The sequence below is a fragment of the Zootoca vivipara genome, chromosome 2 (genome assembly GCF_963506605.1).
Source record: "Zootoca vivipara chromosome 2, rZooViv1.1, whole genome shotgun sequence".
NCBI lineage: Eukaryota > Metazoa > Chordata > Lepidosauria > Squamata > Lacertidae > Zootoca > Zootoca vivipara.
The window spans coordinates 3142059-3266306 of NC_083277.1; the positions used below are offsets into that span (position 1 = coordinate 3142059).

Sequence of the window (124248 nt, forward strand, 5' to 3'; positions counted from 1 at the left end):
GGCCTCCGATAGCCACGGTGGCCACCATGCACGTCAAAGGGGGTGAGGCGATACCCAAGCCGTACTGGGACCTGCAGGAGGTCTTCAGCGAAGCGGAGTCCGACCACCTACCCCCACACAGGCCTTTTGACTGCCAGATCAACCTGGTGCCAGGGGCAACGATACCCCCAGCCAAGCTGTACGCCATGTCAGATCAGGAACTGGAGGATCTGCGCGCTTTCATCGACAAAAACCTCAAGCGGGGGTTCATCAGAGAAAGCAAGGCAGCTGGGGGCAGCCCGGTCTTCTGGGTGGACAAGAAAGACACGCAACAGCGCCGTCTTGTGGTGGATTTTAGACGGCTGAATTCGGTGACAGAGCCAGTGGCTTTCCCCATGCCCAGAGTGGACGATCTCCTGACAGCGGCACGCAGGGGCAAGATTTTCACCAAGCTAGACCTGAGGGGGGCGTACAACTTGATCAGGATCCGGGAAGGCGATGAATGGAAAACCACGATGTTCACGCCTCTGGGCTCTTTTGAATATCTGGTGATGCCCTTCGGGTTGCAAGGGGGCTCAGCATGCTTCCAGGCCTTCATGCACCACGTCCTGGGGTCCCTACTCTTCAGGAAATGCCTGGTATTCCTGGATGACATCCTTATCTACTCCGAGGACCCTGTGCAGCATGTGAAGGATGTCAGGGAGGTGTTGCAACGCCTGAAGGACAACCACCTGTATGTGAAGCTGGAGAAGTGCAAGTTTCACACCAAAGAGGTGGACTTCCTGGGCTACAAGCTGTCAGACAAGGGGCTGGCGATGGACAAGGACAAGGTGCAGGCCATCCTGGACTGGCACAGCCCCAGGACGCGCAAAGACGCCCAACGCCTACTGGGCTTCGCCAACTTCTACAGGAAGTTCATCAAGAACTTCTCCCGGGTTACGGCTCCCATCACGGACTGCCTGAGAGGCAAGCAGAAGTTCAGGTGGACACCAGAGGCGCAGGCAGCGTTCGAAAGCCTCAAGAGGGTGTTCGCCTCAGACCAGAACCTGTTCCACGTGGTGCAGGATGCGCCCCTACGCATTGAGACAGATGCTTCGGAAAAAGCTGTGGGCGCAATTTTGCTGCAACTGGACGCCAACAGGGAGTGGAGACCCTGTGCCTTCTTCTCCAGGAAGCTGACCCAGCCAGAGAGAAACTACACAGTGTTTGACAGGGAACTTCTTGCGATCCACGCTGCGTTCCGGCACTGGAGACACTTCCTGGTGGGCGCCAAGCACCCCATCCAGGTGTGCACGGACCACAAGAACCTGGAGTTCTGGAGAACGGCCAGGGTGCTCAACCAGCGGCAGATACGGTGGGCAGAGTTCTTCTCGAACTTTAACTTCTCCATCCACTACATCCCGGGGGAGCAGAATGTCAGGGCGGATGCCCTCTCCCGCAAGCCAGAGTACATGGAGGAGGAGGCGCCACCAGCACCCAGGCACATTTTCCCCCCGTCGGCATGGTCCTGCGGAGCAGCAGTGGTGAGCGAGGCAGAACTCACAGCACTGACGGCAGCGGATGAATTTGCCAACCGCATCTTCAGAGAACTGAGAGGGGGGAGGGAGCAGGCAAAGGACTTTGCAGAACGCAGGGGGCTGCTTTTCTACAAGGGTGCACTGTACCTGCCCACCACCCAGCTTAGACGTACGGTCCTCAAGCAGATGCACGACAACCCAACGGCGGGTCATTTTGGAAGGGACAAAACCGCTCACCTAGTCATGAGACACTTCTGGTGGCCAGGGGTGAGGGAAGATGTTCGAGACTATGTACGGGGCTGTGACACCTGCCAGAGGGCAAAGGTGGTCAGAGCAGCGCCAGCAGGATTGCTGGAGCCCTTAGCCACACCACACAGGCCGTGGGAAGTGGTGTCCATGGACTTCATCACAGATCTGCCTTCTTCCAGGGGCAAGACCGCAGTGTTGGTGGTGGTGGACCTTCTGTCCAAAATGTGCCACTTTATACCGTGTGCCAGGGCGGTCTCTGCAGAAGAGACAGCCAAACTGTTTGTTGATCACGTATTCAGACTGCATGGATTACCTTTAAGGGTTATTTCGGATCGTGGCCGCCAATTTGTTTCCAGGTTCTGGCGGCGGCTCATGAACCTCCTGCAGGTGGAGGTCAGCTTGTCGACAGCTAGACACCCGCAGACCAATGGACAGGCGGAGAGGGTCAACGCCATTCTGCAGCAGTACCTGAGATGCTACGTCAGCCAGCGGCAAACGGACTGGGTGGATCGCCTGCCGCTGGCAGAATTTGCCTACAACAATGCAGTGCACGTCTCCACAGGGGTGTCGCCCTTTAAGGCCAATTACGGGCGCGACCTCAGATCTTTCCCAGAGAGGGAGGGGGAGGAGGAGGAGGAGGGCCCACAGGCTGAGGATTGGGCAGAGGAACTGGAGACGGTGCACCAGCAGCTCAGAGAACACTTGGAGAGGGCCAAGGAAGCGTACAAAAAGGGGGCAGATCGCCACAGGCGACAAGGGGAGGTCATCAGGGTGGGGGACAAGGTTTGGTTGTCCTCGGAGGGCCTTCCCACCAGAGGGAGGTGCAAAAAGCTGGCACCCAGACGGCTGGGCCCCTTCACGGTCACGCAACAGGTCAACCCGGTGGCATACAGGCTGGCACTGCCAGAGGATATGAGGGTGCATCCAGTGTTTCATAGATCGCTGCTGTCGCCGTACAGGGAAAGCAGCAGGCTCCGAGACAGCGAACAAACCCCCGAGGGAGGGGGGGAGAGGGGAGGCAGGGAGCAACTCAATGAGGCCACGGCCATCCTTGATTCACGGAGAGGGGTGGGGGGCCTGGAGTACCTCATGGCATGGGAGGATGCTCCACCGTCCCAGAATGAATGGGTCCCAGCCACTCAGATACAGGAGGAATTCTTGGTGGAAGAATTTCACGCCCTCTATCCCCACAGACCCAAGCCCTGGCACATGGAAAGGGAGGGGGAGGAGGAGGAGGCAAGGGAGAGCAGCTCACCATGGCGCTGGGAAGCGGAGTTTGAGGATTCGGGAGACGAGATATGGGTGTCACCGAGATCCACACAGTCAGAGGCAGAAGCAGATTGGCAGCACATTTTTACCCCCACCAGCTCGGACGCCACGGAATTTTTGGGATTCCAGTCCTCCCAGGCGGAAGGGGGGGGCTCGCAGGACTGGGGGGAGGTGTTCACACCAACGGGCTCGGAAAGCACTGAGTTCTTAGGCTTCCAGTCGTCACCGACACCTGGGGGGGACCTGGGGAGGGGAGAAGGGGAGCTTGGAAGGGGGGTGGATGTGAGGGACAGGGGATATCGCGAAGTCCCTCCCCTCCTGAGTTCAAGCCCAGCCCCGAGCACAGGGGAAAGCAGAGGAAGCTCCGATTCCAGCGGGGAAGCAGGAAGTCGGGTCCGAGGCTCAGGCAAGGTAGCGGAGCCAGGGTCCCAGGTGGAACAGGAAGGGGCCAAGAAGGAGGGGAGACCCATCCCCCCAACTCCAGAATTACGCAGGAAGAGGAGGGGAAAGAGGATGGGTCTTCCAAAGCTTTTGTGTTGGGGAAAGACGCGCCAAAAGTCATTCGGAGGTTCTGAAAGCGACTGACAACATCACTCTGTGTAAATAGCAATGAATTCCTCACTGTAAATACGCAGCACCAATAAAAGAATAAAATGCAGAGCTGCGTAGCGTCGTTACTCTGAAGTAGCCTGATCCAGCCACTGTGACAGTAACAATTATGTAAACATCACAATCAAGGGCAGCAGGAGGTGATTTACTCCACAGTGCCTGAAAGGTTTCATGTATAAAATATCTCGTGTGCTACAGAGTTCTTGGGGCCAAGATATAGAGCAGGTGAAGGAGAAAGATAGGTCTCTGTGAAGGTTAATCAGAAAACAGGAATCTGTGTTCTAGGTTGTGGAGTCTCCTTTCCTGGAGGTTTTTAAGCAGCGTTTGGATGGCCATCTGTCATGGATGCTTTAGTTGAGATTCCTGCATTGCAGGGGGTGGGACTAGGTGACCCTTGGGGTCCCTTCCAACTCTACAGAACTCTATGGTTCTATTCCTACCCTACCTAGAGAAGTTTGCAGGGATTGAAACTGACACCTTCTGAGTGCAAAATAGATGTTCTACCTCTGAGCTATGGTCCGTTCCCTTTGGCCTGAAGCCACAGCTGGACACCCCCCCCTGCATTTGTCACATCACTGCAACCTCTGTCATTCAGGTGTTTGGGGTTTCTTCCGATCAGCTGGCTATGGATTTGGGAGGACCAGTCAGGAGGGAAGTGTAGAAGAGAGTCCAAGGATGATAACACTGGACCTGTGGCTGCCTCTTGCAATCTCTGGGATGCAGCAGAAGGCAAAATGCCCGCTGAATCTCATCAGGGATAAAAAAATCTTGCTGTGAATTATTACCGGCCAGGAGACCACCTCATTACTGGAGTCGTATCTTCAGGATTAATTGGAGGTCAATATCCCTTCTCCTTTTCCAGCACCCCCTTAAGCAGGCTTGAGTCGTAAGTAATGCTGTATTGATGTATTTCTGCTTCCTACCTACCCTCCAATTCTCCTGTTATACCAGGGTCATTTCTGGCACCCCTGATAGATCACTATCCCTTGTTTGTTGGCTTGTTTCCCTTTAATTCTGAGCACCATGACCAATGAGGAGGTGTGTATACTTGAAAAATCTGGATAGGAGTATAATTTTAAACAAAAACAACAAGTACCTTCTTTGCTTTCTAAACTCTGCTATGAAACTTATGGAAGCTGGGATTGGCATTTCTTGGGCTCTGAACATTAATGGAACATTGCTTCTTAGTTTTCTCTTTTAAATCTCTTGGTTTTTTTCTATTTTAAATCAGAACCAGTGAGGGTGGTGTATGTCCTGTGTGAGTGCCTGGAGGCGGTTGGAGGAAGGATGGCGGCTAACAGATTGAGGTTGAATCCTGACAAGACTGAAGTACTGGTTTTTGGGGGGGACAGGGGGAGGGCGGGTGTGGGTGACTCCCTGGTCCTGAATGGGATAACTGTGCCCCTGAGGGACCAGGTGCACAGCCTGTGAGTCATTTTAGACTAACAGTTGGCCATGGAGGCGCAGGTTAATTCTGCGTCCAGGGCAGCTGTCTACCAGCTCCATCTGGTACGCAGGCTGAGACCCTACCTGCCCGCAGACTGTCTCACCAGACTGCTCTGGTTATCTCCCACTTGAACTACTGCAATGTGCTGTATGTGGGGGCTACCTTTGAAAGTGACCCGGAAACTGAAATTAATCCAGAATGCGGCAGCCAGACTGGTGACTGGGAGCGGCCGCCAGGACCACATAACACCGGTCCTGAGCGATCTACCTTGGCTCCCAGTACGTTTCCGAGCACAATTCAAAGTATTGGTGCTGACCTTTAAAGCCCTAAACGGCCTCGATCCAGTATACCTGAAGGAGCGTCTCCACCCCCATTGCTCAGCCCGGACACTGAGATCCAGCGCCGAGGGACTTCTGGCGGTTCCCTCACTGCGAGAAGCAAACCTACAGGGAACCAGGCAGAGGGCCTTCTTGGTAGTGGCACCTGCCCTGTGGAACGCCCTCCCATCAGAAGTCAGAGATAAACAACTACCTGACATTTAGAAAATACCTAAAGGCAGCCCTGTTTAGGGAAGTTTTTAGTCTGTGCTATTTTAATGTATTTTTATGTGTGTTGGAAGCTGCCCAGAGTGGCGGGGGAGACCCGGCAAGATGGGCGGGGTACAAATAATAAATTATTATTATTGGTCTTTTCATTTGGTGAAAAGCATTGTTTCAATGTGTTTTACAATGTTATTTAAGTAATAAATTCATTGACAGTGCCCTAAACTTAACTTTTAATAATAATAACTAGATGATGATGATGACAATGATGATGTATCAAATACTGTGGGGTGTGTTTGAGCTGTGGTTTTTCTGTAGTGAGTAAAGTAAAATTCATTTTCTCAGTGTGTATCATGGATCCTTGGGAAAGGTTGAATGCCCAGTCTACCGGTATGTTCCTTGGCATGAAAAGTGAAGAGTTTTCCCACTTTCAATCTAAAATAATCTCCTGGAAGTTTATTCACAGAATTACCGTAGTGTCCCAGGATTGATTCACTGCCCTTGTTGGGAGATAGAGGAGAGGCTGCTTCTCTCATGGAAAAAAGCAAATGATAAGGCAACTCTCCTTCCACAATGAAAGGCAGGCTCCTCCTTTATAACTGGGTGCAACAACAGTTGGAGAGAATTGCACGACTCCTTTCCCCCCAGGTACAATGTAATCTACGCAAACTGCATATGTCTACTATGCTCAGGCAGGTGCAAAGCAGCCTGTGGGTGCAATTTGACTTCATGGACTTTTTCTCAGGTGCTCAACATAGCTACAATATCCTCACTTGGATATTGTGAGGATATGCTCTTCCCGGAGCCCCACTACAGACATGTAAATCATTATTTGGTGACCAATTTTTGTGAGATATATAATGCCTGGAGTGGTCCTATGATAAACTGACAGCTATCAACCATTGGATCTGGTGGAGCAGCCAAGGAGGTCTATGGAAAAGGGCTGATTAAGGTTATGGCAACCTTGAGATTAGGAGACTCATGCTGTGCTATCTGAGCTATCCCAAAGCAATGCGACTTTCATTTTCACTGAATTGAGGGTGACAATGTGACACATTTTTTTGCAGTTGGGTGACTGGGAGAGATTGGTACATCCTTTCCTTCCCACTTGCCGTTCAGGAGATAAATCATAACCCCCAGCTCTTAACCAACATCACTCTTGGCTACAGCATCCATGATACCTTTTTTGATGGAAGAACAACTTCTGATGGCTTGACCAACCTCCTTGTGGGTGGGGAAATCAACATTCCAAACTATAGCTGTGGAAGATGGAAAAATCTGCTGGCTATCCTTGAAGGGGGGAAATCCGACATCTCCATGCACATTGCAAACATCCGTTTGTTTCTCAAGCACCTTCCTCAGACTGCAGTGTGCATCCCAACAGGTATTAGGTGATGAACAGATCCAGCAGGGTCCCTGTCAGGGATCCTGCTTCCCTTAGCCTCACTTGTTTCCACAAACAAGAACACATGCCTATCTTTCTGTAATTTCTTCACTGCCACCAATTGCCCCAGAATAGTTCAAAATCTCCTAGTAGTGTTTTTATTAGGCTTGGGCATGAGATGGGCTCCACCACCAGCCCTTCCTTCAAGTTTGTGTCCTGCTCTTTGGGGAGCACATCACCTCCAAGACTAAGATGAGTACTTAAGGTAAAGTAAAGGGGGCCCTGACCATCAGGTCCAGTCGTGTCCGACTCTGGGGTTGCGGCGCTCATCTCGCTCTATAGGCCGAGGGAACTGGCGTTTGTCCGCAGACAGTTTCCGGGTCATGTGGCCAGCACGACAAAGCTGCTTCTGGCGAACCAGAGCAGCACACGGAAATGCCGATTTACCTTCCCGCCGGAGCGGTCCCTATTTATCTACTTGCACTTTGATGTGCTTTCGAACTGCTAGGTGGGCAGGAGCTGGGACCGAACAATGGGAGCTCACCCCGTTGCAGGCATTTGAACCGCCAACCTTCTGATCAGCAAGCCCTAGACTTTGTGGTTTAACCCACAGCGCCACCTGAAGATGAGTAATTATTTCACTTAATTCTGCTGCAAGGAGGGGGACTATTGAATCCATTCACCACAAAAACAACCAAAGAAAAAACAAATCACATCAAATACAAAAAAAAATGTTATATATAAAATAAAGTTCTTCCATACGTTGAGACTTCCGTCATCCTCAGTATGGGTCGTTGGTAGCTATAATCTTTGTAGCATCCAACATTGCAGAAGTTAATCAAAACATGTCAGTTTTCATATGTGAACAATGTTCTTTTAAATATAATCTGTATATATCCCATTATTTATTAAACTTTTGGTTTGTCTGGTTCCTGATTTTTTCCTGTAATAATAATAATAATAATAATAATAATAATAATAATAATAATATTTTGTGGCATCTTTGCCAATTCGACATAATCAAATAATTTCGCCTGCCACTCCATTTTAGTTGGTATTTTGTCTCCCTTCCAACATTCTCTGGTCTCCCAGCAGCCTATGGTCAGGAATAATGGGAGGTGAAGTTGAGTGATATCTTGAGGGAGCCTGGTTGGGCAAGTTTGTATTGGAGAGCTTTGATTAATGTTTGGCAGATCCCTGAAATGTTTGTATGACTTGAACTGTGTTCATTTTATGGATTAAATGTGTTTGTATGTGCGTGCATGTTGATTTTGTATGTGCATGTTGATTTTCTCCTTCCTTCCTCTGAGATGTTGAATAGGTTTGCCTGTTAAGCATTCAAGTTATTGATTGTTGAAAATCTGGGGGCTGTAAGTGGCATGGTCCCAATGTTTTTAATTATAAACAATTTAAACACCTAATAAATACATCATTTGTTTAGCCTATCTGCAGCCCCCCCGGATCTCCAAGCATCCTCCGGTGAGCATAGCTCTGCAAAAGGCACCCCCTTCTTCTTCAGGGCGCTCCAGCGACATAAACCAACTTGATTTATGCACACTAGCCTTCTGGCTTAACACAGCAAAAGAAAGAGGCATTGTAGTTCTAAACTACTATTTATTTCATAGAATCATAGAATCATAGAGTTGGAAGAGGCCACAAGGGCCATCCAGTCCAACCCCCTGCCAGCAGGAAACACCATCAAAGCATTCTTGACATATGCCTGTCAAGCCTCTGCTTAAAGACCTCCAAAGAAGGAGACTCCACCACACTCCTTGGTAGCAAATTCCACTGCCAAACAGCTCTTACTGTCAGGAAGTTCTTCCTAATGTTTAGGTGGAATCTTCTTTCTTGAAGTTTGAATCCATTGCTCCGTGTCCGCTTCTCTGGAGCAGCAGAAAACAATCTTTCTCCCTCCTCCATATGACATCCTTTCATATATTGGAACATGGCTATCATATCACCCCTTAACTTTCTCTTCTCCAGGCTAAACATACCCAGCTCCCTAAGCCGTTCCTCATAAGGCATAGTTACATATTATTTACATAATATTTAAAGAGAAATGCATAATGGCATCCGTTCTCATCAGCTCCGAGAACAAAACAGAAGGACGTAAAAGTGAAAGTACAGTTTCACAGTCTCACACCGGAAGAGAGATAAGACAGTCTTCCGTTCTCACGCTCCACTCAGACAGGCGTGTGAAATATACCAATCATAAAATCAGCATTGGGGAGCATGAAATCCTAACAGCCTTTGTTCTTTCTCTATACATGCACTATGTTGTTTTATGATGTGGCAACCCTTCACTCAAGAAAGAAAAATAATTCCTAATGAAATAGAATTATTAATGGATGGTAATTAGTAATGGAGAGCTGGAAGTCAGCCCGGAATGGCAAAATGCCAGTGAAAGATGGTGGAGTCGATTGCGCAGCAAGAATTAAGTTCTCGGATTGGGGGGGGGGTAAGGCTCTGGGATTACTGCAAAGTGTGGAAAAGCTATTCTGTCTGGACACACACACACACACAGATATATATATATATATATATATATATATATATATATATATATATATATTCACTCTCTAGCTGCAGAACATTTAGTTTTTGTCTCTGTCGGAGACACCCATCTGGTCTTTCAAGGTTGTTCAGATAATTAAGAATATTGAAATAAAGAACTAGGCTAGAGGTCTTCCTAGGAGCATGTCCAGTTTCAAAGGTGGAGGGAGGCTTTCCACCCTCAGGGCCCAGAAGTGGCTCCTGCCTTGGGGCAGCTGGTGGATTTGAAGAAAGTTGACCCTTAACACTCTCGGTTTGGGACCAGCCTGAACCTCCTTCCACATTATACTCAAACATATTGTTTCTCCCCTGTGTCATTTTGGGGACAGCATTCTACACATACTTGAACCACTGTGCCACCCCCCCCCAGAACATTGCTTTGAGATGCTCTGGTACAGCTGCTTCTTCCCTGTGCCCCCTTCCCTCCTCATGCAAGACGTGCAGCTGGGAACAGAGCCTTTCCTGTTTATGCCACTAAACACCCCTTTTATTTCTCCTGCCACCAAACATATCTATACACAATATATCTATAAATCAAAAGAATAGATGAGGGTTTCAAGATTACCTTCGGCCTATAAGTAGGTACTTTCAGTCTTTCTGTGTCTTCATGGTTCCATTATTGCAATTATAACAGTGGGAGTTATGCTGCTGTTCCTATAATATTAATCTAACTCTGCTTCCAAATAAATCTCAGCTCCACTTTGTGCAACTCTCCATTCCCAGATACAAACATTTCCAACTCGCTCCACCAAACACCAAAACCAGCTCACTCTGAGTCCATCCTCATTCAGAAGCAACACTCCAGACTCACACACTCCCCCTCCCTATCTAACAATACATTAAATATTATATTATGCTTACTATTGTGAAATGTTACCTTCATTACTTTAAATACATGTCTAGACAATGTTACATACAAACAACAGAAGCTCACATACGCTGCATGCATTTAAGATTGATTTCCTGGGTTAAACTTGCTTGCTTGAAAAACCTCAGGGGCTTGAAAGAAGAATTTTAATGGACTATTGGATAAGATCTGGATTTTGTTAAATAAGAAAGCAGAGACAATCAGAGAAGGAGACTTTCTGAGTCTGAAGCATGGGAAGTCAATTTTAAATTTGTATAATTTGGCAAGAGATTTGGATTAATTGTTCAGTTGATATTTGTATAACTTGTATAGTTTGGAAATGGATTAGATATTTAAATTGGAAAATCTAATAAAATGTTTATTTAAAAAAAGATTGATTTTCTGTTATTGATGTGAGAGAAATTGTCAACTTGGGGAAAAACAGGTTCTACACTCTAAAAAGCGTTCCATAATAACCAAAGCAGAATCCACACTCCTCCTATTTAAACAATTTCTCTTCTTTGAGTTAATTGATGGCTTGCAGAGTTTCTACTCTGACAGCTCTTTCCCCTCAGAGTCTTTTGATGGTTTGTATGACTTCTACTTCAACAGAACCTCTGTCCACTTCCCTAGGACTTATATGATTTCTCCCCTGTATGAGTCCGTTGGTGTTTTCTAAGGTTTCCACTCTGACTGAAGCTCTTTCCACACTCCATGCATTTAAATGGTTTCTCCCCAGTGTGAGTCCGTTGGTGTATTCTAAGATTTCCACTGTGACTGAAGCTCATTCCACACTCCATGCATTTAAATGGTTTCTCTCCTGTGTGTGTTCGATTATGTAAATTCAGTTTCTCACTCCTACTGAAGCACTTTCCACACTCTATGCATTTAAATGGTTTCTCTCCTGTGTGAGTTTTTGTATGTCTTCTAAATCTTCCACTATCGGTGAAGCTCTTTCCACACTCCATACATTTAAAGGGTTTCTCCCCCGTGTGACTCAGTTGATGAATTCTAAGCTGTCCACTCTGACTGAAGCTCATTCCACACTCCATGCATTGAAATGGTTTCTCCCCCGTGTGACTCCGTTGATGAATTCTAAGCTGTCCACTCTGACTGAAGCTCATTCCACACTCCATGCATTGAAATGGTTTCTCCCCCGTGTGAGTCCGTTGGTGTTTTCTAAAGTTTCCACTCAGACTGAAACGCTTTCCACACTCCATGCATTTAAACGGTTTTTCTCCCGTATGACTCCGTTGATGTTTTCTAAGTTCTCCATTGTTAGTGAAGCACTTTCCACATTCCATGCATTTAAATGGTTTCTCCCCTGTGTGACTCCGTTGATGAATTCTAAGGTTTCCACTCTGACTGAAGCTCTTTCCACACTCGATGCACTGAAATGGTTTCTCCCCCATGTGACTCCGTTGATGAATTCTAAGGTGTCCACTCCGACTGAAGCTCTTTCCACACTCCATGCATTCAAAAGGTTTCTCTCCTGTGTGAATCCCTTGATGGATTCTAAAGTATCCACTCCGACTGAAGCTCTCTCCACACTCCATGCATTTAAATGGTTTCTCCCCCATGTGACTCCGTTGATGTCTTCTAAGGTGTCCACTCTGACTGAAGCTCTTTCCACACTCCATGCATTTAAATGGTTTCTCCCCCGTGTGAATCCGTTGATGGTTTCTAAGGTGTCCACTCTTACTGAAGCTCTTTCCACACTCCATACATTTAAATGGTTTCTCTCCTGTGTGAGTTCGATGATGTGAATTCAGTTTCCCACTCTGACTGAAGCACTTTCCACATTCCATGCATTGAAATGGTTTCTCCCCCGTGTGACTCCGTTGATGAATTCTAAGGTGTCCACTGTGACTGAAGCTCTGTCCACACTCCATGCATTTAAATGGCTTCTCCCCTGTGTGATTCCGTTGATGGATTCTAAGGTTTCCACTGTGGCTGAAGCTCTTTCCACACTCCATGCATTGAAATGGTTTCTCCCCTGTGTGAATCCGTTGATGGTTTTTAAGCTGTCCACTCTGACTGAAGCTCTTTCCACAATCCATGCATTGAAATGGTTTCTCCCCCGTGTGAGTCCGTTGATGAATTGTAAGCTGTCCACTGTGACTGAAGCTCTTTCCACACTGCATGCATTTAAATGGTTTCTCTCCCATGTGACTCTGTTGATGACTTCTAAGGTATCCACTATGACTGAAGCTCTTTCCACACTCCATGCATTGAAATTGTTTCTCCCCCGTGTGAATCCGTTGATGGTTTCTAAAGTGTCCACTCCGACTGAAGCTCTTTCCACAATCCATGCATTGAAATGGTTTCTCCCCCATGTGAGTCCGTTGATGAATTCTAAGTTTTCCACTCTCAGTGAAGCTCTTTCCACACTCCATAGTTTCAGATTGTTTATCCTCTCTCTTTTCACACTCTATGTATGGTTTCTTTGTTTTTCCTATTGGACATGGCCCACCAGAATTTTAACTGCCTTCTCCATTTTTTTTCCGACTGGGGTGGGTGGGGCGGAGAGAGAAAATCCTACTTGGTTTCTAGGAAGAGAACAAAGGAATATTACACACATCAATTGGCACTTGCTCTTATTTTAACATATCGTACATTATCTCCTGTCCTCCATAAGTTCCAGATTTTTAGGAAAGGCAAATGAGATAATGTTCAATAATGGTAATGCATCATCAGTCCCTCCTAACACTTAATAAACTTTAATGAAACAGCATGTGGGGTTTAATTTTTATAAAAAGTGGTTTCTCACAGGAAAAGGAGCTGCTCTATGTCCATGAACCTGCCCACTGTTCATCAGGGTTTTAAGTTCATCATGAAGTTCTTCATTCTCTGCACAATAATTCTCCACCCCTGCCGAGTGTGGGCACATTGGATTTATAGTGTTAGGGTCTAGATAAAAAATAAAAATAAAATAGAAAAAGTCCTTCCAGTAGCTCCTTAGAGACAAGCTAAGTTTGTCATTGGTATGAGCTTCCGTGTGCATGCACACCTCTTCAGTTACACTGAAACAGAAGTCACCAGACCCTTATATATACTGGGAGGGGAGGGGAGGGGTATTACTCAGAAGCGTGGTGGGAGTGGGTGATTGGCTGATAGGTGTGGTAAACCTGTTGACGACCACAGATTGGTCTAGATACCAATCATAATCCCTGGGAAATTTCTCAAGAACCCTTAAGATCCAGTTTCACCTACTCCCAAATAACACTGAGCCCTAGAGCAGGCTTTCTCGACCTTGGGTCCCTAGATATTGTGGTACTACAATTCCCATCATTCCTAGCCATCAGGGCCTGTAGTTACTGTTTATGGAAGTTGCAGTCCAAGAACATCTGGGGATCCAAGGTTGAGAAATGCTGCCCTAGAGGAACCTTCTATGCTGAGGTGAGGCATCTCTCACCCTCCAGTTGTGGTTGGACACAAAGTAAAGGTAAAGGGACCCCTAACCATTAGGTCCAGTCAGAGACGACTCTGGGGTTGCAACACTCAAATCACTTTACTGGCCGAGAGAGCCGGTGTACAGCTTCCGTGTCTCACCAGAGTGGTGCATGCTCTAGTTATCTCCCGCTTGGACTACTGCAATGCGCTCTACGTGGGGCTACCTTTGAAGGTGACCTGGAAACTGAAATTAATCCAGTATCAGCAGCATCCACCTCTGGCAAATCACAGAAGCGCATGGAAACGCCATTTACATTCCCGCCGGAGCGGTACCTATTTATCTACTTGCAGTTTGATGTGCTTTTGAACTGCTAGGTTGGCCGGAGCTGGGACCAAGCAACGGGAGCTCACCCCGTCGCAGGGATTCAAACCACCGACCTTCTGATCAGCAAGCCCTAGGCTCAGTGGTTAACCCACAGCACCACCTGAGTCCCATTTTGGACACAAAGTACCATCTGCCAAAGCAAGGCTGGCCCATGGCCAGGGATGATAGGAGTCTTATCTGGTTGGACACACTTTCCCCTTCTTCCCCCTCTTCTGAAAATGCTGAATATCTGTATTTCATTTCCTCCTTCTTCCATGATCTCCAAGATCTTCCTTATATAGTCCAACTGCACACATTCCCAAATCATCCAGCACCATTTACTTCCCGAGGCTGCTGTATTGTGTCTAGGACACTGGCAATGGGACAGCACCTTCCACTGGATGAGAGGATAGAGGGTGAAATCAGGGCAGGCCAAATGGCACTCAGCTCAGTCCCCTCCTTGCCCCTCTCTGCATCTGCTGCCTGAGGGGGCTGCCTCAGTCTCCCTCACAGTGGAGCAGGCCCTGGGAACAGCCTTCCTCTGCCCCCAAAATACAGGAAACACGACAAAGAATACCTTGGAGCAGGGGTCAGCAAACTTTTTCAGTAGGGGGCTGGTCCACTGTCCCTCAAACCTTGTGGGGGGGCCAGACTATATATTTTTTTGGGGGGGGGAATATGAATGAATTCCTATGCCCCACAAATAACCCAGAGATGTGTTTTAAATAAAAGCACGCATTTTACTCATGTGAAAAAACCAGGCAAGCCCCACAAATAACCCAGAGATGGATTTTAAATAAAAGAACACATTCTACTCATGTAAAAACATGCTGATTCCCGGACTGTCCACTGGCCGGATTTAGAAGGCGATTGGGTCGCATCCGGCCCCCAGGCCTTAGTTTGGGGGGCCCTACCTTGGAGTGTCACTGTGGAACATAACAACAACAACAACCACGAAATCCCAACATTCCAAGAGTGGCATGCTAAATTAGTAGAATTTATGAACTTAGCTAAGATGACTGCAACTATAAGAAATGTTCCCATCCCAAACAGAAAATTAAAAGCGAGTGGAAATATGTGGAGGATTATCTGAACAAAGAAGGTATCAAAACGAAATTGGTGATTTGCTTAAATTGAGATACGCATAGGACGAAGTATCCAAAAGATGAATCAAAATAAAACATCTTTGGTGGGTATGAATAGATTAGGAAAGCGAGTTAATAGAAATTAATAGAGGAAGTGATATACAACCATTCGGTAGTAGTTTTAATATTTAATGTTTCCTTTCCTTTTCTTCTTTTTGTCTTTTGTTGAGTGATGGATTTTTCATTTTTTATTTTTCTTTCTTGTCTATGATTGTAATATTTTTTAGAATTTAAATAAAGCTTGTTTTATTTAAACAACAACAACAACAACAACAACAACAACAACAGGTTGTAAGTCACTTTGCGCTGCCCTGGGCAAGAGAAAGAGACTAATAGATTCAATAAATAAATAAACATAATAATTACACAGGCTGGGGGGGGAAGGAACCCCGCTCATTTCCATAACAATCTTCCCAATTCCTTAAATCCCACAGATTTAAGAGATCTGAAACAGTAGGAATAATGGAAACCTGGTGGAATGGAGAGAAAGAGTTGGGCACAGGTAGGAACCCTTTAGATGCTTCTCCACAGAAACACAGGCATGTGGGTGAGAATGTAGTTGACAAGACAGAAGTCTCAAAGGGCGGAAATAATAAAGTGGGCTTCCTCCCTTTCCTCTTTCCCCCAATGGTTAGACTCTCTATAACAGCCCCCAGCGCCCCCTGCAGCTGCTGATCTGGGTCTTATGGCAGGGCAAAGACTGAGCTTTAAGGGAGGAGAGGGTGGGTGGATCAGGCCTCCTGTTCAGGGATCTCTCCCTGGTCGACTCCAAGGAGATTCCTGGGCAGGAGAGAGAAGTCAAGGCAGGCAGCCCCCAAGTCTCTCTCTCTTTCTCCAAGATGGCTTCGATCCCTCCCCCAGGGATGCTTCCTTTCCTACCTAAGCCCCCCAACTTCCTCTGCCCTCCACCCCCGAGTCTCCCTTTTGCCCAGAGGCCCCCCTGGCCGGCTCACCCTTCCTGCCAAATCTCTCCCCAGCGCCCCCACCTCTCCATCCGGAGGGGCATCGCAAGAAGAGCAGGGAGACGGGGTGGGGTGGGTCTCCATCCAGGCCTCTCTCGCCTCCTTTAACCCTTCCATGGATTCTCCAAACAAAGGGGACCCACCAAGGCACCCCTCGGCACCTGCGCGGAGCCAGGATCGCGGAGAAAAGAGCGCCCCAGGGATTCCTGCCAGGGAGAACCCGGAACTCGCAGAGAGACGCGGAACTGGGGCCTCGGTTCAAGTCTCAGCCCTTGGGGGGGGGCCTCCCATTTCATTCCCGGAAAGCCCCCGCTCTTGCGGGAGGGGCATCTCTTGACTCTCAACCCGATGGGGCACTGCAAAGTCCTCCCCCCCCTCGCTATTCTATTCTGTAATATAAAGGGCTGGGGGCTCTCCATTGAGGCAAGGCGCTTCCCCCCCATCACCTGATCCACAGAAGGAAGGGGGAGGGGGAGCACTCCCCTACTTTCCTTTCACACACACACACCCAAATCCTGCCGTCCCTTCCCAGTTTCCCTGTTTGCAGATTCAGGGGGAGAAAAGGCGCATCCTTCTCTCCCTCCCCGCCCCCCACAATATATAGATATATTTTGCACCTCTTTCTCCTCCTCCTCTGCAGCCGGATTGCATGGATAGGGGCCTCTGCCAAGGAAGTGAGTTGTTGTTGGGGGTCTCTGCCCCCTTTCTCTCCCCCCTTCTCCCACTTCCCCGCCCTGCAGTTCTACTTCTTTGTCCCCTCTGCTCGCTTTTCTATTCCGATTTCCTTTCCCGCTCTCCAAGGACCAGCCCCCTCTGGGGGAGGGGCTCCTTTATCCCAGCAGTTCCTAAATCAGCCAGAAAGAAGGGGGAGGGGGAGCACTTCCCTACTTTCCTTTCATTCCACCCCCCCCCCCCGGCCCCAAATCCTGCCATCCCTTCCCAGCTGCCTTGTTTGCTGATTCAGGGGGAGGAAAAGCACATCCTTCTCCCCACACCCCCAAATCTCCCCACCCGCCCAAAAAAATGTTTTGCACCTTTTATTCACTCCTCCTCTGTGAATGTGGATGGTGGCCCCTCCTCCTCCAACCTAGGCCCCCTCCCCATCCAAAATTTCCTGCCTCTCTAGGAAGCGGAGCTCACTTCTCGCAAAGAGGGAACCGCCAGAAGGCTCTCAGTGCTGGATCTCAGTGTCTGGGCTGAATGATGGGGGTGGAGACGCTCCTTCACATGGGCGTACCCAGGATCAAAACTAGGGGGGGGGCAGGCAAGCCACGGGGCCCAGCCACGCCCCCCAGCCACCCAATTGGCTGGGGATCCCACAGGAGGTGTGGTCAACATCCATGCCCCCTGGTGGGGAGGGGGTGGTCACCCAGAGAGAGAGAGAGAGAGGCGGAGAGGAGCCTGGCAAAGGCGGCAGGGAGGAGGGAACGCGTGCACGCTCTCCCTTGCGCACAACACAACTCAAGCGCTTTCTCTCCCGCCCTTGCCGCTGCTCCTCAGACTCACTCTGCTTCGCTCCTGCCGCGAACACCAAGTTGCGACCACCGATTGCCGCTGAACTTACGCGCAAGTACAAGGGCAAGCTAGCCTCTTCCTCCTCAGCGCAGAGCGGTCGCTCCGGAGCCCGATCCTGTGGCGGAGGCGACTGTGGCGAAGCATGCACACAGACACACACACCCCTCCCCGCCAAAGCAGCTCAGGTGCCGGGTGGGAGGGGAAAGAGGCGGGAAAGCGGGCCTCATCCTCATGCGATTGGCTGGCTATGACGTCCACGCCCCCCGGAGCAGAGCGGGCGGTCACGCGGTTCTCCGCAACTCCTCCCCGCCGGACACTTTTTGCAGTGAAAAAAACCAGTGCTACGCTACAGCCCGCAGTGTGAGCTGTAATTTATACCTCCCCCCTTTAGCTTCTAGCGGGGGCAGCTCCCCCCCCCCGGGTACGCCCATGCTCCTTCAGGTATACAGAATCTGAGAAGGTCCCAGGTTCGATCCCAGGAGAAAGCAGGGAAAGAGACCCCCCCCACCTCCGAAAAAGTCATCCGGGAGAGGGGGGGTGGGGATCTGGTCATTTTCACACCCATTTCTGCAAAGTAGACCGGAGTTGTTATGCGCGTTTGGGGCTTGGAACAGTGACTTATGACAACCCTAAATGGTGTTATCCAGGCATCCCCAAACTTCGGCCCTCCAGATGTTTTGTACTACAATTCCCATCATCTCTGACCACTGGTCCTGTTAGCTAGGGATCATGGGAGTTGTAGGCCAAAACATCTGGAGGGCCGCAGTTTGGGGATGCCTGGTGTTATCCCTTGACATTGTGTGTGTGTATCCGCTTATTTTATGTGAGCTGCTTGGAAGACAGCTTTCGTTCAAAGGCAAGATTGAAATACAATTATTTCCCCCCCATTCGAAACAAAGAGATATTCCACCGCCCCTCCTCTCCTTGGGCTGGAGCTCTCCAGATCCAGGGCTCTCCCCCTTCCTTTCCCCCTTCTCCCCACTGCCCCTTTGAAGAACCATAGCATTACAGAATCTGAGAACTCCAACCTCTGAAGGCAGCCCTGTTATTATTATTATTTATTATTATTATTAAAACCTCCAAGGAAGGAAAGCCCACCACCTCTCATGGGAGTCTGTTCCCCTGTCAGAGAGGCTTTCCAAGTGTTTCGTCAGAATCTCCTTTCTTGCAACTTGAAGCCATGGGTTTGAGTCATACCCTACAGCCTAGAATAGAGTTATCTTTTTGTTGTTGCTGCTTCACCCTGTGGACTCATGTTAAGCTAGTGGTCCACCAAGACCCCTAGATCCTTTTCACATGTCCTGCTAGTAAGCCAGGTGTCCCCCATCCTCTCTTTGTGCAGGTGGTTCTCTGTTACTCATTTTGTTATGCAAGGATGTGCCCCAGCGGAGCTGCTATTCCTGTTACAGGAAATCTCAGGGGAGCATTAATAGGGCAAGTTGCGCCCAAATTCTCGGTCCTCATTTTCCTGAGCAGTGGGTCTCTATGGCTGGGCAGGATCTGTCCCGCCTCAGACTGCAGGGGAGGCAGCTCACAGGATAGACTGCTCTCCAGTGCACCCCTTTTCCCAAGGGAGGAGGGCCCTGGCTGGACATCTCCCCACTGACTTGGTTTGCTTCCTCAAGTGGTGGAATCAATGTGTCCCAGAAAACAGGGTCTTCCTTGCAGGCTGAAGTGGTGCAGTCCAGATACAGGCAAAACCCTTGGGGTGTGGAGGAGGCAGAGAGTTTGGCTTCTCCCTCCCTCCCTTCCCTACCCCACCCCTTTGAGAGCACTTGTGAATGGGTGAGTTCAACCGTTCCTGGAAAGAGCCCTGAAAAGTGGCCACACCAGGTCCATGTGCCCCTATGACGTTCAAAGGGAGCTTCCTGTTGGCTGCCTCAATGCTCAGAGGTGGCTCCTGCCTCCAGGCAACTTGTGGCTTTGTAGAAAGTTGACCCTTAAGTTTGGGAGCTGCCAAATGCACACTATGGACATCCACAGGGTTTCTCCCCTATGTGTGTTATCTCTGCGATAATCTGATATGACCTTACAGTGAAGCATTTAACACACACTTAGGCCACCTCCCCATTGCATGGAGGTCTCTCTGGCACTGCCCACTCTCTGCTCTGCTACCTTCCCTCCTCATGCAAGATGTGCAACTAGGAGGCAAGTCCTTCCTGGTTATGCTGCTAAACAGCCCTTTTATTCCTGATGCCCCAAGAGACAAAGTTTTATCTGAACATTTCCCCCTTCACATAGCCAAGAATGAGGAGGTTTGTGACAATTTATAAAATATAAACAATTGCACTTCCAGTCCGGAGCTGCCATGGTGGACAACAGATCCCATGATAGCGGGTGCTGGGAGTGCAGAAAATGAGGATTTGAGAGTAATTATCCTTACAAGTCCCCCCCCCCCGGGTGTCAAGGGTGTGAGCTCTCACGCACAGACCGTCCACTACCTGTTGCTCGCTTCTGAGATGTGGGGCTGGGAACGCTGAGTGCACGTATCAGCAACTCTCCAATGCAGTCACCATGAGAGTTACCGTAATTCCTCTGTTTTTTAAGATAGATATGAATTTGGACTTTAAAAACAGACATGCTCTGGAAGAAGGAGACAAGATGATCTGCTAATTGAATCAGCCACTGATTGCGAGGGACTTGATTGGGAGCGGACTATCGTCGTAACCGGATTAGAAGGTGGGTGAAGGTTGTTGTTGTTTAGTCGTTTAGTCGTGTCCGACTCTTCGTGACCCCATGGACCATAGCACGCCAGGCACTCCTGTCTTGCACTGCCTCCCGCAGTTTGGTCAAACTCATGTTCGTAGCTTCGAGAACACTGTCCAACCATCTTGTCCTCTGTCGTCCCCTTCTCCTAGTGCCCTCAATCTTTCCCAACATCAGGGTCTTTTCCAAGGATTCTTCTCTTCTCATGAGGTGGCCAAAGTATTGGAGTCTCAGCTTCACGATCTGTCCTTCCAGGGAGCACTCAGGGCTGATTTCCTTCAGAATGGATAGGTTTGATCTTCTTGCAGTCCATGGGACTCTCAAAAGTCTCCTCCAGCACCATAATTCAAAAGCATCAATTCTTCGGCGATCAGCCTTCTTTATGGTCCAGCTCTCACTTCCATACATCACTACTGGGAAAACCATAGCTTTAACTATACGGACCTTTGTCGGCAAGGTGATGTCTCTGCTTTTTAAGATGCTGTCTAGGTTTGTCATTGCTTTTCTCCCAAGAAGCAGGCGTCTTTTAATTTCGTGACTGCTGTCACCATCTGCAGTGATCAAGGAGCCCAAGAAAGTAAAATCTCTCACTGCCTCCATTTCTTCCCCTTCTATTTGCCAGGAGGTGATGGGACCAGTGGCCATGATCTTGGTTTTTTTGATGTTGAGCTTCAGACCATATTTTGTGCTCTCCTCTTTCACCCTCATTAAAAGGTTCTTTAATTCCTCCTCGCTTTCTGCCATCAAGGTTGTGTCATCTGCATATCTGAGGTTGTTGATATTTCTTCCGGCAATCTTAATTCCGGCTTGGGATTCATCTAGTCCAGCCTTTCGCATGATGAATTCTGCATATAAGTTAAATAAGCAGGGAGACAATATACAACCTTGTCGTACTCCTTTCCCAATTTTGAACCAATCAGTTGTTCCATATCCAGTTCTAACTGTAGCTTCTTGTCCCACATAGAGATTTCTCAGGAGACAGATGAGGTGATCAGGCACTCCCATTTCTTTAAGAACTTGCCATAGTTTGCTGTGGTCGACACAGTCAAAGGCTTTTGCATAGTCAATGAAGCAGAAGTAGACGTTTTTCTGGAACTCTCTAGCTTTCTCCATAATCCAGCGCATGTTTGCTATTTGGTCTCTGGTTCCTCTGCCCTTTCGAAATCCAGCTTGCACTTCTGGGAGTTCTCGATCCACATACTGCCTAAGCCTGCCTTGTAGAATTTTAAGCATAACCTTGCTAGCGTGTGAAATGAGCGCAATTGTGCGGTAGTTGGAGCATTCTTTGGCACTGCCCTTCTTTGGAATTGGGATGTAGACTGATCTTCTCCAATCCTCTGGCCATTGCTGAGTTTTCCAAACTTGCTGGCATATTGGGTGTAGCACCTTAACAGCATCATCTTTTAAAATTTTAAATAGTTCAGCTGGAATATCATCACTTCCACTGGCCTTGTTATTAGCAGTGCTTTCTAAGGCCCATTTGACTTCACTCTCCAAGATGTCTGGCTCAAGGTCAGCAACCACACTACCTGGGGTGTACGAGACCTCCATATCTTTCTGGTATAATTCCTCTGTGTATTCTTGCCACCTCTTCTTGATGTCTTCTGCTTCTGTTAGGTCCTTACCACTTTTGTCCTTGATTATGGTAATCTTTGTACGAAATGTTCCTTTCATATCTCCAATTTTCTTGAACAGATCTCTGGTTTTCCCCATTCTATTGTTTTCCTCTATTTCTTTTCATTGCTCATTTAAGAAGACCCTCTTGTCTCTCCTTGCTGTGTTTTGGAAATTTGCATTCAGCTTCCTGTATCTTTCCCTATCTCCCTTGCATTTTGCTTGCCTCCTCTCCTCCGCTATTTGTAAGGCCTCGTTGGATAGCCATTTTGCTTTCTTGCATTTCCTTTTCCTTGGGATGGTTTTCGTTGCTGCCTCCTGTATAATGTTACGAGCCTCCATCCATAGTTCTTCAGGCACTCTGTCCACCAAATCTAAATCCTTAAACCTGTTCCTCACTTCCACTGTGTATTCATAAGGGATTTGATTCAGATTGTATCTTACTGGCCCAGTGGTTTTTCCCACTTTCTTCAGTTTAAGCTGGAATTTTGCTATAAGAAGCTGATGATCTGAGTTACAGTCAGCTCCAGGTCTTGTTTTTGCTGACTGTATAGAGCTTCTCCATCTTTGGCTGCAGAGAATATAATCAATCTGATTTCGATGCTGCCCATTTGGTGATATCCATGTGTAGAGTCGTCTCTTGTGTTGTTGGAAGAGAGTGTTTGTGATGACCAGCTTGTTCTCTTGACAGAACTCTATTAGCCTTTGCCCTGCTTCATTTTGAACTCCAAGGCCAAACTTGCCAGTTGTTCCTTTTATCTCTTGATTCCCTACTTTAGCATTCCAATCCCCTGTAATGAGAAGAACATCCTTCTTTGGTGTCATTTCTAGAAGTTGTTGTAGGTCTTCATAGAATTGGTCAATTTCACTTTCTTCAGCACCGGTAGTTGGTGCATAAACTTGGATTACTGTGATGTTAAAAGGTCTGCCTTGGATTCGTATCGAGATCATTCTGTCATTTTTGAGATTGCATCCCATTACAGCTTTTGCCACTCTTTTGTTGACTATGAGGGCCACTCCATTTCTGCTACAGGATTCTTGCCCACAGTAGTAGATATGATAGTCACCCGAACTGAATTCGCCCATTCCCTTCCATTTTAGTTCACTGATGCCCAGGATGTCGATATTTATTCTTGTCATCTCATTTTTGACCACATCCAGCTTACCTCCACTCATGGTTCTTACATTCCAGGTTCCTATGCAATATTTTTCTTTACAGCATCGGACTTTCCTTTCGCTTCCAGGCATATCCGCAACTGAGCGTCCTTTCGGCTTTGGCTCAGCCGCTTCATCAGCTCTGAATCTACTTGTACTTGTCCTCCACTCTTCCTCAGTAGCATGTTGGACGCCTTCCGACCTGAGGGGCTCATCTTCCAGCGTCATAACTTTTATATGCCTGTTGTCTTTGTCCATGGAGTTTTCTTGGCAGGGATACTGGAGTGGCTTGCCAGTTCCTTCTCCAGGTGGATCACGTTTAGTCAAAACTCTCCACTATGACCTGTCCATCTTGGGTGGCCCTGCATGGCATAGCTCATAGCTTCTCTGAGTTATTCAAGCCCCTTCGCCACGACAAGGCATTGATCCATGAAGGGGGGGTGAAGGTTAACATACTCTAATAGAGGGGGATTTCCCCTGCCAGATCTAAAGATTTACTATGAAGCAGCTACATTTTGCTGGATGAAAGAATGGTTTCTGCTGGAGAATACTGATGTTTTGGACTTGGAGGGCTTTGACAATGCATTTGGTTGGCATGCATATTTATGGTATGATAAGGTTAAGGTTCATAAAGGCTTTAAAAACCATATATTTAGAAAATCATTGTTTAATGTTTGGAATAGATATAAAGATTTGCTGGAAAGGAAAACACCAAAATGGATTTCACCTCTGGAGGCAAAGACCCATAAAAGGTTGAATATGGAAACCAGGTGGTTAAAATATTGAGATATTTTAATAGAAGAAGGAGACCAGTTCAAGATAAAGACATATGAACAATTAAAAAATCATCTCGATGACTGGCTCCAATATCATCAAATAAATGAGTTGTTCAAACTGGACAGGAAAAATGGTTTCCAATCAGAAAAATCCAAGTTGGAAACGGAATTGCTAGAACCAAAAACAAAAATTCTTTCCAGAATGTATAATTTATTGCTGGAGTGGCATACGAAAGATGAACAAACAAAATCTGTTATGATAATAAATGTTGGAAATGTAAGAAATCAGAAGGAACCTTTTATCACATGTGGTGGACTTGCCCATTAGTTAAGGATTTCTGGGGAAAGATTTATGATGAGTTAAAGAGAGTGTTGAAAAACACTTTTATTAAGAAACCAGAATCCTTTCTTTTGGGTATGGTCGGAAAAGAAATCCCCAATAAAAGTTTCAGGTCTCCCATCATGATATTGATACAGCTTTTTTATACGGGGTTTTGCAGGAAGATATATTTTTACTGCCCCCTGCTGGTGTGGATGTACCAAAGGGAATGGTATGCAAACTAAAGAAATCACTGTATGGGCTCAAACAGAGTGCCAGGTGTTGGAACACCAAACTTACAGAAACATTGCTTTCCTTAGGATTTAAGCAAGGTATCGCTGATCCGTGTGTGTTTGTCAAACAAGAGGGGGAGCAAAAACTGTATTGTATTTGTTTTGTTGATGATTTGCTGTTCTTCTGGAAGAACAAAGAGTTGTACCAGAGTACACTTGCTCAGTTGAAGGAACACTTCAATATGAAAGACCTAGGTGAAGTTTCCAATTATCTTTCTCTACAGGTTGAGAGAAACAAAGAAGGTACTTTTCTGGTACACCAAACTCAAAAGATTACTGATGTGCTGAACCAACTGAATTTAATTGACGCAAATCCTGTTGACACACCTATGGTACAAGGTTATAAAGTTGATGATGATGCAGAACCATTTACCGACACTACACTGTATAGATGTGTGTTAGGTAAGTTAAACTTCATCGCAAGAGTTTCAAGACCTGACATTGCTGTTAGCTGTAATTTGCTGAGCAGACGTGCCAACAATCCTACTGTTCAGGATTGGCGTGCTTTGAAACGCATTTGTAGGTACTTAAAAGGAACCATGCACTACAGATTGCGTTTCACAAGTCAAAAGACTGGAGGTCTGGAAATCTTCGCAGATGCAAGTTTTGGTAGTGGTGTCACAGATAGCAAAAGCACTTCAGGTGTTTGTTATGTATACAACCATTGTCTTTTTGATTGGATGTGCAGGAAACAGACAACCATTTGTCAGAGTTCCTGTGAAGCAGAGCTCAACGCTCTCTCACTCTCCTTAATGGATTGTGAATGGTTGTTGCAACTGTTCAAGGATATTGGAGTTAAAGTGTCTTGTCCTATTCAGGTATATCAAGACAATCAGTCCTGTTTAGCTTTGCTAGCATCCGAGAGTTGCAAGCAGAGGACCAAATATTTGCAGATAAAATTACATCGTGCAAGGGAATGCATAAAGAAAGGACTGGTCCAAATATCATACATGCCAGGTAATGAAATTCCGGCTGATATGTTGTCCAAGGTTGTAAATAAAGAACAGTTGCACAGTTATATGCAAAAGCTACAGTTTGGAACTGCTGAGCTTAAGGTTTCACAGAATGGGGGAGTGATGTCAGGAGATTCAGTTCCACCTTAAGACTTAGGCATGTTGCTGCTGATATATGTCACATGTCTAGGTATATCCTTTTATGGACTCTTACTTTCAGTTCTGTTCTGAGTTCTGTTCTGAACTGTTTGATCTGATGGAAGAGAGAAAGCATCGTTCGCTCTCTCTTCATGCTGTAATATAGCTGTAAATAAACCACTTTAAAATGCCTCTCTGCTGCTGCCTTATCATCTCCGCTGAAACTGCGTGGGCATCTCTGCTGATTGCGTGCTCAGGTTGCTGAGACCCTGAGTCGTGCTCGTGTTCCATGGGAATCACCGGGACTGAGACGAAGAGGGAGCTGCCGGCTGGACCTCCCAATGGTGACTGGACCAGGTGCGCAGCCTGGGAGTCATTCTGGACTCACAGCTGTCCATGGAGGCACAGGTCAATTCTGTGTCCAGGGCAGCTGTCTATCAGCTCCACCTGGTACGCAGGCTGAGAGCCTACCTGCCTGCAGATTGTCTCGCCAGAGTGGTGCATGCTCTGGTTATCTCACGCTTGGACTACTGCAATGCGCTCTACGTGGGGCTACCTTTGAAGGTGACCCAGAAACTACAACTAATCCAGAATGCGGCAGCTAGACTGGTGACTGGGAGTGGCCACCGAGACCACATAACACCGGTTTTGAAAGATCTACATTGGCTCCCAATACGTTTCCGAGCACAGTTCAAAGTGTTGGTGCTGACCTTTAAAGCCCTAAACGGCCTCAGTCCAGTATACCTGAAGGAGCGTCTCCACCCCCATCGTTCTGCCCAGACACTGAGGTCCAGTGCCGAGGGGCTTCTGGTGGTTCCCTCGCTGCGAGAAGCCAAGTTACAGGGAACCAGGCAGAGGGCCTTCTCGGTAGTGGCACCCGCCCTGTGGAACGCCCTTCCACCAGATGTCAAAAAGAAAAACAACTTTTAGAGGACATCTGAAAGCCGCCCTGTTTAGGGAAGCTTTTAATGTTTAAGAAATTAGTGTATTTTAATGTTTCTGTTGGAAGCCGCCAAGAGTGGCTGGGGAAACCCGGCCAGATGGGCGGGGTATAAATTTATTATTATTATTATTATTATTATTATTATTATTATTATTATACTCATCCATATTGTTTCTCCCCTGTGTCATTTTGGGGACAGCATTCTACACACACTTGTGTCACTGTGCCCCCCCCCCCAGCACATTGCTTTGAGATGCTCTGGTACGGACCCTTCTTCCCTCCTCATGCAAGACATGCAGCTAGCAACAGAGCCTTTCCTCGTTATGCCACTAAACAACCCCTTTATTTCTCCTGCCACCAAACATATCTATACACATATTATATTATGCTTACTATTGTGAAATGTTACATCCATTACTTTAAAAACATGTCTAGACAATATTACATACAAACAACAAAAGCTCACATACGCTGCAAGTATTTAAGATTGATATCTGTTATTGATGTGAGAGAAATTGTCAACTCGGAGAAAAATAGGTTCTACACTCTAAAAAGCATTCCATAATAACCAAAGCAGAATCCACACTCCTCCTATTTAAACCATTTCTCTTCTTTGAGTTAATTGATGGCTTGCAGAGTTTCTACTCTTACAGCTTTTCCCCTCAGAGTCTTTTGATGGTTTGTAAGACTTCCACTTCAACAGAACCTCTGTCCACTTCCCTAGGACATATATGGTTTCTCCCCTGTATGAGTTTGTTGATGTTCTGTAAAAACTCCACTCTGACTGAAGCTCATTCCACACTCCATGCACTGAAATGGTTTCTCCCCCGTGTGACTCCGTTGATGAATTTTAAGGATTCCACTGTGAGTGAAGCTCTTTCCACACTCCATGCATTGATATGGTTTCTCCCCCGTGTGACTCTGTTGATGAATTCTAAGCTGTCCACTCTCAGTGAAGCTCTTTCCGCACTCCATGCATTTAAATGGTTTCTCCCCCGTGTGACCCCATTGATGAATTCTAAGGTTTCCACTATGACTGTAGCTCTTTCCACACTCCATGCATTGAAATGGTTTCACCCCCGTGTGACCCCGTTGATGAATTCTAAGGTGTCCACTCTGACTGAAGCTCTTTCCACACTCCATGCATTTAAATGGTTTCTCCCCCGTGTGACCCCGTTGATGAATTCTAAGTTTTCCACTGTCAGTGAAGCTCTTTCCACACTCCATGCATTCAAATGGTTTCTCCCCTGTGTGAGTCCGTTGATGAATTCTAAGGGTTCCACTCTCACTGAAGCTCTTTCCACACTCCATGCATTCAAATGGTTTCTCCCCCGTGTGAATCCGTTGATGGTTTCTAAGGTTTCCACTCACACTGAAGCTCTTTCCACACTCGATGCATTGAAATGGTTTCTCCCCCGTGTGAATCCGTTGATGAATTCTAAGCTGTCCACTGTGACTGAAGCTCTTTCCACACTCCATGCATTGAAATGGTTTCTCTTCTGTGTGAGTTCGATGATGTGAATTCAGTTTCCCACTCCGACTGAAGCTCTTTCCACATTCCATGCATTTAAATGGTTTCTCCCCCGTGTGAGTCCGTTGATGAATTCTAAGTGGTCCACTGTGACTGAAGCTCTTTCCACACTCCATGCATTGAAATGGTTTCTCCCCCGTGTGACTCCGTTGATGAATTCTAAAGTTTTCACTCCTACTGAAGCTCTTTCCACACTCCATGCATTGAAATGGTTTCTCCCCCGTGTGAGTCCGTTGATGAATTCTAAGCTGTCCACTGTGACTGAAGCTCTTTCCACACTCCACGCATTGAAATGGTTTCTCCCCCATGTGAGTCCGTTGATGAATTCCTAGTTTTCCACTGTCAGTGAAGCTCTTTCCACTCTCCATAGTTTCAGATTGTTTATCCTCTCTCTTTTCACACTCCAAGTATGGTTTCTTTGTTTTTCCTATTGGACATGGCCCACCAGAATTTTGACTGCCTTCTCCATTGTTTTTTTCCCGACTGGGGTAGGTGGGGCGGAGAGAGAAAATCCTACTAGGTTTCTAGGAAGAGAACAAAGGAATATTACACACATCAATTAGCACTTGCTCTTATTTTAACAACTCATACATTATCTCCTGTCCTCCATATGTTCCAAATTTTTAGGAAAGGCAAATGAAAAAATGTTAAATAATGGTAATGCATCATCATTCTTTCCTAACCCTTAATCAACTGTAATGAATCAGCATTATCTTAGAATACGGTTGAACTGTGGAGTTTACCTTTTATAAAAAGTGGTTTCTCACAGGAAAGGGAGCTACTCTAAGTCCATGAACCTGCCCACTATTCATCAGGGTCTTAAGTTCATCATGAAGTTCTTCATCCTCTGCACAATAATTCTCCACCCCTGCCAAGTGTGGGCACATTGATCTAGATAAAAAAGAAAAAGAAAAAAAGAAAAATTCCTTCCAGTAGTTCCTTAGAGACAAACTATGTTTGTCATTGGTATGAGCTTCCGTGTGCATGCACACGTCTTCAGATACACTGAAACAGAAGTCACCAGACCCTTATATATAGTGGGAGGGTGGGGAATGGTATTACTCAGATGGGTGGTGGGAATGGGTGATTGGCTGATAGGTGTGGTAAACCTGTTGACGACCACAGATTGGTTTGCCTTATACTTGGTGTTTACCTCTATGGATGTTGGGGATCTGACACTAAGTAAAAGTGAAACACAACAAGTGCCATGGTCAGATCACTTCCTGGTGCAACTGGACTTCTCCGTGACCCTTCCCCTCTGCTGGGAGGTGGAATTTTGATGGTATGCCCCCGCTACTTTATGGATCCAATTGGTTTCCAGAGAGTGGTAGGGGATGTTTTATCCCATGCTGATGGCCTTTCAGCTGATTCCCTGGTGGCCCGCTGGAGTGTGGATTTAACCAGGGCTATTGACTGTCTAGCTCTGAAGCGCCCTCTCCGATTGCATGGAGCCGGGACAGCACTGTGGTTTCCCACGTAGCTGAAGGCGATGAAACAGTCGCTGAGATGGCTACAGTGGCGGAAAACACGTTCTGAATCAGACCGGACACGGGCTAGAGCTCAACTTCGAGCCTACCAAGTGGCAATGGCGATGGCGAAGAGGACCTTCTTCGCCGTTTCCATTGCATCTGCAGAAAACAGCAGCAGGAGACTCTTCCAGGTGGTCCAAAATCTATCATAACCACCTTCCTCATCGGGGCCTGGTAAGGACCCCAAGAGGCTTTTGCAAAGTTTTTTCAGATTCCGAAGGAGGTAGACTCCACTGTGGGAGCAGGGCCGGGGCGGTAGAATGCTAGATCCCTGTCTAGTCATGTTTCATTTGATCACTTCCAATCTGTTACCTCCAAGGATATGGACAGGCTGCTTGGACAAGTGAAAGCGACCGCCTGTCTCCTTGATCCTTGCCAATCCTGGCTAAAAAAAAGTGAGCTGAGCTGGGAAGGGCTGGGCGATGTGCTCCACGGGGTGCTGAATGCTTCCCTCTGTGCGGGATTCTTCCCAGACCCGCTGAAAGAGGCGGTCATTAAACCGCTTCTTATAAAAACATCTTTAGGCCGGCAAATATGGCTAATTATCGCCCAGTCTCAAATCAACCATTCCTGGGCAAGGTGATTGAGCGGGTGGTTGCTGAACAACTCTAGGAATGCCGGGAGGATGCGGACCATTTGGATCCCTTCCAGTCGGGATTCAGGCCTCATCATGGGACTGAAACTGCCTTGGTCGCACTGGTTGATGATCTCCAGTGGGCTAGGGACAAAGGTGAAATCTGTTTCCTAGTTCTGTTGGATCTCTCAGTGGCCTTTGACACCATTGACCATAACATCCTTCTGGACTGTCTACAGGGGCTGGGAGCTAGGGTCACTTGTCATACAGTGGTTCTGCTCCTTTCTCTGGGGTCGGGTCCAGAAAGTGGTGTTGGGGGATGAGTGTTCAGACCCCTGGGCTCTCACTTGTGGGGTGCCTCAGGGTTCCGTCCTCTCCCCCATGCTTGACAGCTATGCCCCCATGCTTTTTAACATCTACATGAAGCTGCTGGGAGAGATCATCAGGGGATTTGTGCTGGGTGTTCATCAGTATGCAGATGACACCCTTTGACAAGGTGCCCCATGATATTCTTGTAAAGAAGCTGGTAAAATGCGGGCTAGACAATGCTACCATTCAGTGGATTTGTAACTGGCTGACTGACCGAACCCAAAGGGTGCTCATCAATGGATCCTCCTCATCCTGGAGAGTAGTGACTAGTGGGGTGCCACAGGGTTCTGTCTTGGGCCCAGTCTTATTCAACATCTTCATCAATGACTTGGATGATGGGCTTGAGGGCATCCTGAGCAAGTTTGCAGACGACACCAAATTGGGAGCGGTGGCTAATACCCCAGAGGACAGGATCACACTTCAAAATGACCTTAACAGATTAGACAACTGGGCCAAAGCAAACAAGATGAATTTTAACAAGGAGAAATGTAAGGTACTACACTTGGGCAAAAAAAATGAAAAGCACAAATACAGGATGGGTGACACGTGGCTTGAGAGCAGTACATGTGAAAAGGATCTAGGAGTCTTGGTAGACCACAGACTTGACATGAGTCAGCAGTGTGATGCAGCAGCTAAAAAAGCCAATGCAATTCTGGGCTGCATCAATAGGAGTATAGCATCTAGATCAGGGGTCCCCAGACTTACCGCGCAGTGGGCCGGAGGGCAGGGGAGTGCGCGCGCAGCGGGCCGGAGGGCGGGGGAGTGCGCGCCCGTGCGCATGCGCGCACGCACACGGGCGGGGGGGAAACGCCGAAAATTGCTTGTGCGCATGCGTATGGGCCTCCCCCGACCCAGAAGTGCATCGGAAATGACCTCTTCCGGGTCGGGAGAGGCCCATACGCATGCGCACAAAGGATTTTCGGCAATTTTTTGCCGATTTTTAAGATCATCGCCGCGCCACGCGCCGTAAGAGTGGGCGGCGGCAGCGGGCGGCGGGGGTCGTCGCAGGCCGGATTGGGAGGCCGATTGGGCCGCATCCGGCCCGGGGGCCGTAGTTTGGGGACCCCTGATCTAGATCTGGGGAAGTAATAGTACCACTGTATTCTGCTCTGGTCAGACCTCACCTGGAGTACTGTGTCCAGTTCTGGGCACCACAGTTCAAGAAGGATACTGACAAGCTGGAACATGTCCAGAAGAGGGCAACCAAAATGGTCAAAGGCCTGGAAACGATGCCTTATGAGGAACGGCTTAGGGAGCTGGGTATGTTTAGCCTGGAGAAGAGAAGGTTAAGGGGTGACATGATAGCCATGTTCAAGTATATGAAAGGATGTCATATGGAGGAAGGAGAAGGATTGTTTTCTGCTGCTCCAGAGAAGCGGGCACGGAGCAATGGATTAAAACTTCAAGAAAGAAGATTCCACCTAAACATTAGGAAGAACTTCCTGACAGTAAGAGCTGTTCGGCAGTGGAATTTGCTACCAAGGAGTGTGGTGGAGTCTCCTTCTTTGGAGGTCTTTAAGCAGAGGCTTGACAGCCATATGTCAAGAATGCTTTGATGGTGTTTCCTGCTTGGCAGGGGGTTGGACTGGATGGCCCTCGTGGTCTCTTCCAACTCTATGATTCTATGATTCGATTTTCCCCACCCTCCTCGTTCCCCCCCCCTTAGCTAGACTTTTTACCGTTTAATCTTTTTCTTTCCACATTTTTTACTATTATTATTACTGTTATTGCGTTTACTTTTTAACTTCATTTTTTTTAAATCCCCCTTTCCCCCCTCCCCCAATATCAACACTTCTACATCACTATTATCACCCATCTCCCACTTTTAATACATAGACTCCCCCCTTCATTTTATACACCAAATCCCCTCCTTTACTCATTTCCTCCTTATCATCCTCACCTACCCCACTTCTCACACACCCCACTCCCACTTTTGTCACTGTTGTTTGACTGCTGGTTGGCCTGGCATTAAATTGAAACCTGCTTGTCTGCAGGAGCTGATCTGGGTCTTATGGCAGGGAAGGACAGAGCTTCAAGCTTCAACCCCCTATCTTCCTCTGCCCTCCTCCATCCGCCCCTGAGGGTCCCCTTTGCCCAGAGGCCCCCATGGCCGGATCACGCTTCGTGCCAAATCTCTCCCAAGCGCCCCCACCTCTCTATCCTGAGGGACCTCGCAAGAAGAGCAGGGAGGGGGGAGAGGAGGGAGACGGGGGTCTCTATCCAGGCCTCTCTCGCCTCCTTTAACCCTTCCATGGACTCCTTTTGATTCTCCAAACAAAGGGGACCCACCAAGGCACCCCTCGGCACCTGCGCGGAGCCAGGATCGCGGAGACAAAAGCGCCCCAGGGATTCCTGCCAGGGAGAACCCGGAACTCGCAGAGAGACGCGGAACTGGGGCCTCGGTTCAAGTCTCAGCCCTGGGGGGGGGGCTCCCATTTCATTCCCGCAAAATCCCCCACTTTTGAGGGAGGGCAGGACAGCTGAGCATCTCTTGACTCTCAAGCGGATGGGGCGCTGCAAAGTCCTCTCCCCCCGCTCGCTATTCTATTCTGATTTCATTTCCTATAATATAAAGGGCTGGGGGATCTCCAAGGACGCGAGGCGCCCCTGCTCGCCTGATCCACAGAAGGAAGGGGGAGGGGGAGCACTCCCCTACTTTCCTCTCATTCCCCCCCCCCAATCCTGCCGTCCCTTCCCAGTTTCCCTGTTTGCAGATTCAGGGGGAGAAAAGGCGCATCATTTTCTCCCTCCCCACCCCCCACAATATATAGATATATTTTGCACCTCTTTTTCCTCCTCCTCTGCAGCCGGATTGCATGGATCGGGGCCTCTGCAGATAGCGCCAAGGAAGTGAGTTGTTGCTTGGAGTCTCTGCCCCCTTCCCCGCCCTGCAGTTCTACTTCTTTGTCCCCTCTGCTCCCCCTCCCTTGCTCGCTTTTCTCTTCCGATTTCCTTTCCCGCTCTCCAAGGACCAGCCCCCCTCTGGGGGAGGGGCTCCTTTATCCCAGCAGTTCCTAAATCAGCCAGAAAGGAGGGGGAGCATTTCCCTACTTTCCTTTCATCGCCCCCTCCCGCCCCAAATCCTGCCCTCCCTTCCCAGCTGCCTTGTTTGCTGATTCAGGGGGAGGGAAAGCACATCCTTCTCCCCCTCCCCACACCCCCAAATCTCCCCACCCGCCAAAAAAATATTTTGCACCTTTTTTCCCCTCCTCCTGCTCTTCAGACCTCCTCCTCTTCTGGGAATATGGATGACGACCCCCCCTCCAACCTTGGCTCCCCCCTCCAAAATTTCCTGCCTCTCTAGGAAGCGGAGCTCACTGACCCTTGGGGAGGAATGAGTGACGCCTCCCTCCCAGAACACACAAACTCTCCTCCTTCCAAACAAGCTCCGTTATCCTGTTTCTTTCCTGAGAATAATTTCAGCTCTCTCTCCCCCCCCCCCCCGGTATGCCCATGCTCCTTAAGGTATACAGGACCTCCTCAGGTCCAGGTCCGATCACCGGAGACAACAGGGAAAGAGACCCCCCACACCTCCGAAAAAGTCCTCCAGGAGAGGGGGGGTGAGGATCTGGTCATTTTCACACCCATTTCTGCAAAGTAGACCGGAGTTGTTATGCGCGTTTGGGGCTTGGAACAGTGACTTATGACAACCCTAGAACTATGGAAGGCACCACATTGAGCCGCATGAAATGGAAGTCCATCAACCTCACCAAGAAACTTGCCCAGGTACAAACTGACATCCTCTTTCTATCTAAATGCAAAAACCTGGACATTGTACCTAAGGGTCTTAGAATTAAGAACCCTCTTCAATCAACTTATCCCACAGAATATGCCAGAAAACTATGCCACACTTTATCTAAGAAACTGCTGAAACATCTTATCGGCGTTCTGTATTCCAAACAGAAGTTAATAAAGGAGGAACTCTCTGCACTGGAGAACTCCATCAGGAATCACCCGGCCTGGCAGAAGTTCCACAAGGAAAAACAAACCATTTACCACTCTCAACTGGAGTTACTGAAGAACCAGAAAAATAAAAAACTCTGCAACCTTTCCAACCTACAGGCCACCAATCAAAACAAGTTCAACAACATTGTCAATCTTTCACAGCAAACACTCAGCCCAGCTGAGGAATCCGTCCTTTCACGGGGACTATCATTCTGCCCTGCCAAATCCCAACACATGATTCAGTTCTGCGGGGACCTGGAAGCATTTTTCCGCCGTTTACGCCTGAAGGAGTATTTTCATCACACACAAGAACAAGACAAAGTAGAACAAACTACATCCCCACAACACAACACCTCTCAACTTACTGGGGAACAACCATCACCCTCCAAACGCATCAATGAACAGAACATTGACCACCAACTACCACCGAAAAGAAGTTACACAAAAAGGGACTCCACATGGACCCCTCCTGATGGACGCAATACCACACTAGATCTGTACATCGAATGCTTCCGCCACAGAATCCAAACGGATGTGACCAGAAAACACCATCGCTTACTACAAAATCTAAACCATGCTGAAAGGAGAGCCATAGAAAATCTCAGGAACAACCCAGACATTATAATTAAAGAGGCAGACAAGGGTGGAGCTGTCGTCATCATGAACAAAACTGATTACATCCAGGAGGCCCACAGACAACTTTCCAATACTGCCTTTTACATGAAATTGGACTCAGACCCCACACAAGCATACAAAAAAGAACTGAACAAGATTATTAAGGAGCTACCCCTACACATCCAAGAACAGATCCTCACAAACACACCAGCGGAACCTCGGCCAGGAACTTTCTATCTTCTACCCAAAATACACAAACCAGGAAACCCAGGACGCCCCATCACCTCAGGTATTGGCACCATTACAGTGGGTGTTTCCGGCTATATGGACTCTGTTCTGAAACCATATGCTATCAGTGCTCCCAGCTACGTACGTGACACCACAGATTTTCTGAGGAAAATACAATATTTGAACAATCTTCCTAACAATACTATACTAGCCACTATGGATGTGGAATCTCTATATACCAACATCCCACACAATGATGGTTTACAAGCCATAAGGAACACCATTTCAGATAAAACCACAGCGGACTTTGCTACCAAACTCTGCCACTTTGTCCTTACCCACAACCACTTCAAATTTGGTGATGACCTGTTCCTCCAGATCAGCGGCACAGCCATGGGCACCCGCATGGCCCCACAGTATGCCAACATCTTCATGGCAGATTTAGAACAACGTTTCCTTAACTCCTACCCACTCAAACCTCTCCTGTACCTGCGATACATTGACGATATTTTTATTATCTGGACACATGGACAACAGACCCTGGAAACCTTCCACCAGACATTCAATGACTTTCACCCCACCATCAACCTAACAATGAACCAATCTATGCAAGAAATACATTTTTTGGACACTACTATAAAAATACAGGATGGACATATAGACACCACCTTATACAGAAAACCAACTGACCGACAAACATATCTACATGCTTCTAGCTACCATCCCAAACATACCAAACAATCCATCGTATACAGCCAGGCCTTACGTTACAACCGCATCTGTTCCAACTCTACAGACAGAGAATCTCACCTAAGAGATCTACAGCAAACCTTTTTAGAACTAAAATATCCACCTGATGAAGTTAAACAACAGATCAACAGAGCCAGACAGATACCTAGAGAGAACCTGCTGCAAGACAGACCCAAAAAAGAAAATAACAGAACACCACTAGTCATCACATACAGCTCCCAAGCTAAAACAGTACAACGCATCATCAGAGATCTACAGCCTCTCCTGGACAATGACAGCTCCCTTTCTCAAGCTCTGGGAGGAAGACCTTTCATTGCCTACAGACAGCCACCCAACCTTAAACAACTCCTCACCCACAATAATACAACCACCAGACTTAACATGGACACTGGTACCAGAGCCTGCAATAAACCCAGATGCCAACTTTGCTGCCACATACACCCAGACAACACCATTACTGGCCCCAACAACATCCAACATACCATCTCAGGACTATTTAATTGCTCATCCTCTAACATTGTGTATGCCATCAAATGCCAACAGTGCCAACTTCCATTTCACTGTATCTGAAGAAGTGTGCATGCACACGAAAGCTCATACCAAAATAAAAACTTAGTTGGTCTTTAAGGTGCTACTGAAGGAATTTTTTTTATTTAACCCTATATGGTGTTATCCCTTGACATTTTGTGTGTGTGTGTGTGTGTGTGTGTATCCGCTTATTTTATGTGAGCTGCTTGGAAGACAGCTTTGGTTCAAAGGCAAGATTGAAATACAATCATTTCCCCCCATTCGTAACAAAGAGATATTCCACCGCCCCTCCTCTCCATGGGCTGGCGATCTCCAGATCCAGGGCTCTCCCCCTTCCTTTCCCCCTTGTCCCCACTGCCCCTTTGAAGAACCATAACATTACGGAATCTGAGAACTGGAAGGGGCTGAAGAGTCATCTAGACCAGTGTTTTTCAACCTTTTGGGGGCAAAGGCACACTTGTTTCATGAAAAAAATCACGAGGCACACCACCATTAGAAAATGTTAAAAAAATGTGCCTATATTGACTATAAAGTAATTCTCTTGAATAGGAACCAAATAAACAAAGAAAGTATATGTATATGATAACAATGAAACTTCAAGCTTTTTGTATCCAAGCTGACAGTGGTTTGAGATCTGGACCTGCTAAGCCCCAAACCCCTGGCCCAGTCCCTTGCGCTGTGCTGCTTAACAAAGGTAACAAAAAGGCCACTTGCCTTGATGTCTCCTGCTGTCCCGGGCCGGGCCTTTTCCTCCTCCTTTTTCTAACAGACAAGGGGAAGGCGGGCCTAGGAGGGAGGTCGCTCGGGGACGCTGTTTTTCGGCTGGCCGACAAGCCAACGACTACAACATCTTCTGAGGAGGTGGGAGGGGCGGCCACATGAGCGCAAAGGATCCTGACGAGACGCAAGTCAGCCCCAGCTATGCCTGCCTCGAAACTCCGAGCAAGGCGGGCGGCGGCTCAAGAGAGCGCTAGCTTTTTCCTCAGTCAGTGCGAACCTCCTGACTTGCCAGCGGCCGGACGCAATGCCAGGGACTAGCGCCGTGGCCAGTTTGAAGCGGCTCGCCGAGGAGTTTCCGCGCGCATTCGCCGCCACCACCGCAACAACGAAGGAATTGGGGAGGTGCTTTTCGCCGGGCCTCTGGGCGCCGCCCACCGCCCACGTTTGGAACGGCACACCAGGCAACATCTCACAGCACACTAGTGTGCTGCGGAACAGCGGTTGAAAAACACTGATCTAGACCAACCCCCTGCAAGGCAGGAATCTGAGCTAAAGCCACCCAACCTCTGCTGAAAAACCTCCAAGGAAGGAGAGCCCACCACCTCTCATGGGAGTCTGTTCCCCTGCCAAACAGCTCTTGCTGTCAGAGAGGGTTTCCAAATGTTTCGTCAGAATCTCCTTTCTTGCAACTTGAAGCCATTGGTTTGAGTCATACCCTACAGCCTAGAATAGTTACAGTATTATTATTTTTTGTTGCTGCTTCACCCTATGGACTCATGTTAAGCTAGTGGTCCACCAAGACCCCTTGATCCTTTTCACATGTCCTGCTAGTAAGCCAGGTGTCCCCCATCCTCTCTTTGTGCAGGTGGTTCTTCCTGCCTAAGTCCAGGGCCTGACATTTGTCCCTGTTGAAATTTATTCTGTTACTCATTCTGTTATGCAAGGACATGCCCCAGCGGAGCTGCTATTCCTGTTACAGCAAATCTCAGGGGAGCATTAATAGGGCAAGTTACGCCCAAATTCTCGGTCCTCATTTTCCTGAGCAGTGGATCTCTGGCTGGGCAGGATCTGTCCCGCCTCAGACTGCAGGGGAGGCAGCTCACAGGATGGACTGCTCTCCACTGCATCCCTTCTCCCAAGGGAGGAGGGCCCTGGCTGGACATCTCCTCCCCACTGACTTGGTTTCCTCCCCCAAGTGGTGGAATCAATGTGTCCCAGAAAACAGGGTCTTCCTTGCAGGCTGAAATGGTGCAGTCCAGATACAGGCAAAACCCTTGGGGGTGTGGAGGAGGCAGAGACTTTGGGCCCCTCCCTCCCTTCCCCACCCCTTTGAGAGCACTTGTGAATGGGTGAGTTCAACTGTTCCTGGAAAGAGCCCTGAAAAGTGGCCACACCAGGTCCATGTGCCCCTATGACGTTCAAAGGAAGCTTCCTGTTGGCTGCCTCAATGCTCAGAGATGGCTCCTGCCTCCAGGCAACTTGTGGCTTTGTAGAAAGTTGACCCTTAAGTTTGGGACCTGCCAAATGCACACTATGGACATCCATAGGGTTTCTCCCCTATGTGTGCTATCTTGGCGATAATCTGATATGACCTTATATTGAAGCATTTAACACACACTTAGGCCACCTCCCCATTGCATCAAGGTCTCTCTGGCACTGCCCACTCTCTGCTCTGCTACCTTTCCTCCCCATGCAAGATGTGCAACTAGGAGGCGAGTCCTTACTGGTTATGCTGCTAAACAGCCCTTTTATTCCTGATGCCCCCAGAGACAAAGTTTTATCTGAACATTTCCCCCTTCACATAGCCAAGAATGAGGTGTTGTGACAATTTATAAAATATAAACAATTGCACTTCCAGTCCGGAGCTGCCATGGTGGACAACAGATCCCATGATAGCGGGTGCTGGGAGTGCAGAAAATGAGGATTTGAGAGTAATTATCCTTACAAATCCCCCCCCGGGTGTCAAGGGTGTGAGCTCTCGCGCACAGACCGTCCACTACCTGTTGCTCACTTCTGAGATGTGGGGCTGGGAACGCTGAGTGCACGTATCAGTAACTCTCCAATGCAGTCACCATGAGAGTTACCATAATTCCTCTGTTTTTTAAGATAGATATGAATTTGGACTTTAAAACCAGACATGCTCTGGAAGAAGGAGACAAGATGATCTGCTAATTGAATCAGCCACTGACTGAGAGGGACTTGATTGGGAGAGGACTATCGTCGTAACTGGATTGGAAGGTGGGTGAACGTTAACAGACTCTAAAGCACGGGTGTCAAACACAAGGCCCGCGGGCCAAATGCGGCCCGCCAGACCTTGTCATGTGGCCCGCGCAGGCCCAGAGCGCTGAAATGGAAGAGGCGCTGGACAGTTCGCTTCAGTTTATGAACACTTCAGTTTATTAACAGACGTCCGGAACCAATTGTGTTCATAAACCAAGGTACCACTGTACATGCACTACGTTGTTTTATGATGTGGCAACCCTTCACTCAAGAAATCAAAATAATTCCTAATGGAATATAATTATTAATGGAAAGCTGGAAGTCAGCCCAGAGCACGGCAAAATGCCAATGAAAGATGGTGGAGTCGATTGCGCAGCAAGAATTAAGTTCTCGGAGTGGGAGAGAGGGGTTTATACCAGAAATAATAGATAGAAAGTTTCAAGATATAAACCCCTCTGGCAAATTGAAAGATCCAGAATAGCTAAATACAAACCAAGTTGCTATGTCAGTGTCTGCGAAGATAAAGGAACAACATTGGAACTGAACTACTTGAATTAAAAAAAGAATGGAAGCAGGAGAAGGAGCATCTCCCCAAAACCACAGCATGGGAAGTCATCCAAAAATGTTTAATTTGGAATGGAACAATTGCCGTCTTTCTATCTTCCAATTCTCAAGGCGGTTGGCAAACTGAAGAAACAAAGAATGTACACCTTATCACAATCTAATGCAATACAAAAATGTGATAATAAAACACAGCTTTAAAATAAGCAATCTACATCAAATAAAGTAACATTCAACAATCATTAGAATATAGAAAAATAATATCAGCATATAAAAATTAAACAGAAACTCACTCTTGACATTTACAATAATTTCAAAACTACAATCGATAAAACAATAGTATTAATGGAGCTTATATTGTATTATTATTAATAAAAACTAATAAAAACTATGATTATAAAATATAAACAATATATGAGGGTTTGGATATTAGCAGAACGTACAAGATGCTTTTAGTCTTTTTGTGTCTTCCTTGTTCCTTTATTGCAATTACATCAATGGGAGATGTGATGCTGTTCCTATAATACTAATCCCACCAACCCTGCTCCCAAACTACCACCACAACTCCTAACAACATTTTCAACTCTCTCCACAAAGGACTAAAACTCAGCTGACTCTCAGCCTGTCATCACTCACCCAGCACTCCAGATTCTCCCCCTCCCTATCTAACATTCTATTGTATCTACTATTATACTTGTGAGACATTACCTTCATTTCTTTAAAGACCTGTCTATACAACTTTATATACAAATACCAGAATTTCACATACACTCCATCCATTTACGACTGATTTCCCATTATCTGAGTTTATTGATGGGAAGGAAAGAGGAAATACGTCAAACACTCCATACATCTAAATGGTCTCTCCCCTGTGGCAGTCTGTAGAGGTTTCGTAAGCATCCTATTCTAACTGATGCACCGCTCTGGGACTTCCAGGTTGTCGCATCTGAGTTCGGTCACCTGCCATGCACTCTCTGCAGCAGATCAGGTGCCACGGGGGTGGGAGAGAGCGCGTGGTTACAGCCCTCCCGTAAGGCTCTGGGATTACTGCAAACCGTGGAAAAGCTATTCTGTCTGGACACACACACACACACACACATTTTAGCTGGAGCTCCCAGAGCTGCTGGAGAAATCTATCTATCTATCTATCTATATAAATGTAAAAATGGTGAAACTGTGGGCTCCACTTTTCTCCGAAACGCTTGACCGATCGCCCTGAAATTTGGACAAAACGATCCATGCCACTTCCCGAGTGTTCGTACAACCTCGGATTGCTCACATCGCATACCTGCACAGGTACAGACCTACTTTTCCACAAACTAAAACAGCGGCCTCAAATGGCGTTATTCCCTCAGCTCCTCCTCCTACACCCCCTCCCTTCCTGTGAAATCTACACCACACCCACAAACCCCGCCTCCACCACGAGATCCACCACTCACATACATCCATGAAGGCCAAACCAACTGAAAACAGGCATTTCCCAGCAACAAGGCCCAACATTGCTAAGTGGAGGTAGGGGCCTGCCTGGGGGGGGGATGGGGGCCCGAATAGAGGGCAGGGATAGGTAATGGGTCAGAACAGGGTGGGGGGAGACACAGGGATGAAACCTGCACTCTCCACAGTATCTCGCCTCGGCTCAGGGGGATCTGAAGAGGGGCTATTACCCTCTATCTCACAGACTAACGTACAGCAACGCATGCAGGGCCAGCTAGTTCAGTTATTAAGACAGAAAATTGAAATAAAGAACTAGGCTAGAGGTCTTCCTAGGAGCATGTCCAGTTTCAAAGGTGGAGGGAGGCTTTCCACCCTCTGGGCCAGAGGTGGCTCCTGCCTTGGGGCAGCTGGTGAATTTGGAGGAAGTTGACCCTTAGCACTCTCGGTTTGGGAGTGCCTGAACCTCCTTCGAGGGAGACCCAGCCAGATGGGCGGGGTATAAATTATTATTATTATTATTATTATTATTATTATTATTATTATTATTATTGTGTAACTGTGCCCCCCCCGGCACATTGCTTTGAGATGCTCTGGTACAGCCCCTTCTTCCCTGTGCCCCCTTCCCTCCTCATGAAAGACGTGCAGCTGGGAACAGAGCCTTTCCTCATTATGCCACTAAACACCCCTTTTATTTCTCCTGCCACCAAACAATATATCTATAAATCAAAAGAATAGATGAGGTTTTCAAGATCTCCTTCGGCCTATAAGTAGGTACTTTCAGTCTTTCTGTGTCTTCATGGTTCCATTATTACAATTATAACAGTGGGAGTTATGCTGCTGTTCCTATAATTTTAATCTAACTCTGCTTCCAAATCTCAGCTCCACTTTGTGGAACTCTCCATTCCCAGATACAAACATTTCCAACTCCAGTCACAGGAATTTTTTTATTTCCAACTCCCTCCACCAAACACCAGAACCAGCTCACTCTCAGTCCATCCTCATTCAGAAGCAACACTCCAGACTCACACACTATCACTCCCTATCTAACAATACATTAAATATTATATTATGCTTACTATTGTGAAATGTTACCTTCATTACTTTAAATACATGTCTAGACAATGTTACATACAAACAACAGAAGCTCACATACGCTGCATGCATTTAAGATTGATTTCCTGGGTTAAACTTGCTTGCTTGAAAAACCTCAGAGGCTTGAAAGAAGAAAGAAGGATTTTAATGGACTATCGGATAAGATCTGGATTTTGTTGAATAAGAAAGCAGAGACAATAAGAAAAGGAGACTTTCTGAGTCTGAAGCATGGGAAGTCAATGTTAAATTTGTATAATTTGGCAAAAGATTTGGATCAATTGCTTAATTGATATTTGTATAACTTGTAGAATTTGGAAATGGATTAGATATTGAAATTGGAGAATCTAATAAAATGTTTACTAAAAAAAAGATTTTCTGCTATTGATGTGAGAGAAATTGTCAACTCGGGGAAAAACAGGTTCTACACTCTAAAAAGCGTTCCATAATAACCAAAGCAGAATCCACACTCCTCCTATTTAAAGCATTTCTCTTCTTAGAGTTAATTGATGGCTTGTAGTTTCCACTCTTACAGCTCTTACCCCTCAGGGTCTTTTGATTGTTTGTAAGACTTCCACTTCAACAGAACTTCTGTCCACTTCCCTAGGACTTACTGTATATGGTTTTTCCCCTGTATGAGTTTGTTGATGTTCTGTAAGAACTCCACTCTGACTGAAGCTCATTCCACACTCCATGCATTTAAATGGTTTCTCCCCCGTGTGAGTTCGTTGATGAATTCTAAGAGTTCCACTCTGACTGAAGCTCTTTCCACACTCCATGCATTTAAACGGTTTCTCTCCCGTGTGACTCAGTTGATGAATTCTAAGGTTTCCACTCTGACTGTAGCTCTTTCCACACTCCATGCATTTAAATGGTTTCTCTACTGTGTGTGTTCGATGATGTGAATTCAGTTGCCCACTCCTACAGAAACACTTTCCACATTCCATGCATTGAAATGGTTTCTCCTCAGTGTGACTCCGTTGATGTTTTCTAAGGACTCCACTGTCAGCGAAGCTCTTTCCACACTCCATGCATTTAAAGGGTTTCTCCCCTGTGTGACTCCGTTGATGAATTCTAAGCTGTCCACTCCGACTGAAGCTCATTTCACACTCCATGCATTTAAATGGTTTCTCCCCCGTGTGACTCCGTTGATGAATTCTAAGTTGTCCACTGTGACTGAAGCTCTTTCCACACTCCATGGATTGTAAGCTGTCCTAAATATTTCATTTTCTTTTTGATTTCAAGGCCTGTTAATTTTTGCAAATTTTTATTTCTTCTATTTCCATAGCAGCGCTTTCTCCTCCTCCGTTCCTGTCCCCCTGCCACCGACAGCAATGACAGGTCCCAGGGTTCGGAGCTCTGCGCAAGCGCTTCTCCGAACCCTGGGAGGAGGTCTTGCTGTCGGCGGCTGCGGGAGAGGAACGGAGGAGGAGAAAGCAGCGCTTTCTCCTCCTCTGTTCCTGTCCCCTTGCCGCCGACAGCAATGACAGGTCCCAGGGTTCGGAGAAGCGCTGCGCAAGCGCTTCTCCGAACCCTGGGAGGTCTCCTTGCTGACGGCGGCTGCGGGAGAGGAACGGAGGAGGAGAAAGCAGCGCTTTCTCCTCCTCCGTTCCTGTCCCCTTGCTGCCGACAGCAATGACAGGTCCCAGGGTTCGGAGAAGCGCTGCGCAAGCGCTTCTCCGAACCCCAGGATTCTAGCGCCCGTTATTAAACGGGCTGAAAACCACTAGTTCCATAATAACGAAGCAGAATCCACACTCCTATTTAAATCATTTCTCTTCTTTGAGTTGATTGATGGCTTGCAGAGTTTCCACTCTTACAGCTCTTACCCCTGAGTCTTTTGATGGTTTGTAAGACTTCCACTTCAACAGAACCTCTGTCCACTTCCCTAGGACTTATTTGGTTTCTCCCCTGTATGAGTTTGTTGATGTTCTGTAAGAACTCCACTCTGACTGAAGCTCTTTCCACACTCCAAGCACTGAAATGGCTTCTCTTCCATGTGACTCCGTTGATGAATTCTAAGGTGTCCACTCTGACTGAAACTCTTTCCACACTCAATGCATTTAAATGGTTTCTCCCCCGTGTGAGTTCGTTGATGGCTTCTAAATGTTCCACTATCAGTGAAGCTCTTTCCACACTCCACGCATTTAAATGGTTTTACCCCAGTGTGGGTCCGTTGATGGTTTCTAAGGTATTGACACTCACTGAAGCTCTTTCCACACTCCTCACATTTAAATGGTTTTTCCCCAGTGTGGGTCCGTTGATGGTTTCTAATGTGTCGACTCTCACTGAAGCTCTTTCCACAATCCATGCATTTATATGGTTTGTCCCCCGTGTGACTCCGTTGATGAATTCTAAGGTGTCCACTCTGACTGAAGCTCTTTCCACACTCCATACATTTAAATAGTTTCTCTCCTGTGTGAGTTCGTTGATGCGTTCTAAATGCTCCACTATGAGTGAAGCTCTTTCCACACTCCATACATTTAAAGGGTTTTTCCCCAGTGTGGGTCCGTTGATGAATTCTAAGGTGTCCACTTTGACTGAAGCTCTTGCCACACTCCATGCATTTAAATGGTTTCTCCCCTGTATGAGTCCGTTGATGTTTTCTAAGGTCTCCACTCCGACTAAAGCTCTTTCCACACTCCATGCATTTAAATGGTTTCTCCCCCGTGTGACTCCGTTGATGAATTCTAAGTGGTCTACTCTTACTGAAGCTTTTTCCACACTCCATGCATTCAAATGGTTTCTCCCCCGTGTGATTCCGTTGATGGTTTCTAAGGTTTCCACTCTGACTGAAGCTCTTACCACACTCCATGCATTTAAAGGGTTTCTCTCCTGTGTGGCTCCGTTGATGAATTCTAAGTGGTCCACTGTGACTGAAGCTCTTTCCACACTCCATGCATTTAAATGGCTTCTCCCCCGTGTGACTCCATTGATGAATTCTAAGGTGCCCACTCTGACTGAAGCTCTTTCCACACTCCATACATTTAAATGGTTTCTCCCCTGTGTGATTCTGTTGATGCTTTTTAAGGTTTCCACTCTGACTGAAGCTCTTTCCACACTCCATACATTTAAATGGTTTCTCCCCCGTGTGACCCCGTTGATGGTTTCTAAGGTGTCCACTCTCACTGAAGCTTTTTCCACACTCCATGCATTCAAATGGTTTCTCCCCCGTGTGACTCCGTTGATGCTTTCTAAGGTTTCCACTCTGACTGAAGCTCTTACCACACTCCATGCATTTTAATGGCTTCTCCCCCGTGTGACTCCGTTGATGAATTCTAAGTTGTCCACGGTGACTGAAGCTCTTTCCACACTCCATGCATTTAAATGGCTTCTCCCCCGTGTGATTCCGTTGATGAATTCTAAGGTGTCCACTCTGACTGAAGCTCTTTCCACACTCCATACATTTAAATGGCTTCTCCCCCGTGTGATTCCGTTGATGAATTCTAAGGTGTCCACTCTGACTGAAGCTCTTTCCACACTCCATACATTTAAATGGTTTCTCTCCCGTATGAGTTCGTTGATGAATTCTAAGTTTTCCACTCTCACTGAAGCTCTTTCCACACTCCACGCATTTAAATGGTTTCCCCCCTGTGTGACTCCGTTGATGAACTCTAAAGTGTCCACTCTGACTGAAGCTCTTTCCGCACTCCATACATTTAAATGGTTTCTCCCCCGTGTGATTCCGTTGATGGTTTCTAAGGTTTCCACTCTGACTGAAGCTCTTTCCACACTCCATACATTTAAATGGTTTCTCCCCCGTGTGACCCCGTTGATGGTTTCTAAGGTGTCCTCTCTGACTGAAGCTCTTTCCACACTCCATACATTTATATGGTTTCTCTTGTGTGTGAGTTCGTTGATGAATTCTAAGTGTTCCACTCTGACTGAAGCTCTTTCCACACTCCATACATTTAAATGGTTTCTCTTGTGTGTGAGTTCGTTGATGAATTCTAAGTGTTCCACTCACACTGAAGCTCTTTCCACACTCGATGCATTGAAATGGTTTCTCCCCCGTGTGAATCCGTTGATGAATTCTAAGCTGTCCACTGTGACTGAAGCTCTTTCCACACTCCATGCATTGAAATGGTTTCTCTTCTGTGTGAGTTCGATGATGTGAATTCAGTTTCCCACTAAGGTTTCCCACTCCGACTGAAGCTCTTTCCACATTCCATGCATTGAAATGGTTTCTCCCCCGTGTGACTCCGTTGTTGAATTCTAAAGTTTTCACTCCTACTGAAGCTCTTTCACTGTCAGTGAAGCTATTTCCGCACTCCATACTTTCAAATTGTTTATCCTCTCTTCACACTCCATGTATTTAAATGGTTTCTTCGTTATTCCCATTGGACATGGCCCACCAGAATTTTGACTGCCTTCACCATTGTTTTTCTTGACCGGGGGGGGGGGAGAGAAACTCCTACTTGGTTTCTAGGAAGAGAACAAAGAAATATTACACACATCAATTAGCACTTGCTCTTATTTAAACATCTCGTACATTATCCTGTCCTCCATATGTTCCAAATTTTTAGGAAAGGCAAATGAAATAATATTAAATAATGGTAATGCATCATGAGTCTTTCCTAACCCTTAATCAACTTTAATGAAGCAGCCATATCTTAGAATACGGTTGAACTGTGGGGTTTACTTTTTTATAAAAAGTGGTTTCTCAAAGGAAAGGGAGTTGCTCTGTGTCCATGAACCTTCCCACTATTCATCATGAAGTTCTTTATCCTCTGCACAATAATTCCCCACCCTTACCGAGTGTGGGCACATTGGATTTATAGTGTTCGGGTCTACAGTGGTGCCTCGCTAGACGAAATTAATTCGTTCCAGGACTCAATTCGTCCGCAATTCGTCCTGACTCAGATGGGTGGTGGGAATGGGTGATTGGCTGATAGGTGTGGTAAACCTGTTGATGACCACAGATTGGTCTAGATACCAATAATAATCCCTGGGAAATTTTTCAAGAACCCTTAAGATCCAGTTTCACCAACTCCCAAATAACACTGAGCCCTAGAGCAGCCTTTCTCAACCTTGGGTCCCCAGATGTTGTGGGACTACAATTCCCATCATTCCTAGCCATCAGGGCCAGTAGTCAGTGTTTATGGAAGTTGCAGTCCAAGAACATCTGGGGATCCAAGGTTCATAGAATCATAGAGTTGGAAGAGACCACAAGGGCCATCCAGTCCAACCCCCTGCCAAGCAGGAAACACCATCAAAGCATTCCTGACAGATCGCTGGCAAGCCTCCGCTTAAAGACCTCCAAAGAAGGAGACTCCATCACACTCCTTAGCACCAAATTCCACTGCCGAACAGCTCTTAGTGTCAGGAAGTTCTTCCTAATGTTTAATGTTGAGAAATGCTGCCCTAGAGGAACCTTCTATGCTGAGGTGAGGCATCTTAGACCCTCCAGTTGTGGTTGGACACAAAGTAAAGGTAAAGGGACCCCTAACCATTAGGTCCAGTCACAGACGACTCTGGGGTTGCGACGCTCATCTCGCTTTACTGGCCGAGAGAGCCAGCGTACAGCTTCCGGGTCATGGGGCCAGCATGACTAAGCCGCTTCTGGCAAACCAGAGCAGCGCATCAAAACGCCATTTACCTTCCTGCTGGAGCGGTACCTATTTATCTACTTGCACTTTGATGTGCTTTAAAACTGCTAGGTTGGCAGGAGCTGGGACAGAGCAACGGGAGCTCACCCCGTCGCAGGGGATGATGGGAGTCTTATCTAGTTGGACACACTTCCCCCTTTTTCACCCTCTTCTGAAAATGCTGAATATCTGTATTTCATTTCCTCCTTCTTCCATGATCTCCAAGATCTTCCTGATACAGTTCAGCTGCACACATTCCCAAATCATCCAGCACCATTTACCGTATTTCATGCTTCGTAGGACGCACCTGACCATAGGACGCACCTGACCATAGGACGCACCTCATTTTTACAGGTGGAAAACCAGAAAAATTTTTTTTTCTGCTTTTCCTCCTCTAAAAGGCTGGGATGAGGGGTGGAAGGGGCTCCCGTCCATCCCTCCTCTCGCCTTGCTGTAAAGCAAGCAGACCTTGAGGACAGCCTCAAGAAGGAGGGAGAGAGGGAAGGAAGGAAGGAAGGGGTGTGAGAGAGAAAGAGACAAGGAAGGAAGGGGTGGAAGAGAGAGGAAGAGAGAGGGAAGAGAGAGAAGGAAGGAAGGAAGCAAGGAGAGAGAGAGAGAGAGAGAGAGAGAGAGAGAGAGAGAGAGAAGGAAGGGGTGAAAGAGGGAGGGAGGAAGAGAAAGGGAAGGAGGGAGGGAAGGGGTGAGAGGGGGGAGGGAGGGAGGGAAGAGAGAGAAGGACAGAAGGAAGGAAGGAAGGAAGGAAGGAAGGAAGGAAGGAAGGAAGGAAGGAAGGAAGGAAGGAAGGAAGGGGTGTGGGTTGCCCCTTCCTCCCTCCCCCTTCCCCCTGCAATCGCAGAGGAGGGGGGCAAAAAAGCCCGATTTCGGATGCACAGAAATTTTCACTTTCATTTTAGGTGGGAAAAAGTGTGTTCTATGGAGCGTAATCCTGAGGTTGCTGTATTGTGTCTAGGCAATGGGACAGCACCTTCCACTGGATGAGAGGATAGAGGGTGAAATCAGGGCAGGCCAAATGGCACTCAGCTCAGTCCCCTCCTTGCCCCTCTCTGCACCTGCTGCCTGAGGGGGCTGCCTCAGTCTCCCTCACGGTGGAGCAGGCCCTGAGAACAGCCTTCCTCTTCCCCCCAAATAGAGGAAACACAACAAAGAAGACCTTGGAGTGTCACCGTGAAACATAACAACAACAACAACAACAACAACAACAACGAAATCCCAACAATTGAAGAATGGCATGTTAAATTAGTAGAATTTATGAACTTAGCTAAGATCACTGCCACTATAAGAAATGTTCCCAAACAGAAAATTAAAAGCGAGTGGAAATATGTGGAGGATTATCTGAACAAAGAAGGTATCAAAACAAAATGGGTGATTTGCTTAAATTGAGATACGCATAGGATGAAGTATCCAAAAGATGAATCAAGTTAAAACATCTTTGGTGGGTGTTTTTTGTATGAATAGATTAGGAAAGCGAGTTAATAGAAATTAATAGAGGAAGTGATATACAAACATTGGGAAGTAGTTTTAATATTTAATGTTTCCTTTCCATTTCTTATGGAATGTTTCCTTTTTATGTTCATATATTTCTTGGTTTTTTTTGTATGTTGTGTATTATTTTTCTATTAATTATCTATATATTTTCTTTTGAAGGATTCTTATATTTTTCTTCTTCTTTTTTTCTTTTTTGTCTATTTTGTCTATTTTAAATTTTTAAATAATTTAAATAAAGCTTATTTTATTTAAACAACAACAACAACAGCTGGTTGTAAGTCACTTTGGGCTGCCCTGGGCAAGAGAAAGCGACGAATAGACCCAAAAATAAATAAATAAAACAAATGTAGTAATAATTACACAGGCTGGGGGGGGGACCCCACCCATTTCCATAACAATCTTCCCAATTCCTTAAATCCCACAGATTTTAGAGATCTGAAATAGTAGGAATAATGGAAACCTGGTGGAATGGAGAGAAGAAGTTGGACACAAGTAGGAATCCTTTAGAATGATGCTTCTCCAGAGAAACACAGGCATGTGGGTGAGACTGTAGTTGCCAAGACAAAAGCCGCTAAGGGTGGAAATAATAAAGTGGGCTTCCTCCCTTTCCTCTTTCCCCCAATGGTTAGACTCGCTATAACAGCCCCCAGCGCCCCATGCAGGAGCTGACCTGGAACTTATGGCAGGGCAAGGACTGAGCTTCAAGGGAGGAGAGGGTGGGTGGATCAGGCCTCCTGTTCAGGGATCTCTCCCTGGTCGACTCCAATGAGATTCCTGGGCAGGAGGGAGAAGTCAAGGCAGGCAGCCCCCCAAGTCTCTCTCTCTTTCTCCAAGATGGCTTTGATTCCTCCCCCATAGATGCTTCCTTTCCTCCCTCAGCCCCCTAACTTCCTCTGCCCTCCTCCCTCCTCCCCCGAGTTTCCCCTTTGCCCAGAGGCCCCCCTGGCCGGCTCACCCTTCGTGCCAAATCTCTCCCAAGCGCCCCCACCTCTCCATCCGGAGGAGCCTCGCAAAAAGAGCAGGGAGGGGGGAAAGGAAGGAGACGGGGGGTCTCTATCCAGGCCTCTCTCGCCTCCTTTAACCCTTCCATGGACTCTCCAAACAAAGGGGACCCCCAAGGCACCTGCGCGGAGCCAGGATCGCGGAGACAAAAGCGCCCCAGGGATTCCTTCCAGGGAGAACCCGGAACTCGCAGAGAGACGCGGAACTGGGGCCTCGGTTCAAGTCTCAGCCCTTGGGGGGGAGCTCCCATTTCATTCCCGCAAAAGCCCCCACTTTTGAGGGAGGGCAGGACAGCTGAGCAACTCTTGACTTTCAAGCGGATGGGGCGCTGCAAAGTCCTCTCCCCCCGCTCGCTATTCTATTCTGATTTCATTTCCTGTAATATAAAGGGCTGGCGGCTCTCCACTGAGGCGAGGCGCCCCCCCCCCTCGCCTGATCCACAGAAGGAAGGGGGAGGGGGAGCACTCCCCTACTTTCCTTTCATTCCCCCCCCCCGCCCCAAATCATGCCCTCCCTTCCCAGCTGCCCTGTTTGCAGATTCAGGGGGAGAAAAAGCGCATCCTTCTACCCCCCCCAAATATATATACATATATTGCACCTTTTTTCCTCCTCCTCTGCCGTCCTGCTCCTCTTCCGGGAATGTGGATGGCGGCCCCTCCCCCTCCAACCTTGGCTCCCCCCTCCCATCCTTCCTGCCTCTCTAGGAAGCGGAGCTCACTGACCCTTGGGGAGGAATGAATGACGCCTCCCTCCCAGAAGACACAAATTCTCCTCCTTCCAAACAAGCTCTGAATATCCTAATTAAAAAATTCCTTCAGTAGCACCTTAAAGACCAACGAAGTTTTTATTTTGGTATGATGCACACGAGTTTTTTTGGTATACAAAGTGACTTGCAGAACAAATTAATTTCATCTTGCAAGGTACTACTCTATCTTGTCATCAATTTTAGGCACTTAGCAACATCGGTTTTCATCAAAATTGGGGAATAACCTAGATGTTTAGAAATGACAGGAAAATTTAAAAAATGTTAAAAAGGAGGAACTTTTCACATAGAGATTTACCAAGCAAGACCTCAAGATTTACAAGGAACCAAAATAGATTTCAAATTACCTCATCATACCACAACTTTTTAACACCCCTCAAATCAGGATTTTTAAAGATGGAAAAAATCAACACGCCCTACTGCATATGTCTGTATTTTGCTGAAAAGAGAAACTATAAGGATCATCAATTGTTTGCAAATCCTCATAGACATTTCAAGAGAATTGGATGAATGAGAACGATCTACTCTTCCCTGGGAAAACAAGTCATTACTTATACTTTCTGGACATTCTGTTGTTGTTGGGTTTTGTCTCTCTCTGTGCATGTTCTTTTTAATGTAAATATTTGTGTATTTTAAAAGTTAATTGGAAATTTGGATTTTATTTTAAATTGCATACATGTAATGGGTAACTGAGCTGGAGGGAAAGTACAGGAAGTGGTGTTTCTTGGGAAAGAAAGTGACCTGGACAAAGTGATAAGGTACTGTTGTAAAACTGACTGTTTTGAGAACCAGAGAAGGCAGAGTGAATTACGTTAATCTCACTCGGTCCTGAGTATTTTGAGTAGTTCAAAACATGGCAAGGAAGGGACAAGGTTTGCTTGGAATCGAGGGGACTTTTCTGTGTGTGGAAATAAGAATTGATTAAAGAGATGAAGGAAAGTTGGGATAATTTAGCAGACAAGATTGGAGCCCAAATGGATGAAAATATTGAAATGGTCTATAAGATAGAGCCATTTGGTAACAGAATGTCTTGAAGCAAGGAAGGGAGGAAAAATGGATGAGACTAATATGAAAAAATTTCAGGAGACATGTAGGGTAGATATGGATGCCTTGGGCTTCCTGTTTCCTGCAGTGAGAAATTGCTGACTCCCATCAATCAGACCTCAGCCGTGCCGATAATTCAGGGTTGATATGGGGGTAATTAGCCCTGGCAGACTCCCCAGAGTGGGGGAGGACTGTCTCGTAGACCTGCAGATTGTAAACAGTAGGCTCAACAATTTTCAAATGGCAGGTTTGAACAACAGCCCGGATTGGAAGATTGGAATGAAGTCAGGAAAGGCTGCGCTGGCAAATAGACAGTTGAAAAAAATACATAAATACAAACAAAGCTGTATTTGATGAATGAAAGGATGTATGATTTCTGACATGACTGAGAATCGCATAGTCAGGGACGGAGAACTTTAAAGCGTTAAGATCAGAATGTGGAAAATATGAGAACAAGAAGAAGAAGGCAGGAACGAAGATATTGGAGATATGCTTCAAGAGGTCCAGACAATGGGAAGCCCGAAAAAAATTAATAATTAACAATTTGGGTTGTAATTTGTTCGTTTGTTTATTTTAGTTTGTTTTTAATTGGATTATGATTATGATTTGATGGATATCTTAATTGGCTGTTTTTATTGGGAAATTAATAAAAATGATTATTATTCTTTTAAAGAGTGCCCTGATGGTTAAAAAGAGGTTGAAAATACAGTCTCTGCAACAAAAATAGCCTGTTAGGAAGGTGAGCACGATCTTAAACATGATTCATCTGATAATCACCTTCCGGTGAACTATACGTATAACTATAACTATAAGTTAGGAAAAAGAAGGGGAGATATATGTTATATATGTGAAAAATAATATTAATAAATAATAAATAAATAATATTAATAAATCAATACATTAGCAAGCTTGGACAATACACTTGCAATCTGTAGAGATTTGGGTAAAATTAGGTAAATAACAATGGATGAAGTATGAATCATGGATATGCAGAAAAAAATGTGTATATGGAACCAGAAGAGGGAATGGAGGGAAGTCTTGAGGTTTAAAGAACCTCACAGATAAGGTTTTGAAGTGTTATTGCTGTATGGGGACTGGGGGTGGGGGTGGAGGAATTTACTATTTTTATTCTTTTTTATTTGTGGCTAATTGTGGAAATTAATGGTGAAAAAACAATAGGGGAGCTCCAGCAGCTGACCCCAGATGCTGGGTGTTGCTGGCGCTGGATCTGGGCTGGATGTGGGAAGGACCTTTGTTAAGGTTGAACAAAGGCTGCTGCGGGGATAAAATGAACTTTATGCAAGGCAGTAACCTCAGCTCACTGTTTCTGCTGATGAAGCACCTACCAGTAGTGACTGCTAGCATGGCAGGGCTTCTGGGGCAGCCTGTGTCTTGCAAGGAGGATCCCAGCTCCAACACCCGACACCTCCAGTTGAATGCATGAGGTGGCAGAGGAGGGGAAGCCTCTTTGGATCGACCCAAACCACAGGATTCAAGTTACTTACAAGAAAGGCAACTCCAACTAAATGTCAGGAAGAACTTTCTGGCAGTTAAGAGCATTTGACAGTGGAACGGTCTCCCTCAGGAGGGGGTGGCCTCGCCTTCCTTGGAGGCTTTTAAGCAGAGGTCGGAGGGCCATCTGTCTTATGGTTGAGTTGAGATTCCTGCCCTACCTAGACATGTCAGTGGGTCTCATGGACTGGCTGGACTCAGAGGACTGGTGGGAAGCACCAGCTGGGGAACCCCCAAGGGAAGAAGGCTCAGAGCCCAGGGAAGGGTAGCAGATGATGAATGGTCAGAGGGAGAAGAGGGAGCAGACAGGGAGGAGGAAATGTCAGAAGCTGGAGAGGTAACAGGCCTTAGTGAGCTGGGAGAGTCTGTGGCAGAGAACAGTCCAGAATTAGATCTACCGGGAAGAGTTGCTGTGCTCACTTGGCTTGGCCTCCTGAGCTGTTTCTTTCTTTGAAAGAGTTCACTTTCCTGATGCCATGTGAGTTATTACGGACCTGCTCCTGGCACACACACCCAACCAACTTTGTAAAGTATCTTTCAAATTTTCATAACTTTTTAATTTCAAACCTTTCTCTTCTTCTATTAACAAATCTCTATACATAGGCCAGTTTCCTTTTATATTAAATGTTTTTATTGCTATTGCCTCAACTGAGACAACCACCAGGGTATTTTTAGGTTCTAAGAAATATTTGTATTTATTCCAGACCTTTATCAGTGCTTTCCTTATTATATGATTATGAAACCCTTTCTGTTTTTTATCTTTCTCATAGCATGAATACGGATTTCTTCTCTTTCTAATTGAGTTATGACTGAGCCATTTCTGGCACACACACACACAGACACTGACTGTGGGAATTGAACCCGGGACCATCGGCATGCAAAGCAGCTGCTCTGCCGCTGTCAACTTGTCAATCAATCACTGCTGTGCACAGAGTGGGCAAACACTTCTCTCGTCTGGCTACGGAATACGCCTGGTCAGTTCAGGGTTTTGTATTCTGCGGCCGTCATCACCTTCCCTGCTAAGGCCTTTCTAGGGGAAAACAGCAACCCAAATACCATACAGACATCAGAAGAGCCTGCTGCTGGATCAGGCCAGTGGCCCATCTAGTCCAGCATCCTGTTCTCACAGTGACCAACCAGATGCCCCTTTTGGGAAACCTGCAAACAGGATCCAAGCACAGGGACAGCCTTTCCCCTTCCTGCAGTTCCCAGCAACTGGCATTCAGAAACATCACTGCCTCGGACCGTGGAGACAGAGCAGAGCCATCCCTTCCATGAAGGTGTCTCATCTTCCCCTCCATGAAGGTGTGTCGTCTTCCCCTCCATGAAGGTGTCTCGTCTTCCCCTCCATGAAGGTGTCTCGTCTTCTTGTGAAGCCATGCGGATCAGGGCACACACACCCTAGAATTGTATGGCTGAAGGGACCCCAAGGACCTTCTAGCCCACATCTCCCCCTGAAATGGAAGAAGGCAGCACACACATTCACTGGTTCCATGGACGGAGTCCAGCTGGAGGGGGTGTGTGGGTTTTATTCTAGCTCGACCAACTCTGGGAGTTGATGTAATTTCAAAATTTGAAGAGAAAGGGGGTTTTAAGTGCTTATGCTCACAGAAAATAAACCAGAAAATAACACTTGTAACTGTATCTTATTTTTCCTTCTTTTAATAATTTCAATGTATGGGGGAGGGGTGACAAAAAAAAACTGCAACAGGCTCCACCTGACCTTCCCACGCCACTCCTTAGAGCAGCCCCCCCCCGCCTGTGCGAAGCGTATGTGAAGGAGCTGCCTTTTGCCTCTTGCTCCTCCGTTGGGGACATCACTTTATTTACGCCGTCTGAGCTAGGAAGGGAGCAGAGGGAATTGTCGCAGATTCTTTGCATCCTGGTCATCATCTGTGGGGAAGGCCCTCAGAGGACAACCAAACCTTGTCCACCACCCTGATGTCCTCCCCCTGTCGCCTGTGGCGATCTGCTCCCTTCTTGTACGCTTCCTTGGCCCTCTCCAAGTGCTCTCTGAGTTGCTGGTGCACCGTCTCCAATTCCTCCACCCAATCCTCTGCCTGTGGGCCCTCCTCCTCCTCCTCCCTCTCTGGGAAAGATCTGAGGTTGCGCCTGTAGTTGGCCTTAAAGGGCGACACCCCTGTGGAGACGTGCACTGCATTGTTGTAGGCAAATTCTGCCAGTGGCAGGCGATCCACCCAGTCCGTTTGCCTCTGGCTGATGTAGCATCTCAGATACTGCTGCAAAATGGCGTTGACCCTCTCCGCCTGTCCATTGGTCTGCGGGTGCCGAGCCGTCGACAAGCTGACCTCCACCTGCAGGAGGTTCATGAGCCGCTGCCAGAACCTGGAAACAAATTGGCGGCCTCGGTCCGAAATAACCCTTAAGGGTAATCCATGCAGTCTGAATACGTGGTCAACGAACAGTTTGGCCGTCTCTTCTGCCGAGACCGCCCTGGCACACGGTATAAAATGGCACATTTTGGACATGAGGTCCACCACCACCAACACTGCGGTCTTGCCCCTGGAAGGCAGGTCTGTGATGAAGTCCATGGACACTACTTCCCACGGCCTGTGCGGTGTAGCTAATGGCTCCAGCAATCCTGCCGGTGCTGCTCTGACCACCTTTGCTCGCTGGCAGGTGTCACAGCCCCTTACATAGTCCCGAACATCCTCCCGCACCCCTGGCCACCAGAAGTGTCTCATGACTAAGTGAGTGGTCTTGTCCCTTCCAAAATGACCGTTGGGTTGTCGTGCATCTGCTTGAGGACCTTACCTCTGAGCAGGTACAGGGCTCCCCTGTAAAAAAGCAACCCCCTCCTTTCCTCAAAGTCCCTGGCTTGCTCCCTCCCCCCTCGCAGATCTCTGAAGATGCGGGTGGCGAACTCATCTGCTGCCGTTAGTGCTGTGAGTTCTGCTCGCTCACCACTGCTGCTCCGCAGGACCATGCCGACGGGGGAAACACGTGTCGGGGTGCTGGTGGCAACTCCTCCTCCATGTACTCTGGTTTGCGGGAGAGGGAATGAGACCCCGCCCCAACCCCGAAAAAGTCCCCCGGGGCAGGAAGGTGGCACAGCTTACATTTTCCCCTTCCTCTCTTTTCATCCTTTGCCGGTGTTACAGGAATTTTTAGAAGGGTTGGAGAGGGGGGCTGCCCCTCCAGCACGCAGTGTGCCCCCCCCCTTCATTCACACACACACACAATGTCTCCTCAAAGTCCCACATAAGGAAATGGCTACCAAGGGGAGAGCTTGGGACATGAGCGAGGGCAGCCATGATCCCTAAAGTGTGAGCCCAGGTACTCAGCAGCCCCTCTGCCTGAGGGAGCATCTCTGGCATCCTGACACCTGAGTGCCAGACAGGTAGCAATAGCAGAACCAGATCAGTACAAAAGGGGGTGATTAACTTGGTCCCTGCGCCCAGACCCTCCCAAGGTGCGATGTATGCATGAGCAATTATCTATTCCAAACTTAAAAATGGAAAGCGTAATGTTGGTGGTCAAAAAAGAGGTTTAAAGACTGTCTCAAGGCAAATCTTTAAAAATGTAGTATAAACACCGACAACTGGGAAACCCTGGCCTGCGAGCGCTCCAGTTGGAGAACAGCCTTTACCAAAGGTGTCATGGGCTTTGAAGAAACTCGATCTCAGGACGCAAGGGAGAAACATGCTAAGAGAAAGGCACGCTTGGCAAACCCAACTCCCTGGAAACCAATGTCCCCACGTGGAAGGACGTGTGGATATAGAATCGGCCTCCAAAGTGACTTACGGACTCATTGTTAAAATCCTGTTTATGGAAGACAATCTTACTTGGCTACAAGTGATCGCCAAAGAGAAGAGAGTGTAAGTTTAGGGGTGCTGTGGGTCTCTTTGAAAAAGTCTTCTGTTGGTATTCTGTATCAGTGTATAGTATCTTTAGAATTGTGCATGCACACAAAAGCTTATACCAAGAACAAACTTGGTTGGTCTCAAAGGTGCTACTGAACAATTTTTTTAATTTTTTAAAATATATTTCTTTAAAAAAAATTTTTTATTTCACACAAGAATTTAGAAAAAAAATACAAAAATTGCAAGAAACAAACCGAAAATACAATAAATAATCAATAATCAATACATAAGCGCTTGGATTACTGCAATGCGCTTTACGTGGGGCTGACCTGGAAACTGCAACTAATCTAGAATGTGGCAGCTAGACTGGTGACTGGGAGCGGCCGCTGGGACCACATAACACCGGTCCTGAGAGATCTACACTGGCTCCCAGTACGTTTCCGTGCACAATTCAAAGTGTTGGTGTTGACCTTTAAAGCCCTAAACGGCCTTGGTCCTGTATACCTGAAGGAGCTTCTCCACCCCCACTGTTCAGCCCGGACACTGAGATCCAGCTCTGAAGGCCTTCTGGCGGTTCCCTCATTGCGAGAAGTGAGGTTACAGGGAATCAGACAGAGGGCCTTCTCCGTAGTGGCACCCACCCTGTGGAACACCCTTCTATCAGATGTCAAGGAAATGAGCAGCTATCTTAATTTTAAAAGACATCTGAAGGCAGCCCTGTTTAGGGAAGCTTTTAATGCTGTATTGTTTTAATATTCGATTGGGAGCCGCCCAGAGTGGCTGGGGAGACTCAGCCAGATGGGCGGGGAATAAATAAATAAATTATAGAAATCAGTTTTCAACTCTTCAGATACCCCCACCACCCATTGTGTTGTGCTTTCCAGCCGATCTTATATTGTGCATTGTGATCTTATATTTTGTGATCTTATATTTTCATTTGTTTGAGTCTTCATACATCTACTGAGAGATCAGCGTTATAAACTTGCTATATAATCTTTGAATTTAGTCCAATCTTTATCCTTTTTTTTGTTCATTTATTCCTTTAATTTCTGCTATTTTTGTTGCCAGACTATAATATGATATCATTTTTATTTGCCAATCCTCTTTGCTAGGTATCCTATCATACTTCCAGTTATTTGCTATAATTAGTCTAGCTGTTGTTGTTGCATACATTAGAATACATCTATCCTTCACTAAGATCTCCTCATCCAGCATCCCCAATAAGAATAACTCTGGTTTCTTCTTAAAAGGGTATTTAAGTATCTTTTTCAATTCCTTATACATCATTTCCCAGTATTTCTTTATCATATATGTATATACCGTATGTACCGGTATCATTGTGACATCTCCAGCATACATTATTGCTTCCTCTTTTTTCCCCCAAAATTATTTTTATTAAATTTTCCAATTAAAACACATTAAATCACATTGAAAATATTCCCAATTACATTTTATATTACACACCCAAATTAATTATACAATTCCAATTAACATTCCAATTATAGCCAATTATACTTAATTTTTCAGACTCTCATGCCTCAGATTTCCAGAGCTCCCTGCTAATCACTCATACCAATTGCTTTTTTTTATTTGTCCCTTATTAAACAGCCTCTGATATAAACTTCACTTATTTTCCAAATCTAAATCCTGTTTTGGCCTCTGAGTCTATGTTGCAAGCCGGATGTTATCCAAATATTTTCTGTCTCTGCGTGGACTTTGTCTTTAAACTCCCTCTGTTTGCTGGCCCCTAATACCAATTAAATCATAAATTATGTCCAAATTCCACTCCATGGCTTCTCCGGAAATAGAATTGCAGCTTTTCCAGCGGAAATTCAGGCAGTCAAATCTTATCACTCTTCTTGAAATACCGATCGGCTTCTTCCCTGCCTTTAGCTGCATTCCATTCCAGCGGCATCTTCTCTTAATTACGAACTGCGACACAAATCTTAAATCCTCCTTAAAGTCTCAAATCTCAAAGCATCTCAACCAGGACCAGGATTTTAAGGGAGGTTTTTGCAAAATTGTCAAGATATATATAATTCCTCCACTTTCATATTTGTTTATATTTCCATGTCCACACAGTTTATACCAGAGGCTCCCAAACTAAGGCCCGGGGGCCGGATGCGGCCCAATCGCCTTCTAAATCCGGCCCACGGACGGTCCGGGAATCAGCATATTTTTACATGAGTAGAATGTGTCCTTTTATTTAAAATGCATCTCTGGGTTATTTGTGGGGCCTGCCTGGTGTTTTTACATGAGTAGAATGTGCCCTTTTATTTAAAATGCATCTCTAGGTTATTTGTGGGGCATAGGAATTTTTTCATATTTTTTTCAAAATATAGTCCGGCCCCCCACAAGGTCTGAGTAGCAGTGGACCGGCCCCTGCTGAAAAAGTTTGCTGACCCCTGGTTTATACTTTCTATTTTCCTGCTGCTCTAGATCAAGTCCGATGTTCCGTCCAGGAAAGGTATTTGATATATTATATAAGAAAAAAACAAAAAAAGTTGCACTTCCCTGTAAGGCGTCTCGGATCCTCCAGATAATCCATCTTCATTCCTGCGATGTTCCCCCTCTTATCTCTGACCATAGGACGCACCTGACCATAGGACGCACCTCATTTTTAGAGGTGCAAAACAAGAAAAGAAATATTTTTCTGGTTTTCCTCCTCTAAAAGGCTGGGAGGAGGGGTGGAAGGGGCTCCCGTCCATCCCTCCTCTCGCCTTGCTGTAAAGCAAGCAGACCTTGAGGACAGCCTCAAGGAGGAGGGAGGGAAGGAAGGAAGGAAGGGGGGTGAGAGAAAGAGAGACAAGAAAGGAAGCGGTGGAAGAGAGGAAGAGAAAGAGAGAGAAGGAAGGAGAGAGAGAGAGAGAAAGAGAAGAAGGAAGGGTTGAAGGAGGGAGGGAGGAAGAGAAAGGGGAGGAGGGAGGGAAGGGGTGAGAGAGGGGGAGGGAGGGAGGGAAGGGGTGAGAGGGAGGAAGGGAAGAGAGAGAAGGACAGAAGGAAGGAAGGAAGGAAGGAAGGAAGGAAGGAAGGAAGGAAGGAAGGAAGGAAGGAAGGAAGGAAGGGGTGAGAGAGAGTGAAAGAAAGAGGGAGAAAGAAGGAAGACAGATGGAGGGGAGAGAGAGAGAGAGAGAGAGATGCTGTCTGTGGCGTGGCAAAGGGGGAGTTGCCCCTTCCTCCCCCCCCCCCCGCGATCACGGAGGGGGGGCAGAAAAGCCCGATTTCGGATGCACAAAGATTTTCCCTTTCATTTTAGGAGGGAAAAAGTGCGTTCTATGGAGCGTAATCCCGAGGCTGCTGTATTGATAGAGGGTTAAATCAGGGCAGGCCAAATGGCACTCAGCTCAGTCCCCTCCTTGCCCCTCTCTGCACCTGCTGCCTGAGGGGGCTGCCTCAGTCTCCCTCACGGTGGAGCAGGCCCTGAGAACAGCCTTCCTCTTCCCCCCAAATAGAGGAAACACAACAAAGAAGACCTTGGAGTGTCACCGTGAAACATAACAACAACAACAACAACAACAACAACGAAATCCCAACAATTGAAGAATGGCATGCTAAATTAGTAGAATTTATGAACGTAGCTAAGATGACTGCAACTATAAGAAATGTTCCCAAACAGAAAATTAAAAGCGAGTGGAAATATGTGGAGGATTATCTGAACAAATAAGGTATCAAAACAAAATTGGTGATTTGCTTAAATTGAGATAGGACGAAGTATCCAAAAGATTAATCAAGTTAAAACATCTTTGGTGGGTGTTTTTTGTATGAATAGATTAGGAAAGCGAGTTAATAGAAATTAATAGAGGAAGTGATATACAAAGTAGTTTTAATATTTAATGTTTCCTTTCCTTTCCTTCTTCCCCCCCCCTCCCTCCTTCAACCCTTCCTTCTCTTTTTGTGTGAATTGTTTCTATTTGGTTGGTTTTGATATGTTTTATTCATTGTTTATGACTTTTCTTATGTTTGTAATTATGTAAATCTTGTCATGTTGTAAACCACCTTGAACATGGTCCAACTGTGGAAAGGAGGCATACAAATAAAATAATGCTGATGATGATGAACTTACCGTACTTTAAAGCATATATTTTAAGGGTCTAACAGCTCATATTTACATGCTCTACCTTGCTGCATATTTTGTGATTTCAAATCTCTCCTCGGGTTCTGCCACTAAAGAGTTGGAGAGTCTGTCTTTCAGTTCAAATGAGTTGTTATAATGCAAATCATAACGAACCGCCCTGAGACCTCTGGATATAGTGCGGTATATAAATTCAATAAATAAAAATATATAATAGGAAGAAGAAGATCGGTCCACGATAGAAAGTGTTTTCTCATGCTATGGGTTAAACCACAGAGCCTAGGGCTTGCCAATCAGAAGGTCAGCGGTTTGAATCCCTGCGACGGGGTGAGCTCCCGTTGCTTGGTTCCAGCTCCTGCCAACCTAGCAGTTCGAAAGCACATCAAAGTGCAAGTAGATAAATAGGTACTGCTCCGACGGGAAGGTAAACGCCGTTTTTGTGTGCTGCTCTGGTTCGCCAGAAACGGCTTTCTCATGCTGGCCTCATGACCTGGAAGCTGTACGCCAGCTCCCTCGGCCAATAACGCGAGATGAGCGCCGCAAACCCAGAGTCGGTCATAACTGGACCTAATGGTTAGGGGTCCCTTTACCTTTATGCTGGTTTGACAGCCATGGACAGAGAGTCCCTATGGAGGGTGGTGAAGACAGCACACGATATTGTGGGCTGTCCCCTGAGTTGTTGTTGTTGTTGTTTAGTCGTTTAGTCGTGTCCGACTCTTCGTGACCCCATGGACCAGAGCACGCCAGGCACTCCTGTCTTGCACTGCCTCCCGCAGTTTGGTCAAACTCATGTTCGTAGCTTCGAGAACACTGTCCAACCATCTTGTCCTCTGTCGTCCCCTTCTCCTAGTGCCCTCAATCTTTCCCAACATCAGGGTCTTTTCCAAGGATTCTTCTCTTCTCATGAGGTGGCCAAAGTATTGGAGCCTCAGCTTCACGATCTGTCCTTCCAGGGAGCACTCAGGGCTGATTTCCTTAAGAATGGATAGGTTTGATCTTCTTGCAGTCCATGGGACTCTCAAGAGTCTCCTCCAGCACCATAATTCAAAAGCATCAATTCTTCGGCGATCAGCCTTCTTTATGGTCCAACTCTCACTTCCATACATCACTACTGGGAAAACCATAGCTTTAACTATACGGACCTTTGTCGGCAAGGTGATGTCTCTGCTTTTTAAGATGCTGTCTAGGTTTGTCATTGCTTTTCTCCCAAGAAGCAGGCGTCTTTTAATTTCGTGACTTCTGTCACCATCTGCAGTGATCAAGGAGCCCAAGAAAGTAAAATCTCTCACTGCCTCCATTTCTTCCCCTTCTATTTGCCAGGAGGTGATGGGACCAGTGGCCATGATCTTGGTTTTTTTGATGTTGAGCTTCAGACCATATTTTGCGCTCTCCTCTTTCACCCTCATTAAAAGGTTCTTTAATTCCTCCTCACTTTCTGCCATCAAGGTTGTGTCATCTGCATATCTGAGGTTGTTGATATTTCTTCCAGCAATCTTAATTCCGGCTTGGGATTCATCTAGTCCAGCCTTTCGCATGATGAATTCTGCATATAAGTTAAATAAGCAGGGAGACAATATACAACCTTGTCGTACTCCTTTCCCAATTTTGAACCAATCAGTTGTTCCATATCCAGTTCTAACTGTAGCTTCTTGTCCCACATAGAGATTTCTCAGGAGACAGATGAGGTGATCAGGCACTCCCATTTCTTTAAGAACTTGCCATAGTTTGCTGTGGTCGACACAGTCAAAGGCTTTTGCATAGTCAACGAAGCAGAAGTAGACGTTTTTCTGGAACTCTCTAGCTTTCTCCATAATCCAGCGCATGTTTGCTATTTGGTCTCTGGTTCCTCTGCCCTTTCGAAATCCAGCTTGCACTTCTGGGAATTCTCGGTCCACATACTGCCTAAGCCTGCCTTGTAGAATTTTAAGCATAACCTTGCTAGCGTGTGAAATGAGCGCAATTGTGCGGTAGTTGCAGCATTCTTTGGCACTGCCCTTCTTTGGAATTGGGATGTAGACTGATCTTCTCCAATCCTCTGGCCATTGCTGAGTTTTCCAAACTTGCTGGCATATTGGGTGTAGCACCTTAACAGCATCATCTTTTAAAATTTTAAACAGTTCAGCTGGAATATCATCACTTCTACTGGCCTTGTTATTAGCAATGCTTTCTAAGGCCCATTTGACTTCACTCTCCAAGATGTCTGGCTCAAGGTCAGCAACCACACTACCTGAGGTGTACGAGACCTCCATATCTTTCTGGTATAATTCCTCTGTGTATTCTTGCCACCTCTTCTTGATGTCTTCTGCTTCTGTTAGGTCCTTACCACTTTTGTCCTTGATTATGGTAATCTTTGTACGAAATGTTCCTTTCATATCTCCAATTTTCTTGAACAGATCTCTGGTTTTCCCCATTCTATTGTTTTCCTCTATTTCTTTGCATTGCTCATTTAGGAAGACCCTCTTGTCTCTCCTTGCTGTTTTTTGGAAATCTGCATTCAGTTTCCTGTATCTTTCCCTATCTCCCTTGCATTTTGCTTGCCTCCTCTCCTCCGCTATTTGTAAGGCCTCGTTGGACAGCCATTTTGCTTTCTTGCATTTCCTTTTCCTTGGGATGGTTTTCATTGCTGCCTCCTGTATAATATTACGAGCCTCCATCCATAGTTCTTCAGGCACTCTGTCCACCAAATCTAAATCCTTAAACCTGTTCCTCACTTCCACTGTGTATTCATAAGGGATTTGATTCAGATTGTATCTTACTGGCCCAGTGGTTTTTCCTACTTTCTTCAGTTTAAGCTGGAATTTTGCTATAAGAAGCTGATGATCTGAGTTACAGTCAGCTCCAGGTCTTGTTTTTGCTGACTGTATAGAGCTTCTCCATCTTTGGCTGCAGAGAATATAATCAATCTGATTTCGATGCTGTCCATTTGGTGATGTCCATGTGTAGAGTCGTCTCTTGTGTTGTTGGAATAGAGTGTTTGTGATGACCAGCTTGTTCTCTTGACAGAACTCTATTAGCCTTTGCCCTGCTTCATTTTGAACTCCAAGGCCAAACTTGCCAGTTGTTCCTTTTATCTCTTGATTCCCTACTTTAGCATTCCAGTCCCCTGTAATGAGAAGAACATCCTTCTTTGGTGTCATTTCTAGAAGGTGTTGTAGGTCTTCATAGAATTGGTCAATTTCACTTTCTTCAGCACCGGTAGTTGGTGCATAAACTTGGATTACTGTGATGTTAAAAGGTCTGCCTTGGATTCGTATCGAGATCATTCTGTCATTTTTGAGATTGCATCCCATTACAGCTTTTGCCACTCTTTTGTTGACTATGAGGGCCACTCCATTTCTGCTACAGGATTCTTGCCCACAGTAGTAGATATGATAGTCATCCGAACTGAATTCGCCCATTCCCTTCCATTTTAGTTCACTGATGCCCAGGATGTCGATATTTATTCTTGTCATCTCATTTTTGACCACATCCAGCTTACCTCCACTCATGGTTCTTACATTCCAGGTTCCTATGCAATATTTTTCTTTACAGCATCGGACTTTCCTTTCGCTTCCAGGCATATCCGCAACTGAGCGTCCTTTCGGCTTTGGCCCAGCCGCTTCATCAGCTCTGAATCTACTTGTACTTGTCCTCCGCTCTTCCCCTGAGCGGAGTAGGAAGGATAAAAAGGTGTGAGAACCCAGGGCAAATCTCCATGGAGGTGTGCTGGGTTTGTTTGTTGTTGTTTTATTTTCAAGTTTGTTTGTTTTTGTTTTTAATTTAAGGCTTTGTGCCTGTCTTTGCAAAGCCGGCCTCCTGCACTTTCTGAAAGGCCTAGAAGAGGTCATTACATCATGACCTCCCTACCTTGCCAATGACCATTTCAGGAAGTGTGGAAGTCCAGGAATCTGTGGCATTTCAGAGAGTACTAAGAGGGGTGTTTGTTTGGTTTGGTGGTTTTTTTAAAAAAAGGGGCCTGGTGATTCTTTCTTTAAAAAAAAAAGTTGCTACAGGGATGAGTGTGGAAAAGTTGGGACTTTGTTTGTGATTCTAAAGCTTGGACAATTTAAAAATAAATAAATTAACAATTTCAAATTCTGTGCTTTTCATTCTTCCTATAATACATCTGTGTTTGAAATGATTGGCGGGGTGGGGGGGTGGGGCAGAAGGTGATCTCGCCTAGGGTGCAAAAAACCCTAGCACCGGCCCTGGTCCTGCCAATGCTGGCTTCGATCCCTCCCCCAGGGATGCTTCCTTTCCTACCTAAGCCCCCCAACTTCCTCTGCCCTCCACCCCGAGTCTCCCCTTTGCCCAGAGGCCCCCCTGGCCGGCTCACCCTTCGTGCCAAATCTCTCCCAAGCGCCCCCACCTCTCCATCCGGAGGAGCCTCACAAGAAGAGCAGGGAAGGGGGAGAGGAGGGAGACGGGGGGGGTCTCTATCCAGGCCTCTCTCGCCTCCTTTAACCCTTCCATGGACTCCCCATCTCTAGACAAAAGGGACCCACCAAGCCGCTTCTTGGTACGCAGCCGGAGTCAAAAGCGCCCCAGGGATTCCTTCCAGGGGGAACCCGTTATTCGCAGAGGGGCGCGGAATTGAGGCCTCGGTTCAAGTCTCAGCCCTTCCACAGAAGGGAGGGGGAGGGGGAGTACTCGCATACTTTCCTTTTATCCCTCCCCATCGCCCTCAATCCTGCCCTCCTTTCCCAGCTGCCCTACAGAACAGGGGGAGGAACAGTGCATCCTTCTCCCCTCCTCACAACCCCAAACCTCCCCCCAATATAAAGATATAGTTTGCACCTCTTTCTCCTCCTCCTCTGCAGAGCTGCTCCTCTTCCGGGAATGTGGATGGCGGCCCCTCCCCCTCCAACCTCGGCTCCCCCTCCCCCCTCCCATCCTTCCTGCCTCTCTAGGAAGCAGAGCTCACTGACCCTTGGGGAGGAATGAGTGACGCCTCCCTCCCAGTAGACACAAATTCTCCTCCTTCCAAACAAGCTCTGAATATCCTAATTAAAAAATTCCTTCAGTAGCACCTTAAAGACCAACGAAGTTTTTATTTTGGTATGATGCACACGAACCTCATCCCAAAATAAAAACTTAGTTGGTCTTTAAGGTGCTACTGAAGGGATTTTTTTATTTTGCTTCGACTCAGACAAACACGGCTACCTACCTGTAACTAGAACTCTGAATATCCTGTTTCTTTCCAGAGAAGGTCCCAGGTTCGATCCCCGGAGATGGCAGGGAATGACACTTCCCCCCCCCAAAAAAAAACTCCGAAAAAGTCCTCCGGGGCACAGCTTCCATTCCCCCTTTACCTCTTTTAATCCCTTGCCGGGAGAGGGGAGGGGGGTTCCGTTCATTTTCACACCCATTTGGGTGTGAAATGGGTGTGAAGCAGGGTCGTGGCGTAGGGTGTCCCCGTTACAACAGCCCTGCAAAGTAGACCGGAGTTGTTACGCACGTTTGGGGCTTGGAACAGTACCTTTCGACAACCCTAAAGGGTAGTCCAGAGTCCTTATTACGGGTGCCTTTAAAAAATAGGGGCTGGTGTTTGGACTTGGGCTTTGCTAATGAGCGGGGAGGAGCGCAGCTCAGGGGCAGAGAAGTTGTACCCCTCTTTCGGCTCCCCGCTATGAGGGCGAGACCCCCTCCTGATTCGCACCAGGATCCTGAAATGCAGGCCAGGCAGCGGCGCCAGTTCTGCTTCCGCTTCCCAGGCTCCCCTTCTGGCTCCCCTCGCGACGGATCCCCCCATTTCCTCCAGCAGGAATTCTTGGGGCACTCCGGGCTTCTGGCGAGTGCGCCTTTCGTATCTTTCAGTGAGGGAGAGAAAGAGAGGGAGTCCATGGAAGGGTTAAAGGACACAGGAGAGGCCTGGATAGAGACCCCCTCCCTGCTCACCTGTGCTTGGGAGAGACCCTAGGGCTGATGGAGGAGGAGGAAGTTGGGGGGCTGAGGGAGGAATGGGAGCAACGTAGGGGGAGGGAAGCCCAGCAGCACATTGGCAGCAGGGAGACCTTAGAGAGTCATCTCCATCCTGGGCGCTGGCGGGGGAATGTGCGGATTCTAGGAAGAGTTTTTCCCCTTGTGCTATCAAATTGTTAAAGTTGTAGTTGTGTAGTGGAAGGGGAGGCCAGTTGTTTTTTTTTGGGGGGGGGGTTCCTTTGTTGTGCTATTGTATTGTGAGTGGAACAGTGTTTGTATAAGGTACGTTTACATTTCAATGTAGCCGAAGCAAAATTCCAAGTATGTTTGGTACTTGGGCAATAAAACTATTCTTATTCCTATTCCTGTTCTCATCCTGAGGTAAAGTTCTGAAACCGAGGTACAAATTCCAGATTAGCAGAGTTTATAACCTGAAGTGTTTATAACCAGAGGTGTTTATAACCAGAGGTACCACTGTACATAACTTTTGGAAGACCTCTGAAGGCATTTTTTGTGTTTGACATTTTCTTATCTTTTATATTATGCTGGAAGTAATATATGGGTGTGGTAACAACAACAACAACAACAACAACAACAACATGTCCCTTTGTCATGTCAACAAGATTAAACAGATGCATGTTGGGCCAAAAAAATATTAATTTCACAGAGAGACTGATGGGGAGGAGGTGAGGGACCAGGAGCGAGACCTTGGGGTCATGTTTGGTAACTCAGGGAAGATGTTGACCCCATGTGCAGTGGCTCGGAAAAATGCAAATCCCACAACTGGGGGTGTTTATGGAAGGGATTGGAAATACACTGTATGGATTAATTGCGGAAGATTGTATTTTGAGGAGAATAGTGATCTGATAGGGAGTTCTGGCTCTGCATTCCTGTGTTTTATTACTCTATCTCTATCCCTTGCAAACAGTCTTTGATGTGTTATCTATTGACAAATGAACCGCTTGGTAAAAGACTCAGATGTATGGCCTGGCTTTTACCCTTTGATGCAAAGTGGCCTAGCTAAGCCAGTCTGGCCATAAAACATGAGCACAGCCTGTATATAATATCTAGATTTTTAGCATGGCAATAAGGAGTTTGCATCTCAAGCTACCAGGGGGCAGAAAGTGCCGAAGTGACCCCCAGGTAGCTTGAGATGGGAACGTATATTTTTCTTGCTGCTCAGAAAAAAATCTGTAAAACGTCTCACTCACTTCCTCTTGTATTGCTTCTGAATCTAATAAAAGAACCATTTTGCATTTAGCAAAACATACACCTGCCACTATCCTAATGGTCTCATGCAGATCTAGGGTGTGAACGCATTTGGAGTACTGTGCACAGATCAGTATTTGGGACCTTTTAGTTTGGAGAGAAGACGAGGAAGGAGCGACTGATCAGATAACATGGAGAAAGAGGATATAGAAAAGTCCCCCCCCCTTTCATAAAACTAGAACTCATGGAATCCAATGAAGCAGGAATGGTGGAAGATTTAGCAGAGCGAAAAGAGGGGTCTCCCCCCTCCTCTGCATCCAGCCAGTCCATGATGGCAACAGCAACAATAAGATAATTACATCAATAATACACATTGTGCTCTGCTGCCAGGAGGACTCTGTCGGATCATGTCCAGTTGAAAAGGTGGAGGGAGGCTTTCCACCCTCTGGGCCCAGAGGTGGCTCCTGCCTTGGGGCAGCTGGTGGATTTGGAGGAAGTTGACCCTTAGCACTCTTGGTTTGGGACCTGCCTTCCTTCCACATTATAGTCATCCATATTGTTTCTCCCCTGTGTCATTTTGGGGACAGCATTCTACACACACTTGTGTCACCGTGCCCCCCGCCCCACCCCGGCAGCACATTGCTTTGAGATGCTCTGGTACAGCCCCTTCTTCCCTGTGCCCACTTCCCTCCTCATGCAAGACGTGCAGCTGGGAACAGAACCTTTCCTGTTTAGGCCACTAAATACCCCTTTTATTTCTCCTGTCACCAAATATATCTATACACAATATATCTATAAATCAAAAGAAAAGGTGAGGGTTTCAAGATGACCGTCGGCGCTTTCAGTTTTTTATGTGTCTTCATGGTTCCATTATTGCAATTATAACAGTGGGAGTGATGCTGCTGTTCCTATAATATTAATCTAACTCTGCTTCCAAATCAACACCCCCAGTCTCAGCCCCACTTTGTGCAACTCTCCATTCCCAGATACAAACATTTCCACCTCCCTCCACCAAACACCAGAACCAGCTCACTCTCAGTCCATCCTCATTCAGAAGCAACACTCCAGAGACTAACACACTCCTCCTCCCTATATAACAATACATTAAATATTATATTATGCTTACTATTGTGAAATGTCCTCTTCATTACTTTAAATACATGTCTAGACAATGTTACATACAAACAACAGAAACTCACATACGCTGCATGCATTTAAGATTGATTTCCTGTTGTTGATGTGAAATAAAGTGTCAACTCAGAGAAACACGTTCTACACTCTAAGTGGTTGCACCCCATGGAAGTCAGTAGATGTTTTGGAAAAGCATAATAACCAAAGCAGATCCCACACTACTTCTATTTAAACCATTTCTCTTATTTGAGTTAATTGATGGCTTGTAGAGTTTCCAGCCTTACAACTCTTACCCCTCAGAGTCTTTTGATGGTTTCTAAGACTTTCCTCTTCATGGATCAATGCCTTGTCGTGGCGAAGGGGCTTGAATAACTCAGAGAAGCTATGAGCCATGCTATGCAGGGCCACCCAAGATGGACAGGTCATAGTGGAGAGTTTTGACTAAACGTGTGAGGGGGAAAGGGTACAGAGAGCCCCCCCCATCCTGAGGAGCAGCTCCTCCACCAGCAGTAGCGCCAGCGGGGAGGGGGAAGAGACCAGTGAGCTAGGAGGAAGGAGACGGGGCTCTAGTAGCATAGGAGAGCCCCTGCTGCATGTGGGAGAGGAAGAGCGAGAGGGGAAAGAGGGGGAGAAGGAAAGCATGGAAAGGAGACATTTTTCCCTCCGGTTCCGGAATTACGCAGGAGGAGATTTGGGGTGGCCAGACTCTTATGTTGGAAGAAGACGCGGAGCGCGCCATTCCAGGGTTCTGGGTCAGACTAAGCGGATGTATCCTGTATAGCTCTAGCACTGAAAATAGCCTGCACTTAATAGAAGCATGAAAAGGCAAAGGTCTGGAGAGTCGTTATTCTAGAGCAGTCGCAACGCACCGCCTGTGACAAAACGTGATCCACCTGGAGAAGGAACTGGCAAGCTCCAGTATCCCTGCCAAGAAAACTCCATGGACAAAGACAACAGGCATATAAAAGTTATGACGCTGGAAGATGAGCCCCTCAGGTCGGAAGGCGTCCAACATGCTACTGAGGAAGAGCAGAGGACAAGTACAAGTAGATTCAGAGCTGATGAAGCGGCTGGGCCAAAGCCGAAAGGTCACTCAGTTGCGGATATGCCTGGAAGCGAAAGGAAAGTCTGATGCTGTAAAGAAAAATATTGCATAGGAACCTGGAATGTAAGAACCATGAGTGGAGGTAAGCTGGATGTGGTCAAAAATGAGATGACAAGAATAAATATCGACATCCTGGGCATCAGTGAACTAAAATGGAAGGGAATGGGCGAATTCAGTTCGGATGACTATCATATCTACTACTGTGGGCAAGAATCCTGTAGCAGAAATGGAGTGGCCCTCATAGTCAACAAAAGAGTGGCAAAAGCTGTAATGGGATGCAATCTCAAAAATGACAGAATGATCTCGATACGAATCCAAGGCAGACCTTTTAACATCACAGTAATCCAAGTTTATGCACCAACTACCGGTGCTGAAGAAAGTGAAATTGACCAATTCTATGAAGACCTACAACACCTTCTAGAAATGACACCAAAGAAGGATGTTCTTCTCATTACAGGGGACTGGAATGCTAAAGTAGGGAATCAAGAGATAAAAGGAACAACTGGCAAGTTTGGCCTTGGAGTTCAAAATGAAGCAGGGCAAAGGCTAATAGAGTTCTGTCCAGAGAACAAGCTGGTCATCACAAACACTCTTTTCCAACAACACAAGAGACGACTCTACACATGGATATCACCAAACGGGCAGCATCGAAATCAGATTGATTATAATCTCTGCAGCCAAAGATGGAGAAGCTCTATACAGTCAGCAAAAAACAAGACCTGGAGCTGACTGTAACTCAGATCATCAGCTTCTTATAGCAAAATTCCAGCTTAAACTGAAGAAAGTAGGAAAAACCACTGGGCCAGTAAGATGCAATCTAAATCAAATCCCTTAAGAATACACAGTGGAAGTGAGGAACAGGTTTAAGGATTTAGATTTGGTGGACAGAGTGCCTGAAGAACTATGGATGGAGACTCGTAATATTATACAGGAGGCAGCAACGAAAACCATCCCAAGGAAAAGGAAATGCAAGAAAGCAAAATGGCTGTCCAACGAGGCCTTACAAATAGCGGAGGAGAGGAGGCAAGCAAAATGCAAGAGAGATAGGGAAAGATACAGGAAACTGAATGCAGATTTCCAAAAAATAGCAAGGAGAGACAAGAGCTTAAATGAGCAATGCAAAGAAATAGAGGAAAACAATAGAATGGGGAAAACCAGAGATCTGCTGTTAAGGTGCTACACCCAATATGCCAGCAAGTTTGGAAAACTCAGCAATGGCCAGAGGATTGGAGAAGATCAGTCTACATCCCAATTCCAAAGAAGGGCAGTGCCAAAGAATGCTCCAACTACCGCACAATTGCGCTCATTTCACACGCTAGCAAAGTTAAAATTCTACAAGGCAGACTTAGGCAGTACGTGGACCGAGAACTCCCAGAAGTGCAAGCTGGATTTCGAAGGGGCAGAGGAACCAGAGACCAAATAGCAAACATAGGCTGGATTATGGAGAAAGCTAGAGAGTTCCAGAAAAACGTCTACTTCTGCTTCATTGACTATGCAAAAGCCTTTGACTGTGTCGACCACAGCAAACTATGGCAAGTTCTTAAAGAAATGGGAGTGCCTGATCACCTCATCTGTCTCCTGAGAAATCTCTATGTGGGACAAGAAGCTACAGTTAGAACTGGATATGGAACAACTGATTGGTTCAAAATTGGAAAAGGAGTACGACAAGGTTGTATATATTGTCTCCCTGCTAATTTAACTTATATGCAGAATTCATCATGTGAAAGGCTGGACTAGATGAATCCCAAGCCGGAATTAAGATTGCCGGAAGAAATATCAACAACCTCAGATATGCAGATGACACAACCTTGATGGCAGAAAGTGAGGAGGAATTAAAGAACCTTTTAATGAGGGTGAAAGAGGAGAGTGCAAAATATGGTCTGAAGCTCAACATCAAAAAAATCAAGATCATGGCCACTGGTCCCATCATCTCCTGGCAAATAGAAGGGGAAGAAATGGAGGCAGTGAGAGATTTTACTTTCTTGGGCTATTTGATCACTGCAGATGGTGACAGCAGTCACGAAATTAAAAGACGCCTGCTTCTTGGGAGAAAAGCAATGACAAACCTAGACAGCATCTTAAAAAGCAGAGACATCACCTTGCCTACAAAGGTACGTATAGTTAAAGCTATGGTTTTCCCAGTAGTGATGTATGGAAGTGAGAGCTGGACCATAAAGAAGGCTGATCGCCGAAGAATTGATGCTTTTGAATTATGGTGCTGGAGGAGACTCTTGAGAGTCTCATGGACTGCAAGAAGATCAAACCTATCCATTCTTAAGGAAATCAGCCCTGAGTGCTCACTGGAAGGACAAATCGTGAAGCTGAGGCTCCAATACTTTGGCCACCTCATGAGAAGAGAAGAATCCTTGGAAAAGACCCTGATGTTGGGAAAGATTGAGGGCACAAGGAGAAGGGGACGACAGAGGACGAGATGGTTGGACAGTGTTCTCGAAGCTACCAACATGAGTTTGACCAAACTGCGGGAGTCAGTGCAAGACAGGAGTCCTTGCGTGCTATGGTCCATGGGGTCACGAAGAGTCGGACACGACTAAACGACTAAACAACAACAACAAGACTTAAACTACAACTGAACCTCTATAGACTTCCCTAGCACTTATATGGCTGTATGAGTTTGTTGATGAATTCTAAGCTTTCCACTGACAGTGAAGCTCTTTCCGCACTCCATGCATTTAAATGGTTTTTCCCCAGTGTGGGTTTGTTGATGGTTTCTAAGGTTTCCACTCTGACTGAAGCTCTTTCCACACTCCATGCATTTAAATGGTTTCTCTCCTGAGTGAATCTGTTGATGAATTCTAAGGTTTCCACTCTGACTGAAGCTCTTTCCACACTCCATGCATTTATATGGTTTCTCTCCTGAGTGAATCTGTTGATGGTTTCTAAGGTGTCCACTCTGACTGAAGCTCTTTCCACACTCTATGCATTTAAATGGTTTCTCTCCTGTGTGATTTCGATGATGTGAATTCAGGTCTCCACTCTGACTGAAGCTCTTTCCACACTCCATACATTTAAATGGTTTTTCCCCAGTGTGGGTCCGTTGATGGTTTCTAAGGTTTCCACTCTGACTGAAGCTCTTTCCACACTCCATGCATTTAAATGGTTTCTCTCCTGAGTGAATCTGTTCATGGTTTCTAAGGTTTCCACTCTGACTGAAGCTCTTTCCACACTCTATGCATTTAAATGGTTTCTCTCCTGAGTGAATCTGTTGATGGTTTCTAAGGTGTCCACTCCAACTGAAGCTCTTTCCACACTCCATGCATTTAAATGGTTTCTCTCCTGTGTGAATCCGTTGATGGTTTCTAAGGTGTCCACTCTGACTGAAGCTCTTTCCACACACCATGCATTTAAATGGCTTCTCCCCCATGTGAGTCCGTTGATGTGTTCTAAGGTATCCACTAGTAGTGAAGCTCTTTCCACACTCCATGCATTTAAATGGTTTCTCTCCTGTGTGAGTCTGTTGATGACTTCTAAGGTTTCCACTCTGACTGAAGCTCTTTCCACACTCCATGCATTTAAATGGTTTCTCTCCTGTGTGAGTCCGCTGATGCCTTCTAAGGTGTCCACTCTGACTGAAGCTCTTTCCACACTCTATGCATTTAAATGGTTTCTCTCCTGTGTGATTTCGATGATGTGAACTCAGGTCTCCACTCTGACTGAAGCTCTTTCCACACTCCATACATTTAAATGGTTTCTCTCCTGTGTGAGTCCGTTGATGAATTCTAAGTTTTCCAGTCTGACTGAAGCTCTTTCCACACTCCATGCATTTAAATGGTTTCTCTCCTATGTGACTCCGTTGATGAATTCTAAGTGTTCCACTGTGACTGAAGCTCTTTCCACACTCTATGCATTTAAATGGTTTCTCTCCTGTGTGATTTCGATGATGTGAATTCAGGTCTCCACTCTGACTGAAGCTCTTTCCACACTCCATACATTTAAATGGTTTCTCTCCTGTGTGAGTCCGTTGATGAATTCTAAGTTTTCCACTCTGACTGAAGCTCTTTCCACACTCCATGCATTTAAATGGTTTCTCTCCTGTGTGAATCCGTTGATGCCTTCTAAGGTCTCCACTCTGACTGAAGCTCTTTCCACACTCTATGCATTTAAATGGCTTCTCCCCCATGTGAGTCCGTTGATGTGTTCTAAGGTTTCCACTAGTAGAGAAGCTCTTTCCACACTCCATGCATTTAAATGGTTTCTCTCCTATGTGACTCCGTTGATGAATTCTAAGTGTTCCACTGTGACTGAAGCTCTTTCCACACTCCATGCATTTAAATGGTTTCTCTCCTGTGTGAGTCCGTTGATGACCTCTAAGGTGTCCACTCTGACTGAAGCTCTTTCCACACTCTATGCATTTAAATGGTTTCTCTCCTGTGTGACTCCGTTGATGAATTCTAAGTGTTCCACTGTGACTGAAGCTCTTCCCACACTCTATGCATTTAAATGGTTTCTCTCCTGTGTGAGTTCGATGATGTGAATTCAGGTCTCCACTCTGACTGAACCTCTTTCCACACTTCATACATTTAAATGGTTTCTCTCCTGTGTGAGTCCGTTGATGAATTCTAAGTTGTCCAGTCTGACTGAAGCTCTTCCCACACTCCATATTTTCAAATAGTTTCTCCTTTCTCTTTCCACACTCCATGTATTTAAATGGCTTCTTCATTATTCACATTGAACATGGCCCCACAGAATTCTGACTGCCTTCTTCATTGTCTGGTTTGGAGGGCGAAGTGGGGAGGAAATCCGATTTGTTTTCTACGAGGAGAAGAAAGGAATATTAGCACCTGCTCTTATTTTAACATCTCATATATTCTTTCCTTTCCCCCCTATGTTCCACATTTTTGGGAAATGGAAATGAACTAATGTGAAATAATGGTAATGCATCAATGGTCTTCAATGTCTGTATACTAATGCACAGAGCATGGGAAATAAACAAGATGAACTTGAGCTCTTGGTACAGCAAACTAAATATGACATAATAGGCATCACTGAAACCTGGTGGGATGAGTCTCATGACTGGAATGTAGTAATAGAGGGATACAATCTATTTCAGATAAATAGACCAAACAGGAAAGGAGGAGGAGTAGCGTTATATGTCAGGGATGTGTATATCTGTGAAGAGATCCGGGATTTAAAACTTCAAAGCCAAGTTGAGAGTATCTGGGTCAAAATTAAGGGAGAGAGAAATAACAGTGATCTCATTGTGGGAGTTTACTATAGATCCCCAAGCCAAACTGAGGACACAGATGATGCCTTCCTGGAACAGATGACCAGGCATTCAAAAGGAGGCGAGATAGTAGTAATGGGGGATTTCAACTATCCTGATATTTGTTGGATGTCAAACTCAGCCAAGAGCATAAGGTCGAACAGATTCCTCACTGGCCTTGCAGACAATTTCATTGTCCAGAAAGTGGGAGAAGCAACAAGAGGATCAGCCATTTTAGATCTGATCCTAAACAATAGTGATGACCTGGTTGGTGTTCTGGGTGGACAAGAAGGACACGCCCCAGAGGAGGCTTGTCATGGACTTTAGGAGGTGAACAGCTTAACGGAACCAGTGGCCTTCCGTATGCCCAGGGTGGACGATCTGCTGGCAGCGGTACGACGCGGTAAGATTTTCACCAAGCTGGACCTGAGAGGGGCGTACAACCTGGTCAGGATCCGGGAAGCGGATGAGTGGAAGACCACGATGTTCACACCGCTCAGTGCTTTTGAATATTTGGTTATGCCTTTTGGGTTGCAAGGGGGCTCAGCCTGTTTCCAAGCCTTCATGCACTACATCCTGGGGTCCCTGCATAGCTGCCAAGTTCCGGACGTAAAGATCCGGGATCGGCAGCGCGCATGACTGGAAGTTGCGTGACGCAACTTCCGGTGGCGCTTCGCCCTTCTATGGGCACCAGAAAATGGCGGCGTCAGTGCCGGAAGTCGCTTCCGCGCATGACCAGAAACACGTAAAAGCGACTTCCGGCGCTGGTGCCGCCATTTTCTGATGCCCATAGAAGGGTGAAGCGCAACAGGAAGTCGCGTCACGCAACTTCCGGTCATGCGCGGAAGCGACTTCCGGCGCCGGCATTTTCTGGTGCCCATAGAAGGGCGAAGCGCAACCGGAAGTCGCGTCACGCAACTTCCAGTCATGCGCGGAAGCGACTGCCGGCGCTGCCATTTTCTGGTGCCCATAGAAGGGCAAAGCGGCACCAGAAAAATGGCCGCCGGCCGAAGCCGATTTAAGGGACAATACCGGGATTTAAATCTAAATGGGAGACCGCTGGGAAACGGCAAGGATACGGGATACTTGGCAGCTATGGGTCCCTGCTCTTCAAGAACTGTGTCGTATTTTTGGATGATATCCTTATTTATTCAAATGACCCCATCCAGCACGAGAACGATGTCCGAGAGGTCTTGCAGTGTCTCAAGGAGCACCACTTATACGTGAAACTGGAGAAGTGCAAGTTTCACACCAAGGAGGTGGAATTCCTGGGCTACAAGCTATCGGACAAGGGGCTGGCAATGGACAAGGACAAGGTGCAGGCCATACTTGACTGGCACAGCCCCAGGACACGCAAGGATGCCCAGCGCCTGCTGGGCTTTGCCAACTTCTACAGGAAATTCATCAAGAACTTCTCCCATGTCACAGCGCCCATCACAGACTGTTTGAGAGACAAGCAGAAGTTCAGGTGGACAGAAGAGGCGCAAGCAGCTTTCGAGAGCCTGAAGAAGGTGTTTGCAGCAGAACAGCACCTGTTTCACGTGGTGCACGACGCTCCGCTGCCCCTGGAAACTGATGCGTCTAATGTGGCGGTGGGAGGGATCTTGTTGCAACTGGATGCCAACAGGGAGTGGCAACCGTGTGCGTTCTTCTCCAGGAAGTTGAACAAGGCAGAACGTAATTACACGGTTTTTGACAGGGAGCTTCTGGCCATACATGCCTCTATGAAACACTGGAGGCATTTTCTAGTGGGAACCAGGCACCCCATTCAGGTGTGCACGGACCACAAGAACCTGGAGTTTTGGAGAACGGCTAGGGTGCTCAACCAAAGGCAAATACGGTGGGCAGAGTTCTTCTCCCAATTCAATTTCTCCATCCACTACATACCGGGCGAGCAGAATGTCAGGGCGGATGCCCTGTCGCGTAAGCCAGGGTACGTGGAGGAAGAGCAGCTGCTGATGCCCTGGCACATCTTTTCCCAGTTGGCCTGGACCTGCGGGGGGGCGGTGGTGGGTGAATAATAAATCAAGAGACTGACGGCCAAGGACGAGTTTGCCCAGTGCATGTTCAGGGAACTGGGGGAGGGCAAGGGACAGGACAGAGGCTTTGTGGAAAAAGGGGGTTGCTTTTCCACCAGGGGGCGCTGTACCTACCCACCATCGCTCTGAGAGGTAAGGTCCTCAAGCAGATGCATGACAGTCCCACAGCAGGACATTTTGGGAGGGACAAGACCATGTCCCTTTGTCATGTCAACAAGATTAAACAGATGCATGTTGGGCCAAAAAAATATTAATTTCACAGAGAGACTGATGGGGAGGAGGTGAGGGACCAGGAGCGAGACCTTGGGGTCATGTTTGGTAACTCAGGGAAGATGTTGACCCCATGTGCAGTGGCTCGGAAAAATGCAAATCCCACAACTGGGGGTGTTTATGGAAGGGATTGGAAATACACTGTATGGATTAATTGCGGAAGATTGTATTTTGAGGAGAATAGTGATCTGATAGGGAGTTCTGGCTCTGCATTCCTGTGTTTTATTACTCTATCTCTATCCCTTGCAAACAGTCTTTGATGTGTTATCTATTGACAAATGAACCGCTTGGTAAAAGACTCAGATGTATGGCCTGGCTTTTACCCTTTGATGCAAAGTGGCCTAGCTAAGCCAGTCTGGCCATAAAACATGAGCACAGCCTGTATATAATATCTAGATTTTTAGCATGGCAATAAGGAGTTTGCATCTCAAGCTACCAGGGGGTAGAAAGTGCCGAAGTGACCCCCAGGTAGCTTGAGATGGGAACGTATATTTTTCTTGCTGCTCAGAAAAAAATCTGTAAAACGTCTCACTCACTTCCTCTTGTATTGCTTCTGAATCTAATAAAAGAACCATTTTGCATTTAGCAAAACATACACCTGCCACTATCCTAATGGTCTCATGCAGATCTAGGGTGTGAACGCATTTGGAGTACTGTGCACAGATCAGTATTTGGGACCTTTTAGTTTGGAGAGAAGACGAGGAAGGAGCGACTGATCAGATAACATGGAGAAAGAGGATATAGAAAAGTCCCCCCCCCCCTTTCATAAAACTAGAACTCATGGAATCCAATGAAGCAGGAATGGTGGAAGATTTAGCAGAGCGAAAAGGGGGGTCTCCCCCCTCCTCTGCATCCAGCCAGTCCATGATGGCAACAGCAACAATAAGATAATTACGTCAATAATACGCATTGTGGTCTTCTGCCAGGAGGACTCTGTTGGATCATGTCCAGTTTCAAAGGTGGAGGGAGGCTTTCCACCCTCAGGGCCCAGAGGTGGCTCCTGCCTTGGGGCAGCTGGTGGAATTGGAGGAAGTTGACCCTTAGCACTCTTGGTTTGGGACCTGCCTGAACCTCCTTCCACATTAATACTCATCCATATTTTTCTCCCCTGTGTCATTTTGGGGACAGCATTCTACACACACTGAACCACTGTGCCACCCCCACCCCCACCCCCACCCCAGCACATTGCTTTGAGATGCTCTGGTACAGCCCCTTCTTCCCTGTGCCCCCTTCCCTCCTCATGCAAGACGTGCAGCTGGGAACAGAGCCTTTCCTGGTTATGCCACTAACCACCCCTTTTATTTCTCCTGCCACCAAACAATATATCTAAAAGAACAGATGAGGGTTTCAAGATTACCTTCGGCATATAAATAGGTACTTTCAGTCTTTCTGTGTCTTCATGGTTCCATTATTGCAATTATAACAGTGAGAGTGATGCTGCTGTTCCTATATTGTTACTCTAACTCTGCTTACAAATCTCAGCTCCACTTTGTGCAACTCTCCATTCCCAGATACAAACATTTCCAACTCCCTCCACCAAACACCAAAAACCAGCTCACTCTCACTCCATCCTCATTCAGAAGCAACACTCCAGACTCACACACTCCCCCTCCCCATCTAACATTAAACATTATATTATGCTTACTATTGTGAAATGTTACCTCCATGACTTTAAATATCAAATCAAACTTTATTTGCGTAGCCGACAGGCCATAGCATCAAAAGGACAAACACTAACAAAAATACATTACATATATGGTTACCAATAAAACCTATTAAACCTATTAAAACCCAAGGTAAAAGCTGGGTTATCATTCATCGATGTCCCTCTGGTTCCAGGCCGGTTAAGTGTAGAGCCCAGCCAAATTGAAAGATTGTGAATATAGCCTCAGGGGGATGGTCAGGACAAGGAGAAAGATAATAATAACCAAATAAAAGGTAAAGGGACCCCTGACCATTAGGTCCAGTCGTGACCGACTCTGGGATTGCGCGCTCATCTCGCATTATTGGCCGAGGGAGCCGGCGTATAGCTTCCAGGTCATGTGGCCAGCATGACAAAGCCGCTTCTGGCAAACCAGAGCAGCACATGGAAACGCTGTTTACCTTCCCGCTGTAGCGGTTCCTATTTATCTACTTGCACTTTGACGTGCTTTCGAACTGCTAGGTTGGCAGAAGCTGGGACCGAGCAACGGGAGCTCACCCCGTCACAGGGATTCGAACCGCCGACCTTCTGATCAGCAAGCCCTAGGCTCAGTGGTTTAACCAGCAGGGGGTAATAAATAAAAAGAAGTTAATAATCTCATTCCTTAAAATTTAACATAAATAAAATGATGATATTAATAATACTTATAAAATCCTAGATGGGGAATCCGGGTGCCTGCACTGCTATCATTCAAATAGCGGCTCTCAGTCTCATTGCTCTCTCGATAAATCTGGCAACCTTCTCTGTTATCGAGCTGTTCTGGTTGGCTAGGAGTGAAAACAATTTGGCTTCACATGAGCGGCCTGGGATGGCAGATAGGATCAGCGTGATGGTCTCATCCCTCAGATCTTTATATAGGGAGAAAGACAAGAGAACGTGTGACACAGTCTCTACGTAGCCGGATCCACAGGGGCAGAGCCGGTTCTCGATTGGAATTTTTTAGTATCTACCTTCGAGAACAGCTGAGGGTAACATATTTAGTCTGGCCAGCATAAAGGCCCGTCTAAATTTTGGGATAATTAGGTTAGACAGATATGGTGCCCGAGAGTCAAAGTGGGAGGGGGGCATAAAAGCATACCAGGAACTAAATTTCTTAATAGAGGCCAGATTATTCTGCAGTTCGATGCCCTTCAGGCGTTGGTCAATAAGGGTTTTTGCCCTGGGGAGACCCATTTTAAGTAAGTGCTGTGCTGGGAGGCCACATGTCGTAGGGCCGCGTTTGGTGCACATGGTGGAACGGCTAGAATCCGTCTTAAGAATGTAGATTGGACAGTTTCAAGTGTGCTGCAATGATTTCCCGTCCAGATTTGGGCCCCATAGAGTAACTGTGCCAAAGGTTTTGCTTGAAAAACCTCTAGTGCTGCTGGAATATGCCTCCCTCCCTTCGTATAGTAGAAGCGAGACAGTATCTTGGCGCAGGTAGGTAGCCGTGTTGGTCTGAGTCGAAGCAAAATAAAAAAATTCCTTCAGTAGCACCTTAAAGACCAACTAAGTTTTTATTTTGGTATGAGCTTTCATGTGCATGCACACTGAAAGCTCATACCAAAATAAAAACTTAGTTGGTCTTTAAGGTGCTACTGAAGGAATTATTTTAGTATCTTGGCGCTTTGGGATGCTTTTTCCCTAGCGTATTTATGATGAGCCTCCCAAGACCCTGTTGATCTTTTGACCTGTTCTATTGGCCGATTGTCCATCTCCCATCTGTGTGATCTGTGTCTCCTAGCAAAGACCATGACTTTGGTTTTTTGGTGATTTACCACCAGTTGATCTCTCCTGCAGTAGGCTGCGAATTCTCTTAGTAGCCTTTTGAGGCCTACTTTAGTTCGTGATAGGAGAACCGCATCGTCCGCATAAAGGAGCGCTGAAATTGATTTTTCGGCCAGTTTTTGTTAGGTATTTGACCATGTCATTTATATATAAATTGAATAAGGATAAGGCCCGGGCCAAAATGCAGCCCTGCTTGACTCCTTTGGTGGATGGTACAGGGCCAATTAATTGCCCATTAACTGAGGTTCTTACATACAGCTTGGAGTCTTTGTATAGGCTTTTTATCAAGAATAGTAATCTTTTGTCAATGCTGGAAGTGTTTAATTTGGCCCAAAGTTTGACTCGTGGAATCGAGTCAAAGGCTGCCTTCAGGTCAATAAAGGCTGCGTATAGAATCCCACGTGTTTTCTTGACATATTTGTCGATGAGATGTGCTAATACGAAGCAATGGTCAATTGTTGTTCTGCCCTGTCTGAAACCGGCTTGCTCCTCTGCCAGAACTGCCTCGGTTTCCATCCAATCAATTAATTTAGTGTGGAGGTGTTTGGCTGGGGATAGATAGAAGGCTAATGGGCCTGTAGCTTGCTGGATCTGCCATAGGACCCTTTTTATAGATAGGGATGATTACCGCCTCTGTCCAGCAACCAGGGATTGTGTCTGTTGAATCAATGTATGTAAATATTGACGCCGTTATAGGGGCCCACAAGCTAATATTGATCTTCATGAGCTCTGCCGGGATGTGGTCTATGCCCAGGGCTTTGTTGTTTTTCAATTGGGCAATTAATTTCCCAACCTCCTCTATGGAAACAGGAGGCCAATGTGGTAAGTTCTCGGAGTGAGCACTTGGGTCGTTGTGCTGGACTTCCTCATCGTAGAAAAGGGTTTGAAAATATTTCATCCACTCCTGGGGTTCTACAGTACATGTGGGACCGATCCGCTCCTGACTGACTAAGTCGGCTGCTTTAACTGCCCCAGGTAAAATGCTGTTTATAATAGTCAGCAGGTGCCTCACACGGTCTGTCCCTGTGCAAGGGCCCAGTGGTTTTGGATAGTTCGCGAATACGATCTTTTCCGGGCTTAGGACCAGGGTCCATTTTTTATTTATACAAGGGGCTTTGAATTCCAGCAAGTTCCTGTCTATGTTAGAAATTCCCGACTTACTTCTGTTTACAGTTACGACAGGGGCCCTAAGTGGATTCAAGACGGCAGCATCCAAGTGTGGTTTGGTTGCTTTTGTCAGGCCGGGCGGACACAAGGGAAGAACAGCCGTGGAGGGGTTTTTTTCTTTGAGCGTGCTTGGAGAATTATTTTCACATATGGGAGGGGGTTTGGTCTTTGGTGAGTCTTTCTTGTCTATCTCTTTGGTGCCTTGCGCTTTGGTTTTTTTTTTGTGGATATAAGAGGTGATGATAATAAGTTGAAGAGTTTCTGCCACTGTTTTTTACTGATATGTTGGGTTCTTCTCGATGCCTTAAATTTTTTGATGTTTTTAGTTTTCTTCGTCTTGGGTTCCGGTTTTCTTTTGCGTGAGTTCTTTTTACGTGGTATGTGGATTCTAGTGTCTGAGTCTGGAGTCTGATCTGTGACTCTTTTTGCCTGTTTGAAATTCTCCACAAGTGTCAGGAGTAGGCCATTCGTTACTGCTAGGAAATTTTTTATATTGTGGAGGTCTGTGCGTATCTGATTTATTTGGTCATGTAGCTGGTCACCTCTCTCTTCTAAACTGTTGGCATTCGCTGTAGGCTGAGGGACCTTGCTGGTTTTTCCTGAGATTCTGAGTTGATTTTTGAAGATTGAGGTCATTGGAGTTAGGGGAATTACTCGTCATGTCGTTCTCAGCTAGGGCAAGTTCCTGTGCCCAGCTCATGGAGCAATTTGGGCTTTCATGATCAGTTTGTAACTCTTTGTGCTGTATTGACCAATCCAGCACAGTAGGGACAACTTCTTTTAGGGTGTTCTCGCACTGTGGATTGTTATTCCCTTCTTTATGAGGGAAATAATTGGTGATTTTACTTTGCCTCCTTCGGGGCTCCAACTCTCCCTGTGGTGATATTGGCGCAATTCCCAGGTCCATATAGTTCTTTCTTGTAAAGACCATTGTGAGGGACAGGGGATATCGGGAGGTCCCTCCCATCTTGAGCTCCAGCCCATCTCCGAGCGCTGGGGAAAGCAGGGAGAGTTCCGACTCAAGCGGAGAAGCAGGAAGTGGTGTCCGAGGCTCAGGCAAGGTAGCAGAGCCACTGCCCAAGGTGGGACAGGAAGGGGGGAGCAAGGGGGGAAGGCCAATCCCACCGACTCCGGAATTGCGCAAAAAACGTCGGGGGAAAAGGCTGGGTCTCCCCAAGCTTTTGTGCTGGAGAAAAACGCGCCAACCTCCATTCGGAGGTACTGCAGAAGACTGATAAGATGTGTCAATCTCTGTAAATAGCACTGCCTTTAGCACTGTAAATACACAGCACCAATAAAAGAATAAAATGCAGAGCTGTGTGGAGTTGTTACTCTGAAGTAGCCCACCCAGGCCACTGTGACAACCATATTGAGTATGGGGGGGGGGAGTAATTGGGAGCAGTTTGCTAGAGTCTCTTAGTCCCGGGGGTTTAAACTTTTTCCTCCCCCTTCAATTAGGTTGATCACGAGCAGACGTGACAGATTATGCATGCCTGTCTTCCAGTTTCCCGCCTTCAAATCTCAGGCTACAGCTTGTTTTACATGCAAGGTTTCATGCTTGTCCCTCAGCTTGTTAGAGCCTCCAGGGTTATTGCTCCCAACTTTCCACCTTAAGTTCTCAGCTTAAGGCTTCTGATGCTTGCTGTCCTATGGAGCCTTCCCCCTTATATATACAAGCAGAAAAAGTTGAGAATGTCTCCAATACCCTGATAGACCCTCAGAGGTGTTGTAAATGGCTATTAAATCAGGAGGGTTTGTTGCAGCAGAGGAAAAGGGCTTGTGCCGGGGGATAATTGTGAAGCAGAACTTGCCTTTAGTTTCTTGGATATTCGGCCGCTCCTTCTTTCTTGGCGTCCTCCCAGGAAGGAGTATCTTCTGATAAGCGGCTTTGTAGATTTAATAGCTAGTTGTAAGTTACCAAACCAAATTCAGGTTAAAAATAATAAGGTTTGTAAGCCTTATAGACTGATAGAAAGTTAATGAGAATTGATAAAAACTGATAAAACCACATTACTAACGCGGAGCTCAGAATGGGGCTGCTGCTAACGACGCCATCTTGGCTCCGCCTCCATTACTTTAAATACATGTCTAGACAATGTTACATACGAAGAGCAAAAGCTCACATACGCTACATGCATTTTAAGATTGATTTTCTGTTATTGATAGGAGAGGAAATGTCAACTCAGATAGAACCAGCTTCTATACTCTAAAAAGCATTCCATAATAACCAAAGTAGAATCCACACTCCTCCTATTTAAACCATTTCTCTTCTTTGAGTTAATTGATGGCTTGCAGTTTACACTCTTCCCTAGGACTTATATGGTTTCTCCCCTATATGAGTTTGTTGATGTTCTGTAAGAACTCTACTCTCAGTGAAGCTCATTCCACACTCCATGCACTGAAATGGTTTCTCTCCCGTGTGACTCCGTTGATGAATTCTAAGGTTTCCACTCTGATTGAAACTCTTTCCACACTTGATACACTTAAATGGTTTTTCTCCCGTGTGACTCCGTTGATGAATTCTAAGGTGTCCACTCTGACTGAAACCCTTTCCACACTCAATACACCTAAACGGTTTTTCTCCCGTGTGACTCCGTTGATGAATTCTAAGGTGGTCACTCCGACTGAAACGCTTTCCACACTCGATACACTTAAACGGTTTTTCTCGTCTGTGACTCCGTTCATGAATTTGAAGCTGTCCACTCTCACTGAAGCTCTTTCCACATTCCATGCATTTAAATGGTTTCTCTCCCATGTGACTCTGTTGATGAATTCGAAGGTTTCCACTCTGACAGAAATTCTTTCCACACTCCATGCATTGAAATGGTTTCTCCCCAGTGTGAGTCCGTTGATGGTTTCTAAGTTTTCCACTCTCAGTGAAGCTCTTTCCACACTCTATGCATTTAAATGGTTTTTCTCCCGTGTGACTCCGTTGATGAATTCTAAGGTGTCCACTCCGACTGAAACTCTTTCAACATTCCATGCATTCAATAGGTTTCTCTCCCGTGTGACTCCGTTGATGAATACGAAGGTTTCCACTCTGACTGAAGGTCTTTCCACACTCCATGCATTTAAATGGTTTCTCTCCTGTGTGTGTTCAATGATGTGAATTCAGTTGCCAACTCCTACTGAAGCACTTTCCACATTCCATGCATTTAAATGGTTTCTCCCTTGTGTGACTCCGTTGATGAATTCTAAGGTGTCCACTGTCAGTGAAGCTCTTTCCACACTCCAGACATTTAAATGGTTTCTCTCCCATGTGACTCTGTTGATGAATTCGAAGGTTTCCACTCTGACTGAAATTCTTTCCACACTCCATGCATTTAAATGGTTTCTCCCTTGTGTGACTCCATTGATGAATTCTAAGCTGTCCACTGTCACTGAAGCTCTTTCCACATTCCATGCATTTAAATGGTTTTTCTCCCGTGTGACTCCGTTGATGAATTCTCAAGTGTCCACTCTGCCTGGAATTCTTTCCACACTCCATGCATTCAAATGGTTTCTCCCCTGTGTGAGTCCGTTGATGAATTCTAAGGGTTCCACTCTCACTGAAGCTCTTTCCACACTCCATGCATTCAAATGGTTTCTCCCCCGTGTGAATCCGTTGATGGTTTCTAAGGTTTCCACTCACACTGAAGCTCTTTCCACACTCGATGCATTGAAATGGTTTCTCCCCCGTGTGAATCCGTTGATGAATTCTAAGCTGTCCACTGTGACTGAAGCTCTTTCCACACTCCATGCATTGAAATGGTTTCTCTTCTGTGTGAGTTCGATGATGTGAATTCAGTTTCCCACTCCGACTGAAGCTCTTTCCACATTCCATGCATTGAAATGGTTTCTCCCCCGTGTGACTCCGTTGTTGAATTCTAAAGTTTTCACTCCTACTGAAGCTCTTTCCACACTCCATGCATTGAAATGGTTTCTCCCCCGTGTGACTCCGTTGATGAATTCTAAGCTGTGCACTGTGACTGAAGCTCTTTCCACACTCCACGCATTGAAATGGTTTCTCCCCCATGTGAGTCCGTTGATGAATTCTAAGTTTTCCACTGTCAGTGAAGCTCTTTCCACTCTCCATAGTTTCAGATTGTTTATCCTCTCTCTTTTCACACTCCATGTATTTAAATGGTTTCTTTGTTATTCCCATTGGACATGGCCCACCAGAATTTTGACTGCCTTCTCCATTGTTTTTTTCATGACCGGGGGGGGGGGGAGAGAAACTCCTACTTGGTTTCTAGGAAGAGAACAAAGGAATATTTGTTGTTGTTGTTGTTTAGTCGTTTAGTCGTGTCCGACTCTTCGTGACCCCATGGACCAGAGCACGCCAGGCACTCCTGTCTTCCACTGCCTCCCGCAGTTTGGTCAAACTCATGTTCATAGCTTCGAGAACACTGTCCAACCATCTTGCCCTCTGTCGTCCCCTTCTCCTAGTGCCCTCAATCTTTCCCAACATCAGGGTCTTTTCCAATGATTCTTCTCTTCTCATGAGGTGGCCAAAGTATTGGAGCCTCAGCTTCACGATCTGTCCTTCCAGGGAGCACTCAGGGCTGATTTCCTTAAGAATGGATAGGTTTGATCTTCTAGCAGTCCATGGGACTCTCAAGAGTCTCCTCCAGCACCATAATTCAAAAGCATCAATTCTTCGGCGATCAGCCTTCTTTATGGTCCAGCTCTCACTTCCATACATCACTACTGGGAAAACCATAGCTTTAACTATACGGACCTTTGTCGGCAAGGTGATGTCTCTGCTTTTTAAGATGCTGTCTAGGTTTGTCATTGCTTTTCTCCCAAGAAGCAGGCGTCTTTTAATTTCGTGACTGCTGTCACCATCTGCAGTGATCAAGGAGCCCAAGAAAGTAAAATCTCTCACTGCCTCCATTTCTTCCCCTTCTATTTGCCAGGAGGTGATGGGACCAGTGGCCATGATCTTGGTTTTTTTGATGTTGAGCTTCAGACCATATTTTGCGCTCTCCTCTTTCACCCTCATTAAAAGGTTCTTTAATTCCTCCTCGTTTTCTGCCATCAAGGTTGTGTCATCTGCATATCTGAGGTTGTTGATATTTCTTCCGGCAATCTTAATTCCGGAATATTACACACATCAATTAGCACTTGCTCTTATTTTAACATCTCGTACATTATCCTGTCCTGCATATGTTCTAAATTTTTAGGAAAGGAAATGAAATAATCTTAAATAATGGTAATGCATCATCAGTCTTTCCTAACCCTTAATCAACTTTAATGAAGCAGCATTATCTTAGAATATGGTTAAACTGTGGGGATTACTTTTTATAAAAAGTGGTTTCTGACAGGAAAGGGAGCTGCTGTCCATGAACCTGCCCACTATTCATCAGGGTCTTAAGTTCATCATGAAGTTCTTCATCCTCTGCAAAATAATTCCCCACCCTTGCCGAGTGTGGGCACATTGGATTTATAGTTAGGGTCTAGATAAAAAATAAAAATAAAATAGAAAAATTCCTTCCAGTAGTTCCTTAGAGACAAAGTAAGTTTGTATTTGGTATGAGCTTCCGTGTGCATGCATACTTCTTCAGATACACTGAAACAGAAGTCACCAGACCCTTATATATAGTGCGAGGGTGGGGAAGGGTATTACCATATCCCAGCGTATAAGACGACTTTTGAACCCAGGAAAATCTCGTCAAAAGTTGGGGGTCTTATACGTCAGGTATAAGATCTGCGGTCTCCGCATATGGTGGGGGGGGGAGCTCAAAAACGGCCACGGCCACACCCCTGCCGTATATGGTGACCGTGTTTCTTTCTGTCCAGGGAGTGGGGACGCGTGGGGCTTTCCTCCCTGCACGGAAAGAAAGCGGCAGCCTCTTACTCTCTCTCTTCTCCCACTCGCCTCGGTGCCTGGAACAAGAGAGTGCGAGTGGAGCCGGCTCTGGGCTGCGCTCCCTCCCCATCTCCCCGTCTCTCTTCCTACCTCTCCTCCCCTCCCTTACCGCCTGCCTGTCCTGAGTCAGAGGCCGGAGGAGCCGGTTCCATGCCCGCTGGAGCCTCCTCTCACCGCCACCTCATTCTCCCCCTCAGCGCACAGCTCCAGGATGGACGTTAGGTTTTATCCTTCCGCCCCTACCGCCGTTGGTTCCTTGCCTGGGGCTGACCCCGAGGGGTGGACAGCGGGCAGGCAGATGCAGGGGGAGGCGAGGAGGGACAGGCACAAGGGCGGAGGATGCAAGCAACGGAGGAGGATGTGTTTTCAAGTCTCAGCCCACTACCCCACCCCACCCCACCTCCCCTTATTCCCCACATCATCATCTTCTGAATCATAGAATCATAGAGTTGGAAGAGACCACAAGGGCCATCCAGTCCAACCCCCGGCCAAGCAGGAAACACCATCAAAGCATTCCTGACATATGCCTGTCAAGCCTCTGCATAAAGACCTTCAAAGAAGGAGACTCCACCACACTCCTTGGCAGCAAATTCCACTGCTGAACAGCTCTTACTGTCAGGAAGTTCTTCCTAATGTTTAATGTTGAGGAATGCTGCCCTAGAGGAAACCTCTATGCTGAAGTGAGACATCTCTAACCCTCCAATTGTGGTTGGACACAAAGTAATGGTAAAGGGACCCCTAACCATTAGGTCCAGTCACAGAAGACTCTGGGGTTGCAGCGCTCATTCTCGCTTTACTGGCATCGAAACGCTGTTTACCTTCCTGCTGGAACGGTACCTATTTATCTACTTGCACTTTGATGTGCTTTAAAACTGCTAGGTTGGCAGGAGCTGGGACAGAGCAACGGGAGCTCACCCCGTCGCAGGGGATAATGGGAGTCTTATCTAGTTGGACACACTTTCCCCTTTTTCACCCTCTTCTGAAAATGCTGAATATCTGTATTTCATTTCCTCCTTCTTCCATGATCTCCAAGATCTTCCTGATACAGTTCAGCTGCACACATTCCCAAATCATCCAGCACCATTTATCGTATTTCATGCTCCATAGGACGCACCTCATTTTCAGAGGTGGAAAACAAGAAAAAAAATTTTTTTCTGGTTTTCCTCCTCTAAAAGGCTGGGATGAGGGGTGGAAGGAGCTCCCTTCCATCCCTCCTCTCGCCTTGCTGTAAAGCAAGCAGACCTTCAGGACAGCCTCAAGAAGGAGGGAGGGAGGGAGGGAGGGAGGGAGGGAGGGAAGGAAGGAAGGAAGGAAGGAAGGAAGGAAGGAAGGAAGGAAGGAAGGAAGGAAGGGTTGTGTGAGAGAAAGAGAGACAAGGAAGGAAGGGGTGGAAGAGAGAGGAGGAGAGGGAAGAGAGGGAAGGAAGGAAGGGGAGAGAGAGAGAGAGAGAAGGAAGGGGTGAAAGAGGGAGGGAGGAAGAGAAAGGGAAGGAGGGAGGTAAGGGGTGAGAGGGAGGGAGGGAAGAGAGAGAAGGAAGGAAGGAAGGAAGGAAGGAAGGAAGGAAGGAAGGAAGGAAGGAAGGAAGGAAGGAAGGAAGGAAGGAAGGGGGCAGGGCCGTCTTAAGCATATCCGGCGCCGTGGTCCGAAGATCCCTCCGGCGGCCCCCCCTTTCCCTTTTTTTTAGGGAGCTGACACCACACTTGCATATTATCTCTGCTTGGGAAAAGAAAACAGGAAACATAAACAAACTGCTTTTGGTTCCCGTTTATTGCATGAGTAGCAGGATCTTTTTAGGATTCCAGTTTTGACAGTGTCAAAAGCCATCTATTTCTCTTATTTGACCAGTTTCAGCTAAGAAATAAGCCTTCAAATTCATCAAGCTTCTGCAGTCAAAAGGACAGGTCTGCTTCCTACACTTGTTATAATCAAGGCTTTGTGCATTGCACAATTTTTGCCACAATATGTTATCAGGCATAGAATTTAGTACCTCAAGTTTCTCAGGTTTAGTCTTTTTAAAAAGCAAGTGATTGGCCCTCATGATAGTGAAGAAATGCTTGAAAGTGTGAAGGAGCATCTGGTGAAATCTCAGAAGCTTTCTGAAAGCTTCTGGGTGGGGGAGGTGGTTTTATTGGCCTGCATATTATTTTGTAGTACATCTGTTTTTAATAAAGAGTGTACATGCAGGGCCGGTGCTAGGTTTTTTTTGCGCCCAAGGCGAGATCACCTACCCCCCCCCCCCCCCGTTTTAACTACAGAACTAAAAAATGACTAAATGTGTAAATTTCCAGGGTGGAGATAACCTTAACAGATTTGCACCATCTTGCACCAAATTGCTAATACCCCAGAGGACAGGATCACACTTCAAAATGACCTTAACAGATTAGACAACTGGGCCAAAGCAAACAAGATGAATTTTAACAAGGAGAAATATAAAGTACTACACTTGGGCAAAAAAATTTGAAAGGCACAAATACAGGGTGGGAGATACCTGGCTGACATGAGTCAGCAGTGTGATGCAGCAGCTAAAAAAGCCAATGCAATTCTGGGCTGCATCAATAGGAGTATAGCATCTAGATTCAAGGTAATAGTACCACTGTAGTCTGCTCTGGTCAGACCTCACCTGGAGTACTGTGTCCAGTTCTGGGCACCACAGTTCAAGGAGGATACTGACAAGCTGGAACGTGTCCAGAAGAGGGCAACCAAAATGGCCAAAGGCCTGGAAACGATGCCTTATGAGGAACGGCTTAGGGAGCTGGGTATGTTTAGCCTGGAGAAGAGAAGGTTAAGGGTGATATGATAGCCATGTTCAAATATATAAAAGGATGTCATATAAAGGAGGGAGAAAGGTTGTTTCCTGCTGCTCCAGAGAAGCGGACACGGAGCAATGGATTTAAACTACAAGAAAGAAGATTCCACCTAAACATTAGGAAGAACTTCCTGACAGTAAGAGCTGTTTGTCAGTGGAATTTGCTACCAAGGAGTGTGGTGGAGTCTCTTCTTTGGAGGTCTTTAAGCAGAGGCTTGACAGGCATATGTCAAGAATGCTTTGATGGTGTTTCCTGCTTGGCAGGGGGTTGGACTGGATGGCCCTTGTGGTCTCTTCCAACTCTATGATTCTATGATCTACCTATGCATGCAATTAAGCAAACAGGGACTGACAGCACAGCACAGAATTCTGTTTCTATAGAACTAATGGGTCAATTTTGGCAAGGAAAATGGATAAAAATCTAAAAGGCCTATGCGGAGAAGTGGAAGAAAACCCAACTAAAGCATCCTTTCTTTGTCAAGATTTGTGTGTTTTTAATTAGCTAAGATTCATTAGGTTCATTGTCTCTGGCAACATTTTATAGAAAGATCACAACATACAAATTGAAAAGCTTGGTTTACATTTAATTAAATACAAATATTTGTAAAGAGTTAGGTTAGCTCCTCCAATGACATTCTTTTCTTGTACTTTTCTTTCTGCACTCTCAAAAGCTTCATTTTATTTTCCCACATTTAACAAGTCCTGCAACTAAGACTTGGCTTTCAACAACAATTATAAGATAGAAATTATAAAATGTCAATTATAAAATGTCATTTGACAGAGATATAGCAGTCATGTCTGTAAACATTAAAGTCAAAAGTAAAGAATGGCAAAAGGTACTTTCAAAGTTCATATGGCAGGGAGGAAAAGCCCAGAATAAAATATAAATTTCTGACAGATAGTAAGGAAAGAGGGGGCTTTTCCCTGCCAGATTTAAGGATATACTATGATGCAGCTACCTTTTGTTGGTTAAAAGAATGGTGTTTGTTAGACAATACAGATGTGTTGGATTGGAAGGATATGATAATGTATTTGGATGGCATGCGTATTTATGGTATGACAAGGTCAAAAGTCATAAAGGATTTAAAAATCATGTAATTAGAAAATATTTGTTCAATGTTTGGAATAAGTATAAAGACTTATTAGAAAGGAAAACACCCCTTTGGATTTCACCGTTAGAAGCAAAGGCTCAAAAGAAGTTAAATATGGAGACCAGATGGCCAAAATATAGAGATATTCTGGTGGAAGAAGGAGACCAGTTTAAACTAAAGACATATGAAATGTTAAAAAGTAATTTAGATGACTGGCTCCAATACCATCAGATAAATGAATTGTATAAGATGGATAAGAAAAATGGTTTTCCATTAGAAAAGTCCAAGTTGGAGACGGAATTATTAGAGCCAAAGACAAAAAACCTCTCCAGAATGTATAGCTTGTTGCTGCAGTGGCACACGAAAGACGAACAGACAAAAAAGGATATGATAGATTAGGCAAAGGATGTGGGTCATAACATTATGATAGAGGATTGGGAAAGGTTATGGAAGAAGAACATGACTGCATGTACTGCATGTACTGTCTTAAGAGAAAATATGATGAAAATGATGTATAGATGGTATTTAACACCAGTAAAACTTGCTAAGATTCACCATAATCAAGACAACAAGTGTTGGAAATGTAAAAAGGTGGAAGGAACATTCTATCACATGTGGTGGACATGCCCATTACTTAAGGGTTTCTGGGAAAAGATTTATAATGAATTGAAAAAAAGTGTTGAAAAACACTTTTATTAAGAAACCAGAATCCTTCCTATTGGGCATAGTAGGAAAAGAACTGCCTATGAAAGATGTAAATCTGTTTTTATACGCCACAACTGCAGCCAGAATATTGCTAGCAAAGTATTGGAAGACACAGAAGATACCTACAGTGGAAGAATGGCAAATGAAGATGCTGGACTATATGGAACTTGCTGATCTGACCGGAAGACTACGTGACTGGGGAGAGGAGAAGGTGGAAGAGGAATGGAAGAAATTTAGAATTTATTATAAAAAATATTGCAGAATTGATGTATTAGGAGAATTATAAGCAATTGTGAAGTTGCAGGTTAAGAAATTAAGTGAGATCTAATTGAAAATAGGTTAGAATATTATAATGAGTTGTAAAATTGAGAAAAGGATGTTGTAATTAGGTTTGGAAAATAAGATATAGAACTTGCCAAGAATGTTATACAATGAACCGTTAGAAAGGGGACTCGGGGAAGTCCCTTACCAAAATGAGATAAAATGGAATGTATATGTTGTTCCTTTTTTTCTTTAATCTTTCCTTTTTTATTTTTGTTTTTTGTTAATATGGATGTTATAACAATGTATAATTATATGGAGGATACTTTTTTCTTTTTATAAAATTTAATTTTATAATTTTTATTTTATAAAATTTAATAAAAATTATTTTCTTTAAAACCAAAAACATTAAAGTCAAAAGTATGCACCCTTTGGTCCAAAATACAGCAGAAAGCCATACATCTGGCTATGATACTGCCCAAAAGCAAAAAAAAAAAAAAAAGTTAGAAGAATTATTCCAGTTGCATTAATATGCTCACTTTACAGGGGAGATGGTTCAGTGTATCTCAACATTTTTATTTCATTCTATAATTAAATAAAGCGAGGTCTTTGCTTCAAATTACACCAATGTAATCTGCAAGATTTTAGACAACAACAGGACTCAGGGCAAGAATTAAGTGGGGAAGAAGGGATTCAAGGATTCAAGTCACTTGACAAGCAATACACTCAATGCAACATGGTAGGGCACCATTCTTGAGCCATTTTCAAGGCTGCATGTTGGCATTACAAAGTAGACATTAGTTTGCTAGAGAGACGAGTAGCTATAACATGTCCGAACCAGCCAACAGGAAGATCATCGATCTTTTGGTCACCAGCCAGCACATCATTCAAGGCCATGTAAAAAGTCTTCCCATTCTACAGCCAGACAAATTGCCAAGCGCCTTTCTAAAACAGGCAGTAAGTGCCCTTAGGAAACTCCTTTCATAGCCATTATTTTCACTTATGCCCAGCCTTCAACAAGCTCAACATTGCAGATATCAACCCCCCCCCATTTTTAACTCGCAACCTCCCTGCAAGGTAGCATTAGGTGAGTCAGAGAGGATGACTGGCCCCAAATCAAAATAAAAAAAATCCTTCAGTAGCACCTTAAAGACCAACTAAGTTTTTATTTTGGTATGACCCCAAATCAGCGAGGGATCTTCACGGCTAGACAGAGATTTCTAGCAAAGCACCACCGGACGAAAGGGAGTCCGGGGAAGCTCCTCCAAAAACCCCTCCCTGGCCTGGCAAGGCGGTCTCGCGGCACCCGGAGGCGGGCTGAGGATGGGCGCCCCAACAAGCCCTTCTCCCGCCCGCTGCCTACCTCTGCGGGTGAAGGTGGCGGTGCTAGGCAGAAGCACGGGGGAATGGCAGCACTGGCACAGGACGGCCTTGCGGTTCCGGCGCAGCGGGAGAAAGAATCTCCCGCCGCTGAGCTGGACTCCGCCCCTTCCCTTCACGCTGCCCAAGCAGCTGAGTACTTCCCGCGCCCCCAGTGGCAGCTTCAGGTACTGCAGGGCTCTTTCTGAGCTCTGCTCAGCTCTCGGCTCTTCCCTGGAGTCCCGGACGGCTTCAGCTCAGCCCGGACTCCCAACCAAGCGCCCTCCGGAGCTTGGCGCCCTGGCGCATTGCGCCAGCCAGCCCAGCCCTAGGGCCGGCCCTGGAAGGGGGTGAGAGAGAGTGAGAGGAGAGAAGGAAGGAAGGTGAGAGAGAGAAGGGGTGAAAGAGGGAGGGAGGAAGAGAAAGGGAAGGAGGGAGGGAAGGGGTGAGAGGGAGGGAGGGAGGGAGGGAGGTAAGAGAGAGAAGGACGGAAGGAAGGGTGGGTGGGAGAGAGAGAGAGAGAGGAGAGAGAAGGAAGGAAGGAAGGAAGGGGCGTGAGAGAGAAAGAGAGACAAGGAAGGAAGGGGTGGAAGAGAGAGGGAAGAGAGAGAAGGAAGGAAGGAAGGAAGGAAGGAAGGAAGGAAGGAAGGAAGGAAGGAAGGAAGGAAGGAAGGAAGGGGGGAGAGAGAGAAGGAAGGAGTGAAAGAGGGAGGGAGGAAGAGAAAGGAAAGGAGGGAGGGAAGGGGTAAGAGAGAGGGAGGAGGGAAGAGTTTCTTTTTTATGTTTATATATTTCTTGTTATTTTTGGAAGTTGTGTATTATTTTTCTATTAATTATCTATATATTTTCTTTTGAAGGATTCTTATATTTTTGTTGAGTGATGGATTTTTCTTCTTCTATTTTTCTTTTTTGTCTTTTTTGTCTATTTTAAATTTTTAAAGAATTTAAATGAAGCTTATTTTATTTAAACAACAACAACAACAACGGCTGGTTGTAAGTCACTTTGGGCTGCCCTGGGCAAGAGAAAGCTACTAATAGATCCATAAATAAATAAAACAATTGTAGTAATAATTACACAGGCTGGGGGGGGGGGAAGGAACCCCACCCATTTCCATAACAATCTTCCCAATCCCTTAAATCCCACAGATTTAAGAGATCAGAAATAGTAGGAATAATGGAAACCTGGTGGAATGGAGAGAAAGAGTTGGGCACAGGTAGGAACCCTTAGATCAGGGGTGTCAAACTCAATTTCATCGGGGGCCGCATCAGCAGTTTGGTCACCCTCAAAGGGCCGGTTGTATCTGTAGGACTATGTGTCCACTGCCTTATGAGTTTGGGCTGCCTCGATTACTGGGAATGGGCAAAACTCTGACTCCCTTTTTACGACACCTGTATGGTTTCATGTGTGTTGCTCCCATCAAGTGAACTTATACAATTTCCTCATATTGAATCAACCCATTAATTACAGGGGTGGCCAAATCCCAAGAAAAATAAAAAAATTCCTTCAGTAGCACCTTAAAGACCAACTAAGTTTTTATTTTGGTATGAGCTTTCGTGTGCATGCACACTTCTTCAGATGTATGCACACGAAAGCTCATACCAAAATAAAAACTTAGTTGGTCTTTAAGGTGCTACTGAAGGAATTTTTTTATTTTACTTCGATCCAGACCAACACGGCTACCTACCTGTAACCAAATCCCAAGAGACAGTGATCTACTTTCAGAATTAAAATCTGGCAGTGATCTACCCCCATTTTTAGGGGTTAAGCTCAAAGTTGTTGAGCTTTTTTTACGGAGAAGGAAAGGGGGTGGATGATGCAGCCTGCACGAAGAGAAGACAGGGGTGTGGGGTGAAGGGTGGTGGGAAATGCTGCCTGCATGGATGGAAAACTGGGGTGTGGGGTAAGGGAGGGAGATGCTGCCTGCAGGGATGGAAGACTGGGGTGTGGGGCAAGGGAGGGAGATGCTGCCTGCAGGGATGGAAGACTGGGGTGTGGGGCAAGGGAGGGAGATGCTGCCTGCAGGGATGGAAGACTGGGGTGTGGGGCAAGGGAGGGAGATGCTGCCTGCAGGGATGGAAGACTGGGGTGTGGGGCAAGGGAGGGAGATGCTGCCTGCAGGGATGGAAGACTGGGGTGTGGGGCAAGGGAGGGAGATGCTGCCTGCAGGGATGGAAGACTGGGGTGTGGGGCAAGGGAGGGAGATGCTGCCTGCAGGGATGGAAGACTGGGGTGTGGGGCAAGGGAGGGAGATGCTGCCTGCAGGGATGGAAGACTGGGGTGTGGGGCAAGGGAGGGAGATGCTGCCTGCAGGGATGGAAGACTGGGGTGTGGGGCAAGGGAGGGAGATGCTGCCTGCAGGGATGGAAGACTGGGGTGTGGGGCAAGGGAGGGAGATGCTGCCTGCAGGGATGGAAGACTGGGGTGTGGGGCAAGGGAGGGAGATGCTGCCTGCAGGGATGGAAGACTGGGGTGTGGGGCAAGGGAGGGAGATGCTGCCTGCAGGGATGGAAGACTGGGGTGTGGGGCAAGGGAGGGAGATGCTGCCTGCAGGGATGGAAGATGGGTGTGGGGTAAGGGAGGGAGGGAGGCTTGGGAGGCAAGCTGTGCAGCAGCCAGCCATCTGGCAGGCGAGCAGGGAAAGGGGAGACCACTGGCTTTGTGGCTGGCTTTAAAGCAGCAACGGGACAGGAGCCTCCTGCACGGGTAAGAACTCTTTGCCGGCAAGATGGAGGCACACGCGGTCGTGCGCGCACACACACACACACACACACACACACCAGCTCTTTGTCGGCAAGAGGGAAGGAGCTCTCCTTGCAATTGCCCATTGTTATTGAGATTTTGGGAGGGGGAGAAAGAGAAGAGTTGGAGAGCTTTCCCTTTTAGGCTGCCGACCTCTAAGGAACCCAAGATCTACCCACGATCACCAGAAACTTTTTGCACCTTCTGGCTGGGGAGGCTCCCCTGAATTCTCCAGCGGAGAAAAGAAATACCTCTGTGCCGCTACCACCGGCCTCTCGCTCCTTTTCCACGTCCGGCCGCTGTTCCCCTCAGGCTCAGGACGCTGCTTCTCAGGCTCCGCTTCAACTCCCGCGCAACCGCCGGAGCTGGGGAAAAACTTTCAGCCAATGGGCTGCCTCGCTCCGAGATTAGCAGCGCCACTAGCCAATGAGGCCTCGAATTCAACTTTGTGTCCCGCCCTTTCCTCCGGAAGCGGCAGTCAGACGACTGCGTGGGTGAGCGAGCGGCCAGCGGCCGCGCGGCCGGTGGGCCACATCGTGAGGTCTGGCGGTGGGCGGGCGGCGGGCCACATCACGAGGTCTGCCGGGCCGGATTAGGCCCCCAGACCTTGTCCTTGACACCCGTGCCTTAGATGCTTCGCCAGAGAAACACAGGCATGTGGGTGAGACTGTAGTTGCCAAGACAAAAGCTGCTAAGGGTGGAAATAATAAAGGGGGCTTCCTCCCTTTCCTCTTTCCCCCAATGGTTAGACTCTCTATAACAGCCCCCAGCGCCCCATGCAGGAGCTGACCTGGGACTTATGGCAGGGCAAAGACTGAGCTTCAAGGGAGGAGAGGGTGGGTGGATCAGGCCTCCTGTTCAGGGATCTCTCCCTGGTCTACTCGAAGGAGATTCCTGGGCAGGAGGGAGAAGTCAAGGCAGGCAGCCCCCAAGTCTCTCTCTCTTTCTCCAAGATGGCTTTGATTCCTCCCCCAGGGATGCTTCCCTCCCTCCATCCCTCCGCCCCCCCACTTCCTCTGCCCTCCTCCCTCCGCCCCCCAAGTCTCCCCTTTGCCCAGAGGCCCCCCCTGGCAGGCTCACCCTTCGCCAAATTCCTCCCAAGCGCCCCCACCTCTCCATCCGGAGGGGCCTCGCCGGATGAGCAAGGAGGGGGAGGGGAGGGGTATCTATCCTCCCATTTCATTTCCCTCCCCCCGCTCGCTATTCTATTCTGATTTCCTTTCCTGTAATATAAAGGAAATTAAGATTGCCGGAAGAAATATCAACAACCTCAGATATGCAGATGACACAACCTTGATGGCAGAAAGTGAGGAGGAATTAAAGAACCTTTTAATGAGGGTGAAAGAGGAGAGCGCAAAATATGGTCTGAAGCTCAACATCAAAAAAACCAAGATCATGGCCACTGGTCCCATCATCTCCTGGCAAATAGAAGGGGAAGAAATGGAGGCAGTGAGAGATTTTACTTTCTTGGGCTACTTGATCACTGCAGATGGTGACAGCAGTCACGAAATTAAAAGACGCCTGCTTCTTGGGAGAAAAGCAATTACAAACCTAGACAGCATCTTAAAAAGCAGAGACATCACCTGGTTTTCCCAGTAGTGATGTATGGAAGTGAGAGCTGGACCATTAAGAAGGCTGATCACCGAAGAATGGATGCTTTTGAATTATGGTGCTGGAGGAGACTCTTGAGAGTCCCATGGACTGCAAGAAGATCAAACCTATCCATTCTTAAGGAAATCAGCCCTGAGTGCTCCCTGGAAGGACAGATCGTGAAGCTGAGGCTCCAATGCTTTGGCCACCTCATGAGAAGAGAAGAATCCTTGGAAAAGACTTTGATGTTGGGAAAGATGGGGGGCACAAGGAGAAGGGGACGACAGAGGACAAGATGGTTGGACAGTGTTCTCGAAGCTACGAACATGAGTTTGACCAAACTGCGGGAGGCAGTGCAAGACAGGAGTGCCTGGCGTGCTATGGTCCATGGGGTCACGAAGAGTCGGACACGACTAAACGACTAAACAACAACAACAACAATATAAAGGGCTGGGTGCTCTCCACTGACGCGAGGCGCCCCCCCTCGCCTGATCCACAGAAGGAAGGGGGAGGGGGAGCACTCCCCTAATTTCCTTTCATCCCCCCCCCCGCCCCAAATCCTGCCCTCCCTTCCCAGCTGCCCTGTTTGCAGATTCAGGGGGAGAAAAAGCGCATCCTTCTATCCCCCCCCCAAATATATATACATATATTGCACCTCTTTTTCCTCCTCCTCTGCAGAGCTGCTCCTCTTCCGGGAATGTGGATGGCGGCCCCTCCCCCTCCCCCCTCTCATCCTTCCTGCCTCTCTAGGAAGCGGAGCTCACTGACCCTTGGGGAGGAATGAGTGACGCCTCCCACTCAGAACACACAAATTCTCCTCCTTCCTTCCAAACAAGCTCTGAATATCCTGTTTCTTTCCTGAGAAGGTCCCAGGTTCGATCCCCGGAGGCGGAAGGGAAGGAGACGCCCCCTCCCAAAAAAACCTCCAAAAAAGTCCTCCGGGGCACAGCTTCCACTCCCCCTTTACCTCCTTTAATCCCTTGTCGGGAGAGGGGGGGGTCTGTTCATTTTCACACCCATTTCACAAGGCGGGGGGAAGCAGGGCCGTGGCTTAGGGTGTCCCCGTTACAACAGCCCTGCAAAGTAGACCGGAGTTGTTACACGCGTTTGGGGCTTGGAACAGTAACTTACGACAACCCTAAAGGGTAGTCCAGACTCAGAGTCCTTATTACGGGTACTTGTTAAAAATAGGGGCTGGTGTTTGGACTTGGGCTTTGCTAATGAGGGGGGAGGGGCGCAGCTCAGGGGCAGAGAAGTTGTACCCCTCTTTTGATTCCTCGCTATGAGGGCGAGACCCCCCTCCTGACTCGCATCAGGGTCCTGAAATGCAGGTCAGGCAGCGGCGCCAGTTCTTCTTCCGCTTCCCAGGCAAGTTTGGCTCCCCTCGCGACGGATCCCCCCATGGGGGGGGTAGATGAAGCATAGGATCATAGAGTTGGAAGAGAGCACAAGGGCCATCCAGTCCAACAGAGGGCCATCCAGTCCAGCAGAAGCTTGACAGCCATATGTCAAGAATGCTTTGATGGGGTGGCAGGAAACACCATCAAAGCATTCTTGACATATGCCTGTCAAGCCTCTGCTTAAAGACCTCCAAAGAAGGAGACTCCACCACACTCCTTGACAGCAAGTTCCACTGCCAAACAGCTCTTACTGTCAGGAAGTTCTTCCTAATGTTGAGGTGGAATCTTCTTTCTTGAAGTTTGAATCCATTGCTCCGTGTCCGCTTCTCTGGAGCAGCAGAAAACAACCTTTCTCCCTCCTCTATATGACATCCTTTTATATTTTTGAACATGGCTATCATATCACCCCTTAACCTTCTCTTCTCCAGGCTAAACATACCCAGCTCCCTAAGATGTAAAATTATTCCTATATGTGACAACAAGAGCAAGAATTAACATCAAAAATAAGACAGCAAGGTAATGAAACGTATGAGAGAGAATGGGGGAAATATGTGAAATATATGGACAAGATTTTGGAAACATGAATAAACCAGCAGAATGAAAATAATATCGTAACTAAAACTTAAATTCTTTATTGGCCATTTAAGATGAATAACAAATTAAATGTACAGTGGAACCTCGGTTTATGAACACCTCGGTTTAAGAATTTTCGGTTTACGAACGCCGCGGACCCATCTGGAACGGATTAATTCACTTTCCATCACTTTTAATGGGAAAGTTCGCTTCAGGTTAAGTACGCTTCAGTTTATGAACAGACTTCCGGAACCAATTACACCCATGCTTCGGGGTAAGTATGCTTCAGGTTGAGTACTCCGTGGACCCGTCTGGAACGGATTAATCCACTTTCCATTACTTTCAATGGGAAAGTTCACTTCAGTTTATGAACACTTCAGTTTATGAACAGACTTCCGGAACCAATTGTGTTCATAAACTGAGGTACCACTGTATGATTAAATAAGACAAGTAGATGAAGTCATATTTGATATAAGATGGAAAGACGAAAGTATGAAAAGCTAATATAGACGATTGTTAAAATGCTTGATAAAAGTGGACTTATGATCTAATGTATAAAGAACGTTAAACTGCGCAAGGTAAAGTACGACTTTAAAAAAAGCAGAAGAAGGTAGAGTGGAAGTCACTTTTTGTATTTGTATTTTTAGTTTTATGGAATTCCCCCCCTCCTTATTTGGATGGAAATTTGGTATGTATATACAAAGTCAAGATAAATGTTAAGTGTATGAGTAACAAAAATGGATATGGAAAAATCAAATGAAAATAAAAAAGGGGGAGGTTTAGGGAAGCCCAAGGGACAATGTTTAGGAAAATAGATAAGGTTTAAATTTTTGGATGTTATTTGTTTTGTTTTTATTTTTATTGTTCTTTTTTGGTGTGTGTGTTTTTTGATACGTTAAGTTGGATCAATAGGTGGGTGGATACCTGCCTGACTCTCTCCTTGGTATCCTGGAGTTTCTCAGTGGCAGGGGGAGACTCTGGGGGGAGGGGGGGGAGAAACCCAACTATAAAAGGAACCATCTTCGGCTGCTCACTTCTCAGGGGATTCTCTTGTGGGAGGAGAGGGCTCTTGGGGGGAGGGCAGGAGGAGAAGGAAAAAATGATATGTATGTGTATGTTTTTCTTTTTTGTATTATGTAAAATCAATAAAATATTTTTTTTAAAAAAAGAAAAACTAAATAAAAATTAATGACAGACAAGAAAGATAAAGGAAGAAGAAAATAAAAAGTACTTAAAGTACAAAAGAAAGAAAGAAAGAAAGAAAGAAAGAAAGAAAGATTTTCCTGTTACTGATGTGAAGGAAACTCTCAACTCAGAGAGAAACATTCTAAATGGTTCCACCCCATGGAAGTCGGTAGATGGTTTGGAAAAGCATTCCATAATAACCAAAGCAGATTCCATATTCCTTCTATAATATCTCCGGGCGGGGTTGCTGCTCTTTTCACTGCTGCTGCTGCTGCTGCTCCTGGGCGCACCTTCTGGCCTCGGGGGCCCAGCACCCTTATCAAACTCACTGTTCTAGCACCCGTTAATTTAACGGGCTTCATGATACTAGTATTTATATATATATATATCAAGCAGCAAATAAAGATATAGTCCAGTATTCCTGAGGAATTATTATGATTATGATTATTATTATTATTGAAAAACACCCCAAAACCACAAAAAGAAAATATGGACATACATATACATATCTACATAAATATACATATGTATGTATGTATGTATGTATGTATGTATGTATGTATGTATTACGGCCAAATACCTGAGCCCAACCATCCCAGTGAGCAATACAAAAAAAAGTCTTTCCTCCCATCAAGCTCCAAAGAGATTCTCCGGAAATTGGGATTCTTTTTCTATCCTGGAATTAACAAAATAACAGTCATTCTTGCTGAATCCCAGTGGATTTCCACCCACAAACTCAGCAACAAAGAAATCCAGGACAAAACATTATTGTGATAAATACGCCCTGAACTCTTGCAAGGCGGGGGGAGTGAGATACCGGACAGACACCCAAACGTCTGGTCATTTCCCCCAATGTTCTGAACCTGTGGCTGAGACCTATGGGTTTGGTGGCCCCTTAATTCTGTACAAAGTTGAAGTGGGGCAAGGGTCTCTTTCTGCTGTCCATGATTTGGGTTTTGGTTTTTATGCTGCGTCAGGCAGCCACCAAGATGTCCCTGAGGACTGAGTGCCTTTTGACCAGGCCTTTTGAACTCCAGGAAGACTATTACAGGCCAGGAGATCTCATTGTGGGGGGGACATTTACGCTTCAGCAGTGCCATACACACAAATCAGATGTTCAATTTGTCGCCCCGAAAACGGGACTTATACATTTCTAAGTACATACATAGAAACTCTGGGGAGGGATTTGGGTTGCTCTAATACAGGGGTCAGCAAACTTTTTCAGCAGGGGTCCAGTCCACTGTCCCTCAGACCTCGTGGGGGGCCGGACTATATTTTGAAAAAAAATAATGAACGAATTCCTATGCCTCACAAATAACCCAGAGATGCATTTTAAATAAAAGGACACATTCTACTCATGTAAAAACACCAGGCAGGCCCCACAAATAACCCAGAGATGCATTTTAAATAAAAGGACACATTCTACTCATGTAAAAACATGCTGATTCCTGGACTGTCCGCGGGCCAGATTTAGAAGGCGATTGGGCCGCATCCGGCCCCCGGGCCTTAGTTTGGGGATGCCTGCTCTAATATCATTGTAGACTAGAGGGCTTGTTCCAGGGATCTGCTCTAGTGATGTTGCTTATTTCCCAGAATGAAAAACGAACGGTGGCATCTCCAAATAATTGTCCATACGAGCAGGTTCTTCTGTTTATGGCGGTGAAAGAAACCCCAAAGCACCCCCATGAATCATGATGGGAAGGCTGCTAGGCTCGCCAACAGAAAATAGAAATTATTGTTATTATTATTATTATTATTATTATTATTATTATTATTATTATTATCTGCTCTATGTAAACATATGGAAAAACTTTCTGGCAGTAAGAGCTGTTTGACATTGGAACATTGGTGAACTCTCCTCCTTTGGAGATTTTTAAGCAGAGGTTGGAGGGCCATCTGTCCCGGATGCTTTAGCTGAGATTCTTGCATTTCAGGCTGTTGGACTAGACGACCCTTGGGTTTATCTTCTATCTTCTCCTTTCCACTGATCAAAGTCGTGCTCAAGGTCGCCAAGGGCATTTAGAAGTACCGTAAAATAAATTGACAAACATTAAACTGAATCTGGAGCAGGGCAGATAATTAAAGCAGTCTGCTTCGAAAACCTTAAGGGGAAATCCACTTGAACAAAATGAACCTTGCTGTAATAAAGCAATAAAGGAATTTAAAAGGAACACAGCTAGACTTGGAAGTTGTTGTTGTTTAGTCGTTTAGTCGTGTCTAAATTTGTACAATGTCCTTTATCAAAAGATCACAGGGGTTTTCTACAGAAAAATACAAAATGAGAATTTGTTGTTGTTTAGTCATTTAGTCATGTCTGACTCTTCGTGACCCCATGGACCAGAGCACGCCAGGCACTCCTGTCTTGCACTGCCTCCCGCAGTTTGCTCAAACTCATGTTCGTAGCTTCGAGAACACTGTCCAACCATCTCGTCATCTGTCATCCCCTTCTCCTTGTGCCCTCCATCTTTCCCAACATCAGGGTCTTTTCCAGGGAGTCTTCTCTTCTCATGTGGTGGCCAAAGTATTGGAGCCTCAGCTTCAGGATCTGTCCTTCCAGTGAGCGCTCAGGGCTGATTTCCTTCAGAATGGATAGGTTTGATCTTGCAGTCCATGGGACTCTCAAGAGTCTCCTCCAGCACCATAATTCAAAAGCATCAATTCTTCGGCGATCCGCCTTCTTTATGGTCCAGCTCTCACTTCCATACATCACTACACACCAGCTCCAACTGGTTTACAACTCTCTCCTCCGACTCCTCCCCAGTGCAGCTCAAGCGCACTCTTACACAGAAGTCAGGCAGTGGAAAGGCTGACAAACTCTGCTGTTCTGTCTGTGTGGTCTACAGCTGGTGTACATCCTTTGCCCTCAAAAGCTGAAGCTTACAGGGAGAGGGAGAACGGACCGACCTGAGGCATTGGCATTCTCAAATGCATGTTGTACTGATTGGACAGCTTTAAAGGGAATTGAACAAATTCACATTCAAGGTCATCCATGGCTGATAATCATGACGGCTGTGTCCACTACCTCTGGTATCAAAGGCAGAGATCTTAAGGGTGCTGCTTACATTTCTTCTCCTTTCCTGTTGAGCAACAACAGACAGCCTTTATTTGTTTCGGGTTGCTTTTGTTGTAGATAGCAAGTGGGAGGGAGTGGAATGTGATTGTGTGTAAGAGAGATGATTTTGGCTGGTCACTGATAATAATAATAATAATAATAATAATAATAATAATAATAATAATAATAATAATTTTATTTATACCCCGCCTATCAAAGTCTCCAGGCTGCTGCAAATACTGAATCTGATTCCACAAAATGTGACTTGATGGAGTTTAGGAAACCTCGCTTGCGGCTGCATCAGTCACGGTATCTTGCCATGTGGCATCTAATGAAAGAATAATATGCCTTTTTAAAAAAGTATATCATTAGAAATGTACTATGCAATTTTATGCAAGTGATATGGGTAGATTAATTGCCTAAATCCAGGCAGTAAATGGGTGGAAATGTTGTTAATTGGATCGAGGACAATTATCAACACTTACCTTTCACTCCTCTCGTTCCAGCCAGAAGTCTGCACTTAATGCTCTATGTGCAAGCATTTGGGGGGGGGGGTTGCCCCAAGCTTTCCCCACCAAAATAAAAACAAACCTCACTCTTTAAAGCTGAATTGGAGCAAATGTCCATTTGGGTTTTCTACAGATGGACATTTGCCCCGGTTGATCCTCAAAGAGTGGGTTTTCATGGGGAAAGATCCAGAGCATGGACATGGAGCTTTAAATTAAATTTAAATTTAATTTAAACCATGCTGCGCAGATCGCGTTATGTGCATCCGATGCTGCGGAACCCGGATGTAAACACTTCCGGGTCCACGGCGGTCGCTCGCCGAAGTGGTCGCTCGCCGAGGTAGTCGTAAATCGAGGTTTGACTGTACTTTTCTTAATAAAGGCACTAGAACCGATCGCTCTGGAGTTTTTGACATAATTCTTTGGAATTCCTGCATCTCATGACTCACACAAGCTCTCCTCTGGCTCTGTGGTTTGCAACAAGAGCAGGAAAGGGAGGCCCGTTCACTTCTGCCTCTGCCACTGGCCACGATTGACTTCAGCGTGGCTTAGAGCTGACAGGTGGAACATCCCCAAAGGGAATGGAGCTCTCTGCAGGAAAATTGGTTCCCCATCAAGGGATATGTGGGAGACAATTCCATTGGGGGTTCATTACTAAGGTTCATACCAAATTCCCAAGTGGTCAGACTTTATTCAGTAATGCATTGCATGACATGTTGTTGTTTAGTCGTTTAGTCGTGTCCGACTCTTCGTGACCCCATGGACCATAGCACGCCAGGCACTCCTGTCTTGCACTGCCTCCCGCAGTTTGGTCAAACTCATGTTCGTAGCTTCGAGAACACTGTCCAACCATCTTGTCCTCTGTCGTCCCCTTCTCCTAGTGCCCTCAGTCTTTCCCAACATCAGGGTCTTTTCCAAGGATTCTTCTCTTCTCATGAGGTGGCCAAAGTATTGGAGCCTCAGCTTCACAATCTGTCCTTCCAGGGAGCACTCAGGGCTGATTTCCTTAAGAATGGATAGGTTTGATCTTCTAGCAGTCCATGGGACTCTCAAGAGTCTCCTCCAGCACCATAATTCAAAAGCATCAATTCTTCGGCGATCAGCCTTCTTTATGGTCCAGCTCTCACTTCCATACATCACTACTGGGAAAACCATAGCTTTAACTATACGGACCTTTGTCGGCAAGGTGATGTCTCTGCTTTTTAAGATGCTGTCTAGGTTTGTCATTGCTTTTCTCCCAAGAAGCAGGCGTCTTTTAATTTCGTGACTGCTGTCACCATCTGCAGTGATCAAGGAGCCCAAGAAAGTAAAATCTCTCACTGCCTCCATTTCTTCCCCTTCTATTTGCCAGGAGGTGATGGGACCGGTGGCCATGATCTTGGTTTTTTTGATGTTGAGCTTCAGACCATATTATAGTACAAAATAGTCTGCGCCTGCATATCTGTTAACACACCCCCTATATAGGATATATGTGCCATCTTCCGCCACCTTCTATTATCTCAGCACCTCACCATCTTTTCACCCAGCCATAGTACTTGAAAACAGTTACTCAACCTGAGATTTTTTACTGTATGTGCAGAAGCTTGCCTTTTACCCCGATGGCTAGTTGTTTTTATTATAATATACACTTGGGTTCCTTCTAAAGTGGTTCCTACCAATTTTGGCATCAGGCCGTACTCTTGCATTCATATCAATATTGGCCTTATTTCTGAATCACAGAATTGTGAAATCAATAAAGAATTCCTCAGTTACCATCCTCAGAATATTCCGTTTTCCAGATCCCCTCGCAGGGTCCTCTCCATCTCCCTCTCCTCTTTGCCCAGGGGTCAAATGAGTATCTCTCTTGGCCCACTTGCAGGAGTTGTGAGCTAGACAGTGTATCCTTGGCCCCACCCTCCGCCATGTAGCCTTCTTCCCCAGCTGCTATTTGCAGATTAAATATCTATCCATGTATTTATTTAAAAGTTGTTCCCTGCCTTACCCCACTGTTAGGCCCAGAACTATTCTGCCATGTTAAAAAAAGAAGTCAGGAGTGTAGGACCTAAGTCCCACCCGGGTATTAGGAGAATGGAACCAACACAAAGAGGCAACATGCCAGGCAGGATACAACAAGATTTATTTGTTCAGCATATGCTTAACCAAATGGTGCAGTGCAATCAGCTCGCAACCTGCACACCGAATGGTGGATTTACAATACTTTTATACAGTCACAACAGGCAACACCTTATTTCCTTAACTACAAAAGCACATGTATTCCAAAATGCCAAACTGCCATATGCCCTTCTCCCTTATCTGGTCCTGTGAACCCAGCTTGTACTCCCCTCCTTCTTTACTGGGCGTGTAGGATATAGGGCAGGCATTTGATAACAGCTTGCAAGCTACGCGCCCATGGGCCCCTGCCTTTGTCTCACTTCAAGCCCCTCTATACAATGTGCTGTGTATTTGAATCCTAAATACTATGCAACTATTTTCATATCAATTATGTGTGTCTTAAATAAAAGTATTGGCCCTCCAGGAGAGAGCTAGGGTCAGCCCAGACAAAGGGTGAGAAAATCCCTCCACTCCTCATGGTAGGGAAACAGCAGCGGCAACTCCAGCCGGAGCCAAAAAGGCGCTCAGGCTGGAGACAGAAAGAAAGAGGAACAATAGTGGAAAGGATGGACCCAGATCTATACACACACAAGATGAAAACAGAGAATTAGTATAGAAAGAAGAAGTAAGGATTTAAGGCGGAGAGGCAAGGGGCTGGGAGACCTCATTTGTTTCTGTTTTTGCTGTACAGTATAAGGGACCCAGGTGGCGCTGTGGTTTAAACCACAGAGCCTAGGGTTTGCTGATCAGAAGATCGGCAGTTCGAATCCCTGCAACGGGGTGAGCTCCCGTTGCTCGGTACCAGCTCCTGCCCACCTAGCAGTTCAAAAGCACGTCAAAATGCAAGTAGATAAATAGGGACCGCTACACAGGGCCGTCTTAAGCCCATCCAGCGCCCTGGTGCTAGGTCCCTCCAGCGCCCCCCTCCAGAGCCTCTCCAAGGGCCCGGGTGTGCCAAGCGGACCGCGGCAGCAGCAGGAGGCCACCTCCGAGGACTCCGCGCTGCGCCTCCTCGTTTCCCCAGCGCTGGGTTCAGCTCAGTCAAGCTTCACCACCAGCGCGCACACCGCGGGACCAGCAAGAGCTGCTTGGGCGCTGTACGCACGCTGGTGGCGAAGCTCGACTGAGCGGAACCCAGTGCTGGGGAAATGAGAAGGAACCCTGCGCTCACTTGGCGCCCTTCCAGCGCCCTCCCAGCGCCCGGTGCCGTGGTTCTCCGCGCCACTAGCCTCTATGGCTAGGACGGGCCTGCCGCTACAGCGGGACGGTAAACGGCGTTTCCGTGCACTGCTCTGGTTCGCCAGAAGCAGCTTTGTCATGCTGGCCACATGACCTGGAAGCTGTCTGTGGACTATCGCCGGCTCCCTAAGCCTATAGAGCGAGATGAGCGCCGCAATCCCAGAGTCGGACACGACTGGACCTGATGATCAGGGGGCCCTTTACCTTTCTATGAGGGAATAAGATATTGTTACGTATACGAGCAGGAATGGAAAACTAGACAGCTGAGGGAGAAGGGGAAAGAGAGAAGAAGAAGAAATTAAATTGGGAAATGTGAAATTTAAGATTGATATAAGGGTTGAAATGTGAATTGGAATATAAATTAGTAATATAAAGCAGTAAATGGGGAAAGTATGACACATCTAGAAAGAAAAGTGGGAAGTCTGATGATGATGATGATGATGATGATTATTATTATTATTATTTTATTTATTTATACCCCGCCCATCTGGCTGGGTTTCCCCTGCCACTCTGGGCGGCTTCCAGGACACATTAAAATACATTAAAATATCACAGTTTTAAAAACTTCCCTAAACAGGGCTGCCTTTAGGTGTTTTCTAAATGTCAGGTAGTTGTTTATCTCCTTGACCTCCGATGGAAGGGCGTTCCACAGGGCAGGTGCCACTACTGAGAAGGCCCTCTGCCTGGTTCCCTGTAGCTTTGCTTCTCGCAGTGAGGGAACCGTCAAATGTATTAAATTTGATATAATTTGGTATTGATTGGTTAAAATTTGGAAAACTAATTTGGCAAAGAGAGAGAAAAACAGACAACATTTTTGAAGGCAGCTCACAGTGGCTTTGACACTACAGAGAGAGCACTTCTCATATTGTAGGCTTGGGTATTTGAACAGGGTGAAGAGAGAGGGATATGGTTGTGGAGGGTGGAATGTTCAGCATAGCACAGTCTTGAATACAACTAACATGTACATCATCAAGACAAAAGGTCTGTGGCCATTGCAGTGTTGTGGTGCCATTTTCATACAGGAACTTTCACATACCATCTTTTGATTTGGTTGTTAGCTGTAGATGCTTCTTTGTGTTCAGATCAGGTCTCAGCACGATAATGTAGCATTTAGGAATAAAGATGCAGCCCAGGAGCCCAGCACTGGAGGCCAAGATGGAGAAGACCTGCACAGCTACCATGTATTTCCCCTTGGTGCTCAGGTAGGTAGGCACAAAGGACACCCAAACACTGCAGAAGACCAGCATGCTGAAGGTGATCAGCTTGGCTTCATTGAAGGCCCCAGGCAGCTTCTTGGCCAGGAAAGCCACCGTGAAGCAGATGGCAGCCAGGAAGCCCATGTAGCCAAGGGCAGCATAGAACATGGCAACAGACCCTTCATTGCATTGCAGGATGATCTCCCCAGGCTTAGAGTGCATGTCAGAGTCTGGAAATGGGGGAGAGGTCCCCAGCCAGATGGTGCAGATGAGAACTTGGAAACTGGAACATGAAATGACAATGTAATTGGCCAAACTCTTTCCCAGCCATCTCCTCACCTTGTTCCCTGGCCTTGTGGCTTGGAAGGCCAGAACCACAGTGATGGTTTTTGCCAACACAGAAGAGACGGCAACCGAGAAGATTATGCTAAAGGCTGTTTGTCGGAAGAGGCAGATCCCTCCCCTTGGCTGGCCAATGAAGAGGAAGGAGGACAAAAAGGAGAGCAGGAGAGAGCTGAGGAGGATGTAGGAGAGGTCCCGGTTGTTGGCTTTGACGATGGGAGTTTCTGTGTATTTCATTAGGATTCCTAACACAAGGCCTGTGGTTAAGGACATGAAGAGGGCAAAAGAAGCCAGGAGGATCCCCAGAGGTTCTTCATAGGCAAGGAAGGTGATAATCTTGGGGACACATTGATCTCGGTCCTTGTTTGGATGTTGATCTTCTGGACATTTGGTGCAACGGTTTGCATCTGCAAAGATCAGAATTATTATTGTGTTGCAATGTGCAAAAAATGGAGTGGTCTGTCATCAGTCAGTCACCCCTGCTTCTGACTTGGCAGGATTTTATTGATTTATGCATTTATGTACTCTTGTTTCATGCAGGTTTTTTTTATAATAAGCAACACCCCATTCTAGTTAAAATATGCAACAATAACGAAATACATGAAACTTTGGCCAAAACTTTGGTCTCCTGAGTCAAAATTTGACACTTGAGTGACATGTCAGAAGGGATTGGTTGCCCAAAACCAGAGGGCAGTCGAGCAGTCACCGAAATTTCTAATGTGAGTTCTGAGGATTCCCCCCCCCCACACTGTGTAGGCTTCCAAATGTCATGGAATTTGACTCTAAGAAAGAAAGTATCTATGCACACATAAGGAAATGCGGAGAACTTGCTCCAACAAGGTAAAATTTGTACATGAATCACATACCATTGGGCAGTTATAAATTTCACTTTAAAAATGTCTTTGATATCTTTGTCAACTTCCCCAAGGGCGTCCCTTTCCAATATGGTCACCCACCTTCCTGCGTGGAGATGGTCCCTTCTGAACAGGGAACACAGTCGTAGCAGCAGAGTGGCTTTCCTTCCTGAACCACCTTGATGAATCCGGGATGGCAGCTTTCCACACACCTGGAAGGAGGCAAGGTCTAAGCATAAAGAGAAAGAGCATTAAGGAAATTTCATGAGGCCTAACTGGTTTCTTGGTTGAAACAAAATAAAAAAATTCCTTCCAGTAGCTCCTTAGAGACCAACTACGTTTGTCATAGGTATGAGCTTTCGTGTGCATGCACACTTCTTCAGATACACTGAAACAGAAGTTACCAGACCTTTATGTATAGTCAGAGGGTGGGGAGGGGTATTACTCAGAAGGGTGGTGGGAATAGGTGATTGGCTGATAGGAGTGGTAAACCTCTTGATAACTGTTAACAACTGTTAACAACTGCAATTGGTCTTGCAGGAAAAAGCAAGGGGTAAGGTGCTAAAGAAAGCTTTATTATGTATAATGAGATAAGAATCCAGTGCCCTTATTCAGACCAGGTCTCTCCATGGTTTTAAGCTTGCTAATGAGTTGCAATTCAGAAACTTCTCTTTCCAGTCTATTTCTGAAATTCTTTTGTAATAAGACAGCTACTTTGAGATCTTGTATAGAATGTCCTGGGAGACTGAAGTGTTCTCCTACTGGTTTCTCTGTCTTGTGATTCCTGATGTCAGATTTATGTCCATTTATCCTTTGGCGTAGGGTTTGGCCTACTAGTCAGGACGTTGCTGGAAACCTCACTATACTAGAGATATGAGGGTGTTCTTACACTCTAAATCTGGCAGGGTGTGGGGGAACCCTTGGCCACCTTATTTAGTAACTAAAATCATCTATGCCCTTGAAATCTGCCTTCTTTCCCAATAGATGGACCCTCCATTTACACAGTTTCTTAGGGGACCACCATAAGATCTTGAAGAAATGTTGGACCTTGGACATGGCATGCATTTGAAGGCAGCTCCACACAGAGCCTGGCACCTTTATTGGAACTTATGGGATAGGGAACACAATTAAATGAAAGAGATGATCTTCCCCCACCTGATTGAGCCATTTGGGCCACACAATGGCATCCTGGTTGATGGTGAGCTGCAGGTTTGGGGAGCCCTGTCTGTCGAGACTCCCAAACTTCACCCTTAGGATGGACTGATTGGGAAACTTCACCCAGTTCACAATGTCCAAGTCAGCTGCCAGTTCCCCATTCTCATCCAAGTATACTCCGTCCATGGAAGAATTGTAAATCTGTGAGTATCTCAGGAAAGGGTGGAGCTAAAATTAAAACAGCAACATTCAGCCCATTTCATGCTTAGAGCTCCTCCGACTCAGAGTTGGAGTCTTTCTAAACATTGAGGGCTTGTCCATAGTGGAGTCTACCGTGCATTCCCATGCTGTTTGCATTCAAACTTAATCTGCATAGTTGCACCCACAAACAACACAAGCAAACCACATTCAGATTTCTACATTTCTTTTCCCACCATGCTTTTAACTATTTCCAGTGTTCTTTTGAACAGAGGTATTTAGACCGCAACCCAAAGGGGAATGTCTACTGCATGAAAGGGAAAGACCAACATTGTTCTCCATAGACCAGGCATGGCTCAACTTAGCCCTCCAGATGTTTGGGGACTACAACTCCCATCATCCCTAGCTAACAGGACCAGTGGTCAGGGATGATGGGAATTGTAGCCCCCAAACATCTGGAGGGCCGAGTTTGGCCATGCCTGCCATAGACAAATTCAAATACATGCAGGTGTGGACTATCCCCTGCTCAACATAAAAAATAAATTCGAGAAACTCTCCTAAATATAAATGATCATTCCAATTAATGGGGCAAGAATATTAAGGCACAATAAATGTTACACATGTATACATAACTCTACACTAATGAGCTTGTGTGTAGCCTACACACTTAGTACCTTACACACACACACACACACACACACACACACACACACACACTCCCTTGGAGAAAGGCTGGGGCTTAGTTTGCCCAAGCCAGTGCCAATGGAGCAGCAGGAGGTAGGAGGACTTACTTCAAATGGGCCGCGGCAGCCAAGGAGGAGTTAGATATTATAAGAATAGAATAGAATAGAATAGAATAGAATAGAATAGAATAGAATAATTTATTATTGGCCAAGTGCATTTTCCAACATACTTGAAATTTGTTTCAGCTACATTGCAATGTAAACATGCACACACTGTTCCACTTACAATACAAATAAGCAAAGAAACCCACCCATAATTGACCTCCTCTTCAGCTACACATCTACAAATTTAACAATTTAATGGCACAAGGGAAAACACTGTTCCTGTGCCTGGCCGATTTTGTATATGAAGACCTGTAGCGACGTCCAGATGGGAGTAAATCTAGCAGATGATGGCAGGGATGTAAAGGATTGGCTGCAATTCTCTCTGCTCTCTTCTTAACTCTGGTAGCCTAGATTGTCTCTATTGTAGGCAAGCTAGCACCAATTACCCTTTCTGCAATTCTTACAGCTCGTTGGAGCCTTTTCTTGTCTGTCTTGGAGGCTGTACCATACCAAGTAATAGAATTACAGTGAACAGTTTCGATGATGCTTCTGTAAAATTGGATCAACACTTCCTGGGGCAATTTAAATTTCCTTAGTTGATGCAGGAAACACAACCTCTGGTGGACCTTTTAAATAAGACTATTGATGTTGCTTGACCAATTTAACTTTTGAGAAATAATAGAGCCCAGGGACTTAAAGGACTCTACTACTCTAAGGAGGCATGAATAAGGACCATTATTCTAATGAATACCTGCCATGGCTGCAGTCTTTGAATTTCCAAACGGACCATCACCATCTGTTTATATCTAGATGTTGTTGTTGTTTAGTCGTTTAGTCGTGTCCGACTCTTCGTGACCCCATGGACCATAGCACGCCAGGCACTCCTGTCTTGCACTGCCTCCCGTAGTTTGGTCAAACTCATGTTCGTAGCTTCGAGAACACTGTCCAACCATCTTGTCCTCTGTCGTCCCCTTCTCCTAGTGCCCTCAATCTTTCCCAACATCAGGGTCTTTTCCAAGGATTCTTCTCTTCTCATGAGGTGGCCAAAGTATTGGAGCCTCAGCTTCACGATCTGTCCTTCCAGGGAGCACTCAGGGCTGATTTCCTTAAGAATTGATAGGTTTGATCTTCTAGCAGTCCATGGGACTCTCAAGAGTCTCCTCCAGCACCATAATTCAAAAGCATCAATTCTTCGGCGATCAGCCTTCTTTATGGTCCAGCTCTCACTTCCATACATCACTACTGGGAAAACCATAGCTTTAACTATACGGACCTTTGTCGGCAAGGTGATGTCTCTGCTTTTTAAGATGCTGTCTAGGTTTGTCATTGCTTTTCTCCCAAGAAGCAGGCGTCTTTTAATTTCGTGACTGCTGTCACCATCTGCAGTGATCAAGGAGCCCAAGAAAGTAAAATCTCTCACTGCCTCCATTTCTTCCCCTTCTATTTGCCAGGAGGTGATGGGACCAGTGGCCATGATCTTGGTTTTTTTGATGTTGAGCTTCAGACCATATTTTGCGCTCTCCTCTTTCACCCTCATTAAAAGGTTCTTTAATTCCTCCTCACTTTCTGCCATCAAGGTTGTGTCATCTGCATATCTGAGGTTGTTGATATTTCTTCCGGCAATCTTAATTCCTGCTTGGGATTCATCTAGTCCAGCCTTTCGCATGATGAATTCTGCATATAAGTTAAATAAGCAGGGAGACAATATACAACCTTGTCGTACTCCTTTCCCAATTTTGAACCAATCAGTTGTTCCATATCCAGTTCTAACTGTAGCTTCTTGTCCCACATAGAGATTTCTCAGGAGACAGATGAGGTGATCAGGCACTCCCATTTCTTTAAGAACTTGCCATAGTTTGCTGTGGTCGACACAGTCAAAGGCTTTTGCATAGTCAATGAAGCAGAAGTAGACGTTTTTCTGGAACTCTCTAGCTTTCTCCATAATCCAGCGCATGTTTGCTATTTGGTCTCTGGTTCCTCTGCCCTTTCGAAATCCAGCTTGCACTTCTGGGAGTTCTCGGTCCACATACTGCCTAAGCCTGCCTTGTAGAATTTTAAGCATGACCTTGCTATCTAGATGAATATGCAGCATTTAGGGCACGAGCCACGGCTTGGACAGTGTTGTAGATCCTGTAGCTGTCTAGAGAGAGGATTCTTTCCAGATCGTCTTGGGGAAACATCTCCAGTTTCTCTCTCTCTCTGCATCTCGTCCAGCCTTTCACTGAGAATGCCTGCTTTGAATAGGAGCAATTAAAAGCTTCCTCACAAAACTTCTGAATAGCAGAGGAAAAGGGTAGAAAATCATCATATTTTGTCTGTTTATTTGTTTCCAAAAAGAAAGAAAAAATGCCGTGGATGTGTTGGAAAGATAAGACAGGGTACACTAAATTCAAATAAATGTCCCACATTGCTGTTGTGATCCACACGTTCCCTACAATGGGTTTCACCACCTCGTCAAATAAATCTTGTATAAGTAATATTCCCTCTAAGACATAAGATTTTTCTACATAGTAAACAAATACATGAACTTGTCTCCACTTAAGGAATGGAAGGTGATGGATCTTCTCTTTCAATGTATTAAGTTGTGGGAAGATTTGTGAGATGGCAATACAAATGCCACTCTTGATGAGCACCGGCGTCAAGGTCTTCATGAACCTCTCTCCATCATCAGTGTCTGGTGCAATGAGACCAATCAAGGTCCACCTGAAGTGCTGGAGCAGCTTGACAATCCCTGGGTACAGGGCTTCTTCTTTGGGTGCCATCCGGTAGAAAAAAGGAAACTGTCTCTTATCATTCAGAACATGAGAGACAAAAGCATAACTGACCTGGGAAGAGAAGGGAGATCAGTGGATGGCTTTGATTTGTTTTTAGTTGCCAACAAATGTATGGCTGTCGTGGAAAAAGCAATTTCCATGCTGAAGAGATTGAAAATAAAAATGCCAATTTCTATTATCTGCATTCATATTTAATGTATCTATTATAACTATATGGGACGCAGGTGGCGCTGTGGGTTAAACCACAGAGCCTAGGGCTTGCCGATCAGAAGGTTGGCGGTCTGAATCCCTGCGACGGGGTGAGCTCCCGTTGCTCGGTCCCAGCTCCTGCCAACCTAGCAGTTCGAAAGACTCAAAGTGCTAGTAGATAAATAGGGACTGCTCCGGCGGGAAGGTAAACGGCGTTTCCATGTGCTGCTCTGGTTCGCCACATGGCTCTGCTGGCCACATGACCTGGAAGCTGTACGCCGGCTCCCTCAGCCAATAATGCGAGATGAGCGCGCAACCCCAGAGTCGGTCACGACTGGACCTAATGGTCAGGGGTCCCTTTACCTTTATTATAACTATAATTTCCTCACTATTTTTTGTTTCCTATAATAAACAGTATCTTCTGAAATATATTCATTGTCTGAATGGTTTGTGCCCCATGATTTTATTCTGTGCCCTGGTGTTACTCATGTTGGTGAGGATATTTGTTCACATTACACAGTCCACAATAAATTGTTGCATGGAAGAATCCTTTGTCCTTGGGTGGATCTACACACATGAAAAAAAAAGCTATAAACAGGTCAGAAATTAGATCATTATAACAAAAGGGGGAACTCTATGGAAAATCATGTAGAAAAATGTTCTGCTCTCTGACGCCGTCTGCTGTTGTATGTTTATAACACATTCAAATCGTTTCTTTACTAATGTATCTGAGTCCCATTGCTTTGAAACCCTGAAAAAACACATTTGAGTACCGGTAGAAATGGCTGTGTGAGGAAAGAAAGGGTGATTGTCCACCAGAAGCAGTTAAAACTCTCTCAAGTCTGTGCAATACTCTTTTTAAAAATGAATGCCGGTCTCCAGGTCCACTTTATATCCACCCCACTTTGAATTCTCTGGAAAGATCACAAAGGGGAATTAGGCTCAGGCTGCAGAAAGTCCCACCCCTCTCCATCCCCACCTGTGGGATTTTATAGATGCCCAACAAGCTTGAAATCTGGATGGAGTTTTGAGAATCAGCCCCTTCAAGGATAGCCAGAATGTCATTTTGTCTTCCACAGTTGTAGTTGGGAACGTTCACCTGCCCTGTGGAAAGCAGGTCTAACATGGCATTATACGTCACCCTGCTGTTATAAAAGTTCTCATAGAAGCTGTAGCCAAGGGTGATGTTTTGTAAAAGCTTTGGATTCTGGTTGATATCCTGAATAGCAAACGAGAAGGAGAGGATCTGCCAGTATCTTGTCTTTAATTTCCTGCAAATATATGGAAAGATGTCCCGCATTCAAAGAATATAAAAAATATTAATTTATTGCTTTTTTGACAAGATGAACTGGATTTAATTTCTGGAATTTAACTTATGCTAGCACTGGTCCAAAACACAACAACCAAATCATCCTTGATGGTGTGTGGGTGTAAAGTACTGTGGACATGCTGAAAATGGAATTTGAGATACCGTAGGAAGAACGAGAAACTGAGAGAAACCAGAATTGATAGATTGGTCCATCCTTAAAGGTAAAGGGACCCCTGACCATTAGGTCCAGTCGTGACCAACTCTGGGGTTGCGGCACTCATCTCACGTTATTGGCCGAGGGAGCCAGCATACAGCTTCCAGGTCATGTGGCCAGCATGACAAAGCCGCTTCTGGCAAACCAGAGCAGCACACGGAATCGCCGTTTACCTTCCCGCTGTACCTATTAATCTACTTCCACTTTGACGTGCTTTCGAACTGCTAGGTTGGCAGGTACTGGGACCAAGCAACGGGAGCTCACCCCGTCGTGGGGATTCGGACCACCGACCTTCTGATCAGCAAGCCCTAGGCTCAGTGGTTTAACCCACAGCGCCACCCGCTGTCCCAGTTAGTGAACCTAAGTGGAAGGTTCAAAGCACTGGCACAAATCCCATTCGGTTTCAGAGGGAGAGGGGACCCAGGTTCGTCAGAACTTGGCAAAAATTCTACAGCTCTTGGACCCTTTCCTATGGTTGCTTGCAAACCTAAATATATATTTTTTTCTATATAACCTTGCCTAATATACACATGAAAAGCGGACAATGAAATCAATTGCACTTTAGCACTGATACACCCTCAAAGTCTCCCTCCAAAGGCTAAAGAGGAGAGGGATTTAGTAGGAGCAAGAAAGAGCCTGGTTGTTGGGGATCATTTGCACTCATGAAATCAATACATAATGGAGCAGCACCAATTCCACCCCCACAAAATGACCGACCTGGAAAAGCTGGTGGAAGGAGAGTCATTGAAGGTGTGTGGATTAGGAAACGCTCTTGTGGGAGAGATGACCCCACCAATGAGGTAGTCTCCTGGCTTGTAATAATTAAATGGGTCAATCTGATCCCTCTCCAAAGTTAATGGGCATTTCACCTTTGGCATCTCACAGCCTGCATAAGGCAGCCACAGCAGTAGAAGAAACACCAGCATCCTATGTCTGCCTGGAACGGCCTCCTGCCTTGCGACAACTCAAAAGAATTACTGGATGAAGCCAAACGCTTTTGCACATCTTTCCTAATGGTGATGGAGCCCAGCAAAGATTTTCCATCATAAGGGGATGGTAGTAAGTCAAGCTCACACAAAGAGATTATTTCTACGCAACTGCCCTCAATCTCAACCCAAGCTCCTGATGTGGCAGGAGATGTTTATGCTCCCATCCTTCCTGGCTCTCATTTTTGATGCTTATTTCAGTAGGCTTAAAGAAGATCTTTGGACAAAGCTCCAGAGAAGAAGAGAAAAATCACTATGATTTTCATAATTATAAGGGGAAGAATCATCCCCCATGCAAGATCATGAACTCTCTGTGTGGCTCCATGCGCAGGTGCAGGGCTGGAGAACAGCTCGCAGATGTGGCTCCAGACTCCAGATGGATAATGGAGCGGGCAGCTGAACATGTCTAAAGTTTGGTGCAAAAACACATTCACAAGAGTTAGGATCAAGATTTCTTTTGAGGACAGTGATGAGGAAACTCTGATCTGCAGACAGAATTAAGCCTGCCACACATCCTCCAACATTTCTCCGATGAAAATAGACACACCCTATTATTATTATTATTATTATTATTATTATTATTATTATTATTCCCTGTCCATCTGACTGGGTTGCCCCAGCCACTCCAGGTGGCTACCAGCATATAAACATAAGAAAACATTAAGAAATTTCCCTACACATGGCCTTCTCGTTAGTGGCACCCGCTCTGTGGAACGCCCTCCCAGCAGATGTCAAAAAGAAAAACAACTACCAGACTTTTAGAGGGCATCTGAAGGCAGCCCTGTTTAGGGAAGCTTTTAATCTTTAAGAAATTAGTGTATTTTAATGTTTCTGTTGGAAGCCGCCCAGAGTAGCTGGGGAAACCCAGCCAGATGGGCGGAGTGTAAATAAATTATTATTATTATTATTATTATTATTATTATTATTATTATTATCATCATCAGTGGCTTCAAGTAAAGATGGCTATGCACTACCTCCACTGACAGAGGCAATGTGCTTAATGAATGCCAGTTGCTTAGGAAGACAAGTGGGAGAATGCTATTGCCTTCTTGCCCGGTGACAACAGAATACTTTGCGTCTGATCCATCGGGGGTCCTTGTATCTTTCCCATTGATGTTTCTGAAGAGCCTACAGGTAATGCTATTAGGTGGAGAATGGATTTTTTTTCCTGGCGTTCTACTTCACCAGGAAAAGCAGCTGATCAAGCAAGAGAGGTGCAATTGGGAAGGTCAGGAATGGGAGTGAGGCTGCAGAAAAGCCTCCTGACCTCTGAGGCCTAGAGGCTGAATATGGCCCTCCAAGCAGGGCCGGTGTGTCCATTAAGGCGAACTAGGCAGTTGCCTAGGGCGCCAAAATGGAGGGGGTGCTGGCACGACAGGGAGCGCTACTGGCTTCACAAGACTTGCTCTGACGCGCGGCCGCTGCGCCCCAACGCCACCTACCCACGTCCAGGGCGGGCAGCAGCGGTGGCGCTGCCGCTGCCCAGGTGTGCCCGGAGCGCCGAGGGCAGCAGCGTGTGGAGGACACGTGGGGCGAGAGCAGCCCCTTCCCGTGGTGCATGCGCGCCAGAGCCAGGCCTTTGGCTCCAGGCGCCATCGCCACACTCTACTTCTCGGGCAGGTGGGAGCAGCTGCTGTTGCGCCTGGGGGTCTGTGGCTGAAGCCCGAGGGCGGCCAGAGCAACCCAGCCGTCGACGTCGCAGGTAAGCGGGAGGGGCGCTGGGAAGGGAAGGGGGTGAAGGCTGAGCCAGGCCCGCAGGGAGGAGGCAGACGCCGGGGGGGGGGAGAAGGTGATCTCACCTAGGGCGCAAAAAACCCTAGCACCGGCCCTGCCTCCATGCGTCTCTTATCTGGCCCCTTAGTACTCTCCCTTGGCACACACCCATTCTAGACATGCCCCCTATTGGCTCTGTTTTGTTCCCTCCTGTGAGGGACAGGGGATACCGGGAGGTCCCTCCCATCTTAAGTACCAGCTCATCGCCAAGCGCTGGGGAAAGCAGGGAGAGTTCCGCCTCAAGCGGAGACTCAGGAAGTGGTGACCGAGGCTCCGGCAAGGTAGCGGAGCTCATGCACAAGGTGGGACAGGAAGGGGGGAGCAAGGGGGGAAGGCCGACCCCGCCGACCCCGGAATTACGCAAGAAACGTCGTGGGAGGCGACTAGGTCTTCCCAAACTTCTTTGCTGGAAGAAAACGCGCCAACCTCCATTCGGAGGTACTGACACCTGACTGACAACATGTATATAGACCGCTCCGAGCACTGTAAATAATCAGCACTTAATAAAAGCCTAAAAGGACAATGTGGTGAGGAGTCGTTACTCTAGAGTAGCCGCATCTGCATCTCTGACACCTCCCAAAGTGTTTTAGCCTGGCTGGACTGTGTCCTTGAACTTTGAGAATGCTTCTTCCTTGCACGGATGACAACAGGGTAGAGTTACAGGTAGGTAGCCGTCTTGGTCTGACGTAGTCGAAACAAAAAATAAAAAGATAAAAAAATTCCTTTCAGTAGCACCTTAGAGATCAACTAAGTTTGTCATTGGTATGAGCTTTCGTGTGTATCTGAAGAAGTGTGCATGCACACGAAAGCTCATACCAATGACAAACTTAGTTGGTCTCTAAGGTGCTACTGGAAGGAATTTTTTTATCTTTTTATTTTTTGTTTCAACAGGGTAGAGAGCGGTGTGTGTTTGTGTTTGTGTTTGTGTGTGTGTGTGTGTGTGTGTGGAAACTAGACTACTGAAGAAAGGTAAAAAATTTCATGAGTTGTTCTGCCCACTTCTATCCCTGCCCACCACTGTCACGTGGCCACCTGAAGGTTGTCCAGAAGGAAATGTGGCTTTCAGTCTGAAAATTTTGCCAACCCCTGCAACAAATTTTAATTTCAGAAGCTCGCAATATTCAGAAATAACCATGCAATGTGTCTATATGTACATACATCGTAAAATAATAATATTTCTGTCCTGGTCAGTTAAAGGCCACACAGACTTTTCTCCCCCCCCCTGTGACCAACGCCAAGAGCAGGGAGCCACATCTGTAAGTTCTCGTAAACATGTTTTCCTCCAACTCTGCACATGTCCCTCAAGCCACACAGAGACTCCAGGACGTTGCCAAGGTGACACATTTTACTCCCCCTTACAATTATTTTTATTCCTGCCAAAGCTGCAGGGATTTGACCAAAGATTGCCTGTGAAACCAATCAACTAAACATCAGAATCTAGAGCAAGGCAAGGCAATTTCTTGCACTCTGCCTGGAAAAATATGCACTATGCTGCTGAGAGCCTACACACACACACACACACACACACACACACTCCTCAGTGTCCTGGCGGATCATGAGATAGTTTGAGCATCTGATGTCCAGCCTCTGGAGACACCACTATTTGATCAAACTTTTCAGCTGTTGTTCTGCAAGTGAAATAACTCTGCAATTTCCCATTTCTAAACACAAGCTTCTGCTGTTGCTGCAAAATGCCTGCACTGTAATATTCATACATTGCAGTGGGTTGGACTATATGGCCCCTGGGTTGCCCTCCAACTCTACAATCCTTTGTTTAATACACCCCTTTTTCAGTTCCCCTTTCTGATTCTCCTTGAGCCTCAGCAACTTTTTCACCAGGCAATACCTTGCGGCATGTTAAGTGACAAGTACACCACTCTTAATTCCCAGTAAGTCCTTGTTGGTGTTACTGCAAATGGAATCCCTGGTCTGGGCCTTGTGTGTGGAGTAGAAATGAATTTGCTTTCCAGCCCAATAATGAGTTTCAACAGGCTTAAAATAGTTACAAATTAATGTTACAAAATACAAGGCAACACATTAATCCTTAAGAGCCAGCCACGCAGCCCACTCTTCTTTTTAATCCTCAGGGCAGTTTATTAACATAGGTTTCTTAAGACAGTAAAATAGCAGCAATACAGAGATCCTCTTACCCAATAAGCATATCAAAGTTTATTTAAGAATTCAGGGGCGTTTAGTTGTGTACACACACAGAAATCTATAAAGGTTAATTTAGGATTGATAATTTACCACCAAGCACTGGCGGAGGAAGGCGGGTGCGGGGGGTGCGGTGCGCACCGGGTGTCAGCCGTGAGGATGGGTGACATCGCTACGCCGCCAACAACCCCACCCCACGCTCACTGCACAGGGGGCACCCCCGGATGCTCACTGGACAGGCGGCGGGCCACTAGGGACGATGCTGCCGCGGGCAGCTAG

The 124248-nt window shown here is 46.3% G+C and overlaps 6 protein-coding genes and 1 pseudogene across 8 annotated transcripts; all 7 read right to left on the reverse strand.

The window, feature by feature from the left end:
- Positions 1 to 9574: 9574 nt before the first annotated feature.
- On the reverse strand, positions 9575 to 34090 carry LOC132591276 (zinc finger protein 814-like). Its single transcript, XM_060269193.1, has 2 exons — positions 33872 to 34090; positions 9575 to 12945 (listed from the first exon to the last, which is right to left on the reverse strand). The coding sequence occupies exon 2, from the start codon at positions 12790 to 12792 to the stop codon at positions 11026 to 11028; it is 1767 nt and encodes a 588-aa protein (XP_060125176.1). The 5' UTR covers positions 12793 to 12945; positions 33872 to 34090; the 3' UTR covers positions 9575 to 11025.
- Positions 26801 to 33709, reverse strand: LOC132591288 (zinc finger protein 239-like). 2 transcript variants are annotated; one of them, XM_060269296.1, is made up of 2 exons: positions 33460 to 33709; positions 26801 to 29094 (listed from the first exon to the last, which is right to left on the reverse strand). In XM_060269296.1, the coding sequence occupies exon 2, from the start codon at positions 28569 to 28571 to the stop codon at positions 27393 to 27395; it is 1179 nt and encodes a 392-aa protein (XP_060125279.1). In that variant the 5' UTR covers positions 28572 to 29094; positions 33460 to 33709; the 3' UTR covers positions 26801 to 27392. The 2 variants fall into 2 exon arrangements, with proteins under 2 accessions (XP_060125279.1, XP_060125275.1); XM_060269292.1 differs by lacking the exon at positions 33460 to 33709 and having other exon boundaries at positions 26801 to 28727; positions 28947 to 31367.
- Positions 34091 to 41881: 7791 nt separating the features above from the next.
- LOC132591314 (oocyte zinc finger protein XlCOF6-like) lies at positions 41882 to 43921 on the reverse strand. Its single transcript, XM_060269404.1, has one exon. It carries the CDS (start codon positions 43878 to 43880, stop codon positions 43311 to 43313), a length of 570 nt encoding a protein of 189 aa, XP_060125387.1. The 5' UTR covers positions 43881 to 43921; the 3' UTR covers positions 41882 to 43310.
- Positions 43922 to 44426: 505 nt separating this feature from the next.
- Positions 44427 to 100711, reverse strand: LOC132591272 (zinc finger protein 91-like). 2 transcript variants are annotated; one of them, XM_060269128.1, is made up of 4 exons: positions 98653 to 99151; positions 74081 to 76192; positions 72027 to 72039; positions 44427 to 46799 (listed from the first exon to the last, which is right to left on the reverse strand). In XM_060269128.1, exons 2-4 carry the CDS (start codon positions 76098 to 76100, stop codon positions 44654 to 44656), a joined length of 4179 nt encoding a protein of 1392 aa, XP_060125111.1. In that variant the 5' UTR covers positions 76101 to 76192; positions 98653 to 99151; the 3' UTR covers positions 44427 to 44653. The 2 variants fall into 2 exon arrangements, with proteins under 2 accessions (XP_060125111.1, XP_060125108.1); XM_060269125.1 differs by lacking the exons at positions 44427 to 46799; positions 98653 to 99151 and adding an exon at positions 100647 to 100711 and having other exon boundaries at positions 69917 to 76192.
- Positions 85897 to 86667, reverse strand: LOC132591315 (zinc finger protein 239-like; annotated as a pseudogene).
- Positions 86667 to 87916, reverse strand: LOC132591289 (zinc finger protein 239-like). The gene has a single exon (XM_060269307.1). The coding sequence runs from the start codon at positions 87730 to 87732 to the stop codon at positions 86686 to 86688; it is 1047 nt and encodes a 348-aa protein (XP_060125290.1). The 5' UTR covers positions 87733 to 87916; the 3' UTR covers positions 86667 to 86685.
- A 10354-nt stretch (positions 100712 to 111065) lies between the features above and the next one.
- Positions 111066 to 117332, reverse strand: LOC132591788 (vomeronasal type-2 receptor 26-like). Its single transcript, XM_060272220.1, has 5 exons — positions 117093 to 117332; positions 116658 to 116843; positions 113585 to 113812; positions 112532 to 112658; positions 111066 to 111982 (listed from the first exon to the last, which is right to left on the reverse strand). Exons 1-5 carry the CDS (start codon positions 117330 to 117332, stop codon positions 111066 to 111068), a joined length of 1698 nt encoding a protein of 565 aa, XP_060128203.1.
- Between the last annotated feature and the right edge of the window lie 6916 nt (positions 117333 to 124248).

What these genes read in the sequence shown, in the direction of transcription:
- LOC132591289 (XM_060269307.1), bottom strand. Translation starts at nt 87,732, where the DNA reads ATGGGAATAACAAAGAAACCATTTAAATACATGGAGTGTGAAAAGAGA.
- LOC132591276 (XM_060269193.1), bottom strand. Translation starts at nt 12,792, where the DNA reads ATGGAGTGTGGAAAGAGCTTCACTGAGAGTGGAAAACTTAGAATTCAT.
- LOC132591788 (XM_060272220.1), bottom strand. Translation starts at nt 117,332, where the DNA reads ATGGCACCCAAAGAAGAAGCCCTGTACCCAGGGATTGTCAAGCTGCTC. An exon ending in TGGCTCGTGCCCTAAATGCT is followed by an intron (nt 113,813 to 116,657) that starts GCATATTCATCT and finishes TTTTAATTTTAG; the next exon opens with CTCCACCCTTTCCTGAGATA. An exon ending in GGCCCAAATGGCTCAATCAG is followed by an intron (nt 112,659 to 113,584) that starts GTGGGGGAAGAT and finishes CTTTATGCTTAG; the next exon opens with ACCTTGCCTCCTTCCAGGTG.
- LOC132591288 (XM_060269296.1), bottom strand. Translation starts at nt 28,571, where the DNA reads ATGGAGAGTGGAAAGAGCTTCACTGACAGTGGAAAACTAGGAATTCAT.
- LOC132591272 (XM_060269128.1), bottom strand. Translation starts at nt 76,100, where the DNA reads ATGAAGAAGCCATTTAAATACATGGAGTGTGGAAAGAGAAAGGAGAAA.
- LOC132591314 (XM_060269404.1), bottom strand. Translation starts at nt 43,880, where the DNA reads ATGGAGTGTGAAATGAGCTTCAGTCGGAGTGGACAGCTTAGAATTCAT.